Genomic DNA, 144,179 nt, shown 5'->3' with positions numbered 1-144,179 from the left:
AACATTCAAACTGGGGAAACGTCAATACAGGGTGTGAACATTAGAGTCCTTATAAATCTCTCGCAGAGCTTCCATATTCGGGGAGCCGGGTTCCTGGACTTCGGCGTCCTCGTCTATCCATCTCTTGTAGCATTTTTGCCACTGTATAAACCCTGGGTCTCCTCCGACACTTCCCTGTCAATTTCATAATCCAGAATATTTACTTGTGTGATTTACAAGGTGCATTTATGGTATTAATGCTGAGAGCACCTTATCTTTTTCTGGTTTTAATCGTGATAGCTTGTTGCTATGTTAAACTACTACCTTTGCCAGAGATTCATACTTATGTATCTTTCCTTGTGGGCAGCTTAAAGAAATTTTCCTCCAGAAAGATGCATAATGTAATTGTTTCAGGTGCATACAAATATTTCAAGTTAATAAGACCGTCAATATATTGTAAAGCATAGTAATTATTTTTATAGTACATACAGACTTCTGAATGACAACAAGAAAGGATCACATTTATGCCTCAAACAGTCAGAGCTATATAAAATTCTAATGGTAGAAATTAAATACTATTTATTAGCTCCAACAAAAATTGTTCTGAAAACTAGGAAACTCTGTGTAGCTCACTGGAGAGACTTTTGTTATTCTTGTAAGTTAAATCATTTGTTCTAATTTCATTGCAGCATTGTACCGTGATAGGATCAGACAGTCATCTTAGGAGGATAGGAGAAACACAATCTGATTTATGATTAACACCCCACATGTATATGTTGGGACTCCACAGGGGCATTATTTATGGAACAAGACCAAAATTTCCCATCTTAGGCATTGGTAACAACATAAAGATAATAAATCTTTTAAAAGGTGTTCTAACCCTGTCAAACATGGATGAAACATAATTTTTTATGCTCAAGAATGCCCCATCAACATACAGCTGGACTTAGAGGTCTTTTCCAACATAAATGACTCCATGATTCTATGATCATCAAACACAGGGAAAAGACAATTGCAGAAATGGAAAAGCAGAAAATAATAATTCAAATAAAGACAGCTAGTGAAGTGTCTATCTGGATTTATGCCTTTGGTAAATCATAGCCATTAACAGAATATTTCTTGAAAATATCTCTTTTAAAGCATAATAGAATACTGATTTTTGAATTGGTTGTAAATAGTAATTAAGGAAACATGTAATGTTGGTTTTCATTTCTATATTTTTAATTTCATAACTCTACTGTTGAGATGATGATAAAAAATAACCCTACATTTTGTATATCTGTTTCTTGTGAATATTTTAATTTCAGAAAGGTACATAGTTTTATAGGTATTTTGGCCCAGATTGGAAACAAACTTATAGTGACATAATAAGGTATTTTGAAAATCCTTCATTAAAAATAATTTTTAAAAAGGACAAACATTGTTATAGTGCTTTGCCTAATATTGAATGGTGACTACTCAAATTGCTTATAGCTTTACAGTTAGTCTCTTTTGTGAAAATGACCATACACAGGTCTTTCTTTCCTTTTGTGATTCAGTAGCAGAAACTTTCACACTTGAGCTACTTCAGAAGTTTCAAGTGGAGTGATTGTTTATGAAAAGGATACTGCGAAAATCAATTTTCCCCTCCAAATACTTCAAAGGAAACTTCTGTTTGTGTACATGTTTGTTGTAAGTCTTCACTGGAAACCAGATGAAGTTCAGTCATATCATAGTTGTCATCTGCAGATACAATTATACAGCTATATTTAATGCCTCAGTGAATAACCCCACATTACAGTTTAATTTTCCACATAAATCAAATTTGTTCTTGGACTGTGTATTTTCTATCACATTAGATAATCAGTTTCAGGAAAAAAGCATTTTTGACTCTATCAACAGGACCTTGAAGATGGTTAGTAAAATAACTTGCACAGCATTCAGTATGCAATCCTGCATGCAACTACTCTGTTCATTTATTCATTGCTGGAAACATATTCTGACATGAGAGTGAAGCTCTATCCCTGGAGTACTTTTTTTACTGTTTTGAGAAATAGTCTCCTGCTTTTTTTTGCCTTTTTTTTTTTAAATCATGGAATATGGCAGATGTTTTTACTGTTTAACCTGGAAATTTCTAGTTCTAACTCTAAGCCCCAATGCCAAAGTAGCATTCATAGTTCATACTGCCATGAAAGAGATATAAAATTTATTTTGCTATATTGCTGAAGAAATGAATATAAATTACAGTTAAAACTTAATTGTCTATTTCCTTCTGCTGGCAAAAGACTGTTTTCTACACTATGTCCCTGCGTACTTATTTTAGTTGGTTTTAAACTAATGGGAATCATTAAACTTGACCAAATCTTGACATGCACAGTCTGATGTATATAGTTATACCAAATATATCCCCATGGTATTCACTTTTCATTTTCTCTTAATAATCATTTGTTATTATTAGCTGTAGAGACTTTTAGTGCTAAATAGTATCTCTTTTCTCATTGCTTCTGAAAAGTAAATAGTCATATTGCATTGACACAAAATATTCAGAAACAGGCATGTGGTTCAGTTTGCTTCATGTATATTCTTTAATAATATTCAGTATCACAAACTTTAGAAGAAGGTGCAGTAGGGTGATTGCATTGTAGCACGAGGTAAAGTGATTAGACTGTTAGGAACAATATGTCTGAATCTGGCCAGTGTCAAGGTTTAGATGTGAGCTGCTCTATTTCCTCTCAAGCTCAGGTGACACAAAATTATGAATTAAATACTATCGTGGATCCTGAATAGTATAAATTTGAAACAGATTCCTTTTCTATTGCCTGAGAAACTGATTCAATAATAGGATTGGTACAGTTCCTTCTCAAACCTCTTCCAATCTGATGACCTTTCTTTGAAAAGAAAACAACTTCTATAGCTTCCAGAGCCAGCATACTCACCTCATCTTCACTTTGGTGCAGTTTTCAAGGTTACCTGATAGCACATTGGTACCTATGTTTGAGTACTGTGGGTTGGCCCTATACAGAATTAATGTGGCTGAGATTTCAGATTTTATTTCTTTTTGCTAGATTTTTATGAGATCAGCAAATTTTGCTGTACTTTTCAAGAGGAAAAACACAACTTGGCAGCAATAAAATATTTAGCTCTGTCATAGAGTCTTGTTTTCTTGTTTCCCCTCTAGGAAGTCCTCCTTTTATTATTCTCTCACAAGAAAGTTCAAATTCTAGGTATCCTTACTCATATACCTACCACAGGATGAATACAGCCTATAGCATAAACCAGAGAGAAGAGACTGAGGAAAACATCAATGGTGATTGTTATTCTCTTTAGCAGGAATGTGGAGAATGCTAGTTCCTTTGTTTTACTGTAGATATCAGGGGTGATCTACATGGTTGTCTCAGTACCTCATGATTCAAACATAGAAACTGGAAGGAAGATAAATATAGATAAATATAGAATAAAGAAGACAGAGAAATATTTTTGTGTTTGCCTCAGTGAATACATTAATGTGGTAATGGGATGAGATGGCTTCAGCTAGTGACTAAGCACCCATACAATTGCTCACTAATCCTCCCACATCAGTGGGATGGGCCAGAGAATTGAAGAGCAAAAGTGAGAAAACTTGAGGGTCAAGATAAGAACAGTTTAATAAGTGAGGAAAAGCAGTATGTGCAAGCAAAGCAAAATAAGGAAATTATTGACTATTTCCCAGTCACAGGTACACACTTAGTCACTTCCTGGAAAGCAAATCCTCAGCCCAGGCAGCAATTTGCAAATAAAAACACCATAAGCACCTGTGTTTCCCCCTTCCATCTCCTTTCTTTAAGTTTTTATTGCTAAGTATGATAGCATATGACCTTGATTTGATTCTGATCAGCTGTCCCAACTGTACCCCTTCCATTTTCTTGCTTACCTCCAGGATCATTTTTGGGGGCGTGGGGGCAGGGCTAGAGTGAGAAAAAGAGGTCTTGATACTGTGTAAGCACTGATCAACACAGGGAAAAACACAGGTGTGCTACCAATACTGTTAGCTACAAATCCAAAGCAGAGCACCCTACAGGCTGCTATGATGAGAATTAACTTCACCGCAGCCAGATCCAGTACAAGTAGCAACTCAAGTGCATCAGTTCTGGCAAAGCTGTCTTGTAGTGCGCAAAGGTTTAGAAAACTCTTATGTGTGTAGGTTAGACAATGCCTTTTCTGGTAAGGAAGAACGGATTATTGGTACTCCATGTAAAGAATATTTTCTACTCACTGACAGATGGCAGACAATGAGAGGTGATGAACTTTCTTGTGCCTGAAAATGTTTACAATGAGAGGTACCAAGAAGTGCAGGATGGGACAGTAAGTAAAGCCAGGCTTGTGCTGTTGCCATAACAACAGCAGTGAAAATCTGCCTTTTACAATAAGGTTGGAGGCAGTAAAGGAAACCAGAGTAAATTGTCTGAAGGAGAGGAAAGAGAGAAAGATATTAAGATTGGGATATGGTTAAGTCTGCATGCAAGCAAAATGATTCATAACCATTGTATGTATGTATGGCAAGGCTTCGCAAAGTAGAGATTTGGGAAGGGCTCTACCCATGTGGATGTGTCCTTTGAGCCTGCGCAGAGGATATTTTAGGTGAGGCACAGTGTGGGCAGAACTAGTCCCACCCTTTAACTCCTAAGGTTCATCTGCCATGGCTGAGCGAGCTTGGACAGTGACAGTGAAGTCCTCGGGACTAAAACCTACAGTCCCTGGTATTGCCAGGAGGTCTCCCATCCAAGTACTAACTGGGGCTGACCCTGCTTGGCTTCTGAGATCTGACGGGATCAGGCATCAGGGTGGTGTTTAACTGCCTATAACCATTGTACTTGGTGGAAATTTTACTGATATAAAGTCAAAATCTGTTTTAATTTGCTCAGACTGGGGATGGAGGCTGCATTCAAGGCTTTCGTGCAAAAAGGTTACAAGGAATGTCTGTATATTTTTGCTCAGATTTTAGTATGTGCATAGTGATTCAGATTATATTCTCATTTTTGGCATCTACTTGATATCACAGGCATCTCCTTTAGAAAAATGAAACACTTAAATGCATTTGTGAAGGTCATTGAGAGAGCTGAAGGCAGTTGCTTTACTCCTTCGATCACCAAGACAGAGCTGGATGAAGTTGTTCAGAGTGGAGGCAATTGTCATTGCTTTCTGGACATAGATGTTGACTTTGCAAGCTGAAATAAGTGCCCATTTTCACCAGGAGCTATCAAATCATAGAATCATAGAATCATAGAATCGATTGGGTTAGAAAAGACCTCTGAGATGATCGAGTCCAACCCTTGGTCCAACTCTAGTCCATTTACTCGATCATGGCATGCAGCGCCAAGTCCAATCTGCGTTTAAAAATCTCTAGGGATGGTGAATCCACCACCTCTCTGGGCAGCCCATTCCAATGCCTGATTACTCTCTCTGGAAAGAATTTTTTTTCTGATATCCAACTTAAATTTCCCCTGGCAGAGCTTAAGCCCGTGCCCCCTTGTCCTATTGCTGAGTGCCTGGGAGAAGAGACCAGCCCCCACCTGGCTAGAACTTCCCTTCAAGTAGTTATAGACAGTGATGAGGTCACCTCTGAGCCTCCTCTTCTCCAGGTTAAACAACCCCAGCTCCCTCAAACTCTCCCCATAGGGCTTGTGCTCCAGTCCCTTCACCAGCCTTGTTGCTCTTCTCTGGACTCGCTCCAGCACCTCAATATCCTTTCTGAACTGAGGGGCCCAGAACTGAACACAATACTCAAGGTGTGGCCTCACCAATGCAGAGTACAGGGGAAGGATCACTTCCCTGGTCCTGCTGGCCACGCTATTTTTGATACAGGACAGGATTCCATTGGCCTTCTTGGCCACCTGGGCACACAATGTTCAGGCATGAAGAATACTATCAATTGGATGATTCTGGTGTCCGAATATTCTGAACTGATGGATAACGTCCTGAAAGAGCTTCCGAGATCTGATGGGATTAGGCATCAGTGTGGCATTTAAATGTTGGAATAGTTTACAATACTGTTAACTACTGGTCTTATTTGAGGCAGGGTCATACCTGTCATTAATGATCTGCTAGAATCCACTGGCAACTTGATGGTCACAGTGAAGTTGGACATGCTGCTTTACCAGAATTCTGCAATGAATACAGGTTTCACAGGTGGTCATTTCTGATAGGTAGGCAAGATGATGGTGGTATGTTCTCACAAGAGTACAGCCCTGAGGGCAGACTGACGAGTAGCTGATGAACAGACAGAATGTTTCAGCAGGCAAAACAGGAAGTTTATTATGATCTGAAATGGTCAAAACAGGAACTCAGGAATGACATGCCCACAACTAATAATTTGTACCTTGCAGAGGTCTGTGAAGGCTATTCCATATCTAGAATAGAGTGGTCCATACTAACTGATATTAGAATGAGATGTGGTCCTGATAAAAGCACCTGTGACATACCCTTTATTATCTTGCCTTAGGCTGGTATCTTCTGTTGCTTAGATGTGTTCTTGAAAAACCTTATGTAGAGCTGTGAGTAGTGTAAATTAAGGATAAATTTTCCAGCACCTCACTGATGCTGGAGATAGCTTTCCTACTGCTTAAGAGCTCTCAGGACCTTGCAGCCTATGACAGCATATTGCAGCACATAGAAGCAGAAAAATTGTTGCTGAGGAGCAAAGATAGAAAATTGTTTTAAATATTGGTGAAAGCAGGGTACAAATTCTTCTATAGTTTTATTGGATTTTGCTGCATTTATAGTTCCTATGAGGTAGATGACACCTAGGAAGGACTTGAAAACACTGTAAAAGTCTTCTGGGATAGATGGCATGGGTTATATTGCATGGCTAAGAGAATCTTTGATATGCTTCAGAGGATGATAAGTGGTATGATAAGCCTATTAGGTATGAAAGAGCTTTACACATTGAATTTCCTTTAATGTGACCCATAGGGTTTTTATCATAAATATATATGTATACTGCAATTTTTGTGGACTACTTCTAGAAAAGCCACTGGTCTGTAAAGCAGAAGAATCATCTCAGCACAGCGTGTCTGATTATTCAGGTCTCTGCAGGAAATGTTTTGTCACTTAATTGCATGCAAACTTATGTCAAGTTTGTTAGGAGTTACCCTAATACTTTTGGATTGCATCTGTACATATGATGTGTGAATACTTTTCTCAAGCATATGTTAGACTAAAACATTTTATGTGCTGTAGAGGGTTTCTTTACTATTTCTCTACATTTCAATGGTTCTACCTAATCATATATTAAAATGGAAATTACTTCTGTTCCAAAGTCATGAAGAAATTAACTTAATAGAAGCAGAGATAGAAACAATCAGAAGTGCCTTTTGACTGCAACTAAACTATTGCTCCAAATTCAAAACATTGTTATCCTTTTATTTAATACTTTACCTTGCTCTTTTGAGGGATTGAGAGGGGAAGAATGCAGAGGCTAAGCAGTAATTTAAGATATGCCTTTCTCACTCAAATATTTCTGCAAATAATCACTTTGACCAAGATTGTAAAAGCTAATTTTGTAATGAAGTGTTAGACCGGACACAGGAGTTGAGGGTGAAACAGGAATTTGATTTTAGAATGCCTGTGTAGGTGTTCTATACTGACACAATATCTGTTGCATTTGCTATACTCACTGACTCTGTAATCGAATCTGAAAAGCATCCAGCTCTATTCTGTGTTCATGGCAAACTGGAGCATTTGCCTCTTCCTTTGTAAATCTTTTGACAGAAATTTGATTTCAGAGAAGTCACTCATAGTATTTAACATACCACATTCCCTTCATTATCACTCCAAAAATAAATTAGGATCAGTGCTTGAGCAAATAGGATCAATTACTCTGTGCTCGTGCCTGCGAGCAATGTTTAAATTTATACGTTGAGCTAAAACACTTATGTTGTCCATGGCAGGAAAATTTTAATCCATTGGACTTCTTGAAATGCAAGAATTTAGTTCTTTGAGATCCTTAGAGATCTCTGGTGGTGCATCTAAGTTTTCCTTGTTTTATTCTTCTTAGACAGAGGGATGTTAAAAAGATTTTCGAGAAATAAATTTGCATCTGACTTTTTTAATACCAAAAAGAAAATATTAATTACTGAATTTCATCAAATACTAGTATAGTTATGTGAATTATAAATTCCTCTATTATAATGGATGTTTTGTAGGAAGAAAAAATTTAAATTCTTATTATGAAGTGCTTTTTTGTCTCTTTTTGACATGAATCTTGCTATTAACACTCTTGTGCTAAAGAAATACTCTAGTAATATGAAAAGTACTTGGCACAGTATTAAGCATGATATCACACCATTAAAGTCTTATGGCCAGAGCCTTTGCAATTCCAATGTTTAAATCTTTAGGAATCTTGGATCACCTTTTTTCAGAAAATCAAAAAGAAGGCTTTGGATGCACCAGTGTTTAGTCTGCATTTGCTGACTCTAAACCAAGAAGAGGACAAGGGCCATAAACAACAGGAGTATTGGATATTTACAGAAAGAAGTAGTTCCTGTATCAGTATCTCTTGAAATTCTAGATTGAGACAGTGGTGACTGATAAAGTGCATCTCCTTGTCCATCTTGTCCAATATTGAAGGAGACAGATGTCTCAGCACTTTCAATACAGCACTAAGACCTTAGTTTAGTGATGAGATTTCAGCTTCTTAGAGGAATAGTGAGCTGTACCAGCATTTGTGGAAAGAGTTCTCTGACATGAGGGAAGATGGCATCATGAAAGAGAAACCAAAGGAGCAAAGAGGAACAAAATAGTTGCAACTGCATCAATGGTTCTTCACTTTTTGCAGGTAAAGCTCAGGGAAACAACCTGGGGATTGAGGACACTATCTGGACTCTTCAGTTACTGTAAAAATGCTTTGCACCTCACAAATAACAAGCAAACATGGACTCTGGCCATAAATATTTGAGTACCATAATTCCGTACAGTGTACAGTATGGACAGCACAGGGAAAGGAGTTGATTGGCTCTGCTTGTGGACCCAGAATCTCCCTAGACCCAGTCTTTACCTTTCCTTATAAAATACTTTATAATATGCAGCCTGTTGTAACATACTGAACTACCAGAAAACTAATTAATTAATTCTAACTTTTATTATATATATATATATTATTTTTTGATCCTCAAGAGGTTTTCTTTTGGCAATATAGCAGTTGGGGAAATATATGAGATAGTAAGAATTTATATCAGTAGGGGTAAGTCAAGGGGTAAAACATTTGGGAGAGTATAGGAAAACAATTGGTGGGGGAAAAATTTATGTGTCTTTGTGAAAAAATGCAAGGTAAATTGCCTTGGACCTTTACAGTTCTAATTCTGCATCATTATTAAATTTAAAGGCATAGTGAGTTTCAAAAGTGGACATGACAGGAAATGTGAGGTGAGCTAAGATACAAAATTTAATAAAATAAATCTCAACTGGATGTCTAAATCATGGCGGTCAGACTTATGCCTTTTTTAATAAAATAATTAAATAAAATAAAGCATCGGTTTTCTTACAAAATCTGTATTTTAAGGACTAATAGATTTCTAGAACAAATTAAAGAACCTTGGGTGAAAAGCATTATATGTTATGTAAAACTAGTGTGACAGCTATTGTAATTATTTTCTTTAGACTTTTACACACAAAGTTTTGTTTGCCTAACTGCACAGGAAATGTAGAAATTTTTTTCTGGGAACACATCCTTGGCTGACTAACTTGGAAGCCGGTGCTCAGTACACCTTTTCTGTTGTGCAAACATGCAAATCTATGTGACCAGCTTATGGTGGATGTAACTTTTCATCTGGCTTCCCACAGATAGTTTTAAGTGCTTTCACTCTGGTTTTGGCAAGGGTGTTCTCTGTTCTTATAGCAGTTGCACAGCTGAAATAATATAACAGAACATTGCAAAAGCAAATGCTTACAATGGATTTTCTCCTACTGTTTGGAAACAAAAGTGAAGGCCAGTGTGAGCAGTAGGAGGTCAACCTATCTTTATTTGATTTTATTCTGTCTGAATTGTCTCCTGTAAAACCTAATGAAAACTCAATATTGTCTGCATGGTGTAGCAAACTATTCAACAACTTAAACTTACAAAGTTCTAAATAATTGATTCTTTTTCTACCTGCTCTGCATAAAACTGTCTGCCAAATATATTCAAATTTATTAGAAACCAAAGAGGAAAGAATCCCCCATACAGTTCCCTATGTGTTTCCATATGACTTTTACCCCTATAAAGGATTAAAAAAAAGGAAAATGAAATTGCAGACAGTATGAAAAATGCATCTTGGCAACAACTTGTAAAATTACAACAGTATTGAGTGTATTCTTCTAATATTATTTTTATAACGAGTCATCCTATCTGTCTGTTTTGCCATTTCAAAGGTTTATCTTGAGCCACCTTTTCTGTCAAATCATAGACTGAATCATACTTCATATGAGAGATTTATGCTTTATCTGTTTGTTAAGGTTTCTTTCACAGTTCATGAAATGTCATCACCTCTGAAGACTGCTTACTTAACCTAAACAAGGGCAGCCACCTGCACTGAATCCCTAAGTAATTGGGCATGTCCTTCCTTTATATCTTCTTGAGCTGATAATTGTCTCTTCAGCACACACTAATTCATTGCATTACTCAACATATTTGTTGGCTTGAATAAACTCACAAAATATTATATTTATAGGAAACAAGAGTTATTATTTAACTTTTATTAATACCACCAGGGACTCATGTTTTCCTGCAACTGGTAGCGTGGAATTTGTAAGTTTTTCTGATGGGTTTTTGAAAAGATTAATTTTTCAAAATTCTAGATGCATCATTGGTCAGCTGGAAACAAAAATGCCATATTCTCTTTCCTGTAACTATCAGAAAAAAACTATGTAACTTTTTTCTTTAATGGTGTTAACTTTATGTCACTTTTTTTTTTTGTTTCACTAGAACACACTAGAGTAAAACTAAAACCAGGATTGCTTGATCATCTTTGAAAAGAGGGTCAAACAAACTGACAAGGAATTTTGTGAAGGAGAAAATAAATGGATATTATTGCTGAAACTACTTATGGCCATAGCAGATGGACAAAATACAGTGTTAGATGCATGTTTCTATCAGACAGTAAATGAAACATGGCATTTAATTAAATGATGATTTCAAATTTGATTCTAAAGGATATTCTTTTAGATTAAGAAATGGAACAAAATGGATCTTGATAAAGGTCATACTGTTTGATATTTTCTGACAATATAGGTCCAAATATAGACCTGGTAGTTGGTGGTAGTTCAGGTAATACAGCTATAGCACTGTTTCATGATCACTTTTGCAACCTTGACTGAATAAACAATTACTATCTTGGCCAGATTTTACAAAGTGACTTTAAGAAAAAAACCCCTCAGTTTCTTAAAGACATTGTAAGTTATTTTTGTTCTTAACTGCACTGTCAATGACCTTAACCCTCTTTTATCACACAACAGAGGCAGTGAAAAAAAACCTAATACCAGATGAAGAAGGTCACAGAGATCTTTTCATCCCCAGCCTTACTAGTGTAGGCTCCTTCAGGTGTAGTTTTCACATGTCAAAGAGCTTGTTCTTCAGCTGCTTAAGTCACTGCACCAGCCATGTCAGAGGCCTCCAGCCAGCCAGACCTGATGGCAGATGTATCTCTCTAGGTCTCAGGCTGCCACGTGTGTCTAATGACTTTATGCGAAGCTCAAACAGACAATCATTCTTTTTGCAAAGGGTGTGTAGCTGTCAATGGGATGTGTCACCAGGTGAAGGATCTATGGGAGGAAGTGAACAGCCTGTGCAGTATTTGAGAAAATGGGCAAGAGATTGACAGGTTATTCTCAGAGATGCTGCAGTCTCAGAAATCTCAAATCTCCACTGTCAAGGAGATGTGGATGAACTTGGAACCCTGTCAAGCAGTTAATCAAGGGTCTGTTGAACTTAAAGGCTGGAAGCTTGTCAGTGCTTGTACCCAGAGGAAGACTCTTCCTCCTTCTAAAAACTGGTGATGTAAAGTAGGACTGGCACCTTTTACAACAGATATAAGGCTCTGGAACTAGAAGGACAATCAACTGATGAGATGAATGAAGGTCCTTTAGGGATAGACAGACTACTTAGGGCTACCCAGTCTACACCTCGCACCATGACCTCCTCTGTTATGAGGAAAAGAAGGGGAGTTATCATCGGTGACTCTTCTAAAGGGAACAGAGGGCCCAATATGCAGACAGGAGTCTGCTGTCTCCCAGGCACTCAAGTAAGGACCATTACTGGAAAACTCTTCAGTTTGGTATGGCCCTCTGATTGTTATCCACTATTAGTTCTTCAAGTTGACAGTGATGAGAAAACAGAGAAGTCTGAGGGCAATCAAAAAAGATTTCAGGGCCTCGGTATGACTGGTTAAAGGAACAGGAGCACAGGTAGAGTTTTCCTTGATCTTTCCAGTAGCAAGGAACAGTATTGAAAGGAACAGGCAGACTCATCAACATATGGATTCAAGGCTGATGCCATTGGAAGAATCTTGGGGTTTCTTGACCATGTAATAATCTATGTAAGACCAGGTCTTCTGCAACCTGATGGGTTGCAGCTTTCATGGAGGGGAAAAATGGTTTTAGCATAGGAGCTGTCAGGGCTTGTTTATACTAGATTGGAAGGGGGAAAGGAACAAAATCAGGCTTGACAGTGATAAGCAATTAGATGGAGTGCAAAAAATTAGAGAAACTGAGCACTAGTGGGACCCCTCAATCTGCTCCATAAAGTGTCAGCTAAACTGAACCACACCTAAAATGCAGCATATGCAGCATGAGGAATGAATAAGAGTAGCATAAAGCTGTGGTCTAATCCAAGAGATATGACATTACTGACATAAGTGAAATCTGGTGGGATGAGTGCTGTAACAGGAGTGCACTGTTGGGTGGCAGGGCAGGCAAGGCAGGATGTGGCATTGTCCGTAATGGAAGGGCTGGACTGTGCGGGGCTTACAATTAGAAATATCACGGTTGAGAGCCTCTGGGTAAGGATTAAGGGACAAACAAATAATATGGATGTTATTTCAGGACTCTTCTATAGCCCACCTAGCTGGGATGATGACTCCAACAAATTATTCTTCAAAGAACTAAAGGACACTTCGAAATCAACTCTCCTCATCTTTATGGGAAACATCAATTTTCTGGATGTTAACTGTGAACACCACACAGCCAGTACAAACAAATCCAGAAATTCCTAAAACACCTAGAGGATAACTTCATGGTACAGGGACTAAGGGAGCCAAATAGGAAAGATGCCCTCCTTGCTTGCTAACAAAGAGGGTCTTGTAAGGGAAATAGTGATCAGTGGCTGTCTTGGCCACAGCAACTATAAACTAATTGAGTTTAAAATCTGTGTTGACATGAAGAAAAGTGTCAGCAAAACTTCAGCCCCAGACATGAGGAGAGCAGAATTCAGTTTGCTCAGGAAACTAGTGAATAAGGATACCTGGGAAAATACTTTTGAAGGTGGTGGGGTCTATCAGTGCTGGTCACTTTTTAAGCACCATCTCCTAAGGGCACAGGAGCAGGCAATTCCAAAATGTTGAAAGGCAAGCAGATGAGGCAGAAGACTGATTTGGCTGAGCAGAGATCTTCTTTTGGAGTTAAGGCAAACAATCAAGGGGTAAGCCCAGGGAAAGTCAGCTGAGGCAATGTGTAAGGAATACAGAGAGGCTGCTTATCATTGCAAGGAAAAAGGTTGTGTGGCCAAAGCTCAACTGCAGTTGAAGATGGCCAGAAATGTGGGGGACAATAAAAAGTTTTATAAAATACATTAATAACAAAAGGCAGCCTATTCGGCTGTTACAGGATGAGGATGGTCACCTCGCAAACAGGGACATAGATAAGGCAGAAATGTTTAATGCTTTCTTTGCCTCTGTCTTCTACACCACTGATGGGTTAAGGGGATCCCAGTGCCCTGAGCTTGGCTGTAATAATGATAAAGTCCCAGTCAGTCCTGAACTTGTCTAGGATCTGGTGCTCCAGCCGGATTGCTTTAAGTCTATGGGACCTGATGTGATTCATCTGAGAACACGCTGGCATGAACGCTTGCACAAAGAGCATAAGCAGTGCCCTGAGGCTTCTGTTATTCCGGTCTGGAGAAGTGGAACATGACTAATACGAGGTGCAATGCACATGCTCTTTACTCCCTTGTCTGTTTATTGAAAATATGCCACAATTTTCCCTTTCCAGAGACCTAAATTCATGCAAGCTGCAGGCAGGTTGATATCGGCCATTCCTACTTTTTGATAATTTCATATCCATAATATTTTCTTGTAAGCAGAATTCATAAATCAAATTTGGCAATGTGAGAGAGGAATTTATAACACACAAAACAATCCACAGGATTAGATTAAAGTAACTCAGCAGATTATGAAGAGCTTGTTACAAGGAAGACTTTCACTTTCCTAAAATATTGTCATTAGAAAATATGGGTTTTTTCAATTTTTTATCAAGACTTTTATTTAGTGACATAAAACATAATGTAATCAACAATGGAAGATAACTGTACAGTTAAAAATATAATAAAAAATTACTATCTCTCTTCTTAACTTAGGTGCTTTGCTTACTACGTTAGTAATTTTTCTGTGCAAGTTATCAAAAATCAGGCTTTTTTTGTTCTGAAAGGTAGCTAGTGGAGTCTGGCAGGTATTCACCTTTTATATTTAATTGATTAAATTGATTAGTTATTACGGTGTTTGACAGAGAGGAGAAAAATCTCTCCATGAAGGGAACTGACCCACATCTATTTTGTCCCTCAGCAGAGTGCCTGGTTGCAAGGTACGACGATGGTAGTATAGGAGAAAGCAAATTTTAAAGGGCAGAGAATGAATGGAGAAGCAAATGGGACCATGACTCTATGGCCCAGAAATAAGGTCACTTCTTGGCAAGGGAAGTTTTGGCTCTGCTATGCAGTCATAACATTACTTATTCGTTTTATCCAGTGGTTTTTCAGTGCAGAATGAAGAAGCAACCTCAGAGTTCCATACAGCAATGGCTACAGTCTTGTCTGTACTGAAGATACTCTATAGCTAACTTTTGTCTGTTTACATAAGCTGCAGTCATACAAATGATTTATATTTAAGCTGCCTGTCTCTCCTCAGGCAGTGTTTAGAGAACCTAGATGCATAACTGCAGGCTCTGAGAATGCCCTAAACAATAATGCTCAGGTACTGTAGTGTTCAGTGACCAGATTGGCAAAATTTCAGCTCCAGCTCTGTATCACTAACCATAACTGATCCAAACAGCTCAACAAAGTAGCTTTGAGCAAACCAGCATATCTCTCCCCTGCCCATTTTAACACTAGGCCAAAAATCAGAGCTATAGTTCCAGAAAAGCACTGCAAACCTCTCTAGGAAAAAAAAAAACTACAAACAAGTAACATACAAGATGTAGAAAGTGCCAAGATATTTTAAATGGAGATGGTGATATATTCACTTTTTACACTACAGCATAAATAGCATAATTTTTATTTTTCTGTATAAGGCACAAAACCTACTTCAGCATATTACCTTATTCTTAGTATCTCGCTGTTGTCACTTCTGAGGTCATATAATCAGCTGTATACACACACACTGTTGCTGGAGGCACTCCAGACTCTTGGGAAATAAGAGCTAGAATGAAGGATTTCCTCTTCCTAGGAAGATGGTAATCAATTTTAATTGAGAAAACATAAAACAACTGGAGCAAGAAGTTGTTGTATCCTAAAAGTTTTTTTTATGGGACTAGAATCTGGAAGAAATTTTAGAAAAGTCTAGTACAGAAGAAGACAAGAATCTTACCTTCATTTGAACTTTGGTATATTGTACGGTTAACATCTGCACAGAAACAGAGACCGAAAACATTAATATCAGATCTATTACTTACATAAATTGACAGACAGAAGATAATTTAGAAAAAAAATCAACATTATGAAACCAAATACTTAGAAGCTAAGAGAAAAAAAAAAAAGATCTGAAGGATCTGTTGGCCTACTGTAAATTAATTCTATCAGTTTATGCTTTATATATTACCTTATATGCCTCAATAGGATGATCATACACTACTGTTTTGATAGAGCTCTTACTTCACTCAATATTTGCAGTTAATATCTCCAGTATTTAGAAAATTATGTTTCTCAAAGTATATTTTTATCTTAATCAAAATACTTGTTTGGTATGAAATCTCCTTCCTATCTTTTTGCTTGTATATATGGTGTTGAGGTGTTGGAACGTTGTAGTTTCAAAGGCATAGGGGGTACCAGGTTCAGTGAAAGTAAATACAGCTTAACTCACATTACCCTGAAACTTCCTAAATTTTCATGTACATGCTGATTTTTTTTCAGAAGGTCTCATGAAGTGGTCAAGATGAAACAGAATCCCAGTGTTATATTACAAGCAAATAAACCAGCAGAGAGTGTTATAAAATTACTTCATATTACATACGCTGAGCAAATTTAAAAGTGTTACCCTAATATAAAACATTTTAAAAAATAAATTGGGCACATTCCAGTTAACAACTGTAATGTCAATTACATGTTCCATAGCAGGTTTTTCTAGTCATAGTTTCATTCATCCTAAAAATTGACAGAGATACAGTAAGTTACTCTGTCTTAAACTGAACTTTAAAAAATCCTATATTACTTGCATATCTCTTCCTTAATATGATTTCACAGTGCTACAAATCTTCTATGACAGACTTAAGAGTTCAGTTTGCAAGCTGAGCCAAAGGCCTAAATTCCAAATTTTATGTTGATGATGTGAGTACTTCTTGGGCTATGATAGCTTCTCATCAGCTTGGTTTAAAAGTACACAGCTTTCATGGCTTCCCTAGTAAATTAGCCTTTTCCTGCTGATGCAAGTGTTTTGTGTCTTGGTAACCTACTCCCATTCCTCTGGTACATTTTGTGTCTCACAGGTTTTAATCCCAGGCTTTGATGCATCTTCACTATAGCAGATCATTGCTTGCTACAAGTTGCCCTTTTGCAGAACTAATGTGACAGCTAAAGATAGGCCTTGAGGATATTTGTAGCATTTCATCAACTTGCCTTTCAGCCATTCACCATATTTCAACTTGCCATAATAATAGCTCTGGGTCATCTTTTATCAAAATACATAGCAGATGCCCAAAGCTGTATTAGCTGACTTATGTGTCATTATACACGTGGAATAGTGTTTTAAGGTCTCAGTGTCGAGGACCTGACCCTGAAAATTTGTGCCTGAAGTACATGAATAAAAAAAGCACTTGGAATGAACTGAGATGCTTAGTATAGCAACAAATAGTTTTGCTTTGGGTTGTATCCTCATTTGGATAAGTTGTTTTAATCTCCTCAAAATCTTCCTTGGTGTATACTCTGTGTAACTTTCCCATCCATCACAGAATCTTGTGGCAGAGGTGTCCATAGTAACAGGGATTTGCATAGATCAGTGATTTACTGATGATATTTGACACTGGTCTTGACAGGCTTTCTTTCAGATCAGGGCCAAAACTGGACATCTTTTTCTGTGTGTTGATGCTTAAATCAAGCTTCTTAGCAATATAATGAAAATAGCATTTTTTGTAATTTTTAGGGTTTTTTCAAGCAATACATTGGTTGGTGGAAAGTGGTTGCTGGAAATAGCAGATCACTTATAAGTTCCAGTGTCGTACAAGACTTTTAACTTTTGGTTAGGTATAAGGTCTCTGAAAATTGAATTTTCTCATTTGAAGATTTCTGTCTTTAAGTGCAGAAAAGAGCTCTCCTCTCAGCATATGGCTTTTGTAAAGTAGTACTAGTGAAGCACTTGTATCCACACCATAAGTGGCATTGCTATTCAAAATTCCAGTCATCAGCAATTGTGCATTATCATTCCCCAGTATGATAATTATTTCATTTCCTGAAACTAACTTGTTGAAGAAAGACAGAAGATGATCTAATCAGTATAGATCACTCCTAATCATACTGGTTATGGTAAAATGTGTAAGGAATGTTTACATCTTAGCCCATTATTTCTTGGATTTTACATTCAACTTGCATTTTAGTATCTTATCTATGGAAAAATTGATTCCAGATTTTTAATGCTCTTCTTCTAACCTGAGTATTAAATGGGAAATACAGCAATTTTTTTTAAAGTAAATTTTCATAAAGACAAGTAGATTTCTCTGTGCATACTTAAGTCAATTTTGTAGTGATCAAGCTATAGTACAGGAGTACCATATACATTTCAAATTTTTTGTCAGTATTACAAAGTGGAATTATCCCAGAAGAATCAATTTAGTTCAATCTAAAGAAATCTGTATTACTGTGTCTTCATGTAAGTGGCTATAGGCATGTTTCTAAGCATCTGGTTAATACAGTGAATGGAGCATATCAATTGACTGAGTTGCCACAAAAGTAGACTTCCAGAAGAGCATTCATTGAGTAAGCATAGTCACCTAATACACTCATCAGAACATACCTGGCTTGGCTGCCCAGTGTTGCTCAAGACAGGAGTGATTCTCCCTTTTGACCCATAGTATACCAGCCACTTAGATATCTCAGGTACTCTTTAGCCTTTAAAGCAGCACTAATTGTAATCAACTAATAGACATTGTCAGACTTCTGTAATTAGATTGAGTCTATTAACTAGATCAAGTCTATTAACTAGATCTTGTACAGAAACCTACAAGTAGACACTGTAGTTTAGATGTCTTAACCTCAAGTTGAATCCATTTTTGGAACTCAGTTTGGGGTGAGTGGGAAACTTCAACACTTCTCTAGTGACAGCTGAGGAATATATGGAAAATACACTGACATGCACACACACCTCGACCCCCAAACTCACTTCAAATTATCCTCCATGTAGATCTTCAAACACCCTAATACATCCTATAATATTCAAATATTAATTCCATTCTTTATTCCCGCTAAAGTTTCAGAACTGAGTGACTGGGAGAGCACAAAGACTTGGCTGGGTTCTTCATGTTCTCCTGTTCAATGGCAGATGAAAGTTAGGTAATCCATAGGATATACCTTAGAGTAGGCAAAGAAAAGTAAGACAGAGGAAATTAAATTAAAATTTAAGGTTTGTTCTTATACCTGCTCAAGGTATACTGGCACCTGTACCTGTATCTCACAGACTGCTAGTTCAAATCATTATGACTTTGTCAGTATCTTTGCTGGTTTTAGGTGAAAGAAGTTATACTCCAGCTGAAAGCATGCTAAGGGTTCACTTTCCAGGGACAGTTAATGTTGCAGGATATAAATTCCAGATATTTGCTGTAAAAAGGAGAGGGACACAAGGAATGAATGCCCATTGGATGCAGAGCAAAAAAACAATTTAATTATGCTGCTCATATCTGCTGAGAAAATGGAATAGACACATCAGCATAATTTAAACTACCTTCTATTTATCAGCACTTTCAGCCATCATTTTGCTGGCCTTGCCCCATTAATACAGATAACATTTTTATGTAGCTCAAAATTCGTCTCTTGTTGAGTCATGCTTTTTCTTTGAAGCAAAAATGAAATTAAGGGTTTCTCAATATGGAATGTAACTCCACTTCCAATACCTTGTGTTTTTTGAGACATTTCAACTTTGCTGCAAGGAGATCTGAGGAGCTAGAATACTTAATCCCAGCTGTACTTTCAGCCCTACCCCTAGTACTACAGTTTTAGTGCTATACTCCCTACTACTTTATTGCTGCTTTATCAGCATCTTCAAACTTTACAAAATGTCAAAAATATTTTATGAGTTTTTGGGCTAATCAAAACACCATAGGTGCCTCCCTAGCAGGAAAGTAAATAAATCACCTCATTTCTTGACAGTTGTTGATCCTTAGAGGTCTCTCTCTTTGTTGATTCACACATATTTTCCATACTTTTCCAGGTCTGCTTAAATTCGGTCTTGGGCCAGATACCAGAAATGTATCTGGACCTGAAGTGCAGAGAGGAGGGAATGAGGGGAAAATATATAAAAATGCACAGTGACGTTACTTCTCTGCAGAAGAACTAGGAAACACATCTACTGCAGATTATAACCTAACCAGTTTTAAGACATATAACTTTCTTCCTTTTGTAATAGATAGCTGACATCATTGAGAGTAGGAAATTTAGTGGCTTGTCTCCACTTAAGTATCTACAATTTCGAGAGCTCAATTTTCTGATGTATAAATGTTTTTAAAAGCTACAATCTCCTTTTAATGCCTATATTGTAGGCTTTCTTTTGCCTTTTTGTTGTTTTATTCATATTTTATGCATTATTCTAGAATTACAATAAATTATCTTGAAGGTCTTTTCCAACCTAAATGAGTCTTAACCTAGATGAGTAATTCTATGAATACTCTGTTTCATTTGTTTTATTCCTTGCTCCTGTCCATTATGTAACAAGAGAACTTTCTGTGTACTTTATCTTGGTGAAGAATCAGTTATCCTGTCTTTTTATACTGCAGTGAGCTGTATAAGAAGAAAAATATCCAACAACCCCAAACCCGTCTCTCCAAAATGGACTCCTGAGCAATCATGGCCACAGATCTCCATATTTGCTTCTTGTGGTTCAACCAACCTTCTCAGTTACAGAGATATCATCAAATCTCCTGCTGTCATATGTAAATTATTACATATAGGCATCGAATTAGTCCTTCTTTCAGATTATTTCAGTGGCTTGCTGTTATTCTTGGTTGATCCATTAAAGAGGCATTGTCCTTTAGCATGTCAATGCACAAGGTATTATATGTCAGTCTTGAAGTACTGGCTGGGAAAGCAAATTCCTTACCAAAGACAAGTAGATCTGTCTTGTATTTTGCCGAAGAAGCATAATGAATCGATTCAATTTCTGATCCTCTATTTCCAAGCTAGTCAACTTATTCACCTTCTTAGTCAACAGGGAGAAGTGAGCACTTCATATGATGTATTTCAGCTGCCTACTTTACAGCTAAATATGCTATGCCCTACAAGTGCCTATTAGATTCTGATGAACCAGAATGGTTTAGATTATAAATAAATAAATGTCTACATAAAATATATCTTTTATCTATAAATATAGATAAAATATACACATTCCAGGAAGCTCAAGACATAATCAAACCAAAAATTGAGGCTGTTTGTTTTAGGTGAAAAAAAGACAGGATATGCTTAAAAAAAATACTGAAAGCCATCAGGAAAGGGAATTACATTTTCTTTTTACCCCTGACAGTACAAAACCTAGTGATGTTCAGTGAAATTAAAAACAAATTATTTATAATTTCTAAAAAATTCTTCTATCAGGACAGTGAGGAATATTCACCATGGCTTGAAAGCAATATTTAAAGACTGTCTGTTATACATGAAGTACATGGAAGCTACAAAATGAAAGAAAATTATTAGAAGATTGGATAATGAAGGATATGGAAAAAGTATCCCCCAATGAGTGAAGGGATAAACATGAAGTGATTTAGCCACAAAAGTGATAAGAGCGCTTCTCACGTGCAGCAGATTTGTCTGTGATACATAAAATGTGTACAATAAATTAGAATCATAGCATTATAGAACAATTCAGGTTGGAAGGGACCTCAGAAGATCATCTGGTTCAACCTTTTCTGGAAAATGGAGCCTAGATGAGATTAACTAGCACCCTGTCCAATAACCTCTTGCAAATCTGTAGTGGTGAGGACTCTACCATGTCCCTGGGGAGGTTGTTCCAGTGATTGATGGCTTTCATTGTAAAAGATCTATTTATTTTATTGTGATGAAACATTCCCTTTGTGTACCTGTTGTCCCTTGACTTTACATGTCTTATTTTTGAATGGAGCCTCATCTTGGCAGCTGCCCTTTAAATACTAGAATATTGTGGGGAGGTCTACCTAGGCCTTCACCTCTCCAGGAGCAAAGACCTTACTCTTTCAGACTTTCCTCACAGGGCAGGTCCTCCAACACTTTGATCATCTTAATGGCCTTCCTTTGAATCTGTTCTACTCTGTCCTTTTGGAACTAAGGGGATCAGAAATGGACACAGTATTCCAGGTAATGACTGAGACATGCTGAGTACAATGGGATGATCGTGTCTCTATCTCTGCCAATAATCTGCAGATGCAGCCCAGAATCTTATTTGGCTTCATTGCTGCAGCAACACTACTGACTCCTGTTCACCTTGCTGCCCACCAGGACCCCCAGGTCCTTTTCAGCAAGGCTGTTCCCAGCCACACAGATCTCAATCTGTTCTGGGCTCTGTGGCTGTTCAGTTCCACGTGCAGGACCTTTCACTTCAGAGACTCACAGAATGGGTAAGGTTGGAAGGGATCACAGTGGGTCATGTGGTCCAAACTCCCTGCTCAAGAAGGATCATCCTAGATCACATTGCACAGGATTATGTCCAGGCAGTTCTTGAATATCTCCAGTGAGGGAGACTCCACAGCCTCTCTGGGCAATTTGTTCCAATGTGCAGCTGCATAGCAGAGAAATTCTTTCTCATATTCAGGTGGAACTTCCTGTGCATCAGTTTCTGCCCATTGTTTCTTGTCCTATCACTTTGCATTACTGAGAAGAGCCTGGCTCTCTCGTCTTGACATCTTCCCTTCAGATACTTATAGATATTGGTGAGGTTCCCTCTCAGTCCTCTCTTCTCAGGACTGAACAAGCCCAGCTCCATCCACCTCTTCTCATAAAACAGATGCTTCACTCCCTTACTCATTTTCTTAGCCCTCTGCTGGACCCACTCCAGGAGTTCCATGTCTCTCTTATACTGACAAGCCCAGAACTGAGCACAGTACTCATCTTTGTTGAACTTCCCACTTGTCTAAGCCACTCTTCCAGCCTATCTAGGTCTGTTTGTAGGGTGTCTCTCCCTTCTGATGTGTCCACCTCATTTCCAAGTTAGATGTCATCAGCAAACTTGGTGAAGGTGCTTTCAAACCCACCATCCAGATAATTCATGAAGATGTTGAAGCACATGGGGCCCAGTATTGATGTCTATAGGAAGCCCACTTAGAACAGTTTGCCAGCCTGAGTAAAAACCATTGATGACCACCCTGAGTGCAATGTGTTAGCAGATTTCCTACTCATTTCACAGGCCACCCATCCTGTCTGTATGACAGTTTATCCAAGGGAAGGCTCTGTGAAACAAAGTCGAGCACCTTGCTAAAGTCCAAGTAAACAACTTCCACTGCTCTTCCCATGTTGTCAGAAGATGTTATTTTGTCATAGGAGGTGATTTAAAACGTGGTAAAACTCTGTTGGCTTTACACAATAATCTGCTTCATTTGGTTTGCCATAGTTTCTAGGAGGGCTGGTATTTACTTGATTCTGTGATCTGGGGTCCAGCTGCAGCTGGACAAATGTTGTTCTGTAACAGCCCATTCTCAGGGAGGACTAGAGGTCTGGGGTTCACGTATGACCTAATGTGGCACTAAAAAGAAAATAAATTTACAGTGGTTATTAGATTTAAAACTGATATAATTGCTTTGAGGATTTTAAATATTTTCTATGTGATTTTTATATAAATCCCTTCTGCATGAGATTTTGCACTATGAGAAAGAGAATAAGCTTCCAATAGTATCCATAAAAGAGAAAAGATCTTGAACTCTTTATTTGATCTCAATATTTTAATGATCAAAAATAGATTCTCTTTCATGAAAGCACTTCACAACAGATCAAACAGATTCTAAATGAGAAGTTGGATTTTACTGTGATTTTTTTTATTAACAAAAGACAAAGCCATTAGGCAATTGACTGATTTAGTTTTATCCATATTTATGTACAAAAATGTTAATGTTTCTTGGAAAGCTACATGTCTTAGATCATCACTACTCCTTTTCCCATTTCTTAGATAACTGCTAAAATCCCATCTTCCAAGACAGAACGTTGTGGCTGTCATTCAGTGTGCCAAGATTAGCAGAGATTCTTTGTCATGCATTTTTTCTTTTGACAGCTCAGTGGTATAATTACTTACAATGTCATTGCTGTTGCTGCAGCTGTAATCAACTTCTACTCTCTTCTCTTTTATTCTGACATATTTCAGTGCCATCAAAAACCCATGCATCAGCCTTGCTAGCTTGGACCCCCCCCAACAAAAGAAACTTTTCCTTAAACATATTGAAGAGCCTGCAAATGCACTGTCTAAAGAGAGGAACTTCAAAAAATTGTCATTCTTTTGACCAGCAACAGGACTAACATTGCCACAGTATAATGATAGGTGCTCCAATAAAATCCAATGCCTTTATGACACCATCCTTATTTTTCAATCACTGGTGTCAATCAGAGAGGGATTCCTACTGTGAGAGGAACTATTGCCAGAATAAGAACATTCCTAGACAATTTTTATCATTTCAGGAAAGCAAATATACAGCAACTGATTAATCTTTATCTTTTTCAGAGGTTACCTTGGACGCCTAAATATTAAGCTGTATGCAACCAAAACACATTTACATTTCTTTTAGGGCCTAACTGAGTATACACTGTAGGCAATATTTGGTATTTGACCTCTCAGGTGACTGAAGGTCTGAATTATCTATATCTCGATTAGGGTAGGAAGTCATGTAAGCAATCTGGAGGGAAAAAACGAAATAAAAAGGTTAAAAAAAATAAAGATATCACTCCAAACTTTTGCCATTAAACTTTTAGTCTATTAAAGAAAAGGGAGGGGAAAAAAGAATGTATTGCTTTTCTTTTTTAAAGACACCAGTACGTCATGATTTTTTTCGCCTGCATGTGTTGAATTTGCATCAGCCACTGTCAGATTTTTAGCTGGTGATCATAGCTGTCTATCAGTTATGGTAATCTAATCAAGACTTGAATCAAGGCTAGGTGGTGAAGTTGCTCTTTGTGTAAGTGAGCAACTGGAATGTGTCAAGCTCTGCCTAGAGTCGAAAGCTTATGGGTAACAATTTAGGGGCAGGCTAACATGGGTGACACTGCTGTGGGTGAATACTACATGCCGCCTGACCAGGAAGAGGAAGTCAGTGATTCCTTCTATAGACAGCTGAAAGCAGCCTCATAATCACATGATCTGGGGAGCTGGTATCTGCTGGAAAGACAAGGCAGCTAGGGATACCCAGTCCAGGAGCTTACTGAAGAGCACTGATGATAACTTTTTGATCCAGGTGATGAAGGACCCAAGAAGGGGAGTTGTACTGCTGGACCTGTACTAACTAAGGACTGGTTGGGGTTCTGAAGGTTGGGTACAGCCTTGACTTGAAGTGACTATGAGATTATGGAGTTCAGGATCCTTTGTGAAGGAAGCAGAACAGTAAGTAGGGTTACAACCTGGGACTTCAGGACAGTTGACTTTGGCCTCTTTAAGGACCTACTTGGAGGAATCCTATGGATTAAGGCTCTGAAAGTTAGGGGCATCTAAGAAAATTGGTTAATATCCAAGAATCCCTTCCTCCAAGCTCAAGGCTTGTGCATACCTATGAGTAAGAAATCATGCAGAGGGAGCAGGAGACCTGCTCAGATGAGTGAGAACCTTCTGGCAAAACTCAGACTGAAGAAGGTTTATGGAAAAGGAGACAAGCCCCTTGGGAGGAATATAGGAGTGTTGTCATAGTATCCAAGGATGCAACAAGGAAGGCTGAGGGCCATTTGGAATTAAATCTGGCAAAGAATGTCAAGGACAACAAGAAGGGCTTCTTTAAGTATATCAGAAGCAAAAAGATTAGGGAAAATGTGGGCCCACTGCTGAATGAGGTGGGTGCCCTGGTGACAAAAGATACAGAGAAAGAGGACTTATTGAATGCTTTGTCTGCTTCAGTCTTTATGCTAAGGCCAGGCTTCATAAATCCTAGAGCCTGGAGACCATAGAGAAAGTCTGGAGAAAGGACGACTTTCCCTTGTTTGAGGAGGATTGGATTAGATACCATTCAGTCAAAGTTGACACACAGAAATCCATCATCTTTGAAAGTTCTTGGAAAATAAAAGAGATGCCTGAGGACTGGAGGAAAGCCAGTGTCATTCCAGCCTTCAAAAAGGGTGAGTTGGAGGACCCAACAAACTATAGACCAGTCAGCATTATCTCCATCCTTGGATGGCTGATAGAACAGCACATTCTGATTGTCATCTCTAATAGAGGAAAAAATTTTCTTTGAGGGTGACAGAGCACTAGAATAGGCTGGCCAAAGAGATTGTGAAGTCTCCTCCGGAGGTATTCAAAATGCACCTGGATGCAATACTGTGCAAGGTTCTAGGTGCACCTGTTTTAGTATGGGGATTGGACTAGATGATCTCCAGAGGTCCCTTCTTCAACCATTCTCTGATTCTGTGACCTCCCTTTTGACTACTTAAAATCTAAACACTTGAAAAACAATGAGGTTTTGAGTAATTTAAAGGACCGTAACTTTGCCCTGGTAACTTCTGTGAGTTAATTACATTTCAAATTCTTTTCTGAATAAATAGCAATTATTTCTTTCATTGTTAAATGAAATATCTGTATAAAGTAGAGGGAAAAAATAATGAAATTAGAACAGGTGAGCTCTGCACCTGGCATACTTACAAAAATGTGGGTGTAGATGTACTCTATTATGCAAAATATCAGGACAGAATAGAGTGGATTTTTCAGTTTTATGAAACTAGATTAAGTACATTTGTATAAAAGACTGGAATTCTCATGCTTATCTAAATGACTTTTTCTGGGCCTAAATACTTAAACTTGGACTTTTATACCTTTATTTTTATGTTTCAGAGATTTCAGAAATCCCCTCAAAGACATGTAGTCACTGTACAGGGATGTGTTACAAGACATGCACAGACTTATATGCAACACAGATGAAGTGGTATGAAGATGTGCTTACACCTTATTGTGTAAGGAAGTAGGTATTGCACATAAATTAGGGATTTCTTTTGTTAGCCAATATAAAAGATGTGAATAACATAGTGAATTGTCAATAAGTGCATGTCTTCCATCAAAGTTAGGGTGAGATTTCTGTCAGTAGTACTACCCTTTTGTACAAATCTTCCTATAAAATGCCCTGCTAGTATTGACCTAAATTTTCTTTCACTGAGAACATAGATATGTAATAGAAAATGAATACTTGCTTATTTCCACTTTAAAAATACCAACAGTTATGACAAAGAAAATAACTTTTATTTGGATAGGGACATACAGCAGTTACATGGTTATATTCTTCAGATAAGGAAAACTGTAACATGTTTAGCATTTTTTAAAAGGCCTGGATAATGGAATATCACTGGGTCTATTCACAAATTCTCGGTGTCTGAATTTTCAGTAAAAAATTGAGGTGATATCATTACATTTTTTATTACACTTCTCCTCTGCCTTTTTCCACCCACATGCCCTGTGTTCGTTTTTTTGTATTTTTCGCATAGAACAAAAAAAAGTTTAAAAGGGAAAGAAAGCAAAGTACAATGCACAAGATTAACACTGGCAGAAGAATAGACATGCATGACTGGTTGTTGGCAGTGTCTCTAAAATAAAGCCCACATTTCTTCAGTGTACTTATTTTAGTATGATAAATTGCATTCTCTTTTCCTTTATGATTCTTTTTTTCTTTCAATTGTGCTAACATGTAAGTATTCCAAAAAATTTTAATTACATTTTGGCAGATCATCGAACATAAAAACTACATCCTAGATGGACTTTTGGACTTTGCCCATATGACAAGACTGGCAGCCTAAAAAGATTCTTAATCCCCTGATGTTTACAGAATTTAATAATTGCATTTTGAAAATCTATTTTTTCAGGTCATTCGCACAGTCTACAATAAAATATGAAGACATTTAGCTCAGCATTTTTAAAGCCAGATATATATGACTGAGATTGTGTCTTGGGGAGAAAATTCCCCAAAAATCTTCCAGTTCATCTTCTAGTATACATTTTTCATTAAAATTTTGAGGATCAGAAGGTCTTACTGTTAAAGTGTACAGTTTCTGCCTTAGAGAAACCAAGAATTTTGTTTAGCTTTTCCTGCCTTTTCCTGAAAATCAAAGTGCACTGAGTGGAGAATTGTTTGGATTAATATCTCCAAAAGAATGGCTCTTGGGTTCAGATCTAAATTAAATGAAAGCTCCAAGTTTGTTCATGTGAACTTTTGTCTCTAAATGGCAGGAAACTTTTGAAGGACTTCACCTGACTGTATATCAAACCTGAAAAAAAAATACTGTAAGTTTTCAGATACAAACTATATCAGAATAATCTCAGAGACTGTATTTAGAGTCAAACTTCTCATTTGTAGTGGCTAGTGATCAAGATCAGGTTTTGCTTAAAGAAAAGATTTTTTTTCTTATCAATTTTTGAAAATCTTTACATTGATGGTAATTGAAGGAATAGAACAATTAAAGATTAGTAATTATGTCATTGATTTATCAGAGTCAAGCATCCAGTTATTATTGTTGTTTCAGAATTTGTTTGAAGGTATAAACCAAGGATTATATTGACTTCAGATACAACCAGAAATGTAACCCCACTTAGAAGCTGTAGTTTCACTTTTCTCCTCCCAACTGTCACATTTTTGCAATTATATATTCTTCCTGCATATATCATCCCTCAGAATAAGTATGCTTATTCAATGCTCTTTTGGTATAAAAATGTTATTTCAGGTTTCTAAAAAAGACATAGAGAAGCAAAATTCCCCAATGTCAGTCTATAGTTTCTATGAGTATTCTTAATTATTATTTTTGTCTGGACTATGCATGGGATAATTATCTTATCTCTCACTTACTACCTCCTATATAGTGTTATAGGCACTCCAAGTGTTGCTAATTCCAGGAAAAAAAGGCTGTCTCAGAACCTTCTGAGGGAGGTTACCTTTAATCAGGCCTCTGAGACACAGTCAAGAAGTCTGTTTATGACTATATTAGACTATAGGCAGAACTGCTTTGAAAATCATGACAGCTAAATTTCATCAGTTGTATTTAATGCACAGGCCATTCTCAAGTACTACATTAGTACTGCTTGAAAATTAACTGAATTGTGTTTTTTTTTCTCTTTTCCCCTTATACCTCAATGAAATGTTTAAACAGCTTTTGCATCCTATCTCACAGAAGTAAGAACCTCCTTGTCCTATACCAGGCAGAGTGGTTCCAGTCACTGTATCATCAGGGATTTCTTAAGAGCAAATATATTTGATGCCAATTACAGTGCTTATTCACCAATGGTTGTTTTTCACAAAAGATGTTCTTTCTAGCAGACAAAACCTCAAATTAATGCACACAAGGAGATTTTCTTAAGTATATCTTTTACTGCATAATAGTTTTAATGAAACTTAAAACATCAGTACTAGTTTTGGGAGGACATGTTTTATGTGCTTCATGCAATAGAGTTGGCTGCTAAAGCTATAATTTCCTCTTGCTCACTAGGCTGCTGTGACACTGACAATTGAATGCCTCAAGCAACAATACCAAGAAGAAAGAAAAACAACGTTCAAGAGCTAAGGTTGACAAATGCCTATGGTTTTGCTCCCAAGAGGCATTCAGAACAGTGGAAGATGAACCTGAGTGCTTCTTGCTCACTATAGATGAAAACAATCAGGGATCAATTAATAAATGGTGCTATTTTTCACAGCTTTGAGACTGTGATTACAAAAAGGATCGAAACATAGATTGACTCAGGAAGGACCACCTTGCAAACTTGGCAGGGTCACAAAACCACCAAGGAAGTCATTTATTATTTCTATTCATTAAAAAAAGGTTATAGTCATCTTTCTAATTACTTTTCTTAGTTTGGACTGCTAACTTTATCACAGACTGCTTGTCCCTTCTACTGACCTCTGTATAAAATCAATACATATTTGCATTTTTTTGTGCTCATTATGGTGAAACATGACACAGACTGAAAATAAAACATCTTTCTCTGTAAGAGCAGAAAAGCACTGAAAACACTGATTGACAAAGGTTTGGGTTTTCTCTTTTTTCGTTTCATTGATCCTTTCATATATTCTTGCAAAATTCATATATTATGACTATACTTAACCATGAATTTTCTACTGGATGCCTCAGACAAAATGAAGCCAATGTAACATGCAGGCCATTCCAAGAACTAAGACACTGTGTGCATTGGCTTTTATTCTTAAAATTTTGAATTAAAAAGGATCACCAAAGCATTATTTTAAAAGTAAACATCTTGTTCTCTTTTTCTTTACCTTTATGTTGAACCATCCAGCTGTACTAGTCTTTTTTTAAATGAAAAAAAGAACTGACAGCATGAAATTTGGAGCTAAGTATGGATTAAGGTCATACGTTTTGATGAAAAACTACTGCTAGCAGAGTACTTTTGTTCACAGAATTAAGAATGGAGTCCAGTTTCTTATTTGAATACTAACTTTTGTCCAAACTCAATCTCTTCTCATTAGGCACAAAATCACACATTAATTCCTTTTCCCAGTTCTATCCTAAAAGTCACATAAAGAACTATCAGCTTTGTCAGGAGCTGAGGTACTTAGGAATCTTATTCTAAAAAACAATACTGGCTGTGGTATCCTTTAATAAAAGGAGAATCATTTAACATTTTAGGTAAAACATTATCCTGAGTTGTGATCAATATACACCAGTGAGAAAGTGCATTAAATCCTAAACGGTTCAAGGTGATTATTGTCAAACATTTTCAAGGGATTATATTTAACCAGTGATTTGAAACAATAAAGTTGGAGTTGGAGAAAGTATCTTTATTGTATCTTTACCTTTCATGTTTCAAATACATATTTATAGTGATCATTTAAAATAGGGCAACCAAAAAATTTACATGATTAAGAAAACATAAAGGAAGAAAAAAAATTCTCAGGGAAACAAGGTAATATTTTTGAGATGAAGACTGACAAATAAAATCTGTTGTGTTTTTACAATGTGTTTCTGCATGACTGCATGGATTTGAAAACAGTAACCACTGCACACATATTTATGCAGTTTGTAAAGAGGTATTTGATTTCTTAGTAAAGAATGCTACATACATCCTGGACTGCATTAGCAGAGGCATGGTTGGTAAATTGAAGAAATTTGTTATCTTCGTCCATTCAGTGTTTATTAGTTTTATATATCTAGAGTTTGCATCCAGTTTTGATTTTCCAATACATGAAAGACATGGAAAAACTGGAGTAAGTACAATGTAGGGCCACTGCACTGAGAGCTTGGAGCAGTTTCCCAATGAGGAGATAATGAAGGAACTGGTCTTGTTCATCCTGGAGCAGCTCCCCTTCATAGGTAGGCAATAGAGAAGATGGGGCCAGGCCCTGAAGAGTGGCATAAGATGGGACAACAGAGACAAGGGACATAATTAAATGAGGAGAGGCTCTCACTGCTTATAAGAATGAACCTTTTCCCCACAAGGACTCGCAGTCTGCAGCACAGGATGCCCAGAGTGACTGTGCAGTCTCTCTCCATGCTTGGGATTAGATAAAACCCTGGTCAACCTTGTCTGTTCACATACTTTGTTGTGATCTTGCTTTCAGTAGGAGTTGGAACTTGGGATGTCTTAAGACTCTTCCAACTTGAATTATTACTTTTATCATCTGAAATAACAGCAGACATTTAAAATAGTCCTAAAAATTATGATAAACAGCCATTTTAAATTTCACTCCCCCCAAAAACGTCCGTTTGGTTGGTTTTTGTTGGTTTGGTTTTTTGAGATTTTTTTAATAAATCTCTTCCAGTAATGAAATATATTTTGCATAAAAATTGAAAGTCTATGTCATTGTTTTTTGGCAATAAATTAACTATATTCAGAAAATACATGTTTTAATTTATATTGTTGTCAACTATCATGAAGAATAGTTTGTATTTTATTTGCTGTTTTGAAGGACTTGCCATTTTGCTCTCTTACTGGCCAAAGTTTATAATTTTGACAAATCAATGAATACAGTTGCTCCAAAGGCATATGATTCTGCTCTCAGTTATACTAGTGATGAATATGCAGTAACTTGACTGAATGTAATATTTAAGGGATATGTTATCTGAGAGTTTGAAAACTTTAATAGGTTTACTGCAGATAGTAACCATCTGAGATAAGAGCAGAATGTAATCTTCAGACTGTAGCATTGACTATGGCTAAAGATATTTGTACATTATAAACAGAAAGTCAGGAAAACATTGTTTTCTCATTCACTATAAACCAGTATGAAAAGCTGATGAGTGAAGGGTGGATCTTTCTCTAGGGACTTCTTTTTTTTTCATGAGAACAGCAAACACAGCTGATAAAATATTTTTGGCAGGATGTTAAAATTGCCAGAGCTCTAATGATTTGTATTCATGCTATAGTCTTAAATTACTAGTAGCTATAATTCATCATATTTCTAATTTTACAGAGGCACAGATGGCTGTCCACTCTAGTGGTCCCAGCATTAGTGAGTTAAGCATAGAGTAGCATGATTGATTAAAAATTGTAATCAGACATTACTCCTTGTAATTGTGATTAATATGAGTTTACTATTTCTGACAACAGTTACTTCTATTCTTTCTTTTTAACAGAGGGAATAGAAAGTAAGTAGATTATAGGCTTAAAAAATCAAGAGTTTAGGGCCAAATGAACAATTAATTTTAATTTCAAGATGAGAAAACTACTGTTAGTACCTTACTTTTTGGATGGTTTAGGGATTCCTATTATCCTTTTGATAACCAGGTGGCTGTTCTTTCAAGGCTAGCAATTGTTCCCTGTGGAAAAGTGACAGCTAATAATTTACTCGTATATTTTTCTCTGTACCATTTTTTTTTTGCATGCTTACTCTTTGAATGGTAACATGATTTTTCTAGTAATTCTTGTGCATTCTTTTGAAGTTAAAAACAAATTTATATTACCTCAGGCAGTGAAAAATTAATGGACTGATTTCTGTTAATATTTTTTTTTGCATTCACCAGAAATACAGTTAATGGATTCATTTGGTATGGGATCAGGCCATTGTTTTTTTCTTACAGGATCCTCGTGGTCAGACACAAACCAGGCCTGTATTGTGGTAGAGTCCTTGACTTCAGCATGACTATCTTTCCTTTGGAAGGGCTTGTGAAATTTGCACTTAAATTGATACTGTGGTTCTATTTCTTTATTTGGTGAAGTACTGGGTTTACATGCAGGCTTCTGGTAGTAGGTGAGCTGCAGCGTGTCTTCTGTAACAAGACACTACAAGGTGTCCCCATGGCAGACAGAGTTTCATCCAGCTCCAAATCCAGTTAGGAAAAGTTGAGCTCAACAGTGACAGTGGTGGTGCCTTTAAGAAAGATTCAAAGTTTTATAAGGCAGATGAGGGACAAATGAGTGAAAAAGAGAGAAACAGCCCTGCAGACACCCAGGTCAGTGAAGAGTGAGGAAGGAGGGGGAGCAGGTCCCCCATTGTACAGAGCAGATTTCCCTGCAGTCCATGGTGAAGACCACGGTAAGGCAGGCTGTGCTCCTGCAGTCCATCTGCAGAGCAGACATCGCCCTGCAGCCCATGAAGGATATGCCCTGGAGCAGGTGGCTATGCCCTGAAGGAAGCTTCAGACAATGGAGAACACATGCAAGAGGCATACTTCTGGCAGGAACTGAAACCCACGGAGAGAAACCCTCACTAAAAGGTTTTCTGGCAGGAACTGTGACCCTGTGAGGGACTCACACTGGAGGGGTCTGTTCCTGAAGTAATGTATCATTGCAAAGAACTCATGTTGAAGCAGTTCTTGAAGAACTACAGCCTGTGGAAAGAACTCATGATGGAGAAGTTTGAAAAGGACTGTATTCTGTGACAGGCACCCAATCCGGGAGCAGGGAAAGAGCACCAGAAGAAAAGAGGGGCAGTTTTTCATGTTTCCTGGCATGTTATCATACGATAAAATTTGTTCAGTTTATATCCTCAGTGAAACGTTTTCATTCCCCATCTTTCCTTCTGACACAAGATCTAGTATTTCAATAAGCTGTGGGATGCAGGCAGAGGAAACAAAAGGAGGAAGCTAAACATAACATTTGGGCAAAAAGTTCACAGAGAAGGTTTGCTGACTCACAGCATCTCTTATGCTGCCTTTGGCAGATAGATCTTATGAAGCCCAAGGCAGAACTTGGAGCTACTTCCCTCGAGTAGAATACTTGCAGCTGGTCTTTTGGTCTTGTTATGACTGATTCTCCAGAGGTGAAACAGGAAAGTATGGTTCTTTTGCTTGGCTGCAGGGGAGGTTTAAATTTTCTCTTATTTTACTTTTAGTGATAAATTCTTCTTATTTCACTCTCTCCGTGTCCCACTCTTATTTTAATCGTTATGTCTCCAAGACTTATATTTATTATTTTCCTCCTATATCACTCCCCATGTGATGCTTTTTTTTTGTTTTATGTGGGTTCCTTTGGTTGCACAACTGATTTCATAATAAACAACAAATGTTTCTAAGGAAGAAGTTGTAGAATTTAGCATATAGACTTTGCTAAAATTGTCAGAATTTTATTTCCAGTTAGTTAAAAAAGTCCCACCACAAACCAACCAAAATTTTCTTCTTTATTTTCTTTTTAACAACACACACTGCATATTATCTCAAGTACAGTTTTAATTTCAAATGGCTGATCTTTTCTAAGATCAACAATTCTACTAAATTCATTGCAGCTGAAGGATTGATGGTGCAATGTCATGTGAAGAGAAAATCTGGGGGGTTGAGACTTCTCTGGCTATGCACAACTTTTCCCAAAAGATTATCAGTCCTGTATAATTACATCTTGTATGTGCCGTATCTCATGGTGTTGAAACCTGCTATCATGAGGGATGGCTAATTGGCTATTTGATTAATAGCTCTCTACTGGACTCCATCTGTAGTGAGATTTAGCCCACTGTTCTCAAAGTTGGCTGAGGCATACTTCAGAATAGCCTACCTGAACAGCTACATGGAGCTGAAAAATCCCTACACAGTAGAAAAAAAAAATTGAGCAAAAGGTTTCAAGTATATGCAGCCACTGTCAGAGAGTCATAGTTCTTTGCCACTGACCTCAAAGCCTTTTCACAAGCCTAGGTTCTCCTTTAAAGCATTTCCATTTTCTTACATTGTACAGAAAAAAGAAAGAAAATATTCATAACAAGCAAAAATTATCTCAAAAACCACAGTGTTAGAAAAGTTTATAAGAGGAATCATGATGTACTGTTAGCTTAGCCAAAATGAATGTGAGAAGGCCAGTAATATGCAGCCAGCTGTAACCCCAGAAGCAATGCAATAATGAAGTTGCCTGTGGCCCTAACCCCTTTTTTATGCTACCCAGAGACAAGTGTAGCTAAGCAGGCAGTTGTCTGTGCATTGCAGTATCCAGGTTTTGATAAGTGTTTTAACAAGCTGGCATAGGATGCTAGCTAAAGCTAAACTCAGGACCTAACAGTCTCTTATTAATGCCACTAAACTAATGAGGGAGAACTAGAACTTGTTTGCAATGCATATGTTAAATTTGGAAAAATGACAATGAAGTAAAAAGAATAGCCTATAAAACATTATTAGAAAAATAAGCTGCAAAGAATAAAGCATATAGAAAGTATAAAGATTATGGATTATTTTAGTAGGTTTTTTTTTTTTCTTTTTGTGCCAGACCAGTGTAACAGATCTGTGAATGGGGGTTGATATAGAAAATGGTAAGGTGCTTCTGTATTTGTATTACCTATTTTAAAAAGTAAAGAGAAGCATATTAAAAACTGTTGTAAATTGCTTCACTGAGAAGTATCAGCAGTGCCCAACAAAGTGCACCTACAAGGCAGGCTTTATATGCTCGAATCCTGGCAACTAACTTCATATACGTATTAGCTATCCTTCTGAATTCTATAGCTCTCTAACAACAACAAAACTCAAACTGGATTTCATACAGTTCCTTTACAGTTGGCCAATTTTCTGAATACTTTCAAAGAGACATGAATACTGAGAAAATACTTAGGGAGGCACAGTGGAATGGTTTTACGGAACAAGTCCTTATGGATAGACAGTCCATAGAGACAGTAGCAAAGGCTGATCCAAATGTACTCAGCTTTCAAGTTGGGTCTTTATGTTAAAAATGGCATCTTTTACTCCTACTTGTAAAGATCTACCCCATTCATTTACGTAACAGCAATACTGCTGTTTCTCACTTAATAGAGAATGGTACAGTTCTGTATACTTTAAATCTACTTAGGGAAGATATTTCTTCCTAAATACATAGGCTGTTTTGCTGATGTACACAGAAATTCCAGCAGAAATAACACAGGAAAAAAAGCAGCACATCCAAGGGGATATGAAATAATGCTCCACCTGATGGTCTGTGAATCAGGCTGCAGATAAAATTTTGTACATTTTGTATCTTTAGTGGTAATTAATGTTAGAGTAAAATGAAAACTTTATTCTTCTGATGAATCTCATTCTTATCTTTCACCTGCTTCTCCCAGTGATTAGTGTATTTTTGTGACTATTTGACAAGGTTCTTGAAACTTTAGAAAAATCTCTAATTTCTTAATCCTTATTATCACTGGAAGAATTTTTATTCTGGTAGTTTAAATTTATAGTTTAACTTAAACTGTACTTTATTTTTTTTAAGTGTTTATGTATATACAGAGACATATGCATGCATATATATGTGGAACTTTACTAACCAAGGCCAAAATAACTTGGTAAGTTTTGCTCTGTGAATTATTTGCAGTACTTGTGATTTATGCTATGTTAAAAACACTGATGCATCTTCCCTTCTTTTATCACTAATACAGCTTAACGCACTGTGAGCATAACTATTTTCAGCATTGTTTTCCTACCTATTGTATATGAAGGATGGAAGGACTTACAGGGAAAAAAATATACCATAGTTGTTTCATCTTTTTTCAATTAAGCACTCTAAGGTTTCAATATTTTTTACTCTGTCTTCTGTGAAAAATTAGGTGCTTTTTCAATACAAGAAAAGAAACAGCTCAAAATACTAAAAAAAACCCACAAAAAAACAAAACAAGACAAAACAAAACAAACCAGAACAAAGCAAAAATGAGTAAAAAATAAAACTGTTGTTTTCTTTGTGACTTTTAGGCTATATCTTAAGTTAAAAAAAAAACCAAGCCAAACCAAACAAACTCAGACAGAATAATTTGCTTTCCAGACCATACATTGAATTCAGGTAAAAATCTATAGTTTTTTGCCTTATGTATTTTCATATTGAAAATTTAAGTAAATAATGTACTAGCAAATAAATTTCAGTCTGTAAGTCTTTCTAATTTTAAAAGCAGAATTAGATTTTTGTTAGAGAAAGGAGATATGGATTACTTAATTGCAGAAGAAATACTTATGCACTTTTTCTTTTTTGTTGTTTGTTATGATTACACTATATTTAGTAAGAGCTGTTAAATTTTATATACCTAGAAAATAGCAGGGTTCTTTTTTAAGTGCACATAGCAGCAGTAGATGTGGAGACAATAGAATGAAAACCAGGCCAAAGCAGGATTTACTATGTATACTTTCACTAGCCTGAATTAATACTATAACCATCATTAGTAATGGAGATTTTACAATAATTCCTGCACTAGCCAGTTAAATTTGCCAAGGATATTGAAAAGTATTTCAACATTAAGGATTAAATAAAGGAACACTTTTGATAAAGACCCATATCTTCAAAGTAGAGGATTGAAGTTTTGGAAAATCTCAAGGAAAAGGAAATAAGGCATGAATTATAGCATCAGTAATAATGTAGCTAGATATTCTGTCACTTCTTTGGTGAAAGGTGGTGATAGATTTGTGAATGTATTATTATGATTAATTTAGTACAGCCTTGTATTCAATACAATCTTATGTGTCTCCTAGTGTTGTATACACGTGATGATGCACAAGGTAGGGGCATGCAAATCACATAAGTCACCAGAAAATAACCACAATATTACAGATTAAATGGAAGAGTGACTTATAGGCCTCCAAAGGAATCGAAATCATCAAGAATTTCCTTATACAACTCTCTTGTGACAGATGTGCCATTTATAGTCTTTTTTTTTCCCAAAAAATTTCTGCAGTATCATTCAAATAGACTCCACTACCTAAGTACTTTTCAGCCACTAGGAGTACATGTACTATGTCCGCTATGGTTTAGCTTATTCATCAGTGACTTGAATGAAGGGGCAGATGCTGCACAGACCTTCAGAATGACCTCAACAGGCTGGAGACATGGGAAGAGAACTGCCTGAAATTCAACAAAGGCAAGTGCAGGGTCTTCCACCTGGGACAGAATAACCCCAGGCACGAGGCTGGGGACTGACCTGCTGGAAAGCAGCTCTGTGGAGTAGAGCCTGGGGGTCCTGATGAATAAGCTGTCCATGAGCTAGCAGTGTGCCCTTGTGGCAAAGAAGGCCAATGATATGTGAGGTATATGAGGAAAAAAATTGCCAGTAAGTTGAAGAATGTGGCCCTGCCTCTCTACTCAGCCCTGATGAGGTTTCATCTGGAAGGCCATGTCCAGTTCTGAGCTACCCAGTACAAGAGAGACATGGAGCTCCTGGAACAAGTCCAGCGGGGGACTATGAAGATGATGATTAGGGGACTGGAGCATCTCTCAGATGGTTATATGCTAAGAGAGCTGGGCCTGTTCAACCTCTAGAAGAGATGTCTAAGGTGGGATCTTATCAATGTATAGAAATATCTGAAGGGAGGCTATCAAGAGGATGGAGCCATGTTCTTCTCAGTGGTGCAAGGCAATAGGACAAAAGGCAATGGGCAGGAACTGATGCACAGGAAGTTCTACCTGAATATGAAAAAGAACTTCTTTACCATATGGGTGAGCACACACTGGGGCAGATTGCCCAGAGATGTTATGGAATCTACCTCACTGAAGATATTCAAGAAACATCAGAACATAATTCTGTGCAATTGGATGACCCCTCTTTAGCAGGGAAGATGGACAGGATGACCCACTGTGGTGCCTTCCAGTCTCACTCATTCTGTAATTAACATGCCAGTGAATCAAAATGTCTAAATTACAGAGATTTATAGGGATTTTTAGCTTTCTCTATCTTCTTGCTTTATTTTCCTTTGTCATTTTTTTTATCAGAACATAGGAGGAATATGAAATAATGGTGACATGAGAATCAGTAAAAAGCAAAAGACTTTCAGAAAATACCTGGGGGGCTGAAGAGCTATATAATGGTGATAAAAGTGAAATCACTTTTCAATAAATAGCTCTGTCTACTGGAAGTGCTAACAGTCTTCAATTTCCTGGAGAACTGGAACAATGTGAGAATGTAATGGTTTGACCCATGGCTTCCTCAGTAACCATTGTATCTAAGGAAGTTACAAGTATTCCACACGTGTCTTCCACGTAGCAGAGGGGGAGTGGTTTTTTTTCTTCCCTTCCTTGGCTGAGGAGCTGGTGGGAGGTGGTTGGAGCCTGGACCCTCTGGTTGTTCATGGTTCTCCTGTCCTGGGTGAGATTGTTTCATATTTGTTCCCCTTCCTTGAGGGTTTTAGTTGTGTTTTGTCTGATTCATTTGTTTCTTTTGGTTTGGTTTTGTGTTCTTCTCAATTTTCCAGGGACTCAGTCTCCTATTCCCTTTTTCCCTTTCCCTTTCCCCTGGGGGTGGGATCCTACGTACTGTGTATACAGTGTGATTGTAAATGTTAGAAAATATAATTTATTCTTTTTATTCAGTTCAGTTTCTTTAGAGTGTGTTTCTTTACAGGTTTTTTTTTCCCTTCCTTTGCTGAGAAGGTTCTGGGAGGAGGAAGGGGGGCCAGTCCAGGGTTGGCAACAGCTAGGCCAAACCTGCGCCAGAGAAATATCCACTAAAAAAGAAAGTTGTTTTCTTAAAAGAAAAATTTATAGTTAATATTAATTTGGAGTGGTTTGCATCACATAACTCTGCTGAGACCAGAGGTGGCCTAACCTTTAAGCTATTTCTGAAACAAAATACAGACAAGAAATCAAAGAAATATAACTTACATCTTACCAGTGCTTTGCAGATCAGAAAGTTAATATGAATTTAAAGCAATGTACTAAGTGTAACAAGAATTTATTGTGTTTTTGGTCTAATATTAAAGATCAGTAACTTAAATAAGAAATGGATATGTCTATTTATCTATGGGCAAATTGACTTGAAGACTTTTCTCCACTTATCTATAACTCAATCTATCTATATTTAAGCCACAATTGTAACTGGACTTTATGACACTTTTACATCAATTAGATCATTAACTCATTCTTGTATTTCTCTCCCAGTAATCATTTTTCAAGGGTTCCTCAAGAATTACCTGGCACTATAACTTGAGATCCCAATTTTTCATTTATTTGATTCTGAGCTAGATATGGGTTTCCTGATTGTAATTTCACTTATAGAAAGGAGTTGCAAATTATACATATTTTTAGTGCTGAGAACTTTGCCAAAGTAGTACAATTACATTGATTCTCCTACTATGTTGTTTTCTTTGAGTATATGGAAGCAACTTTTCATGGGATTCACTTTTTTTCCTTCCTGAACTCTTTCTTAACTCAGTAAAGCAAACATTTTTTGAAAGATTGAGAAGAATTTGTTTTTATTATGTTACATCTTTCATATTTTCATTAAAAGATTCTCACAAAACTTCCTGAGAAACCAAAAATAATGTAGAAACAGAAGCACATGAAAATTAATATATTCAAATAGTTCTAACAAAACTGTGTAGCACCATGTGAAAATGCAGTGCAACATCCAAAAGAAAACAATTTTTTTCTCTTTGCTCCTACTTAACTGCCACTTACTATTACAGATAAGTTAATTGATTTTCACCATTACAAGCTGCACTTTGTCAGCTGGGATGGTGCTAGCTTTCTTCATCGCAACCCATCTGGTGCTGTATTTTGGATTTGTGGCTAAACCAGCATTGATAATGGTGTTTTGTGTGTTGCTGAATAATGCTTGTACAGCATCAAGGCAGTGGCCTCCCACAATTAGGCCACAGGTGGGCAAGAGTTTGAGAGGGGCACAGCTGGGAAAGCTGACCCAAATTGGCTAAAGGGAGATTCCATACCCTAACCTTAACCCGTGTTAAAGGAAGAAGTGGGGGAGTTTTGTTTCCTAAGAATGTCACTGCTCCATCATCAGTTCAGTTGTCAAAGATTGTGATTGCCTTTGTATCCTTTCTCCCCCAATCTCTAACCTACTCCACTGTCTTTGTCTCAGCCCACAAGGATTGGTTGCCTTTTTGTGTGTGTGTCTGTTTTCTTCTATTTTCCTTCCTACTGGGAGTCAGAACAACAAGAAAGCAGCCCTGTAGTTGAGTAGGGGTTGGTCAGCGTGTGATAGTTTTGATCCAGGCCTTCCTTAGTAACAAGTTGTAACTAAGGAAATGGCCATTTCCCAGGTATTCCACATTGTGTTTTTCCATGCAACAAGGGAGTATAACTAAGAGAGAGAGAGGAAGTTTCTCTCTCTTCTTCTGCCATGGCTTGGGAGCAGGGAGTCCAGGTGTCGGTCTTGTCTTATCAGAGCCTGGGGCCCTGTTGCAGTGACGGCCATGATCTGCTACTTTGAAAATCAGATGAGAGCTGGTTCTCTCTTGAGGGAGGTTTGGTGAGATTGTATTTTGCCAAGTTTTGGGGGTTCCGATCATACTTGTCTGTTCTGTTTTCTGTTTGTCCATCTGTTGTCCCTGTTTCCCCTTTTTCTTCTCCCTTTTTCCCCTGCGAGATTTTATATATATATATATATTTATATATTCTGATTTAATTCAATTTCTTTCAGGTTTTCGGTTTTCTTTCAATGTTTTTCCTTTGCTTGGAAGAGCGGAGGGAGGAGGGGGAGGCAGTTTGAGGTTGGCAGGGGGACTGGGTCAAACCTAGACATAGTGTTAACTTGACCATGCAACTTCAAGTCCTCAGGCTCTGTTCTGATTCGGGAGCACTGAGCTCAGGGCTGGCCTGAGCTCACCTTGGCCAAAGCTGGGCTGAGCTTGTTGCAGCTTCTTACTCAGGTCCAGATGCCTGTTGTCTTCCCTGCCTGAGTCTAAGCTCTGCCAGTGCCTCTATGGAAATGGCTCACTGCTAGCAAACAAGAGGCGCAGGAGAAGGCTGTGAGAGCACACACCTCATACTAGAGTAGACAGAAAGCAGCAGCCTAAAACAAGAAAAAAATAATCTCAAGCAAATTCCAGGACTAAGGAAAAAGGGAATACACCCATGAGTGGTAAATTCCTCTCAGTATAGATCCCAGGGCAGTAAGAGCTTGCTGTTACACCCCTCACTTCTCATGGAGGGAGATGGCCCCCTGACTTTTGGGGAGAGAGTGTGAGCACAGCAGAAGAGCCAATAGGATGGGTATTGTGGCATGATGGTGCTGATAAGCCTGGATGGGTTGAGGGAAATGCCTCAGCCCCCTGGAGGGGTGCTCCCAGCCGAGAACAACAGCTTTCAAACTGATAAGATTAACATAGGGTGGAGTGTTGTTAAATAATGACACCGCCCCACTTTGTGATATCTTCTATGACCACTCAAGGAGCCCATCCCCCTCAGGCATCTGTACCACCCCCCAAAAAAGATTGACTTTAGTCACACAACCACCTGAAGGAAAAAAAAAGGGATAAAAAGAGATGCAGTTTTAACTGCAGAGAGGGGGGAAAATGGCATGTCTCTGGTGGGGTAACTTCTAGCACCTTGTCCGGCCTCCTCCTGGAACAATGTAGGGGTAAAGAGACCATGTGCTTTCTATTTTTCTATACTTTCTTAACTTTACTTTCTTACAAAGCTTATTCCTTTATACATTCTATCTTACATCTTATGCTAACAGCTACTTTGATTCTTACTTTATTAGCATCTCCTTTTCTAACTGTGTTTTACTACCTTAATACTAATAACAGTAATTTGCTTTACACTTTGCTACTTTATATTAGTTATTGCTTTCTTTTGCAATGTGCAGTTTCTTTTTCAACATGGGTGTTGATAAGAAGCAGCTCTGTTCTTTCCTTTTGCTTTGTGTTACAGAGAGAAAGTGGTGTGCAAGCTATTCTATTGTCCTTGGTTATTGAAAGAGTGTCTAGAGTTTTAGGTGGCTGTGTTTTTAGTTAGTAGTTCTTTGTTGCTAGTTTTTTTTCTGTTGTGAAAATGGAATACATTGCTGTATTGTAACTCGAGTTTGGTGCGTTTTTCTCTGTAAAATGTGTTTTGTGCTGGTTTATTTTGGGGTCTTTTATTATCAATTAAATACAATTTTGCAGCTGTCACACACTTTTATTAATAAATGTTATTTCGGGAGCTGTTGTGGGAAAAGTTCTTTTCTAGCTATTAAGTGTGGCTTCAATAGCAGAAGTTAGAAATCCTTCCAACCTGCGCTCTGTCCAGCAGTTCGGCAGGCAGTGCTGGGTTCATAAGGCTCTATTTTTTCTGGAAGAGCTTATTTAGCTGATAAGTTCTCCCCGGCTTAAGTGTTGGCTTCATATCAGAGGTCAGAGACCCTTCCAACCTTTGTGCTGTCCGTGGTCGACAGGCAGTGTTGGGAACATAAGGATCTGATTGTCTGTGTTTATTGCTAATAATTTCTTATTAATACAGTTAAGACTAGAAATCTTTGCATTTCTGTCTCCCTCCTCTGTTTCACATGACAGGTATAAAACTACTCTAACTTTATTGCTGATGAATTTATTCCTGATTAAGACTATTAAAATGAAATATTAATAGGAATGACAAATTAACTTCACATATGTAACGTGATCTCCTTTGCTTATAAAAAAACTAATAAAACTTCTGCATCATAACATGGAATTCATATTCCAGGAATGGCAACAGAAACAAGTTTCTGCTTCAAACACAACAAAACTGGACATAAGTGATAACATTCCTGCAATGAAAATTTTTTCAAAGTAGTCTTTCTGGGATTCAAATCATCATGCAGCTTTCAACAGATATTTTTCAGGCTACTGTTTACAACAGATATTTTGCCTCATAGCTGATTTAGAACTAAACTCATACTTTTAGCCTTGATTTTTCTGATAGTAGAAGAGAAAAATGTATTTCCAGGTAATAATGTTGTACTGGTAGGTACTTACAGTAAAAAGCACAGCCCCCCCCCCCCCCCCAAAAAAAAAACAACCAAAAAACAAAAAAAAACCAACAAACCTAAAACCCAAAACCCTCCTGATAAGAGGGGGAAAAGTGCTTACCTTATATAAAATGTTTGTTAATTTCTACAAAAACACATTAAAATTAAAGAACAGTTTGATATTTTTCTTTTCTAAGTTGTTTCTTAGTCACCTACTGAGCAGTCACTCACTGATAATTTTGAGAATTAACTGTGTATCTAAGTAGGTAACTAAAATACTTATTGTTTACATTCTTAATTTAATATTTCAAAAATTACATCACTATGCCTTACCATATTTTGCATTGGACTGCAATAAAACAAGACCTTAAGGCAAGGGATATTATACATATCCATTATAGACGGATAATATATTGTTATATTGTAAAATGAAGGCCATGCCTTATCATGCAGTCATAGCAATGACTGTTAACACTACAGTTGCTGATTCACTAGATCCTCATGAGACCAGAGTAGCTGGGACCATAAAATGCTTGAGAAAAAACTCTTGATTTAATACAGTTGGCTGGCCTCTAATTTGTTAACACTTGTTAATAAAAATTCTTTTTTTTTTTTTGTACATAATAACAAATGGTATATTAGAGAGTTTTGGGTTGCACCCCTACAGCTAAGGGTTTCCTTTACTACTGGAAATGCAGCACCACTAGCTTTGTAGGTTTTATAACTGCGGTGTAGACATCTGTATTGAATTAGAGCTCTTATGACCTATTTTCTATTGGTGGAAAAAAATTTATTGATGCAGCCAGCACATGAAAACAAAAACAAACACCAAAACCAACAAAACACCAATTAATGAAAAATCAAATTTGTAGTCCTGTGCAGTAAACCCATCAAATTCTAAATCATATCAACATCAGAATAAAAAGAGCAAAATTGGTTTGCTGGCTTAGTATGTTCCATGTGCAGCAGCGGCATACAGTTCAAACTCAGTAACTTCATGGGTGAACTGGCTAGTCAGTAAGACATATCAAGAAGTGTAAACAAACTGCATCATTCCCTGGTGATTTCTGCAAGTCAAAGAGCTGACTTACAGTACTTCCTGTATAACCTCCAAAATAAAGTGATTATCAAGATGTGCTATATAACTATTTCTGTGCAATAATTGAACTCACATCTGTATCTGAAAGTTATTAATGTAATGTTTCCTCACCCTCAGAGAGGCCACTGTCATTTTGGACAGTTCACTTTTAAGTTAGATGCAGGAATTAAAATAGCAGTCTCCTTATTTCTAATTACATTGATTTAATGAAATATGATTTTCCTTTTGAACATTAAATTTGAGTAAAAAATTGGTGTTCTTCACACAAGAAATTAATAACTGGATAAATAACAGTGCTAAAAACTGCACCCCTTTTCTTTGTACTAAGGACACTAGCAAAATATCAAAAAATTCCCTCACACTGCTTCTTCTTACAACAAACCTTACACAGTTACATATATGTAACTATTATTTCAGTAGGGTTTTTTCTCCCAATTGATTTGTATTAGTTATAGATAATTCAAATCTCTAAGTATAGCTATTTAGTAAAACTGTGATTAAACTTCATTTTGCTTTCTACAGTCTGCCTTTACAAAGGCAGTTTAATACCTCTATCTTCACATTGTGAAATGGCAGAACCCTTTTATATGGCCTTGGGAAAGTAGTTTCTTTGTACATGTTCTATAATTTTACTTTTTTCTTAATTCAAAACCATCTTTTTTAAGAAAAGAAAAGGAAGTACTCATAACAATTTTGTCGGTGCCTACATTTCAGAATCGTGATTCAGGCCACTTGGTCAATGGGCTAGGTCTTAGAAACCCAGATGGAACAGAAATATGAAAAAATATATTTCAGTTCTGTTTTGTTTTTCAGCTTGCATTAGAGATCTTTAAGTTCTCAGTCACTGTGGGACCCAGAAAACAGCCTTTGTTTCCTACTGTTCTTGGTTCTCACAGCCAGGTTTCTTGTGCAAAGGAGGGAAAGATGTAACAAAAGAATAAATTTCCAAACTCTTTTACATTATTATTGAATGCGCCTAAGTTATTTCCTAGAACTTAGGTATTATGCATATGAAAGGTTAAGTTCCTACACTAAGTAGAAGTTAGACATCAGTTTCAGGAAAGTGTATTTCACTCTTCTCTAGTTTTGTAGCCATCAGTATCAAAAGTGGCAACAAGTCTTTGCCTTCCCCAACTGAAACAGACTGTTCTCTGTTATACAAATGAACAAAGAATAAAGGTGAACACAACTAATAGGGATTTTTTCATGTTCACGAGTCAGAGAACACACCTGAATGTAGGTGAAAAACTAAACTCCAGGTTTTTGAGGTAGAGCAGTTAAAAATTTGGGATTCCTACTTTCTTCCATACCAAGTTGCCTATAGGAATCCAGTTCTATCATTCACCTATTCTACAACATGATTGCTCTAAAATCTTGCAACAGAGCCAAAAAACACCAAACAAACAAAAAACAATAAAAAACCACAAAACAAAATAAAAAACACCCCCCCCCCCCCCCAGTTATTAAACCCCTTTGAGAGTTACCAAGATTTTCTTGTGCTATTATATGCTTCAAACTAGGAATTCAAGGATATTCTGGCTTTTCTAGTATATACAGAAGCAATCTGGGGTGCCCTGCCCAACAAAATAGCTGGTTTTCATGTTTCGCAATGCCTAGAGACATTTTTAGTACCTTCCTTTGGCATCACTCATATAACTCATACAGATTTAGGCATTTTAGTTTTCATTTTATTTTCAAGAATGTCTGTTGACAAATAGCTAAGAAGTGGTTCAAACTCTGCATGGTTTCTACTTTATCATCTCAACTTGGCTAAAGTGAAGACTGCACATGAAATATTTACATTACACACAAGAAGTGCTTCCTGCAGAGTAACAGCAGAAGTATGACCAGATTCAGACCTGGCATGGTTCTATAGCACTTCATAAACATAACTTTCACTCCTACTACTAGAGGCCAAAATCTCAGGCACTTAGTTTGCTAGAACATCTCTCTTACTCACAGCAGTTAATTCTGGTATTAAAAAAAAAAAGGTATATAAGAGAGAAAGACACATGAAGTTTGTGAGAGACCATTTAGAACCTGGACATCTATCCTCTCAGGGAACAGCAGGGACCAGCTTCTCTGTAAGGACTTAGAAGCCAATAGGGATACCAAGGCCAGCAGGGCCAGAAGTCAGAGCCTCATCCCCCAATATCCAACCAAGACAAAACCTGAGACAGTGACTCAACCCAATGCTCAGAACATAAGGCAGTATCACAGTGATGGGCATAGTCTGAGGTCAGCCCATAGGTCACAGTTAGGATCACATCCATCGGACCAGGCAGGTAAAATCAGGATCAAGGCAGTCCACAAGTCAAACTCCCCATAACCAGGGACTGCTGAAGAAGAAACACAGCATAGCTTAAGGAGGAAAAAAGTGCTTAGGGCAGAGCTTAAATAGAGGTCCTGGGCCCATGACTGCGGACAGAGGCTCCAGATGAGGCTGATTGGGGTCATTAAGGCTGACTCAGCACCCTGACACATCTGCTGTTCATCCTTCTAAAAGATTTTCTGTATATACTCCTGAGTGTAATATCTGGCTCTTTCAAATGGACAATATTTCAATTTTTTCACCAAGATTTCAGAACTGACTTTTTTTTTATGGAATGGAGATTATGTTCTGGATTTTTGATATATTATTAATTTCTTATTGCCCTATCTTTGTCCTGCTGATTTTTTTTTCATTGTACCTTTTTTTTTGTTTGTTTGTTTAAATTGAGAGTTAGTGTGGTTGTTGTGTAGAGTATATGTAGAATTTGCTTGAAAATCCATTAATCTTTTCCACATCTTTTCACTGTGAATTGAAAAACCCTGGCTCAATGAAGCCTGATACACCAGGCTGGTGCTATGACACTAGCTAAAGGAGTCAAGGATTAACATCAGTATTGGAGATATGCATACAGGCTGTACCTTGGCCACAAAAGCCTTGGGGAAAATGAGTCCTTTCCAATTGAGCTATGAATGTCATAGAACCAAAGAGCATCAAGGCTAGAGGGAATTGTATTTTCCTGAGCAGTCAAAACCCCACAGGATACACAGAATCAGAGAGACAACTGACACTAACTTTTAGATTTCTGGCAATTGCTGTGAGCCAAACAGCTGCTGCTGACAAACCAGGGAAAACACTATCTCCCTGCTGCCCTAGTATCCCATATCTCAGCTGTAAGGTACAGCTGCACAGTTCCCTCCAGGTGTAAATGAGTGTGTTCTGGATGTATTCTAAGACTGAAGGATGCAATAATTTCCAAAACAGGAGGCATGTTAACAAGTTAGCATGATCTTGAGCTATTAAACCATACTGAAACTGCACATAAAACACAAGTAGATGCCCTGAGGGTGAGAGTTGAGTTGTTCCTCCCTTCCTGGAAAGTATTGTATGGATTTACATCTAATTCTTCATATCTACCTTGTCTGCATCTATGTGTTGTTAGAACAGTTGTTTTCAGTGTTTTAAGGACATTCTTCAAGTGAATTAATGTCCAGGGTCACATACAAAGACTCTTGATTCATAATATATAACAAGAAGTTAAAATGTCTTAGTTTATTACTTGCTTCAGGAATATAATTCTATAGTCATGCTTACAGAAGGTTTACAAATCCCTAAATACATGGGTATTTTCTCTCCTACTACTAAGCCATTGAACAGCATAAGCTGTTTAAGTTTTTAAGAGGAAAGAAAAAAAATTAAATGCAGATATTGAAAACAAAACAAAACAAATACTCAGATAGTAGTAAAGAAAGATGAGAAACTCTAAAGGATAAAATTGCTGTGAAGCACTTGAACAAACAAAGCAAATATTTATACAATGTTTAACTGCTTGTGTAATTTAAGGTACATAATTTATTTCTATAAATGATCTTTATGAGTAGAAAAAATCATTCTGCATGTACAATCTTGCCTATGCCTATTGCTACACTTGTAACATTTGGTGGTTATCCTGAAGATGTGAATTATAACATTATTACATTTGATGAGACCCTCATCTTAAACATCAAAATAAAATAAAATAAAATTATTGGCCCTTTGTTTTAGAGAAAAGCATGCATATATGCTAAATATTCAAAACCCAGAAAACAAATATGAATTATGTCATAAATACAGCTTAAAAATTAACAAATCTGAAGGCATTTTAATCCAGTCACTTCTTTTTATAAAATCTTGTTTAAATTTCTGAGCAGCTGAAATAATTTATACACACTGTCTTGGTTTGAGATAAGCAACTGGCAACCCCCCCAAGCACAGAGAGAAAAGCCTCCCTCCTAACACCAGGGAAAGGGAGGAAAAGAGAGGGGAAAGAAAAAACCCACTTCGAATCGCATTTATACTAAATCTACATATATTTTTCACAGAAAGAAAGAGACAATTAGAAGAGAGTACAAATATACACTCACACAAGTCTGCAACAACAAGTTCCTCACCTCAACTTCATAACGAACACACAAATTCTACTATCTTAACTACACATTACTTAAGAAGAAGCTTATTCCCCAGAGAGACAAACTCAAGCAGAAAGGAGAGACCCTGAACAACACATTTTACTTTCCTGAGATACCCTGTGAGCCAGTGGTGGGCCTGGTCCTCTCCATCCCCCCTGGGACAACATCGTGCGTCCTCCCAAGAGGAGGGCTGAGAAGCGACTGACCTAACCACTCCCACACTGGTTCCTGCTCCCCTGGAGATGATGTCATAATGTGGTATGGAATACAAAATTACTGGCTAGAAGAGGTCAGCTGGTAGCTCAGTCCAGCTCAAGTCACCTGACAGCTTCGGCCTAGTCCAAACTCCAGAGCCCAAATCTAGGCCCACCTAGGTGAACCCATGACACACACTTTCACAACTCCTCTGTTTTGCTATAAGATATTTTTAACAGAGAGAGTTGAAACAAAAGCTTCATGTAATGACTACATCACTTGGTTCATATTTATGGTCTATCCTTAGAAGATTTTAACTCATATTCCAAAATGTTTTTGCAAGAAATCATCACTACAATGTCAGAAACATGTCAGTAGCTCAAACTTTAATAAGAAAATTTTCGAAAAAACTTTGTCAGAACAATCATGCCCCCTTGATCCTGTCTTTTTTCTGTATTCTAAGTGGAAATGTCTTCTAAATGGCTGTTGTTTCATTTTTGCAATCATAAACAGAAAAATAGTGTGGTCATATTTGTTTCAATGCATTCTTAATGACCAGAACATTAAATACTTTAGGAGAGATTAAATAGTTAAATTAGAAATGAAGAAAAACATAGGCACAGAAGTCTAACACTGTGTAACACTCTATGTATCTTTGCTAATATCATGACAGTTTCAGTGGCATCTAAAATTATACATTGTGCAGAATAAGACAACACCACTATAGGAGTATACTGGTTTTAATCTGTTTCATAATCTGCTTAAATCTTAACCCTGAAAGGACCCTAAACTATACTTCTGTCATTTAACTCCTAGCAGGGACGGTGCTGTGTCAGGAAAGTTGAGATGTCCTCTCCTTCAGACTTGGAAGGTTTGAGCTGATACCTCCCTCCTCTTAGACTTGGCCTTGGCTTTCATTCTCCCTTTGGAAGAAAGTGTAATGAGTAATGCAGGCAACATAAGGACAGCATTACTTTAGTTCCTATTCCTAAAATTGTTCTCCTTTTAATCAAGTGACCACTGAAGTACCTCAGCTCTTTGTGAGATGCAGTAGCACAAGACCTCATACTTGCTCCTCAGACTACAAGAATCAGGCAGCCAGAGAGTTTACAAATCCTAGTATTCTTGGCAGACTTTAGGAAAATTTATAATTTTGGACTGTACTACAGTATAGGCTTTGAGATTCCTGTTCATGCTAAAAAGTTTTATTTAGTACTTACTAGTATCCTAGAAAGCATAATTATTTCAGGAAACCTTTGAAACTTTTTTCTATTTCATAAGGTGTCTGAAAATACCAAACGGGAAGTTCTGAAATTCAATCATTTGCTCCAGGCTCCTAAATCTATTCCCTTTTTTTCTTTCCCCTGAAGGTAATCACCAAAAGACCTTTGTGAATTTGGGACTGAATGATAGGAGATAAGAAGAGTAAGTCATCCAATGCACATAGGTGACTTGAGGACATATATCTATATATTCCTGTGTCTGAAAAGTCTTAGAAATTATGGGATTTTGGTTCATTTGTACAAAAGCAAACAGCTGTGGTTGTTTTAGAGGAATTATCTCTGAACTGAGGCAGGAAACAAATCACTGTGGGGTATCACCACCTTCAGATAGTGAAGAAATTTTGCCAGATTTCATCTTCCAACCTGGCAGCTTTTGAATCAAAGAGATATTTTTGAAAATGTTACCTACACTCTGTTGTGACTAATGATAGCTGAGACTCTAGAGAGCAATTTGGAGGTCATCCTGTGCCTGCTGCCTCTAACTATGTCATCAGTACTATCATGAGGCATATTCCATGCTTTGGGAAATAGTAAAGAATTTGTTGTGTTTGTAATGCTTTGAAGATGAAAACCACTGTAGATTAACAAGTTTTAGGTTGCAATTACTCTGATTATACTTCACAAAATGTTATTTATTTATTTCAGAAGTACCATAGACTTCTTTATACTGTTTTAGACCCAGCTGATTGAAAGGAAGGCTAAGAATTTCTAGTTATTTTCCACTTAGCCATCAGTCTTTTCCCTCTGTTTTATATGTTGGTTGAAAAACTGGAATGGTAGGATGTGTTGCTCTCTTCAATATGAAATTCGTCTTGGCCATCATCTAACTTGTAGTTTATAACATCTTGTACTAGCAAAATGAGTTGTTTTGGCACAATTTGTAGCACTAAAGATTTTCTGCCTTTTTACATTAAAATCTCTTTAATCCTGAAGTCAAATATTCTTGTAGACACATTTTTCCATTGTAAAAATTTTAACAATCTATGGTCCCACCATGCACTTCATCTCCAGACCATCTTCCCAATTGATTTATTTTCAAATTCTGTTTTCTAGTCTCTACTGCCTCTCAACAATTTTGAATTTCTGCTAGGAAGGCTCCTTTCCTTTCACCTCTGGCTGAGAAGAAATATAGGTGAATGACTGCACAATTCGCTGCAACTGAATGAGGGGATTGTCCTGTGCTTCCCCCCCCCCCCCCCCATAGTCTGATCATAATCAATGCACAGTGCATAGAAGGAAACAGTTGGAATGGCAGGAACTGTTTCCTCTGGCTTTCAGGAGGTAGGAACATGTTCAGTGTATTTGGAATCTGAGGGAATTTTGTCTGCTAAAATCTGCTGACAGTACACAATAGTGATTTTAGGTGGCAGCTAAGGAGCCCTCTACATTAGGAGTTCTGAGGTGAGTCATCCTGTAGTCTAGTGCACACTTACTAAAAAGTTTCCAAACACATAAGTTAAAAACCATGTCTAGTCTTTAAGGCTCCAGATGACACTTCTATGTAAACACTGCATAACTAAATTGAAAATGCATGTATAAGTTCTAAGTCTATTCTACCAGTATAGATGACTTTCAATTAGAAATCATGTACAAACCAGTCACAAATAGTGATCATTATCACAGCTTAAGGCTTCTGCTTTGATTTTCAGCTAATAACTGAGTGACATCCTCTACTCAGAAGCACAAATGCAACAATTCTATACTGCTCTTGGACAGTCTTAATGTACAGATAATAATTAAGAATTTATATTTTTATAACATTCAGTAATTATACAGTCAGTAAAAACTAGCCAGGTAATAAGGCCAACTAATGCAATGACCTATGATTTAAGACTAAACATCAGGAATAACAATGAACTCTCAGGATAACCATACCTTATCTCCATTATCTGTATCTGGGAGGATGCGGCTTAGAGTCAGGTTCATGTCACGCTTTATGTACTGCACTGAATAGCAGACATCAACCTACCAAAATACACTTGGTGAGTAAAGGCACTGCACTGTGTCTGTAAAGTAAGGGATGAGCACCTTTGCATACCTTCAAGATGGAGACTGGATCTTTAAGTCCTTTTATGCCAGGTACATTGAGAGGTAGGATCTAGTCCCCTCCTTCACAGAATCATACAATTTTTTAAGGTTGGAAAAGACTTCCAAGATCATAGAGTCCATCTTTTGACTGAACCCTCCCTTGTAAATTAAACCATAGAACTAAGTGCCACATCCAGTTGCTTCTTGAATACCTCCAAAGTTGGCAGCTCCACCAACTCCTGGGGCAGTCCCTTCCAATGCCTGACAACCCTTTCAGTGAAGAAATTTTTCCTGATGTTCAAAGCCAACTGCCACCACACCACAACCTCTTTCACATAGTTGTAAAAAGACCCTAAGCCTAAACCTAAGCCTAAGCCTAAGCCTAAACCTAAGCCTAACACTAACCCTAAACCTAAGTCTAAGCCTAAACCTAAGCCTAATCCTAAGCCTAAGCCTAACCCTAACCCTAACCCTAACCCTAACCCTAACCCTAACCCTAACCCTAACCCTAACCCTGAGCCTCCTTTTCTTCAGCTCTCTCAACCCTAGCTCCCTCAGATGCTCCTCATGACTTACTCTCTTGACCCTTGACCAATTTCATTGTCCTTCCCTGGACATGCTCTATCACCTCAATGTCTTTCTTGAAGTGAAGGGTCTAGAACTGGAGTGGCCTCACCAGTGCTGAGTATGGAAGGACAATAGTTTCCCTAAGCGACTGAACAAAGATGTTCACTTCTTTATGATGTTGAGTCCTGTACCTGTTAATCGACTTAGACCCTGAGATTAGCTCAGTTGGTTAAAACTTGGTTGCATAATGCCAAGGTCATGGGTTCAATCCCCTGTGTGGGCCATTGACTTAAGAGTTGGACTCGATGATCCTTGTGAGTCTCTTCCAACTCTGAATAGTCTGTGATCTGTGATCTCTGTGACTATGGCTGCATAAAACGGTTCTTCTGGTGGATGTCAAAAATAAAGTGCTTTGCAATTTATTCTTATGGCTTTGCTTGAATGGCCTTGCAGGAGATTGCTCAAGTCTCAGAATATGTCATAATTTCATGTTTGTCTATGTATGCATGTTCTTGCAGCCACAAATGATCTTATACTATCACTACTTTGCCCAGCTCTACTATGGCTCAAGATACAAAAAAAAAAAATCCCATGTGTTAATGAATTCTTTTAAGAATTCAGAGAAAATAAAGAGGAGGCTGCCTCACAGACTGTCATAGAATAGTCTGAAGAGCATGAAAAGAGCTGTGACATATATTTGATCATGAAAATTTTTGGAGATGTGAATCAGGAGGAGGGAGCAAGATTAAGTGTTACCGCATCCTTATTTCCTGTTGCTGAGAAATGAAACAAGGAGAAATCAAACCAACTGCAGAGAAATACTGCAAGAGACCTTATTTCCATAGTCTTTCTGAGTTGTCTTACATTCACAAATGTGTATTTCAAGGTATTTGATGCCAATCTGTGTATATTTCAAATCTTTGCTGTTTGTTTTGGTCTCTGCATTGTATGTGATCATAATCTTTCAGAATAAGACAATTGGCAATCCATTAACATTTAGCATTTTCTTTGTATGCATTCTCCATCTGTGCAGTAAATCAGCAGGTATTCTTTGAATTGTTGGAAGACATCAAATCTTTTAACTTTTTAGATAGTGTGTAGTGAGGAATTTTCAAGATTTTGCTTCCAGGTTACCAATCTTTCCAAAAGTTTTATTGAGACATTCAATCTCTCTCTCATCTTGAAGGCAGACTGTTTTTCATATCCTGTATATAAAACCTTTTCTTCTGAGACTAAAAAAAAAAAAAAGATATTTTGAACAAGTGAGATTGCTTATTGCACATTGAAAATAATATTATTTTAACAACAGATGTGACACAAATTTGTTTTATAAATATTATTTAAGATAATCTATCAATGCAGTAGAATAGCAAATACATCATCGTGACCTTAAGTACCAATTAAAAAAAATTTAGTGATACCCAATGTTTAAGAATAGTTTGCTATTACAGTATATAAATTCATGCATTTTTAGCATAAGACTGGTTTGACATTAAGACCAACTTGAACATGCAATTCTGAGCAGAGTTCTTATAGTTGCAGTTTTGTCCTGACAGTTGCTGGTATTTGTCATGAAACAAGTGTACCCATCAAAAAATAAACATTGAACAAACCTGTCATGAGTATTTTATAAGGAAAGATTGTTTTATAGAATCATAGAATCATAGAATCGATTGGGTTGGAAAAGACCTCCAAGATCATCGAGTCCAACCCTTGGTCCAACTCTAGTCCATTGACTAGATCATGGCACTCAGTGCCACGTCTAATCTGCGTTTAAAAATCTCTAGGGATGGTGAATCCACCACCTCTCTGGGCAGCCCATTCCAATGCCTGATTACTCTCTCTGGAAAGAATTTTTTTCTGATATCCAACTTAAATTTCCCCTGGCAGAGCTTGAGTCCGTGCCCCCTTGTCCTATTGCTGTTGCATGCTGTTGTAGAAGTGAATGAAGATATTTAGGAGTGTTATGCCACCTTCTTATCAGGAAGTCACATCATTTTCTGATGAATGAGATGTGTTAATTTGAAGTTCTAAATTGCTCTCCTGCACTGTAGTAAGTATGCTTGTAATCTGAGCACGTACTCTATATCATCATTTCTCTGAGCATATGGTAGAGATAAGCACAGATGAGATAAGCAGTCAGCCATCACAATTTCAGTTTCTGGTCCATACTTCATTCCATACGTAAATGGAATTATTCTCACTGGTCATCAGACAATTTGCATTTTTGCTCATTTGAATCCTCTTATTGCTAACTGTCATCAAGGAGCTTTGATCTGATTGCAGTTGGAATCTGTATATCCAAAGATAGTTTCTTCAGTTTTCCAAAGCCCATAAACCATACAATGATTCTTTTTCACAAGTGGTGCTTCTTAAGTGTTCTTGATATATATATTCTTCTTGGTTTATTATCATGACTTTGAGGATATGTGAAGCCAATTCTGCTGTCTTGTCAACCACTCTCATAATGGCAGGTAACAAGCAATTGTAAGTGCTTGTCTGCTTCTAGTGAAGTCTTTAACCACACAGAAGCTTGTTCGCGTCCTGTCTACCCAAAGTCAAGATGATGTTTTCCTGAAATAATTATCTCAATAGCTAAGCATATTAAAACATAGATAGGAAATAACTCCACTATAATATCAAAGTGTAAGAGAATGTAATATTTATTATCTGGGATGGGCCATGGTAACAATTTTAGTTTCTCCTGAGAAATAATAATCCTAAGAAAGTCATCTGCATGCCCGAAACAAAATTTGCCAAAGTTCAATTTCAGTCTTTCAATTTTGTGGCACTGCAGAATGAAATATGCATCAGGAATCTTTTGAAATGCAGTAGTATACAGATGAAACTGGACTTGACAATGGTTATTGAGAATTATGGATGTCATTTGTCCAAAAAACACTTGATGACGAAGCAGCTTTATATAACACACCCTGAAAATAGAAAAATCAATCACGTTACAAATGCTGGGGCTGTCAGGATGGCCAAGTGGTCTAAGGTGCCAGACTCAAGGTTTGAATCCTCCCCTGGGAATTCTGGTCTCCTCATGGAGGCATGGGTTCAAATCCCACTCCTGATACACCATTTTAGTGGAAATTCCTCAAAAAAAAAAAAAAATTCTTGGGGCAGTCCTGTGGTGTAAAGGAGAGCACTCTGGACTCTGAATCCCAAGGACCTGATTTCGAGTGTCAGTGGGGCCGTCCCCTGGGCAGTTAAATGCCTCCCTGACATCCGATCTCATCAGAAGATCTTGGATGCTAAGCAGGGTCAGCCCTGGTTCATACTGAGTGCTGGAGACAGTCCCAAGACTTCACTGTCACTGTCCAAGCTCGCTTGGCTGTAGCAGATGGACCTTAGGACTTAAACGGTGGGGCCAGTTCTGCGCATGCTGTGCCTCACCTGAAAAACCCACTGCACAGGCTGGAAGGGTGAGTCCTTCCCAAATCTTCCTTCATGAAGTCTGGTCATACATACAAATGCTGGGACATTTCTGCTGCCTTAAACAGCATAACTTGTTGATGCACAGTCTTGAAAACTAAAGCTACAAAATGTCTTGGCATTGTGGACTTCTACAACTGCTTCAGTATAAGAGGTACAATCACCACTCCAGCTAACCTGGTTCTGATAGAATTAATAAATGTGTCAGATATCAGCATTTATTTAGTTATTTGATTATTTGTGAGAGAATGTAGACATATCTCTAGTACAAGCATCACTCCCCTATCTAATTTCTATGTTTTATACATGAAAACTGAAAAAAGGGAATGTGAGTGTTTTGAAACAACAGACTTAGTAATGTTCAACACAGTCCAAACAATCTATTTTGTTTTATTTGAGACGGAAGAGATGAGACATTTAAAGTGAAAAATCATGACCATAATCACCACATCTGGAATGGGAAATGTCTGAAATTTCTCACTGATACATGAAGCTAAATGCAAGCTCCACGATGGGAGGCCATGTTACTTTTAATAAAACATAGAATTCTTTTACCTAATATAATAAATTGCCAATTTTGTAAATTCTGCCTTTGATGCTTAATATTAGTACTAAAAAGGCAAGCAGCATTCACTTCTGAAACTCCCCTCAATAAGTCAAACATACCTGAAGAAATCTCCTACACTGAAAATCTGCAAATAGTGTGTGTTAACTTATGTTTTCATTGAAAGTATAACATTACTTATAAACTTACATGCAATCGTGTCTTATAAATCATCTGAGAGTTTGCCTTAAGCTAATAAACTTATACAAAAAATATTATTTTTATGTCAAATATCCAATAGTGGGACCAAAATCTACAAATGGAGGTTGAAAGTATCTCCAAGTCATTTCTCTTTCCCAGTTCTCAATGTATTTTAAATTTGCTATATGTAAGGAGCTGTCTTTTCATGTCTAACCAACAATTACTGAGTCTAAAGATATTCTTCACTGTCTTACAGATGCAGCATGGGTATTTTATTTTCTTGAATATGAGTAAGTGTTGTTGGGTCAATGGAATAATTACCACTGAAATAGAGTTTCCCCTATTGAAATGATCGTATTTTAACTGCAGGTCTGTAATGTGTTACTGTTGTACAGTGAATTGATTTTATAGAACAGTTTCATTTATGTGAAAAATGTCTAGTCTTTTAATGAATGTGAATTACAGTACATTTAGATTCAATTTTCAGATAATCTATTTTAACTATACAGCATTAGTGTGTCGCTATTCATTATAGAACATTTTAAGAAGCACTTTTAATTATTTGGAAAAAAAATGTTTTACATCCTAGTGAACACATCTTCTAATTAAGAGTAATATCCCTGTTTAAATAATGTTGTTATTGCATTGTGCATAATTCAAATTTTATTAAAGTAAGATACTTTTTTGACCCTTGATGTCCTAGAATAGCTCTAGTGTGGAAAGGTGTTTTTGCTACACCACTAAACTGATGTTATATACTTTCATGGTATAAATATTGCTTCTTTGAAATTTTCAATTCTCTTTAATACAACTTCCTATTTTCAACAACTAATGTTTCTTCCCTTGTTAGAAGTGGGATAGTGGATTATCATTGTGACCATATATTAAAGGATTTGAAGTCAAAATACATGCCTGGTTTCCCTATGGCTTTTAGCGTGACTTACTGTTTTTCACATAATAATTACATGGAATCAGTCCTTGGAATATCTTTATCTAAATGGGGGGAAATGATTATTTAGTTTGTATCCAAAAAATTGGAATCTGTCTGTTCCTAGGGTTTCTTGATCCTTAACTCTGCTTCTGCATCTGGAGCAAAATGACAGCTACCAAACAAGCAGAAACCAGGAATGTGATGGTTCTCTTTTGCAGCCAAGGAAAGGGGCAAAGTAAACTCTTGAGCTGTTCTGATGTCTGGCTGATTGCGAACTCTCCTCAATGGCTATGGAAAAGAGTAGCAATTGAACATTTTCCTCTACAAGGATGGGATAATCTTCTGTTATTCAGCATGTAAGAATGCATAAGGAAATTTGAGTTCCATCAGTTTAGAGTCAGTTCTCTGCTGAACTGAAAATGAGACATTTTCTTCAATCAGATAAGCTTTGAGAAGTTTTACTAGTCAATTTTCACCACTGGGACATTAGTTTTATCATTTTATCTTCTTTGATAGAACAAAGGCTTTCTGATAACATTTTAAAAAGTACAATATACACAAACAATAGACTTATCCATTAAACTTTTCATCAGATAACTATAAAACTATGTGCTGTGGTGTGGAAAATTTTACAATTACAAGATAGATTCCAATATGTACATTGAAAGAAGAGTAGCTGCCTAAGAAGGTTTTATCCTGCCTTTGAGATGCATTTTCCTGCAATGTTTTTGGTATTTCTTTGTGAGTTGTCTTTTCAAATCTAAAATTTTTTATATGCTTTTTTCACCCCTGAGATTAGTCCTCAGACTTCTTTTTTCATTTTATTTTTTTAGGTTTTTTGTAAGTGGTCTATTTGTCTTGGGTTTTGTTGCGAGTTTGTTTTGGTGTTTTGTTGGGCTTGGGTTTTGGTTTTGGTTTTTTTTTTAATTTTTTTTTTCCTTTTTTCTTTTAGAGTATCCTTTGGTTTTGATTTCTTTTCTTCTTGACTGGACATGGTAAGAAAGTAGGGAATTGTCTATAGCTAAACCCACACAAAAAAAAGGTTGTAACTAGATTTCACAAATGGGAAAGGATGTCTCCAGTATAACATTTAAAGTTCAAATATCCACTTATAATTGTGATGTCTAGAGTTATCCATCAGTGTAAAATCAGAGCTAGGCTAAAACACATGCATGTTTAATGATTCTATTTGCAACATTAGGAAAAAACCCACCACAATGACATAAATAATAATTTTTATTTTTCTTTTTTCTGAGAGTTTGAACTCTTTCTAGATTATTCCTATTTAGATTGAGTTAAAGTAGAAAGACCACTTTCAGTAATGGACCTCATGGAATCCAGTCAATGGAAGTGAATACATTCTCTTTTTTATATTACAGTGGAATGTTTCCCCACAATTAAAATACTAATGACAGCCATAATTGCACATTAAAAAAGTTTTATACCAGAAGTGTAATTGATACGAGCACCTGAAAGACTAAAGAATATTTTTTATCTGAGTTCCTTATTTTTACATCTATTTCTCAGTGCTAATTCAACAACAGCAATATTAAGAAAATATGCTGCTCTTGTAATAAAATAAAATATGAGAATCAGACAGTGAATAGCCTGTAAAAGCAGAACAAGCAAATAACTTTTATGAGTGTATGGAGTTTTGACAAGGAAGAAGTGTTTTGTTGTAGAAGCCTGTCCACTTTCTTTCATTTATCACAAAATTTTATTCCACTGATACTTAATATCATGACACGGGAGAAAATCCTACTTATAATTCATTAAATTTTTAACTAGGAAGTGTGTATTCACGAGGAGTGAATAAGAATTTTTGCTGTTACAAGTCAAGGCTTTTCTAGATTAGTCAAATATTTTGCACTAATAGACTGTTGAACTTTATTTGGACTAACACCAAATCCAAATTTCTTATGTATGTGGTCTTCCTTCTGCTTAGAAAAAGATTTTCTGTTTTACACATGGTAACACTTATTTTTAGGAATTAATGATTATGCAAGAACTTGTGGTTTTCACCAAGGTGGTGGCTGGTAGTTTATTTATGTGTCCCTTACTTCTACAATATCAGCTCTTGTGACTAGTAATACCTTCAGCAACTGTTATATTGCATTTCATGTTGCTGTGCATTATGGCTTACTGCTAAAGATTCTGAAAAGGAAACTGCAACGGTTTCAGGTGAAGTAGTCAAAGCCTTTTCTGCTCTTTGCTGTGCTATTAAAACATTAGTAATTCTTGCAGGGAAGCAGTGGCCAAGTGCTTGTGAACCTTTGGTATCTTTCAAGGGCTCTCTTCTTGTATGTATGCACTGTCCCTTGGCTTGTGTGGTGCCTTTGAAGCTGCTAATCTCCCTCTATGTTTACCTCATTGCCCTGCAATTCTCATTTTGGCAATCCTTTCATGCAAGGGATACCTACAGAAGCCACAGCTCCTTTCCCGTTTATCCCTTGCTTCTGGACAGGGCAGTATTTTGATGCCACTGGCCTCTGCTGGTGACAGATTGGTCTCATCCACACAGAGGCTCTTCTCTCAGGCCCTGCTTGCAGTTCACAGGTTCTAGGAAGCAGCTGTAAAATACTCTGCTTAGGAAGATCTTGGTTCTTATCAGTAGTAATGACAGAAGAAAATTATCCCTCAACCACATACACTGTGCACAGGGCAGAGTTGGGTTAGGTCTGAGTTTATGGTATCCAACCTTCTGATATGTCTGCAGTGACTGGAAGTACAATAATTGCCTTCTATTGAAGGTGAGAAAGTTACCCCTCAGGGAAGCCATATTTGTGCTCCCATGAGGAATTGTCTGTAAAGCTCATTGCCAGCTTTTCTTTGTGCTATGTGCCTCATATAGACAAGCTGTGCAGTACAACTGAACCCTCAGGCTGCACATAAGAGTGTATGTGAGCTCCTGATATGCAGATCCATTTCTTGAAAGAAATCAGTGGGTAAATCTTGTAAATCTTTGTGGGTGAAGAGCATTCTCTTCATTTTGTAGTGGGAATCTCACCTCAGCAGAAGTGAAATGGCAGTAGAATAGCATATCTTAGACCACCTCTATCTCTTGCATTTGCTACCCTCTTATTTTACTGTAGATGAAATTTCATCCTGTGCTTAAAAAGATCTTTGAAATCAAAAATGGAAGGGAAAGGCTTATCTGTTACATTTTTTTTAAATATGTGAATTGAGAAGGTGTTGATATAATTGTAGTATTTGTCCCTGATCCAGCTTACTGCTGAACAAATAACCAAGTGCACAAGATGTTTATATGCGTGAACAGTCATGCACTGTTAAAGCTCAAGAAAGCTTGTTAAAATAACTGTAAGCATCTTCTTAATGAAGCTCATTGCAGAAGTTTTGTAACTAAAGCATTGAGGCAAATGTTATGATTTATAATCTACTAACAGCTTAAATTCCCCAAATAACAACTTTGTAGCTAAAATGTGCTGAACAGTTATTTCACTGAAACCTTGTGTTTAGATAAAAGGCGACAGGTATTTATAATGGAAAATAGGTGTTTATTAAACTAATTTTTAGCATTTTCCATAATAAGTGTCATCCTTATCATTCTTAAATGAAAATACATCTTTAGTTCTATAACTCAGAGACAACAGAAATGTCAGTGTTTGTTACAGTTAAAATCATACATATCATGACTATTTTTTAATTAAGTTTACAGAGAAAGCATTAATTAGACATTTAATATTTCAAAACCTTCCCTTAGAAATGTGATGCAAATTACTTGAGAAACCTGAGCAATGCAGTTAAGTATTTGTTAATTTGTGGATAAACAATACTAAAAACAAGGAAGCAAACAAAAACCCCCCAAAGTTCAGGAAACTAACTTTTCAAAAACAAACAGCAAAAAAAGAAAAACAAAACAAAAAACTTTTTTTCAAAAAAAGAATAATTTTTCAAATACACACTATTATTAATATTTGCTAATTAAATCTTTATATGTGGGCTTAATTTCTAATCTGTCATTCAGGTTTAGCTGGAATGACAGGAAACTCCTCTGTTCTCTAAGAGTAAAACAACTTTGAAAAATTGGCCAGCTGCAGGATGCCTCCATCTGTGTACCAAAATGAAAAACACATTAAGGGTAGAAATTGTCTTGATTGATGTTGGTTTCTAAGCTTTGGACATTTATAGCTGATCTACACTCTCATAAGTCCTATTTTTAAGTGAATGGAGATGTAATCATAGAATATGATTTCTCTGGTAGTTTTTTATATCTACCTTTAGATGAACTAAATGATGTTTCGGGTCTTTTCATCTCTAGTGTATGTAAAAAGAACTTCTGTCAAACTCTTGTGATGTAGCTGTTTACTCTATGGATGTCCATATCCCTACAGATGAAATCAAAGGTTTACATTAGCTATCCTTCATGAAAGTATATGTTGTGGTTCAAGCCACGGCCTCGCTCACATGTGGTGCATTGAGAATGGTGCATAGACACAATATGGTACAAACGCGTGTTTTCAAAATGTAATCATTATCCCTTCTGAGAGCTATGGGAGAAGGAAAAACATGTTGAAAATTATTTCTAATAGCCAGTGAAACACTAAAAAGCTAGATAGCTCCTGGAAAGAAGTAAAATAATTAGATACTTCCCAACTATGATGACATTTGGAATGGCTAAATGTTGTTCCTTCAGTTTCCAAAGAACTAAACTCTGAAAGATAGGGGTTAACCAAATATAATTCAGACCAAAAGAAGGACCATTATTAAAATAGATGAAAAATCTTTAAGTGAGCTTAATCTATATGTGTATTGTCATTGCTAAACCCTTTCTGCTTTGCATTGCTGCTTTTACCAGAATTGCTCTTTCTATGCAGTATAATAACAGGGAGGGAATTCAGATATTCTTGTTCTACTGTAGTGTATAAAAACAAGGGTGCAAGTGTGAATAAGGGTTGACCAAAGCAGAAAAACACCTGAACCAAATCAAACCAAACCAAAAACAACAAAACAAAACAAAACAAAAACTAAAACCCAAAACAATAAAAAATTATAATTTTAAATAAGTTTAATACTTTCAAATATATTAAAACTTTTTGATGTTTACCACCTGTTTAGATATGTTCTTTGTTAATTTCTTCCTCTTTTTGCCATTAAAACAAAAATAAAAATAATTGTGTTATAACTTTTGGGGTGCTGAAATTCCATCTCAAGAATATCACCATAAAAATGGCCGAACTTCTAAATTTCTCATGTACAGTAAATAGTTCTTATTAAAGAGCATGTCTACATGTAAATTTGTACAGCAGTCTTGGGAGTCATTATAAAATGGAGTATACATTAGTGGATGTGGTCAAAAGATGTATACCACCCCGTTTGGTGTAGTTCCTATTCTGTGAAAATATATAATGAAGACCCTCATGACACTTTACTGCTTCAAGTCTAAAAATTTTGCTTCTGAGTTACAGTTTCAAGGTGCAAAATTCTGAGCATGAGTAATGCAAAACTTGAATTGATACAATTCAATACAAACATAGTCCCCCCCATATAACACTAACTTGTTTCAGCACTTTTGGCTTGAAGAGCGAAAGACTATCATGGCATATTAAAAATGGAAAATGTTCATATCTGTAAGAGTACGGGATATATTTAAGCAATGGAAGCATGTTCCTGTTCCAGGAGCTTCCCATTTTCTGAATTAGCAAATATTTGAAACTCATGTACACAGGGAGAAAAAAGATTGTAAATGGTTCCATTTTATTTATCAGAGCATTTCATGTCCCAACCTGGATATGGCGTTGGCCGCAATATAAAATTTCTTGAAATTATCAGAAAATGCAGTTCTATTGAATGAAAGTTCATAGGAAATGTTCTTGTTACATTAATTTATTCACTGTGGAGAGAAGAGGAAGAATTAACAGTTCTGAAGTAGTCAGAGAGTTCCATTTATGCATTTTTCAAAGTGGAAAATTTGCTCATGCAGTGGTTTTCTTTTTGAAAATTTGAGCTAAAAAGTACAAAATATAGAAATCAAAACATCATAAATAGCAGCACTGGGGATTTCTAATAACCAATTAATACCATCACATATTATTTTCAGAGTTTTGACTTTCTGCCCAAACTTAGTACAAATGAAAAAGAAAAAAAGAGAAATGTTTGCAGTTTGACATATTACTTTCTACCTATTGTTAAGAGTAGGATGCTCCAGTTATTTTGGAAGGCCTTTAGTATGTGACATAAATGTAACAGGTATTCTGCATGACACAGGATTCTTAAAGATCAAAGGCCTTATGTTCCTCCTCATTTTAGTTTCTGACACTCTGCTTTTGGGGCAATTATTGTAATTTATTTATTTATTTTTAATAATTTCATCCTGTCTCCTGAGATTACAAGTCTTTGGGAATAATATTTCAGACACATCTGGCATTCTTCCCCAATAAGTGTGCTTAGGTTAAAGCAGCGTGTTCTAGGTCAATTCATTTTACCTGTGTGACTGGAAAATAGCAGCAGATGTGAATGATGATAAAACAAGATGGTCTGGCACTTCATGAGATCAATGATTATACAGAATTAAAAGCTTGACATATTTGATCAAAGGGAAAACACAAATTTATCAGAACAGGAATGGCCAGTAATTGCTGCCACCACTAGCTTCAGAGGGCGAAGCTACAGCTGCTGGCAACAGAATTAATCTTCACTCTAGCGGCTCTCATGATGATTTAGATTCTGTAAGAATAGCATAAATAATTCTGTTTAAAATAAAGCCCATGGAAATCACACTGTGGCAATGCAATTTTGCCAAGATGGAAGCCTACAATGATAGAGACACAATGGTTTTTCAGAGAGGGAACAGCAGGACAGCTCATATGTGAGTGGTTGCACTGAGGCTGCCAAAAGAGATCTAATTCCATCTTTTTCCATCCAGCAAAATTATGTAGCACAAGAGGTTTTGTAAACTGCAGAAGCATTAATTCAGATAGCTTCCTACATACTGCAGGGGAGAATCTAGCTGTGTACTGGGAAAGGTGAGAAAAAATTAGATATGTAAACTAAACTCACTGATAATAACTTTAGCATGGTAGGGCTTTTTAAGCATCTGATATTTAACAGAAGCTAGGACTTCTAAGGTGGAACAGAATTTGACATCAAAGTCTTTAGTGATTTCTTATTGAAGTTTCTATGCCACTTTCCATATTCCAAAACTCCACACTGAACTAGTTATCGGTGCACTCTTTATTAATAAGGAAAGTTTGGTGAATGGATAGCTCCTCTCCAAAATCAGTTTATAATAGTAATTAAATTTAAAAAAAATAAAGAAAAAAAAAAGAAAAAAACCCCAACATTTCTTACTGCTAGATTATCAATGAATAGATTTTAATTTTAATTTTAATGCAAAATGAGAAAATGAGAAAAAAATGCAATATCATTTAAACTTGAAATATTTATGTGTTCCTAAGAAAGTGCTAATAAAATGAGTCAGGATATGTCTGTCCAAAATTCTAAGGGGCAGAAAAGGAGGACTAAAAACCTGAAGGTTCTTTTTATCCATGATCATGAATATGATTTGTCTAACTCATTTAGATCCCCTTAGAGAGAAAAGAAATAAGCATGTTTTCTTTTGGGATCTTAGTTTAAAATTCACCCATAGGGGATTTAAGTCCCAACAGCAGACCGAAACATGAAAAACAAATAGCATTTTTCATCTAAAGACAGAAATGTATCTCCATTTTCTTCTGAAGTTCTAATGTAACATAGGTCATTGGATTTTTCATAGCAATGCAAATAACAAGAAGGCAAAACAATTAATTTCTGCACTGAACAAGAATGAAGCACTGACATCTTACAGCCATTTTTCATTTACCAGAAAGGAAAAATTATAATGGCATTATGAATATTATTAATAAAGAGAGAATTATTTGCAACACTTTCAAATATATTTTGAAATATTTTCTGGAGTTTTCTATTTGCTATTCTTAATTTTTTAAACAACTGGAAATTATTCCTAGCAGATACTAAGTGTTATACAGGTTGGCATTTATAGTTTCTTAATCTGTGATAATTTTGTTAAAAATTATCATCTCAAGTTTCCAAGTAACGTGGAGGTGATATTATGTGGCAGTTTATGTCTTCATAATCTACTGAAATCTGTTACCTGTCTCTCAAATAAAAGACTTTGACTTCCTATTGTTAGAATATTCCCCAATCTAGACTTAATATCACATATCCTTCCTTCAGATTTATTTCTCTATGAAGTATCTCTGGAGTTAGAGAAATAAAATACATGATTCAAGTTGGCATTCAAGCACCAGGATGAGCTCTACAGAAAACTTAATACTTTTGCTTTCCTTTAAACTCTGGCTAACAAGGCGCACACTGTAAGTACCTGAGCCCTTGGTATTGTGAAGTTCATAACTTCAAACTCAGAACTCTTGCCATCAAGGCAAGTTCCATTCTGAATTAGACGCCTTGCTCTGCAAACTGTAAGTGCAGATGCCTTCATTTCTCTCACAGAATCTTGAACAGTCAACAAAACTGTTGTCTGAGACAACAGACAGTGCAGGCAAAGGATATTTGAATCTTTAAGACAGACTTTGAGTTTAAAAAAAATAGCTCTTAGTAAGCTTAATTGATAAAGCAAAAGTCAAAAATTCAGCCGTTGGAGGAAGGTCATAGATCCTAACTGGCTGTATCACACATGCTAGCAAAATGACAAAGCAAATAATCTTTTGAACAAGAATGAAAGAAATTTCTTTTTTTGGCTTTGTATTTTATTACTGAATATCTGGGAAAGGTACTGTGAAAGCATATCTCAGAATGGTTTCTGCAGGATTAAGGAATGCCTTTAACTGGTTGATCTGGGTGGAAAACCAATCCAGATATGGCAAATAAAGCCAGTCAGCCTTAGCAGAAGGCACTCCAAATCCTTTAGCAAGAGGTGAAAAAGCATCAAGGGACATTTAAGTCAGCTAAGAATTTAAATTCAGTGCTTAAGTCCTTAACTGTTTCAGGTACCTCTCAAATGCTGTCTTTTCATGGATCCAAATATTTAATTACTAGTTTCATGAGATATTAGTATTCTACATAACAAAAAGGCAACAGGAATGATAAAAGTGCTAGAAAAGAAATTCCTTTCTTAAGCAGTGCCTGATCTTTGAAAGTAATTTCTTACTGCATTATTTTGTACTCTAAGCAAAGTCTTTAGTGACCAAAGCAAATAATGATTTTATGGACATTCTAGAAGGGCCTTTATACCCATTCTAAAAAGAATTCCGCAGTCATATTCCCCCTACATGTACAAAACATGATGACTAATATCACTGTAAATTGTCTGCTCATCTGTTCAGGGACAAATCCCTCAGTTTGATACTCTTATTCTATAAATGGTTCATTTTTCCATAGTAGAGTTACATAAATGAAAAAGGAAACTGGACTTGACCCTGAGTCTTAGGATCTTTTCATACAGACTTGGCATATTTTCCTGACTAATGAGAAATCCTGTATCCAAGATGAACTTGATCTTGAGGATCTTTTTTCCAAGAGACTCTCATATGATTTGGCAAAGGAAATATATTTCTGTTTCATAACAGTAATGATTATTGTCCAAGTTTTTTTTAATGCCAGAATTCATTTATTATTTTAATGTACATAATGTCTTCTCTAAAGTCTAATTAAACTTTTAATAGCTATCATTGTAAGTGTTTTGAAGAGTAATGAAGACAATTGTACTGCCACTATATTGTGTCCTGGGAATTCCCTATATCAAGAACAGTCAGAGCATGGGAATATGGCAAAGGACTATTATAAACTTGTTTATAATTCCTTTGCATTGGTGCCCAATTGTAATGGCTCACATTGATTGCTGTTCTAGCAGTGTGTCTGAATGATGCTGTCACAATCACTCTAGAGGTAGCTTACATAATTTCTAGAGCCATGTTTTCCAAACCTAGGTCATATGTTTTAGCCTTTGCAATCAATGAGGTCTCCTTCTATCCTTCAATGTGAGAACATGAAAATAGAATGTGAAAGGAAAAAATGTCCTGAGACTATAAAAGCATATTGAGAACCTCAATTCTGATTTTATATAAGACCAACCCCAGGCTAGGGTCAGGAAACAACTAATGCAAAATGTGGACTTTGGACAACAGTTTCTGGGTCAGTGTGATCAACACTGTAAAAACATCTGTAAAAGCAAAACTCAGGTAAACAAAGAACAAAATCATAAAATAAACAAGGAAAAAAGCCCTGAAAACCCAGAACAAAACCACACCAAAGCAAATGAAGTCATAAAGACCTAATCATTCCCCTCTTGCAAAAAAACATAAATATATCCATGCTTGTCCTCTCTCTTGCTGAGCTCTTTAGAATAGGAAACATATCCCATTTCTCTCTCCAGAGACACAGTTCAGTTGATGGCCTAGTTATGTTAAGTATCTTGTATTTAACTGTGTTTACTTACAAATGGAAATTAACATACATTTTAGAGATTAAATACTCTTTCATAGTTGTTGTCATTGTTGGAGGTTTTTTTTATTTTGTAGTGAAAATTATTTGCCTTGAGGTTCTTGTCAAGAATTAAATGTACTAGAAAAAAAAGTGTTTGTTCAGTTTGTGATGATGATTAAATTAGTTACTACTCTTTTATGACTATTCTAAATTATATCTCTCATTTTAATAAATACAAAAATCATTGGCTTTGATTCCTGTGCATTCTGACATTACTTCCATTGAAAGGACACAAAAAGCCCATAAGAAAAGACATGAAATAAAAATGCTTTTTTCAAAATTCTATTTTAACCTTAAGGGAAAACAAGCAAAGTAAATCCAATTTTAGGCATCCTATCCAATTCTCCACTTCTTCTGTTGAGTTTCTAATTGAAAAGATTTCCCCAAAGTACATGATATTAGAGCAATGATACAGGTTAATTGCAGAATTTATTGGGTGGTGATATGGAAAAATTAACATGCATCACTGTGTAATTTAAATAATTTTCTATGAAAATCCTATGAAATAACCACCATTTTCATGTAGAATAATGTAAGCTTTCTTCATTATAAATTAAGGATGACATTTCACAACTCCCGCTGGGAGTCACACACCCAGATACCACTGAAAATCAGAATGAGTTGGCTTCTGGTGTTTCTACAGTATTTTCTACAAAAGACTGAATTCAGTGCTACAACCTACCTCATAAAAGAGACCTCCATTCAACAAATTGCTAGGTTCTTAAGTAGTCCCTGTCCTGTTTTTGAGATAAATAAGCATTACAGACACAGAACTATGAAATATGATTCATCATTACCCTACTTAATCTCTTGGCTTTTCCTCAAGTTTAGACACTTTGGAAGACCTACATAGGTGTGTGTCTTTTTACATAAGTGTCTGGGGAAACCCTGCACTATGTCCCATTTTTAGTTTCGTTGCTGTTTTCAGTGACACTATTATAGGATATAATAAACATGTTCCTTTCACCCTTTAGTATTTTCAACTTTAATGTTATGCACTAAATAAAATTATAACACTTAAACTTTCTTTTCTTAAAAACTCTAAAGTGCATTTTAAAAGTGTGCATAATTGACATATCTTAATTTTGGTTTTTGGTCAAACAAAAGAAGAAAATTATCCCTAACTGAACTGAGAAACTAAAATACAGATTAGATAAATCTGTAGAGAACTTTTTTCCTACACCTTTAGTTCTCTACTTTTATACATGCTCTAAAATTGAGGTTGCTTACACTGTACTAAATTTTGTGATCATGGGCCTCTGGCCATGAATTTTCTGAAATTCTTTTGGGAGCAGGGATCTTTTTGTTTTCAGTTATTACCATTTTAGATTTAATATTTAATAAAATATGTAATCTAGAGATTAGTTATGTTCATAAATAAGAATAGCAGGTCCTGAAATCAAATGCAGTGATTCATTACAAATTTTATAACTGACACCAATTTTATACTTTGTCTACCACATACTTACCTTGAAGCCCCATCTTGTGAATTCCCTTCCTTAGTCCTTAAAATTATATAGTAAAAGAATACAAATAGTTTGCAAATTGACTTTTCACTTTGCCTACTTTCTTTTTCATCAGAGAGTCCAAGAAACTTTGTTAGATGAAGTTGTCCCAGCTTTTTCCCCTAGATCTTGTCATATTTGGCATGTGATACAGAATAAGTGGCAGATGTGAAAGCTGATAAAACAAGAAAGATCTGAAATTGAGACAATTCCCAGTCCTGGTAGTTAGACACTGCACTGAACCACCTAGAAACACACTGAAATTATGAGTTTGACATGTTTGGTCAAGGTGAAAACGTTTGCAAATGCACCTGATCAGGAAGATAGGGGGTGCTGCCATAAGCTTATACCCAGGAGGGTTTGGTTGCAATTGCTAGGGGCAATATCACCAACCCATCTCAGAGCCCTAGCACTTATTTAGCATCAACAGCAGGAGAAAAAGTGAGCTTGGAGATGACTTAGTACTGACAAGACCTGTTGCGTTTGTATATAGCAAGAGGGGACGCTTGGTTTCTCTTGAAGCTAAATGCTGTCATTCAAAAAAAAAAAAAAAAGAGTTAGAAAAAAAGGAAATAGTAGCAGGGCCTGACTTGTCTGTTAAGCCAAATGAAAGAATCTAGCCAACAGGAGATAGATCACAGAATTTGTTCCACTGCTTCCAGCATAAGAACAGTAAACCTAAAATCAGCAATTATTCCCTGATTTATTTTGGAGATCTATACAAAAGATGGAAATTTCAGCATAGTGAGGATGCTGAATCAATTGTATTTCTTTATATGGCCTTCAGATGTACTGTAGAGTCTCAACTGATTTAATTAAGATAGATAACTCACTCAGAGCAATTACATGAATAAATTCAGATTAAAAATTTATAACAACGCACACAATTTTAACATATTTTTGTGTGTATTCACTGCTTGAATGCATGTTTAGTACTAATTTTCTTCTACAGTTTTCAAAAATTTGTGTATTGGGTTATTTATATATATGCATATAATATAAAGTTGGATAGAGAATCATGGAATCATAGAATAGTTTGAGTTGGTAGGTTTCCTTGAATGAGGTGCAGTACCTTGTACTTGGTTCTGTTTTGTCCACTTCTTGAGCTTGTCCAGGTCCCTCTCGATGGCATCCAGTCGTTCAGGTGAGAAAACCACTCCACTCAGCTTGGCATCATCTGTGAATCTGTTGAGAGTGCACAAAATCCCTTTATCTATGTCATGATGGCAGTATTAAGCAGTCTATTTAGGCATTTAGGAAAGAGAAAGAGCAATAAAAAGATAACGATTTTAGGAAAGATAGGAGTGTAGCTTCTTTGCTGTCAGGTATGGAAAAGGGATTTGTAGCCAGTGGCAGGCAGTCCTTCAAAAATTCCTTTTGGAGTCCTCAAGAGGACTGTACAGATCCATCCCTCCAGGAACATTATAGCTTTTAGTAGGGGCTTGTCCTGACACTCAGTGCCAGGATAGAAATGGGATACAATGAAGTTGTCTCTCATTGTTGTGTCTATGAAACAGTAAAGTTCCCCATGCTGCAAAATTCAGGGAAACAGGAACTCAGTGAATTAGTAAGACATTTTTCATCATTATTTTTGTCATTGTTTCAGTCTGATTGAAGGCATGCAGAAAGCTCCCTGTCTTACGTCTCTTTGCAGCTTCTAGGTAGAATGCAGTCCACAGCAATCAGTTTGAGATGGTTGTGGAGATACACTTGATGTTTTATTTTTCCATTTATTAGAAACGTCAGACTAGGCCAAGATGAGATAGGGTACCTTAATTATGTTTTACAGGATACTTTCAAAGAAGAATTGCTGAACAGACCAGTAATACCTTATAGATAATGGGACATAAATGCAAGCAGAGTGGTCCAAATGGCTGTTTTAGAGATACCATCAATCAGAAAATATCCTATTTTACCAGAGTGTATGGTTGCCCCAAAGGAAGTCCTTAAATAAACTAAACCCTTTCTCTATTTCTCTTTCTTTTTCTCTTTCTCATCATTTTCCTGTTTTCTCTGTCTTTTTTTTTTTTTTTTAATTCATCGAGAGAGTGTGGGGGCTTTTATTTGTTTGGTTTTGTTTGCTTGTGTTTTTTTTTTTAGTTGTGTTTTTTTTTTGTTTGGGTTTTCTGTTTGAGTTTTTTGGGGTGTTTTTTTCCCAGGGGAAAAAAAAAAGTTGATTCACCAAACTCACATTGCAGCATGTTTTTGGAACAGATCAATGATAAAAATTCCTGTGTAAACAGTACAAAATCCTTATATTTCATTGTGATTTTCACAGTCAAACAGTATGTTGATCATCTATTTGCCTTATTTCTTTTTCCCTTCCCTTCTTGGAGAATTACACCATAACTTATAGATGATGTTGGTAAGGATATGTGAAATGAAATTTTCTTGAAAATGAAAACCAATCCAGTAATAATATGTTAGAAGAGGACCAACAGTAAGGTGAGCAATGCAATCAATCAATAGGTGAGAGAGCAACTTCAAAGCATAACTCTAACTCTTGTAATTATGTTTTTATTTTATTCTAAATTAATGATTTACGTAAGAAGCAAAAGATTATTCTAGAGCAGCATAATCGATGTGTTATATGTGAATTGTGCAAAGTTGCATAAAGTTGTAGTCCCTAGTACAGAAGCTATATCCAGCACAGGTTGGGAATTTTAATTTCTGCTCCGAGATGCTGAAGTGGAAAAGAGCCATAAAACAGACTAAAAAAGTCCTGTCTTTGAATAATCTGAAGGTCAAAGTTGTGATCACCTTCCCACAGAACAGGAAATTGAATGTTGACACATAGACAGTGGTCAAATAAATAAAAAACTAATTGCAAAGTTGGCTATTTGAGGTGGGAATATCTAACTTTATTAGAAATTCCATTGAGGAAATATTTTATTTTAGGAGACAAAATTAATCCTTCATCCTATAACATTACCAAATTTTAATTGTGAAAATATTCTTTATCTTGGGTGTTAGAATCATAAGACATTATTATTTTTTTCCTGAATAATATAAATTTGTAGTTCTTAGTAGAACAAACCTTTTTTCTTATCTTGAGTTTCATAATTCAACTGTAATTCCACAGAAAAAGAAAGCTTTTCTAGAATAAGGTATATTCTACAAATTCTAAGGTAAATAAGGTAAATTCTAGAAAGGTATATTTCTAGAATAAGGTATATTCTAGAAGTATAGAGGAATGCAATTTAACATAATTAAGTCATCATCCGCAAGATATCTGGATCTGACTTTCACATGCTTTATTTCTGCTCCATGTCTTTTTTTCATCCATCTGTATGAAAGCCTTACTAGTTATGTTTTCTTTAGGTTCTGAACTGGGTTCAGAAACAACTCTGAAACAGGCACAAGTAATTCAAAAAAGTCTGGTCAGGCTGTTCTCATTAAGAGAGGAAAAAATAAGCATAACACTTAGTAGAGATTTTTCAATTAGAATTCTGAAATTTTAACAGATATCTTGACATCAGTAGATCTTATGTAATATAGCTCTGATCCATATATATTAAAAACCAAACCAAACAAAAAATCCAGACAGATATAGGGAACATTAAACATTCCTTAATCAGGTATCCACTACTGTTCATTTTGCTTACAGGTGAAATAAGTTGTGGTTCACCTGCAGGGAACATTTAAGTTAGACATATATTTTCCACTTGTCACTATTTAAAGAAGTGTTGGAATATATTTTTGCTGCACTTGGAACTGGGTGTTTGTTCTACTCATCATGAGTGTGGTTGTTGCTGTAGAAGGGCTTCAAAATTACTTTTTTAACCAAACAAACACAATTTAGAGCATTCCTGTCAGTGGCTGCTCTATAACAAGGGAAAAGTTCTTTTCATTCCGCCTAAGGAAAATGAATGCAGCTCTCTCTGAAGGCCTCTTGCTTTTTCAGAGTGGAATATAGGCAAAATAATTTTTTACGGTTTTGACTGTTTATTGTATGGCCTGAGAGGCCTCATACTTCCTCATATTAGGCTGTAATTTATCAGTGCTTTCAAAGTTTGAATTCACTGTAATGACAATGAAATGGAAAGAGAAACCAAGATTACCACAATAAGAAATAAAATATTTAAACAGCAAAAACCTTTGTCTCTTAGAAAAAGAGTAGGAAAAAGAAAGGAAAAAAATTTTAACAAGCTGGTTATACAATAAATTATTGTAATATAAAGCCTTCAAATTTTTAACCCATGTAAGTAGATTAAATATATCTGGGCACATTTCTGACCACTGAGGTCAACTGGCAAAGAGTGGCATATGATTATGGTAATAAAGTCTCCTAATCTCCAGATTGAGGAGACTACATGCAAACAGCTTGTCAAGGATAGTTTCTGGTATGTCCTGGTTCCTAAATACTGCCTGGAGATTGTTCAGAAATCTAGCTGGCACAAATAGGTAATATTTATTATCGATTAATGAGGCACAATACCAATGAAAAGTCATTGTCCTGGTTCATTTGCTAATGGTGTATCAGTTGACTACTATTAAAAACTGTTGAAACATAAGGATGAAAAAAACTAAGTTTGTCACCAGGCTTCTTTTCCTAATCAAGGGTCTTCATCTAGACTGGAAATAGTTTTGGGTCCACAAACTGAAGGGGTGTGAAAATTACAGGGATGGACCAGGTTCTCCTTGAGGAAGAGGGCAGCATTACAACTCACTCAATGGTAAAGGAGCATTCTTTGGCAAACACACCTGTGAACTATTCTGAAGTTGTTTGTAACTTGCTCATGGGCTGGAAATGTTGACTCTTTCAGTGGAAGTGTAATTTTGGCTAATAGAACTAAACTAGAAGTCTTTAATTAGTGACTTGAGTTTAAATTGACTTAGGAGTTAAGTATCCATTTAACAAGACAGAAGCACAGTTTTGTAGAAACAGATGGTTACAGGAGCTACCTATATAGCGTGGCATATTTTAAAATTCAGTAATGGTCAAAGGTCTTAAGATACTCTGGGATACAGGTTATTGTAGCTATGTCTTCTTGATGACAGCCTAAGCTGCCGAAATAATATTTCTTGTGATCTCTGTGTGAAAGAGTGATTTATATTCCCTTTGAAATAAAAGCTGAGAAAAGGACAAGAAAACTGCGCTCTTTATTGCCCTCTTTGCCCTGTCTCACATACCAAAGAAGGTATTTTGCCAAAGATCATATGCTTGTCATAGGTGAGAGTCATAAGGGTCATGTAAGGAAGCTAAAATGATCTTAATGCCTATGGAGAGAAAAGAAGGAAGAAAAGTGAAAGAGATTTACGGTGTAGGACTGCAGCACAGGCACAGGCACATAGTACTAGGACTAATAGGAAGTGGATTGATCCCACAAAAGAGCTCTGGGAGTAACTAGAAATTTCTCTTCTGGGTATATTCCATTTTAGCAAAATGAGTATAGAATATTAGAAGACAGGATTTTAAATGTAATTGCTGAGCTTTTTCGAAGCTGAGCAGCAGATTTAATCATACTTTCCCCTAGAGCTGATAGGAATCACACAGCAACATCCTCAACTCTGCTTCAAGATATCCCAGTACTCATTTAAATCTCTGAGTATTCTATAAATATGAGTGTTGTCAGCACCAGGAAAGTCAATATTTTGAATGAAGTCCTGAAAGAATAGGTTTCTTCCTTACTCTTTGAAAATAAAAAAAATAAATGAATGAATGAATAAATGTGATTCATGGATATTGCTTGAGAGCATCAGCAACTGGCAAACATAGAGGCTGTCACAAGGGGAACCTTTTGATGCAGGGTGGTTTCTAAAAGATGATATTCAGGTTCCATCTATCCCTTGGTTGGAGCCTTACCTCCACTATAGTTTGGAGGTAAGTCTTTCTCCACCTTCTCCTTAAATTAGGCTTTTGAAGGGGATTTTAGTCTAAAGATATATTTCAGGATCACAGAACAGTGTAATAGTGAAAAGGGTAGTAAAATAGGATAATTGTTATAACAAAATTATGACAGAAATAGTCAAAGAGCTATTGTGAATAAGGTACCATCAAACTGGCAGTCTTTCACTAATGGGGTTCCACAGGGCTTCACCTTAGGTCCTGTGCTCTTCAATGTCTTCATAAATGACTTGGACACAGGACTGGAATGGATACTAAGCTTGCAAACAATATAAAACTAAAAGGAGCTGTTGACTCTTTCAAAAGCAGGGAGGCCCTGTAGAGAGACCTCAACAAACTAGAGGAGTGGGTAATCACCAACCATATGAAGTTCATCAAGGGAAAGTGCTGGATTTTGCACTTGGGATGGAGCAATCCTGGATATTTGTACAGATTGGGGAATGAGATGCTGGAAAACAGTGCCAAGGAAAGGGACCTGGGGGTCCTGGTTGATGGCAAGTTGAATGTGAGTCAGCAGTGCCCTGGCAGCCAGGAGGGCCAACTCTGTCCTGTGGGGCATCAGGCAAAGCATCACCAGTCAGATGAGGGAGGGGATTATCCTGCTCTGGCCTGTGCTAGTGTAGCCTCACCTTGAATACTGTCTGCAGTTTTGGCCACCACAATGTAAGAAAGTATTAAGCTATTGGAGAGTGTCCAAAGAAGGGCAAAGACGATGGTGAAAGGCCTTGAGTGGAAGCTGTATGAGGAGCATCTGAGGTCACTGGGTGTGTACAGCCTGGAGAAGAGGAGACTGAGGGGAGACCTCGTTGCAGACTACATCTTCCTTGTGAAGGGAAGAGGAGGGGCAGACACTGATCACTTCTCTGTGGTGACGACCAGTGTCAGAAACAGAGGGAATGGCCTGAAGTTGTGTCAGGGGAAGTTTAGGTTGGATATTAGAAAAAAGTTCTTCACCCAGAGGGTGGGTGGGCACTAGAATAGGCTTCCCAGAGAAGTGGTCACAGCACCAAGCCTTACAGAGTTCTAGAATTTGGACAATACTCTCAGGCACATGGCGTGACTCTTGGGGATGGTCCTGTGCAGGGCTAAGAGTTGGACTCGATGATCCTGGTGTATCCCTTCCAACTCAGCCTATTCTGTGATTCTATTCTGTGGAAGATATATTTCTTCGTCATTAGAACAAAAAGAGTAAAGATAATTCAATTCTGCTGGGTAAAATGTAATGGACTAGAAGTTTGTAAGCAATAATCTGGCCACTGTGTTACTACTAATTCCCACTAGTTTTTATACCCAGACAAACAATTTCTAGTACCATTCTGAATTACAGCAATACAGATGTTTGTCTGCTTTAATGTTTGATTAATGTTAAAATATTTCCAGGATATCTGAAAAACTTTGGCTACTTGATTCCCAAGCAAGCAACAGTGTTTGAGAAGTAGTTATGTGCAGTGTTTGGGCTTGCAAAACACATGTGGCATGTTCCACACAGTCCCCAGCAGATCCCCAATAAAATGTGTTTTTTTTCTTTTACATTAAATTATTAAATAGACCTTACTGTCTATTTCCTAGTCCCAGAAGTCTCTTAAACATGTATCTGTGCTACAGCCTTTCCCACACTCTGTGTCTTGCTCTATTTCCTTGTGCCAAACCATTCTCCAGAAGTTTCTCTTGCTTCTTTTATTTGCCCTTTTCCTGGCTTTCTTAGTTACTTTCAATTGAAGCCTCTGCCTCCAGAGGCTCTCTGTGAGGACAAAGTAAACAGGCAGCCTTTATTTTCCTGCTGTACAGCCACAGACAGGCCTTTCAAGGGAGCATTATATATAGTACATGGTGGACAAACAAAACAGATATGTAATTCACCTTAGGGGTAATTCACCCCAAAGATTGGGTGCTATCCTCAACTTTAGCCTAGTTAGTGATCTCTTTTGTGTATGTATATCTCCTTTAGATTTAATTATGTGAAATAAAATGTTCAAAGTGTGAGAAATTATGTACAAGGACTGAAAGTCTGCTTCACAAGTTTACAGAGAGTTTTTTCACTAACCATTTGATTGGTTAATGGAGTGAATTGGTAAACCAATTGAATCACATAGTAGCTAATTTAGCAATTAGTTTAATTTATTTCCTGATTGGTCTTTACTGAACCACACCCATAAATAGGATAGAGCTGCACAATGGCATAAATTCTTTCAGAAATTAGATGATTGACAAAAAAATACCAATAACATATTGTGCCAATAAACACATTTAGGAGTGGTTTTGTGGCTTAAAGTACTCAGAAAATGGCTACATAAGGATAGTCGTCAATCCTGACATCATGGATTCATTTAGTCTAACTTTGGGAAATGCTCCTTAAGCCCCTTATTCATCATTATGGTGAGAGGATAGTGATAACTTTCTGTGAAACTCAGTAAGGTAACTATTTTTTTTTCTTTTTCTCCCTCCCACCCCTCAGAATGCCATTGAAGCCGGTACAAAAGGTAATGTGTTTCAGGATAACACTGGAAAAATATGAGGAAATATGACACATAGGTTTAGTGTTAAACATTTGGAAAAATGTTCAATGTGTCACCTTCATTTTTAATAATTTTACTATTTTTTACACTGAAGTAGATTTTTTAACTTATGAGTGTAAGTTTTAAAACTTATTGGTCAATATAGTATATTTCAGTTCATTGCAATCAAAAAGCAGTACCTACATAAGGCTAATATACAGGAAAGTGTAGAAGTCATTTTATGAATATGATTTATTTATGAATATCCACCATCATGATACAATGTCTGATTTGGCAATCAAGTGATTAGGAATTAATAGAAAGCAAAAATCCAGAAGTAAAAATATTATTTTTTGCTATTTTTAATATTACAGTCAATCTTATAACATGAAAACTACAGACTCCAGTATGAGTGGTGTAAAAGCACCAAACAAAAACAATGTCCCCTAGGAGAATAGTTTACAATCCAGTCACAAGGTGGATCCAGGAGAAATATTTATATATCTCTATATGAGATTATAATTATTAGCAGTTGTATCAATAAACAGTGGCAAGAGCAGATCGTCAGCCAACCAGTTATCAGATCTTCCATGTGAGTCATAGAAAATCACAAAGGTGGAACTGAAGAAGATAAAAATGAGGGTTTTTTGGGGAAAAAATACTCTTTTCAAAGAGAACAACCAAATAAATATCTGTACTGTTGAGAAGTGTAGTAGGTTGACCCTGGCTGGCTGCTGGGTACTCACTAAAGCCATCTTCTCACTCTGCAACTGGACAGAGGAGAGAAAATGCAGCAAAGGGTTAATGAGTTGAGATAAAGACCAGGAGAGATCACTAACCAATCACCATCATGGACAAAGCAGACTCAAAGTGAGGATATTAATTGAATTCATTACTAACAGGATCACAGCAGGAGAGTGAAAAGCAAAATAATCTTAAAAACTCCTACTCTCTACCCCTCTTTCCTTCTATGTTATACTTCTTCCGCCTCAGTTGTGCAGGGAAACACCTAAAAATTAATTTTTTTTCAAGAAGATCTATTAAAAATTCTTAGGTCAAAACTCTATTTCAGCATTTTTTTCATATTGACCTTAATTTTGAAGTGTTCCTGCCTACCAGGAAAGAATGTTATTGAAATAAATTATACTATTTCATTAATAGCTATCATATATTTTCCTAAAAAAAAACCAAAAAAAAACCCCAAATAAACAAACAAAAACAAAAAAGAGAGAAAGATAAATAGAATTAATAAGTTTTCCAACTGGAAAAAGCCTCAATTATAGAGAGGTTGAATTGAAATATATATTAAAACCCCCTCCTCTTTACCTATCAGTAATTCAGAGAGATATGTTTTTAATGGACACTACTATAATTACTGCACATTATGTAAAACAAACCTATTTACTTAAGATAATGACAGCATGATAAGATTCTCTGATGCTGAAATAATGGAAGTCAATTGATATAATATGTATTTTAATTAAATTGAGGTTAAAAACTTGGGAGGTGTCTTAGAGTAACTGGCAATATTAGAGACTTAAGAGGCTGAAACAACCTTCTTACTTTTACTGAGAAAGAAATTTCCACTATCATTTAGTCTAATAACTTGAAAAGATCAAAGGCCCCTCCTTCTGTTTTCCATGCACATTATTTATCTCACTAAATGTCATTAGAGTAATCAACAGCTTTTTAGACTACCAGTTCTTATACTCAGAAAAAAAAAAAAAGAAAACCAAAAGAAGAGATAATAAGGACAAGGAGAAAAGCAAATGAGTACTTTCAAAGAACAAAGTCAGTCACTGCTGCTTAAAATATCAGAACAAATTTAGCACTAATAAGCTATTTCCAGCATGATATCGTGACTGAAGAAAGTTCAGAGATTAAAAAGAAAATAAATCAAAAAGAGTTATAGAATTTCTCCTCTCTGCTCAATTTTTGTTACCTCAGACTGTTGTCAATAGGGGCTTTAGCAAGGATGGCAGCCTGTGCTATAGAAATGAAATTTTTCTTTCTATTTTGAGTGCTTTTGTGAAAAGTCATTTTCTAGAGAGAGAATATGATATAATAATAAAAAGTAATTTGCCAAACTACATTTATATTTGAAACTAATTATCATGTTAAGATGACTGCATCTAATGACAAATGTAGTCTTACCTCCAATGTAATTGACACATCCCGCTCCTACAAGTAGGGGGAAAATATGAGCTATTTATTCAGAAAAATAGGTCTATATTTAAAGTTGTCATATTTAACAAAAATGTTGACTTACATGCATTATGGAGGGCTTTTATCTTCCTCTGAAAGACCTTATCATGGCAGTGGCCGGAAACAGACATGCAGGAGAGTCAAAAATATTGTATCAAAATTTGGATGTCTGTTCTACTGCCATCACACAGAGAAAGGCACTGTCCTGGTAATACAATATTCAAACACCCTCAGATCTGCAGTTCTCATTTACAATCATAAGTTTACCATTTTAAGAGATACCTCTTTCCTCTGGGAGAGTTCTGTGAATGTTATTTTTGTGTATGATTCTGACGGGATTTAGGATGCCAACCTGCTCCTGCTCTTCTCTGTAGTTCCCTGAGTTTCCTGAAATTAGATTTTCAGTGAAGAAACAGTAACATACTCTAAACTCTAATCAGAGCAACTATTTTGAGGAGTCAAACTGTTTTCGAAAGACAGAAAATCCACCAAAGGCTCTTCCATTTTCACAAGAATTTGATATAGTAGAAGTGTAATGTGCTTTAAAATTTGTATCTGTAATACAACCTAATACATACAAAATCATCCTAGAGATTACATCCTTAGTAACTATTATTTTAAAAAACAATTCTTATAATATTTATTTTATTATTATTATTTAATCTAACTAAAATTTGCAAACAAAAGAAAATTTAAAAAAAGTTTTCAGCTTCTGTGAAATGTTACTTAATTAGAAACACTATAGATAAAGCAAACAAAATTAATTTCTTTGGAGATTTTATGACTAGTTACATATGTATTTCAATGGGTCCTGGAGAAATTAATGACCTGCATGCAATCCAAAACCCAGTTATAAACTCATGGAATTGGGACACCTGAATTCTTCTCTCTATGCTTAATAAGGAAATGTTTCTACATATTAAAAATATTTCTAAAAGTTTCCTCTTCTTTTGACTAAAAGGCACATAAATTGTTTTTTCCTTGATTGTGGTATTTAACAAAATCAAATCTACTTTATTCCCATCTTGCAGAAGTGATACATAGATAAAATCAACAAATTTTTAATCTTATAAATTTTATAAGACTGAAAAGCAAAAGAAACACTTTTTTCCTTCTCCACATTTATGTGTTTTTTGTTGTTGTTGTTGTTTGTTTTTTCAGTAGATGAACAAACTAGAAGTGTAAGAACATCCATACACTGCAGTTTTATGCATATTATCCTTCATTCCTTCTATGTGTTAGTTGTAATCCAGGCATTAATCAAAATGATAGAAAACAGTGCAAATGAGATGGCATAATAATGTAGGCTCAAATTAACACATTCACTTTAATATTCACTCACACAGAAAACCTTTCCAACTGTCAGATTATCCATTAGGTTGTTTAATGAGTTCTAGGGTACCTCTAAGCTGCATATATTCCTAGACTAAAGTACCATAAGCATATTAAAAGACAATATACTTGCTGATTCAAGTCTGTAGTTCCTTGGCCAACCACAATTGGCCAGCAGACCTCTACAGTGACCACATTTTCATTTGGGACCCTAGGTCACTCTCAGGTTAATCCCTATTACCATGGCATGGGGCTGGTATGGGGAGTAATTGACGGCTTTGGTGACTTCCAAGGGGACAGGTAGCAGTTCCCTTGTGACTGAGCAGATACTCCCTTACTTCATAGCAAAGCACTCATGATCATACTGTATGCCCACAAAACTGTAAAGTGGCCCTGTGAAAGCCAGGGCAGGAATTCAAGAATCCAGAAAGGAGATGCAAAAAGGCAGAGATGCCAACTTGGACAGGAGGGAGGGAAATCTTGGAGTGCACAGCTGATGAAGTCTGGCCAGCTCTCTCTCCAACAGGATGACTGAGCCAGGAATCTCAGCTGTTTGGAAGAGATAGTATAGCCTTCAGGCTCTGCAGACTATGGTACTGGGACACAGGCTGAAGGATTAGGAATACTGGATTGTTTGAAAAGACTGATTTTTTTAAAAATCAATGCATAAGAGATATTTTTTACTCAAGAACTCATGAACTATGATTTTTGATCCTCTTTACCCAAATTAGAGGAATTTGCATATCTTTTCTATAAATTTTTCATTAAAATATCTGTCTAGAAATCTATTTGAATCTTTCTAAGAATCAAATTCTAACATGCTTCTTTTTGCTCAGGGATGGATGTTAGTTTAGGCTATGATCCTTTTACAAAATTTGTTGAACATTTCCTTGTTTTGGGAGACAGAGATTATGTGGTGTTTAATTATCTAATTTAAGCATAAAACACACCAACTTTGAAAGAGGACAGTCATAAAACCACAATGCAGTACAAGAAAGAGTAAAATTTCAAAAGGTAAAAATTAAGATGTACACATGTACACAGCAAAATGAGTTATGTAACAATTTTTATATTGCACCAAGCAAGCACAAATCTATTATCCAAGGCAATAGAAAGCTGATTGATGATGATATGATGACAAATGAATTCTCATTTTGAATTCTGCCTGCTAAGTAATTAGTAATGTCATCAATATCATTACTAGCTCTTCATTCAACTTCATCAGCAAGCTGTTCCCATTGCTCATTTTTCAGCTGTTCTGTACTTCAGTCATAGGATGGATCTACATTGGGGACTCTTTCTAGCAACAACTCAAGGGAACAAAAAGATTGGTTGTCAGGCACAAGCAATGCATTAAAATTCTGAATTACATTTTAATAGCAACCACATCATGTTGCTTTGAAGTGGTCACTAACTTAAGAAATAACGGAATTAGTGTCTAGCACATCTTTTTTTTATTCCTGAAACCTATTTAGAAAATTACATGATATAAAATTAAACTAAATTAATGCAAATACTTAGTGATTATAACTAAGTAAGTGACTGTGGGACAAAAGGTTATTAAAAATGTCTTCTCACCTCATTTTCTGATGCTTCTGTGACAGAAAGCAGCACTGCCAAGGAAAGTGAAAGTATTGTTAATGTATATTTTCCCCAAGCTTCCAACACAGTTTTTCAGTTAAAATCCTACAAAACCTATCTTTACTAATGAATCCTGAATGAAATATTTAAAACACTCACAACTGCATTTTTGAGGCCAAACTATAATCTGAGCATCAGTACAGAACACTAGAAAAGGCCATTGAATTGCCAGTATTTCTGTTTCTCATTTCCTCTACAACTAGCTCTGTATTTTAACAGAATCTGACTAAGTTATAGATATTCTTCAGGTTTGCTGTTTTATTGTTTTAGGATTTTTAAAGTAACTTATCCCTTGCATTTTTTCATGGTATTAGGACTTTTCAGAGTTTACTTTATGCAAGAAGACTTGTTTATGTTTCCATTAATTTTCTGCTGTATTTTTGGAGTTCTGAAACAAAACTTGCCAGATATGCTTAATTTTTAAGAAGGTATTTTAGTACACATAGGAGTTTTTGCTCAGCTGCATTTAAGTATCTTAGTTTAAATAAGTACATTTCTACACAGGTCATTTAAAGATTTTGCTGTTCAGAAAAAAAAAATAGCAAATGACTGAGCAAGGATGAAGTAACTAGGTTTCCCCTTAATGCTGGAGTTCATTTGAAAAAAAAAGCCAGGTGACTTTAAACAATTGTAATTTTATTCCACAATATGCAAACCAGAAAAGATGTTTCAGTCCAGGTAGTCTTCAACATTGGAATCCTTTCTCTGATCTTTTACTTGTGCTCCAGCTTTTAATCCCATTCTATATTGCTGAACAGAAAATAATGAAGAAAAAATGTTCAATTTTGTCCACAGATAGTCTACCAATAATTCCCTATTAATATTAATCCCCTATGTCCAAGTTACTTTTAGACTCTCTAGTTCACCTGATCTTTCAACAAGACAGGAAAATATTCCTATTTTTATAATATATCACTGATCTACTTGAGACCAAGGCAAAATCCCCTAAAATGGTCTTCCTGACAAATCTGAGTAAAACAATGGCAAAATAAAGTAGGGGTTCATGATAGATGATCAGTAAACCATAAATCCATCTGAAGTTCTGTAGTAAAACCTGTCATGGTAACTTTATCACCAGAGAAGAACAGGAATATGGTGACATTGAGTCACTTACCTAAACAGACCCTTCTGTGCTGTGCCCTCATCCCTGCCACTCTGCCCTGGCCTCCAGCGGGCTCTGTGGAAGGTCTGAACGCCCACTCAGTGCTGGTTCCTCCCTCCTAGACCTCCTGGACGGTCCCAGGAACCCTCAGGAAAACAGATGCAGGTATTAGACTACTCAATTGAGCCCCTGATGTTTGTACACATAAGCAAATGTTGAGATTATCTGGAAAAAAAAGGGAAAAAAAAAGAGACAAATAGAAAAATAAATCCATCAGGTCTATGTCAATATGTTTATCTGCTATGACTTGGCCTAACTGCCCTTTTAATGCTCTCTTAGTCCACCAGTACCTTGAACTTTTTGCAGACTTTTAAAACCTGATATACTGAGGCAGTGAAAGAAAAAGAGGCTGAAGAAAAACCTTGCATGTTTTTTGTTTGGTTGGTTTTGTTTTTTTATTTGGGTTTTCCCTGTAACATATAGAATCATTGAAATCCACTGCATGTGTTTTTTGTCTGTTTGTTTGTGGTTTTTTTTCTCAAGCCACTTAATGGCTGTCTTCAATTGGAACAGGTTTATTCCTTCTGCAAAATATTTTTGGAACTGAAATATTTCATTAAGATTTATCATTTGGTTTCACTGATTTATTCATTGTCTGTTGGCAAGAATACAGGGTGTTCTGATATATAGGATTTTGGTTTGTTTTTAATAGGATCAATTTTCCCTTCTTTTGGACACTTTAATTTGATAATGTAATTTGAAAGGCAAATAAAACAACTGTCTTAATTTAAGTTCCAGTCAGAGGAAAGTGATGTGAGATGACTATGTTCATAGTTGATATATTGATTTTGTTTAATTATCATAAGCAAAAAAATGGTATATTGGCAGACAACTGTATATGATTTTGTGTTTAGTTTGTCACAAGGAACTTTGTCTATCACTGTATATGATTTTGTGTTTAGTTTGTCACAAGGAACTTTGTCTATCAATTTACAAGTTCAGTAACCTCAGAAATGAACTAAGTAACCGTAAGTTTTAATGCACAATAGTAGCATTTCTTAAAGCCTCATATAACTTATAACTCACCAGCTTGCTAAAGAAATGGTATCTACAGGAAACATTAATGAACCCTAAATTCAAATTAAATTTCAGTCTATTTTACTGTACTTAATGAATAACATGAGAAACTGACCTAAACCAATGTTTCAAGACTCATTAGAAATAATTTTCAGATTAATATTAGCCTTCAATGTTGCCTTTAAAACATTTTGAGTAGTACACTAAAATCCAGGTGTCATGGTAACATCTTCTTGCAAAATGATAGTAATTTTTTTCATTAATTCAGATAGTTGTATTCCTGTGACTATAGTTGTCACGTGAAAGGGAGGAGGGAGACAGAAATACAAAGATTTCTAGTCTTAACTGCATTAATTAAAAGTTATTAGCTGTAAGCACTCAAAGACAATCAGATCCTTATGTACCCCAACACTGTCTGCCAACTACCAGACAGCCCACAGGTTGGAAGGGGTTCTGATTTCTGACATGAAGCCACACTTCAGCCAGGGAGAAATAGCTATAAGCGTCCTCAGAGTAATCAAAACTTTATAAACCCAGCACTGCCTGCCGAACTGCTGGACAGAACACAGGCTGGAAAGATTTCTGACTCCCCTATGAGAACCACACTTAATAGCAACAAGAGAAAGAACCTTTCTCACAACAGCTCCTGAAAAAAACATTTATTAATACAAATATGTGACAATAACTAATATGAGTTTCTTAGTCGGTGATAACATTTAGCTGCAGGATTATCAGCGGATTAAAAATATCCCACTGATACGGTGGAGAGGTTTCCGCTTCCAGGAGCCAGGCTAGGAAAGCGGCAAGCAGGGCTCCCTAGGATCAGGCCCCTTAGAAGCGAGGGACGGCTCCTCCCGCCCCCGGCCCGGCGACCGTCCCAAACGGAACAAACTCGCACTTGCCAGGAGTCCACGAGAAAAAGCCAAGTTTATTGTCGCGCGCTGGCTTTTGAGGAGAGCATGGGAATTCCCCGGATGCAGGCGGGGAAGAGGGGCGGAGACGGGGCGGAGTAACACAGTTCATTGGGTACATGCAAACGAAGGGAAGGAGGGAGGGGAGGAGCGGTAAAAGGACCAATGGTAGAATGAGATGGGCGGGGAAAGTCTACGGTAGGGCTTCAGGCACTTCGAGGCAGTCACAGCCCCCACCCGGGCTCCAGCGGTGCCCCGTGGGCGGCCCCGCCGGCAACCGCCCCCATGGCCGGATCGGGCCAGGACAGGGGGCTGCGACCCGGAGGGTTTTGTGGGAAGAGGGAACCCGGACAAGGAACTACCAAGGGAAAAACAACCAGGGTAGACACATTGGGGTGTATAACATTCAAGCTGGGGAAACATCAATATAGGGTGTGAACATTAGAGTCCTTATAAATCTCTGGCAGAGCTTCCATATTCGGGGAGCCGGGTTCCTGGACTTCGGTGTCCTCGTCTATCCATCTCTTGTAGTATTTTTGCCAGTGTATAAACCCTGGGTCTCCTCCAACATCTCCTCCTTTTTTATCTTTTAATGCCGGGTAGGCACGAGGAGCTTGAAAAGCTTTAAAACTTTGAAAAGACTTAAACATACAAGAAAAAATACAGCAACGATTAAGCAATGTCCTTAACTGGAATAAACTGGGGCAGAAACTGGGTCTACAAATCATTGTAGGCTTGAAAAAGTAAACAGTTTTAAATAAAATTACATGAGGCATTAACTTATACATTAAAAAAATTAACGATATGTAAAGAAACACTGCAGATTCCGACTTAAATTCCCGATAAAAGGCAATACATGTAAATGAAACTCGAATGATAGCTGTCACCCTTCAGATATGTTCTTCTCTTCACAACCTTTTAACACTTCTTATCTTTAACATTTTCATCAAACCTGTATCCCTTCTTTTTCTTTTTTTCTCCTTTCTTTTTTCTACCTCTCAGATTCCTTCTCCTGCTCCTCTCTCCAACCTATACTTGCACTGGCCATCCTTATCTTACCCTACACAAATAACCGTTCTTCTACCCTTTCACAGACCGTCTTCTGACCTGCTAACACTTTATTTCATTAAATCTTTACTCCAACCAAAAGGCTGTCAATAAAAAGAAGTCAAATGCATGTAAAGTAAATGCCAGTACAATTAAAATGAGATATAAATACTTGATTTAGGCAACGGTAAATTATGTTCAAGAAGTGTTGATAATAAAGAAAATGTAGAATGACTAATTGAATTTAGATGGGTAAAGTTCAGTGAAATGCATGTGGCCATCAGAGAGCACCTCTAGGAAAACCATAACATTCACACAGGGATGATAAATATAATAAGTATAGGGATACATCTATACTTCACCCTAACTATCTCATTTACACTGGTGGCCACCACATTCAAGCAATCACACTCACAGACTTAAATGCATTCCTAGTACACCCATTTATGGCCCATGTAAATGATTATGTTGTTCAGAGATCTGCAAAACATAATTAGAACACAGTTACAATATGAACATATAAAGAAAAAAATTCTCAACAGAAGACTTGTGCATTCCAAACAGGATTTAAGCAAGATCATTGTCCTTCTCCTTTGTATGATGGCTTTTTTGGTGTTGTGATGGAGACAATCTACGTTGGTAACAACATCTCTGGTAATCCCAGTACTTCTGGTCCATGGGCGCAGCCATCTTGGGCCGGATGTTGACAAAGGGAGGGGGCGGGGCCACCGTGGGAAAGAGGAAGTTGGGTGTGGCGTAAGGGCTCACAGGGACCGCCTACCACAGAGATCGGCCCCTCCCCTTTTGACACCACGCCCAGGGGGTGGGCATCGGCTGCCTCCTCCCCTTTCCCCCAACCTCCATTTTGTGGTGGCCCTTCACCACGCTCTCCATCGCCATCTTGTGGGCACCCAACACGTGCACGTGGAGAGGCCCCAGCGGCGGCCGGCACTGTGCTAGCAATAATTCCAGGGTTCGCCGGTGGATCGGTGGAGGGGGGCCCCTGAAACTGCGACGCAGGTACCGCGCTTCAACCGCAACTCCCTGCGCTACTCTGTCCTGGGGCCCCTTGGATCCCTGCGGCCTGGTCTGCTTCTAGGATTGAGTTCATCAGTGTCCATGCTACTAATGCATGCGAGGCGTGTTTGCTGTTTCTGTTAGCCACCGCCCTTAATTTTCGTCCAAAACAGTTCCACTCTGTTGTAGTAAGATGAAAAGGCAGGGAGTAGTTCTCTTTAGCCATGTATTTCATTAACGATCTTATTGCGGCCTTGTCCACTTTACAGTTCGCCTGAGTTAGAAGGGACTTCAGGCGGCGGTAAGTCTCTTTTTCTCTCTTAGAGAGAAGTTTCCCCATTTTTAATAAATGAAATAAGGGTGATAGGGAGCAGGGTCTGCTCGGAGGGCTACCTACCCAGGGTAAAGGTAGGCTGAGGGTCAGTCCTTCGGTCCCACGTCGAAACAACAAGGGATTGGCAGCCGATAGCTGAAGAAATGCCGAGGTGCTCTGCCCGATCGCTTCCTCCGAGGTCCGCTGATGACCGAGGGACTCACCCGTCCCGCGGCTTATGCTGCTTCGGCGTAGTGGGTACCACCACCACGCTGGGCATCAATTATCAGCGGATTAAAAATAGCCCACCGATACGGTGGAGAGGTTTCCGCTTCCAGGAGCCAGGCTAGGAAAGCGACAAGCAGGGCTCCCTAGGATCTGGCCCCTTAGAAGCGAGGGACGGCTCCTCCCGCCCCCGGCCCGGCGACCGTCCCGAACGGAACAAGCCCGCACTTGCCAGGAGTCCACGAGGAAAAGCCAAGTTTATTGCCGCGCGCTGGCTTTTGAGGAGAGCATGGGAATTCCCCGGATGTAGGCGGGGAAGAGGGGCGGAGACGGGCGGGGTAACACAATTCATTGGGTGCATGCAAACGAAGGGAAGGAGGGAGGGGAGGAGCGGTAAAAGGACCAATGGTAGAATGAGATGGGCGGGGAAAGTCTACGGTAGGGCTTCAGGCACTTCGAGGCAGTCACAGCCCCCACCTGGGCTCCAGCGGTGCCCCGTGGGCGGCCCCGCCGGCAACCGCCCCCATGGCCGGATCGGGCCAGGACAGGGGGCTGCGACCCGGAGGGTTTTGTGGGAAGAGGGAACCCGGACAAGGAACTACCAAGGGAAAAACAACCAGGGTAGACACATTGGGGTGTATAACATTCAAGCTGGGGAAACATCAATATAGGGTGTGAACATTAGAGTCCTTATAAATCTGTCGCAGAGCTTCCATATTCGGGGAGCCGGGTTCCTGGACTTCGGTGTCCTCATCTATCCATCTCTTGTAGTATTTTTGCCAGTGTATAAACCCTGGGTCTCCTCTGACACAGGATTGTACAAAATACCCCCCCAAAGATATCAGCACGACACACATTTCAAGGACCCCCCAGCAGTATACCATTCCAATAGCAAACTTAACAACAGAGGATTACAAAACAGAAACACAACAGTTCAACACCACCAGTAAACACACTCAATAACCCAAAAGAAAAAGCAACAGGAAAAATATAGCCACTTCCCATTAACACCCATACACCCAGTGAGCTGTAGCAAATTACAACTAATAAGGTATAAGAAAAATAAAGTAAGAATTCCGTGGCTTACCCCTGCAATATTGATGGAATGGGGGAGACAGGGTAGCTCTCAGGTTGCCCTCCCAGAGGTGGAAAGTTTTTCTCCACAAATTGCAGTTAAACTGCACTTCTTTTATATTTCTTTTCCTTCAGGTTTGTGTGTGACCAATAGTCAATCATTTGGGGTGGGTGATGCAGATGTCCTGAAGTGAGGTGGCCCCTTGAAGATATTGCAAAAGAAGGCCATGCTATGTCTTAACACTCCATCTTTTGTTAATCTTATCAGTTTGAAAGCCCTTTGTCCTCTGCTTGGAGCATCCCTCCAGGGGGGCTGAGGCATCTCCCTCAACCCATCAGGCCTTATCAGCTCATCACCCCACAATAGTCTTTCCTTGATATCAAGTTTCTTTTCTTTATTGCAAGTTTTTCTATTCAGTGATTGATATTTGGAGTCTTGCTTTTTTTCCTTTTCTTTTGTGGTTTTTGTTTATTTTATTTTTTGTTTCATTTTTTTTGTTTGGTTTGGTCTTTTGATTTTTTTTGGGGGGGGGGGGGGGGGGGGATGTTGTGGTTTTTTCTTTGTTGTTGTGGTGTTTTTGCCTCTACTATCTTTTTCAAAGTTTTTGGAATATGAAGAATATACCTTATACAGGATGATTAAATCCACATTTTATTGCATAACAGTTCTCAATTGACTTATTTCTTCGGAGAACACTTTCAGCTTCTTCTTCAATCTATGCATACATACATTTGTAACAGAAATTATCATTTTATGTTCTAGTATAGAAAGTCTTCAGAACCAATCATATTTTAGCCTCAATTTTTCATTTTCTATTATTCAATCCATTTTTCAAGCTGCTGTTAGGTTTTAGAAATATGTAAGAGTATCGGGAAGAAATTTTTTCAGTTTTTTTTTTGATTTTGCATGAGGTTTTTTAGCCTAGAACTTATTTTTGAGTTCATTTTCTGCTGCACAAGTCCATATGTCATCAAGTTTCTTGTATCAAATATTTTCTGATAACTCTGAATTTTCCAGATCCAGAGGAATTAATGTGACCAGACAGGATGAAAGTAGTATTATGTTCTTCAGACCAGGGACAACATTAGGAAAAAACAATAAATCTTTTTCTTCTCTTAAATGCAGAGCATGAAAATATAAAAATATTTGAACATGATTTGCTTTTGTTAATTATTTTCCTCACATACAGAATTTGTTTTTACATTTAAAATATTCTTTTATTCTTCCACTTATATAGCTGGTATAATCACATGTGATTATGACATCAGGTATTATATCTTTGTAATACTACTTGTTATTAACTATTTATCGTGGAATCTAAAGATGTAACAAGATCAAAGATCACCTTATCCTAGCTTTTTAATGTCATATGATAGGAAACAGTTGTAATTTTAAAAAATTGCATTCTAAACAGATGAGATACTACATGGCTTAAGTAAGAGAAAAGCTGCAAAGTGAGTGGTACGGTGGGAATTAATCCTTGATCTGTGTACTTGACTGTATTTCAACTGTGATTGCCATCACCATGACAAAGCAATGGCAAATGTATAAAATATATTAGGACTAAAAAAGGTGTGTATCCAAAAATGCATCTGCAAACCTTAACATATTTGTGCAAATCTTTTTGAAATTTGAGATGAAAAATTGAGTATGTCACCTCTGTTACAGATTATAAATCTTATGAGAAGGAAACGACTTCTAAATATGAGATCTAGAAAACTATCCTCCAAATCACTCTATGAGCTCATGATAAAATAACATGGCTGTTAAGTTCTTACAGTAGTTATTTTTAAACCCAGAGTTTAAGTACAGAAACAGTAATTCTAATAATTTGAAAAGATTAAATCCTTCCTTTCTAGAAACTCATAGCAATTTTAGACAAGCCTCTAGCTTTCATGAAAGCAGCAGCTGGCTTGGCTGCTGCTATGTTAACTTGCATACCAGGAGTTAACTGAGACGTTTTTCACAGGTGACATCTGAAAGGTATGACAGGATAGAAACAGTCACATCAGAAAGTAAATTCTACATGTAAGTATGAAAACTAATGAGTAAAAGTAAGACACATTAAACTATTTTCAAACTTTCTTGTTATACATTAAAGAGAATAAGGGAGATTGACACTAAAGGCCCCATGGTTGTTACCAGTCCTGCTGCAAGTCCCCAGCTGACAAACTCAGTGGTTTGGAACGTGGGAAAGAGAGTCAGTCTGACAGACTCAGCTTGTTCACACATTTTCGTTTAGACTGGTTGACAAGCAACAAAGCAAATTTTATGGCAAATAAGCTTAAGTCAGATACAATCTCTTTCTTGCTTTAAGCATTATTGGAATCCTGTAATTCCAGTCTTGCTTAAAGTGTCTGCTTAAGCTGAGTTTAACTATTATTTCAAAGGTCAAGAGAGAAAACTTTATCATGTTTTTCCTCTTGTCAGGACTACAAATTCTAGCTTAATAAAAATTCACTTCCATAGTTTGAAAGGGATTATTTTTAAACACATCCAAAGGGAAATCATATCATTCTGGAAATGTCCAGTCTGAAACGGTCTCAATAAACTGAAAGACCAAATTTTTCCCTACTATCTTGAGTCAGGAAGTGCTTGCAAAATGTAAGGAAATTTGCAGAAGGACAAGTTGAAAATAAAAGGCACTAAAATTTCATAAATTTTCCTTGTAATAGAATGCTTTGTTTTATGAAGTCCTTAATTTACAAACAATATGAAAAAGAGAGATGTGGCCATTATTTTTATTAAGATCAACACCTGCTTTATTAAAAAGTTATCCTAGAATTTTACACAGGCAACAGCTTTTAAACTGTGAACTCTCTCTTTGATTGAACTCACTTTCTTTGTTGTGTGTAAGTCACCAGTCTCAAGAGATAAAAAGATAAGTATTTTTTTCTGCATAAGAATCTTTCTCATTTTTTTCTGGACTACAGTAAAAATCAGTCTTAGGTTTACGTTATCTTGATCTCATTCCTTTGCAAACTAATTGTGGTCAAACTCCAGTTATGTTTGAAGACAAACTGTTAGCCAGTTTCTGAGAGCTCTCCATCATTTAGCCTGAATCACTTAAGTTTCTCAAACAAGAGTGCCTCTGGGAGGAAATCTACAATATAGCTGTGCCGGTTTAAAGATAAACCAGCAGGAGAAATGGACCCACCACAAGAGAGATTATAAGTCAGAGTTACAGTTTAATGAAAGATATTACAATAAATACACTGACAAAAAGAGAAATTGTTTTCAGCTCACAAAATCTAGCAGTATAACCCAGTGTCCTGGGGCACAAACCCAAAGGGGTTTATTAGCCTTTGTGCTGAGACCCACGTAGTTCCCCCCAAGTTTAAAGCAAAAAGAAGTAAGAAACCTGTTGGTGCAGGTGATGACTGTAGTCTGGTTGAGACTAGCAGGCGTAGTCTAGCCAAGAGAGGTGGTCTTCTCCTGTTGCAGTCCTTCTGCTTCTTTGTATCCAACCAATGGTTCCGGAGGTCTTACCCACCACTTATGTACCCTCAGGGAGCACCCAGTCCCTCTCCCAGGGCAGGGACTCACACAATGGGTGATTAACTCTGGGAGCCAGGGGGTATTGTTGAACTGTTGATGGCCCATTAGCAGCCACACCCCCTCAGGCTGGGAGTGAAGGTGTTAATGACTCCCTGGGCAGCTGCTGCTAATGGTCCATTGTCCTTGGGGAATGAATAGAGGGGGTAGAATACACAACTTTGATCACCCCTACACAGTGATAGCTGGTCCCACCTGCTGAACTAGGACAATAGCATTCAGAAATATATTCCCAACACACTTTCTATGATGCTATGAGTCTTTCATTACAGCCATGGATAGCATATTTGATGAGTTTTTACAGGGGGAGGAAAATTAATGCAAATAGTACTTTTCCCCCACCTGTCTAGGAAGGACTGACAATAACCTGCCAACATATATGGTTATACTACATTCATTGTCTGAATAGAACATAACAAGTAGTCAAAACAAAAATGAATAAGTACAACGCAATGAAATATGGAGTTCCGGAATCTGAGGTGGTAAAACTAAGGTGCTAAAGGTCCTAGAGTGTAGTGTGAGGAAAAGAAGTAATGAAGCTTGGTGCTGGTAAGTGTCAAAACAAATACTGGGGATACAAGTTGATGTGAGACAAGGGATGCAGATGTGGCTCTGCAATGATGAAGATAGATAATGTGAGATATGGAAGTAGTTGGAAAAAGGAAATTCTGAAAAGTTCAGGGAATGTGTAAGTTTGGACTGTGTGACAAGCAGGAACATACAGGCAAAGCTGAGATAAGGTGTGAGAATGACAAGGAATTTACATATATTTATATAATAGAGAAAGATAAGGATCTTGCATGTTTGTTCATGAAAGGCACGGTTGATTATATGTACATTCTTAAAGTACATGGAATTAATTAGGGGTGGGACTTGATTTCATGTTAAAGACTTTGAGTAGTTAACAGCTGTTAACAGTTCAAAGCAGATCAAAAGCCATTTCCTTCAAGTCTTCTGGAAATATTATTAATCCTTATAGTTTGAAAAAAAATGAATTCTTAGTTTTGTGATGCTCATTATATAATTTTAATACTATAAGCAAATGTGTAGTGGAAATTAATTAGAAATTTAAATTTTTGGTTTGATTTTCTAGACACCTGAATCTTATCGATAGATGGCATGAGTTAGCTATTTCCTTCCCTGTTTTTGAAGGTTCCCTAAATTACAATATCTATATTTGACTGTGAGTCTCTCAGATCATTGAATCTAATCTTAGGTAGCACATCAATGCTTTAAACCAATGGCAATGGTATAGGAGTTAATTGTTTATAGCTAGTCATATTAATCATTTGATATCCTAAAATCAAAGTCAGGTTAGAAGAAACAAAGTAGTCACAACCTTAATTTTGACCTATCTCATACTTGTCTCCTAAATGGCTAATATATCACAAACAGAATGCATGCAGGTGCTTCAGTCTCAAATTTTGTTGATGCCAATAAAGTTATAATTACCTTTGAGTGATGCTATGAAGAAGATTTATCCTGTGTGTTTTCCTTTTCTGAAGGAGACAGAGAAGATGTCTTTGTGAAGGTCAGGAGTCTGTCACTTGATATACCTGGATATTCCATTATAGTTAAGACTTGTAAGTAAATTTCCTATTTCCTTACTTGCCAAGGATTATGTTGTGGGAAATGTCACACATTATCAGTTTTGTTTCAATTTGCAGAAAATATTAATTCATGGATAATAGTCAATAATGCCTCATACTGATAGGTACTGTACAAGCACATAATAAGTGGCAATATAGAATTTATAAATGAACCAGGTGCTTATTTATAGGACTCTTTTGATGGCTACTGTTCAGAAAATATTAGTACCTAAGGAAGAGGTCAATAATTGCATGTATGTAAGCAGAATTTTCACAAGTGCTACAAACAGGACTCCCAAAAGCACTACAGACTCTTAAATTCATTTGTGCAGACAAGGAAACAAAACCCCCAGTATTCTTTTCTTAGCTATTGTAGTGTCTTTCAAGTTTTAAACACCCATTGAAATGCCCATTATATTTGCTAACAATGTAGAGATACTAGAACTGTGTAGTTTTGTGATGCTCACTTTGCATTCCAATTCTTACTCTTTAAAATGTATATGCATCTACTGGGAAGGATCATAACAACTCTACATTATTTTGACAATAATGTTTGCATTATTTAGAGTATCAATAACATTTGTTCTTTTTAATCCCCTAAGTGCTTCTGAACAATTCACTGCTGAGTTACCAAACTCAGCAGTTTAAAACCTCATATGTATAGGGCTTTGAATTATTTAGAATTCACCTATTCACCTAACCATTTTCAATGGTCAGGAGAATGAAACTATTCATTCAGCAAAGAATTTGTGACTCACTGTACTGTCATATAACAAAACATATATGGCAGAAGTCCATCATTCATTGAGAAATTTGTTTCAGATTTTCATTAAACTTGGGGGGGGGGGGGGGATTGGGGTGTGGTGCATGTTAAATCTATTTCTGCATTCTCCTTTTCCCCCCACTTTTTTTAGTTTCTTTTTCCTGCATGTATACATTAAGGAACAGAAGAATAAAAGGGAAGCAACTGATACTTTCATATATGACAAACAGCACGATATTTTGATCATCAAGTAGGTTAAAATATTTCAGACTTATCAAAGGAAAACTTTGGAGTGATTTCCTTTTATCATAAAGGAAATGTGTATTTTGTGTATACAATTAGAGAGAGAAGGTGAATTCAGGAGATGTTTTCTGATGAATCATAGGACGAGGAATACAGTCAGACTTTTGAGTATTATGTATATAGCTTATTTTGATGAGCAGAAGGAAATTTCCTCTGTTTATTCTGCTTCTCTATGAATGCCATTGAGCAGAAATACCTGATCAGCATAATCCAAGGAATGGGACCAATGTATATGTAGCTATTGTAGCAACTACATACTAATCTACATTTTCAATATTCTGTGGAAAGCTGAATTCCTTGCTTATATCTCAGCCAATGCATTAGTGGCATTCTGTGGTGTTTCAACAACAAAAACTTGAAACTCCATTTGAAGCCCTGCAGTGTACCTCCATGAGTGGTTTTCTTTAAGAGATTGCATGAAAATACAATATATTTCAGTGGCCACTAAAATTTGCCATCAACACATTGAACTGGTGAACCAGTGTAACAACATTAAATTATAGATGTCTTTTGGTGGACTTCGTTGGAGATCTGCTGAATTAACCTCCTCCCATTTTTCCCTCTAGCTGAAACACTGCAGCAAGGTATCTCTCCTTTTGATCCCATGTTGCAGGCATAATGGTTTGACAGGTCACAGCTAAGGCATGCAGTTGTGATTGTCATGTGGGATCACAAAGTATGACAAATGATACGGTTCTGTGCTGTAAAAACATATGGTTCAGAAGTGTTACTGTACAAAGGTGCAAACCAAATGCCATGTGTCTGAGTCTCATGCTCATGTTGTGAGACGTGATGGCTCTGTTCATAACACACCAGAAGGTTTTTAATATCCTGGATTCTTTTCAGCCATACAGCAGTGAAATACAAGATTATTGGCAAAGAAAATAGAGTCAAAGTGAGAGCATAGTGTCAAGTATCATATACTACATACAGACATACACTTTATTAGCTATGAGAAAAACTTGATGGTGAAGCATAGTAAACATAGTTTAAAGCTATCATAGAACTATAATATCAGGACTAAAAAGTGATTCCAAAGTTTCAAACATATATAAATAAAAAGTTATTAAGAAAGTCTGAATCCTAAAGGTGTGGTATTCTTCTCTCAGATACCTTTTATGCTATCATTTATCTAACTTCTGAAATTATTGCAACTTGTAATACGACCTTTCATTCAACCATATAACATTAACAAAATGCCACAAATTAACTTTACCCAATATACTTATGAGATAAAATTAGTTTCTAGACTGAAATGTCTTATTTCATAAGCCAGCTTTTATTCTTTACAGAGTTTTCAAAATGCAATAAAATATCTAAAATTAAGGATATATTATGAAAACACTGACATTTTGTTTTCTTTCTATGATGCTTCACCTTGTTGTTACTTAATGTTATTTCCTTTCCTCTTAGTATATGTATGCTCTAAATTGGCTCTAATCAAGACACTTCTGCCTGTGTTAAAACTGTTTCTTTCAGAAAATATAAAAGAGCATAATTTTTAATGTTTTCTTTTAAAAATAATGGTGGTGGGAACAGCCATTCATATGGCATATGCTTTATAAAAGTCAGATGAGAATAGCAAAGAAAAGAATCAATGAATTAAGGATGCTGAAATCTCTTAAGATCATCTAAGAATAACTTTTAAACTAATTCCGAGATGACTAATGGTGTATTGAAATAATTCCCTTAGTTGGATAGAAGTGAAACTGTAGCAACAGCAACACCACCACCACCAACAAAGGACATAATGTCCTTTTTTATGTTCCTGTGGATATATTCCCAGAATCATGGCTGTAGAAGGAAAGACAAATAATCATTAGTGTACTTAATGGATCTATCTGTTGGCAAAACAGAGTTGAAGATATTCTGATGTTCAATTTCCAACTGTGAAAACTCTAATTTAGATTCTGCTCCTCTCACTTCTCCAGAATTCTTCACAGCATCTGAGTCAATGCAAGCGCAACTTCTGCAAGGAAAATCTTCTGTTAGATGTGGATCAATTAAACACCAAGGACTACAAAAAGTTACAACATAGTTTAAAATGAAGGACAGAGCAGAACAATGAGTACAGCTTTTTCAGCAATTAGTCTTTGCTGAGAGAAACCCCATGAGTCACAATGATAGAACAAAGGACAGGGCAGTGGATTGCAGTTAAGGGGGAAAAAATGATCACTAAACGCTCTGTGTTTTAAAATTTATCTTACTATGTTCATAGTGATGCCAGTAACAAAAAGGGATTTCTGCTGAAACTGATGAAGCAAACTAAAGAAGAAACCTTCAGCAACTCAGCACATTGCAAAGGTTTTTCATAGTAATTCCCAGAGGAAGATGTCATCAGACATAAATATTATTAAAATGTAATGGAGACACACTCAGGAGAGAGTAAAACATCATTCCTTATGGGCTATAACCTAGCCTTTGGTTGCTTCTAACATATGGATAAGTGAGATAGGAATATTTAGAGAAAGTTGCACTTAGATTTGTTTCCACAGGGATTGAAATGTTGGGTAAGGGTCCCTATAGCTTCTGGATAGGAGTTTGTGCTTGTCCAGGCAGAGTCCAGCCTAAAGAAATATGGCTATTTTTGGACTAAATATAATTTAAAAGTTGAAATGAATGGAACTTGAAAGGCACCCTTACGTGCCCAAGAATGGATTTAAGAGCCTAAAGGTATCCTTCTATTTCAGAAATGTTATAAATTTTTTTGTTAAAAAACATTAACAAACTGAAGCTGGCTTTTGCTGGTTATTTGTAAGAAAAGCTGTTACAGTGGACTATTCATTATTTAGGAACACCTACAGATAACAGCCTGCATTATCAGTGCAGAATCTATATTACACAATCTGCAGGGGCAGTAGAGAAAAGCACGCACCTGAAAATCATGAATAAAAGAGTTACTGAAAACATTATCCTTTTTCAAGAAATGCCAGGATTATCTTTAATTGCTTTATACTGCTAAGGGCTAGTCTAAACTAGAGAGGGATTGCTAACACATCTATCTCAGCAAAAGCTCTAAAAGTAGATGCAGCTTTTACTGATAAAAATATTTTTCTTTGGATGTAGCATTTGCCAGGTTCCCACAGAAAATAAGCTATTTGAGAAAGAGACTTTTATTTTATTTTTTTGTTGTTCATAATTGCTGTGTCTACTTTAGGCCCTTTGGTGGTCTAAGCAGTATAATTAAAAACATCCCAAATGTCTATAGATGACAATGTGCAAGGCAAAGTTTCTGGGGTAGATTCAAGGCATAGTTGTCATAGTGACAAAGCAACTTGGAGTTTTCCTGGTTATTTTACACATCTTGGCACAATGTGAGTTGTCTATCTCAATTCATAAAAATGAAGAAGGCAAATGCCTTTCCTGGGTGACACCTCATGCCTTGAGTACAAGAGCATTTTTCCCCATTAACACTTATTTTCTTCACAGAGTAAAAAAGACTTCCATGTGAAAGGAAACATCTGGAGTATCCTAAACATTTTGTTGTTCAAGAGGAGCAGTGAAAGAGATTGTGCGTTACCTCGAGGTTATATGTGTATCAATTCAGTTCTTGATTGGAAATCAGTGTAAATACTTGATGCAAACCAAATTAAAGGCATGCATACAGATTTTTCAGTAAATTAAAAAAAATAACACTATGATAATGGAAGTGAAACTTGATTGCTCTCTACTGCCCCTTGTGCATTTCTACAAAAATTAACTTTACCTTTTTTATGAATAAAACTTGTATTTGTAATGAAAATTATTCAGAAGAATCAGATAAATATAGGTTTAGCATTTGAAAACTATTATTATTTTCTCTGATGAAGACTCTTGCAGATGTGACATATTCCAGATTCATAATTGTGTCCTGAGTAACTTCATCTCAAGAAGAAAAACATTTTTACTACTGCCCTAGGACATGCATACAGGTTTCTCTGTTCTTCTATACATCTTGGAACTACTTCAAACTTCCAGTGTTTGGTCATTTTCTATAAAGCAGTACGAAGTCACTATCCCATGTCCTTGATTACCTTACACAAAGGAAGAAATATCTAAATGATGAATGAAACTACTTAAAGGAAATACTATACTACATACTAAGTAAAAATGAATTTGTGTAAAAGCTGACAAGGTAGTATAGAAAAAAGCTAATATGTAATGACACAGCTGGACATATTTCTGATAAATAAGAATAACACCAACTCAAAATAGCGCCATATTATCACACATTTCATTTCATTAATGATAAAGCAGAATGTTGTAATTGACAGTGTCAAAGACAGTATTCAGAGCAAGCAAAATAGAATGCTTTGCAACCCAAACTAGATTACATTAATTAATCATTATAAACTGTAACCATAGAAGACTGTGCTGTAACATAATTGAGAAGGAGATTGTTATTTCTTAGAGCTTGTTTCCTACTAAATGATGATCTAATTGGGAAACACTGACCTGCTTTAGGGTCTTGTCCAAAAGCAACAAATCTTAAACAGGTCGGTAACTCAAATCCTCATTTCTTTACAATATGGTAATCCATTCAATTTTTAAATAGGGTGGAACATTTCTAAACCTTAACAATGTTGACAGTTTCAATAAACACAAGAATAATGAACAAAAAATACCTGAAAAAATATGGACTGTATGGATATGAACGTAATTATGTATAGATAAGGGGATCAACCATGTAAACCAATGTACCAATGTAAACAGGTGAAATACAAAATTCAGCTGTAAAATAGACTGGTGAAATCCAAAGATGAAGAAAACCTTTTAGGTCTTAGGAATTTCATAACTGCATGTAAAGCCATGGTAAAAACCTATGTAGCCTTCTTGTTCACTCCATCAGGAAGCAAGATTTTTCTTATATTCACATGGAGCATGAACATTCTCCTAGCTATAGATGTAATAAATATTTTAGAATTCTGGATCATATTACAGTGAGGTTGAATTATGAACAGAGGTAAAGACATCCTTGGGTCTTCTTCAGAGGACACTAGAACTGCTGAGTAACAGATCAATAAACATACTAGATAAATATGGATTTTAAAATGCAAACAAATTTTTTATAACTCCCAATAGTTGTATTAGTACCTATCCAAGGTAGCAGGAAAATATCCAGAGAATGAAAAAAAAAATGCAGATATAGAATGCATTCAAGAAAAAATACCATGAAACAAACAAAAATATATTCTGTTAAATTTAGGAATATATAGTGCAACAAAGAAGTCAAAGCTGCAGAAAACATTCACCATGCAACGACAGCTTGTGAATCAAACCTAGCAACTCTGAAACTTAGGATCATGGAATCAAGGAATCTGGAATCTTGGTGAATATTTAAAAGCAAATTAAAGAAAAATATTACCCATTCAAATTCCAGTTTACAATATATAAGGTTTCAGCAATGTTAAATTCTCCTTATGAAATATCTTACAAAGTCTGCACTTTAAACTCATAACTAGGTTTATAATTCTGTTTTTCTTTTTTTCTTGTCCAGTCTATACACTTAGCAGCAACAACAATATTAAAAAAACCTATTTCTGACATTGTTCTGGAAAATGTCTTCAAGGTCATACAAAGTGTAAATGCAATCTACTCTCCATGTGATTATGCTGGAGAGACAATATCCTGTTCTTCACAGTGGCAATTGGAAGGCTTCTGAAGCATGAACTATCATATTATTATCAATTGAAGTCCATCTGATAAACATTCATTTTTCTAAAGTAAATAGTAGACTAAGAGTATCTCAACTTCAGTGACTGTTTCTTAAATCTTAAAAATACTGAAAAATAACTAGGAAAGGTCATAGCCCATGTATAACTTATTAGCATTTTGCTCTTTATTGAGTTTTTATGCATGATTTAAAACTGAATTACCACTGCATAGAGCTGAAGTGCATTTATGCCTTTCAGGAAATTCTGTACATAAAATTAAATTACATTATGAAATGCAGAAACAGTAGTACTTATGCTAAAAGGAAAGAAAACTTGATTGTGAGTTCTGATTATATGTACTTATGCTTTCCAATTATTCACTTTTGCAGTAGAAATTTTTATTCATGGAATAACAACTGTAACCGCAAACATATTGTTTCTTGGTTTGTTTGTTTTGTCCTTTGTTAAGATTTCAGGTGGATTTCTCAGCAATTGACATGCTTACATGGTATTTGTAAAGGTTAATGAGTACTGCATCCCCATCTATTGCAGGAATAAAGCCCCTGCTTTGCTAGCTGGTTGTCCCTAGATCATAGATTATAAAGCTAATATGGGTCACTACAGTCAAATCAAGTTGCATAACAAACACAGTGCTTGGAAGGCTACATTACAAGAAACAGGTGTATTATTTTCTTGTTTATTTATTTTTTTCTTATTATTATTATTTGTGAAAGAAATTCAGTAGGAAACAATGTCTCATTTCTTTCTATTTATATTACAAGGAGGATTTTAGGTTAGTTTAACCAGAAATGACTACTTCTGTCAGATGGGAAAGTAATCCAGGATCTACAGACAATTCAGAGAATTGATACTTCTGTGAGACCTGTGTTGGCCATTTTTCACTTCTTCGATTACCACAAAAAGTCCTAGTTCTGAAGCTGAGAATGCGAGTGTTTGTTATAAGCAGTCACTGTGGGCTATACTAAAAACATTATATAGAATTAGCATTTTTTTTAAATTTAATGTTAATGAGAAAATAAAAAAGGGAAAAATCTAATAGAACAGTTATCTGGGTCCCCTTTGCACATAGTACCTACTGAATGACTCATTTGTGGTAACAGGAGTTTTTCTGAGAAAAGTCAAGGTAGGAGCAGAATACAGAAAATTTTATTTATTACTTGATTGGATTTGGTAAAAAATTTATCTGAATAAATGAAGATGATGTTAACTTATTTACTGCCATGTCTGCAAAAAGTCATAGCTTCTGCTTGAATGACATATACATAAATTATGTGAACTCTCTGAATGACATTTGTGAACTCTCTGAATGTTGCAAAATATTGCATCTCTTAGAGAGCAGAGTTCAGACCCTGTAAACTGTTACAAATTTTAGTGAATTTCAGGCATAAAGATTGTCTAGTTCCACTCCCCCTGCCATGAGCAGGGATACCTTTCCTTAGACCAGGTTGCTCAAAGCCCCATCCACTGAACAGTTCCACAGATGGGGCATTCATAACTACTCTAGGCAACCTGTTCCAGTGCCTCACCACCCTCACAGTACAGAATTTCTTCTGAATATCTAATCTCCTCTCTTTCAGTTTGAGGTCACTCCCCCTTGTGCTATCACTACACGTACTCATAAATATAAGTCCTTCTCCAGCTTTCATGTAGTTCCCTTTAAGAGGATACTGGAAGGCTTTGGTCAGGTCTCCCGGAACCTTCCCTTCTCCAGGCTGAACAGCCTCTACTCTGTCAGCCTATCTTCATAGGAGAGCTGTGTCAGCCCTCTGATCCTCTTTGGGGCCATCCTGTGGACTCATTTCAGCAGATCAATGTCCTTCTTATGTTGCAGACTCCAGAGCTGTATGGGGCCCAAGGAATGGCTATTGGTGGCACTTTTTGAATTATCTGAACTTTGAAAATCTGCAAAAGGTTTTATTCTGATTTTTCAATTTGATTAAAAAAAGACAAAGCTATTTATATACAGCTTTTTCTCTTAACTTACTGAAATGGTCTTCTGACGTTACAGCCCAAAAATACTTCTTTTTAAGAAGATCAAATACAGCTTATGCATTATTAAAGAGAACATACTTTTGTCACTTCAGAATACTGTCTTTGGGGAATATCAGGATGTGTTGTCTGACCTAAATATCTTACTTTATGATGGCAAAGAGGTTAAATTAAACTCTGTATTCTGTTTTCTTTTTCATCACCTTTCACATCTCTGTCCTTCCATTTTGCTCAGACTATTTTATCTTTGATGCTTCATTCCTTCTAGAAAAAAAGGTCCTAATAACAAATACCACCCTGTTTACCGGCTGCAATACAATAAATTATTTGACCATGTCAACCCATATTGGTTTGGTAATCTATGATCTATGGACAATCAGGCATCAAACTGAGATGTTTATTCTTGCAACATTGTGTGTGCAATTCTTGTTAACCTGATTTCCCAGTCTTTCAAATAAAATTTCTTTCCATTAGATCTATTAATCCCAAACCCCATAGTTCATGAACAACTTCTGACCTAAAAATAATTCACCAGAAGAGGAAGAGTGGAGGTAGAATAAAGGTCAAATGAAATGTAGAACATATAATGAGAAATATCTTTGTATGCATATAAATAGTTTATAAGAAAATTATTAATAGATGATGTTCATAGTTTTATAGGCTTCATAGCCTTGATAATATTTTAATTTCCTGGGGTTTTGTTAATGTCATCTCTAAGCAGAATCACAATGTTGTGGATGCAAGTACAGCAACTTTGAAGAACATGACACTATAATTTAGCCTACATGAAAATTTTGGATGCACCAGTCAATAAAATAACCCATATCAAGTCTTCTGCAGCTGCTGCTGCTGTTGAGGTGGGAAAAATATTTAGAACATACTCTCTCTTCTGATCACACCCAGCCTTCAACCCCACAAACAATTTAGTATCTCATGTTTGTTTGGTGTGACTTTGCCCATTGGGTTGATGAAGTTTTGTGTAGATATGATTCCTGGCAGTTCCCTACAAAGAAGTATGATTCCATGTTTGATAGTAAGCCTATCATATCATTCCAGCTTGTGTATTTTTTGGGATCCAGACTTAAAATCCTCAATAAATGAGGATATAAGGAAAAAGGAATAAGACTTTTGTAGATGGTTTTCTTCTTGATGTCATTCTAAAAATGGATTGATTTCTGGTAAATATATTTGAACTTTCCAATTATCTTTTGCATTATAACCATAAGAAAGCATTTTAATAATTAAAATAAGGGTGAAAAAAGTGTCTACTACAGAGCACTTGTGGTGGAGAAAAAGGTTGGGTGTTTAATTGTCATTGTCCAACAATGAACTCAATAACCCTTTAAATGTATATTAATTTTATAATGAGGAGATACATTTAATTAACGTATTTCAAGTTTCTGAAAATATTTTCCGCTTCCTGCTGCTCCTGCCATAATTCTGTTCAAACCAGGAGCCCTCCACTGGCTGGTGCCATGTCTGTAACTGGTGTATGATGGTTTCACTTCAGTCTAGTAAATGGAATTATTTACTTCTCAAGAAGTCCTTCAAAAAGAGACATCTCAGTGTCCTGTAGGACACTGAAGATCAGCATTCTTAAAGAAAGGGTACAATGACTGGCTGACTACTAAGAGGTACCAGCCAAGTCCAGCCTCACATTATCTTGCACACAGGTAATTGAGAAATTGTGACAACAGCTTCTGACACATCCATCCCTATCAGCAGTGATAACCATCATTTATTATTCAGGGCATCCCTATCTGAACTATACAGCCTGCTTAGATTGCACTCTTCACAGGGTTTCACATTTATTTTGAAGAGGTCTAGATGGTACTGAACATTTTGTATTAAATTGGTTTGGCAATGTAAAATGTCTTCTGCTAGGAGATAATAAGTTAAAAGGAAAGAAAAAAGAATTCACAATGTTTTAGTATTGAAACATCCTTTGTTGTCACTTCAGAAAGACTCCTTTTTTTTTTTTCTTTCTAAATGACTTTGGAAATTAAATTCCTATTTACATAGTGGCAAAATATTTTCAAGCACTCTAGAAGTTTTGATTCTGCAACAATAAAACTATTTGAGTGAATTGTGTTTTAGGAATGTTATATTTCATGGGATTTTTTTAAAAATTGTTATCAAGACAAGAAAAAAAAGGCAATGGAATGAAATATCATGGAAACTCATATTATTGTGGCATTTGCATTCTTTAAACCTGAAAACTTGATTTCAGTGCTTAATGAATGGAAGAGTCAAAAAAGAATGTGCTGATATTAGTTGGCATTAATTTTGGTATAGTTATGTATCTGGGAAATGAGGATGAAATGTCTTCTTCAGCTATTTAACAGGAGAGAGAACAGTTACTCTGTAGACTGACACAGAGGAATTTTCAAGGCAGCAACAGTTCTATTTCTTTCATGTGATTTAATGTCAATGATAAAAATGTAGGTTTTTTTTTTTGAGTGTGACATTTATGAGGAAAAAATGTAATATAAAATCACTCAATTTGACATATTTGTAATCTATAAGAATAATAAAAAATAGGGACTGACATTTCAAAGATTTCCATATGCCCATTGCAGTATTTTCTAAATTGTTCTTTTACTATTTGTTTTAGAAATTAATTTGAATTTTTAACAGTAAGATAGAGAAAACCTTTCTTGAAGATTTCAAGATTTCAGAATGTTCACTATTCTTATTTTTCTGTCTGCAAACACATACTGCTAATGTTTATAGGCCTTGTGAATGGCAAACTAAATTATCAGAAACTGCCATAACTTGCAATGAATGGCTATGGTTTAATACAGAGATTTCCCCACTAAAGTAGGGTTAGAAATTGGTACTTTTATGGAATGTCAATATAACTGTAAGAAGTATGATTGAAATACCTTCAGAGACACAGCCTGACTCTCCTGTAATTGAACATGATGTGGTAGCTAAGTTCAGAAAAATGTCACTGGATTTCCTTTTCTTACATAGTATCTGTAGTTTGGTTGTTTTACAGTCAGAATCTGTCATTCTTTATGCAGACACAAAATGCTTGCAAATAAAAGGATAACAGAAAGAATTGTGTCATTTATATAAGGCTTTGAAAGATGTTAGTGTCCCATCATTAGTTTGCTTATTGGTTTGGGGGTTATTTGTTTCTTTATTTCTTTGTTCTGCAAAATCATTGAGGGGATTTAGGTTATTCTGAGTTAGGTATTATCGTGGGGATAATGTCCCCCAATATTTCCTATGATTAACAGGACATGCTGAGAACAAGGGAAATAAAAACAAGAGTAGAGGGGCCTATAATACATCATAGAATATATTCTGTGGCTTTCTGCTGCTGCTTCAGAAGGGTTGAGGCTTCCTGTCATATACCTGTCAGTTCTATGTGGATTGTTTGGACATCTTAGGGAAAACTGTGGGTGCTACATACCTGCTTCAACACAACCTAGTCCTACCCTCAACTTCTATGGACTAAAATAAGAGGATAAACAGCTACCAAACAACTAGCTGTCTCCTGGTAGATACTTAAAATTAGACTCCTTGATCAGTGAACTGGATCACACTCTTATATTCATACCCTGTGGTCTTAGTCTCTTCTGAGGCTTGTGGGAGTATAATAATAAAGTCTTAATAGGAAAAGGCTGTTAAGGAGATATAAAGGAGGAAATAATAGGCTTCAAGAGTGGGACAAGGTTTCTGAAAGGAAAGCTTTTTAAGAGACCAAACCCGATGACATTTATCCATCAAATACTGCTTAATACCCACCCACTTGCATTCCATATTCAGTTAGACCAGATTTGTGATATTGTGATATCTGAGTCTGGATTAGTGGCCAATGAGCACAAAGGTGAGATTAGGTTAGATTAGGATTTCTGCCTCCAAACTTGAATAAGAAAAAGTAGAGAAGAAGGAGATGTAGGAACCTGGACATTGGAATGGGGTAGTTTGAGGAAGAGAAAGTAGAATCAGTATTGAGAGGGATAGAACTGCAGCTTCTTGAGACAACACAGAAACCAACTATAATAATCAAGTAGATAGTTTGCTTGTAATAATAAATTTTCTCCCCATAGTGATTCAAACTACAACGTATAATATATCCATACAATAAATGGCTAGATAGATCTACATATAAAATAACCCCTACAGCACTTTTCTCACTACATCTGGATTGCATATTTTCACCTTTTCTTTACTTCAAGGGTAGCTGAATGTGAAGCCAGTTCATTCAATGTATACCATGCAAGATTCAGCCTCTAGAAGTTTAATTTGCTAGTGAAATGCTGTATGTTGTTGCTAATCTACGCTGAGTAGTAACACACTAAAGAGTCTTGTCACTGATTAAGAGCAATTCAATATTTTCTAAAAATATATGAAAAATGCTTGCTAGTACAGAATGGATTAGTTCTGAATACAGAGATCAATAGTAAATAGGAGATTCATCATCCAACATATTAACAGGACTCTGCCTGGATTTTTTAAGAGGTTTATGATTTTAAAATTACTGTGTTGCATTTATTGTGTATTCAGAATAGATTGAATTAGATCACAAGCCTGTAACACAAGAATTAGACAAAAACTATGACTTATTCCCATCCTTTTAGCAATTATCTGGAAAGAAATTGTTTTTCTCTGACTAAAGTATCTCCTAGTAAAACATATCTGCTTGTACAACAAATATGGTTAGTGTGACAGCAATTTGGTTCTTATAAGAATATGTGGAACATTTATTACAATTAAATAAAATTACTTTTAAAGCTAAGAGCAACAGCATCACTAGGATGTATGTATTCTATCTGTTAAGCTTAAAAGAGATCAAGACTAATGTTTAAGTTTTAAAAAGCGTGCACACTCCTTAGAATGACTTTAGCCTTTATTTCCTTATATACAATATAAATTTGTTTACATAAAATATAGGTGACCAAGACCCATTTTTAATTACAGCAGAAGACCAAAACTTCATACAAATCAAGAGAGATTTTGTGTGCCTCACTCTAACAAAAACCACTTAACTTGGGTAACAAGATATTATAGTGAGCATATCACTTTAAAGATATCACTTTGATTTCTTGGACCAGTTTCTGTTTGATCTTTTCATTTGAGTTCCTAAGGGGACAGGAGAATCAAGGTCCTGCATAATAGCTGACTTAGTTGGTAACAAATGATCAATGAAGGTGTAAGTGTTCTCCTAGGCTTCCAGATTTAGAGTCAAACAAAAGACTGGAATACCCAAATACAGTAAATGACCAATCTCAGTGCTTAAGGAGAGAAAAACTGAATATAAGCTGTCCCAGGAGACTTCACAGCTTAGAGACCTAGAGAGGATTTCCAATAACTTTTCCTGTAGGAATTATGAGACAGCTTTTCATGTGAATTTGACAAAGTAGATAGGTGTATACTATTAATTACAAGGCTTTTGAAGGAAATTTGAAAGGACGCTGTACATCACCTGCTCCAAAATCTTGTGGTCTCATGAGGTCAAATAAAGTGCCTCACTTGTGTCAGAATTCACTGTGTCTAAAGACTATTTTCAACTCTCCAAAACTCACCAGGATGGCGTCTGATATTGTCCTCTTGTCAGATGTTGAGATAGTTGAAGTCCCCTACAACTATGTGGTGCTTCCTCTGGTTGTCTGAAGAAGCTTTTTGTACCCAAGATTTCCTCTTTTACACAGTCACATTGTTATGTATAACTTCTAGCTACATGCCCTTTAACTCTTTAATTACAAGAGCGATCACACAGACCTTTAGGTCTTTGTTATAAAGCCATTTCTTTATTCATCTTAGTCCAAATATCTGTATCTTTTTTTTCTGTGTTCATAAGCTAAGAAATCATGAAATTTAGAGTTTGACATGTTACATTAGGTACACATGACAAATGCTTGATGATTTGCAGGTAAATCCTCCAAACCAACACTAAATAGAAGAGGAAAGAAATCAAATGAGGACATGTTATGTTATTTAAGTCATGCAAGATTTCCAGAAAGTTGGATTGAGGTGACCATCCCATTGATTGCTTTAACTTGAAATGAATACAGGCTTTTGATCTTTTTCTTTAAAATGGTATTTTGTGGACAACCAATACTTCTTGTTAATTAGATATTTGTGGCCAAATTCACCCTCTGTAGGAAAACTACTGTTTTTAAATCAATTACTCCAATGGAAATCTAAACAGCTTAGTACTGAGAAGTGTCAGGAGAGAAAAAAAAAAAAAGCAAAAAACCCAATAAAAATCAAACCTTCCTCACTCAAGGCATTGGTCTGGAAAAGTGGTGTTAAATATTAGTAACCTTTGTGCCAACTATATTCTGGTATGCATCGGTCCATTAGATATAAAACTATTTGTCATCAATTAGCTACTGTAATTCCTTTTGTGTGAAACACACAAATTTATTATGATGCAAAAATAAAATTGAGTACATCATTGCATTGTCTTGTTTATGACTTTTCTTTTTTGACTGGTACTGTACATCTCTCCTGGAATAAATATAGTTACATACACTGTGGGAGAACTAGATATAACACCTCTTAGCAACAAAGCTATTTTAGTATTCTGTGTGTTACAGTGAAATTTGACCATGTTTTCCTATCCTTTCTACTACTCCTTTACTAGCTGAAACAAAATCAGTAATATGAACTGATGAAAATTAAAAGTCCTTTTACAGGAAAGCTTAACTGAGGATTGGAGAACAAGGGTAAAGATAATCATAGAGACATTTTACAAAACGTCACATAAGACCTCTGAAGATAGGAAACTCAGACTTCCCATGTGAGTTAGAGCAAATGTAATTAAAATGATTTCTGTCCTATAGTTTAATTATTTATCATGAACAGTGGTAATAATTATCCCCAGAGACTATTCAGTTACTTCATAAATCTGGAAACAACAGCAAAAAATCTGCCTATAACATTAGAACAAAACCCCCAGAATAAAACTGAAGAAATAACTTGCCCCTGTGAGGGATTGTACTTTGCAATATGCTCGACCTCAAATTATATCAAATCAATATTGTCACAAGCTTCTGCTAACACACTACATGACTCAAAGAAAGAATCAGTGTGAGAAGGTCACAGGACAGCAAGCTAGTGCTAAGCTACTAAGATAACATGTTAAAATTAGCAAGGACTCAACTCTGCCAGTTGGTGAAGTAATGAATAATGATGTGTTTCAAGGTGCCCAAGAAGCTGGTGAGATTTCATAGAATCATTTACATTTTTGAGCATTTCAGAAATGGTCTTGAACATGTCAAGAAATAAAGACCAATAACTACTCTGTTCTCCTATATTTATATGCTATGATCAAATAGTTTTCCAGAGATATGTAGATAGATAGATGATAGATAGATGATAGATAGATGACAGCTAGATGACAGATAGATAGATAATGGGTGGATAGATAGATAGATAGATAGATAGATGATAGATAGATAGATAGATAGATAGATAGATAGATAGATAGATAGATAGATAGAAAAATAAATCCTATCTCAATAAATGAGATATCTTCAAATATCAGAAGAAAAATATTAAAAAAAACATGAACAAGTCTTTGGGCATAACTTAATTCAGGCTTCCAGAGACAATCTGTCTGCAAAGAAAAAAAATAGGGAACACCAGTATCTAGATATCTCATTTTGTTCTAACTCATTATTTCCTGGAGGATTGTGTATGTCTTCTTATGACCTGTATAACACTCAGATAAATGAGTTAGCACAATAAACAGCTACTGCTTTATTACCACAGGTAGAGGTGTCACCTACTACCTGTTAGTATTGAACCTGGATGAGAGATCTTGGGAGTCTCTGTATCAGTTTTATTTCTACAAAAGCTCTTTGTATTCCTTCTTGGACTTCATCTCAATATTAGTACTTTTTTACATGTCAATATGTTAATGGTTAAGCTGGTATTTCTAAGAACTGCAAAAAAAATTCTTTTTTTCTTTCTTTCCTTTTTTTTTCTTCATTAATAATATTCCAATAACACCCACTGGTTAATATTAGCACAAAGTGTCTAGATTATTTTCCTATTGCATAGACTTTCAAAACTATTATCAAAGGTATTATCAGTAGCATTTTCTTAGAGTTGAATTTTCTTTAATTTTATGCTGTTGTTAATGTTAATGATAATGTTATTTATAATAAATTATTTGGTTAATTAATTAAAATATTTTATTAGTATGAAAATATTTTTATGAAAGAGGCTACTGTAGGCATAATCATGATACACTAATGATGAAAGAAATTGTGGATGTTGTTCCTGTGCCTTAAATGTGTATAACCATTATAAGTATAGCAAAATAGCAAAATATGTCAATGGAATATATATCTCACGTTCTCCTGTGGTAAATGGATTTCAAAATGCTTCTGGATAATATATCCCAGAACTAAAAAGTAACAATTCCAGCCTTTTCTAAGAATCTCAAAATGTCCAGTTAGACATGTTTATGTAAGTGGCATTTTTCACTTAATTACTTTGTCTGCTTTTAAATTTTGTCTTGATCTTCCATTTTTGACTGCTATGTGTTAATTTTGAAACCAAAACTTACTGCTAAGAAATCTTTCATTTTGCAACAGCTGCTTACAACAGCTCTGTTTTTATCACCTCTTTACCTTACTGACCCCAGTGGGCTCTTTCTTGCCCTGAAGTTTATTTTTCTCCCAAGAAAGTGACTAGGAGTTTATAACATTTCTTGCGTTATTCTGCTCTCTTGATGGGTAGTTTGGATTGTGATGATGAGCCAGAGGGGTAAGTTAGAGTATTGATTGCTGGAACTCAATACAGGCTGTTTGATAGAGGGCTTGATACTGCATCAAGTTACTGGTAGATAGTTTCTAGGCATTTCATTACATATACATTCATTTACACTTACACTTTATTCACATATCAGGTCTTCTTGCTTCTGCTGAGGAAACTGCTAATTATCACCAGCTATGGTGTTGTTTTGATGGATTTTTCTTTTTACTTAAAGGCTATATTGTGTTTATGTACCAAGGCTTTAGTACAGTAGGGCTGCAGTGTTGGCTTCTGTAAGAAGTCACCAGAAACTCCTCCCAGAGTCAGTTTCAGACATCTCCAAAACTGACCTACCACTAGCCACAGCTGACCCCATCAGTGATGCTGCTGACACCTTTGTGATAATGCATTTAAGAAAGTTTAAAAACACTGTGCAACACCAGCTGACAAGATTGAGAATATATGAGAGAAACAATTCTACACACAGCAAGGTGAGTGAAGGAGGGGAAAGAAATGCTTCAGGGGCCAGAACAGAGATTCCCCAGCAGCCTATAGAAGACCATGGTGATGTAGATTGGCCACCTACAGCCTATAAAGGACCGCTCTGGAGCGCATTAGTCCACATTGCAGTCTGGAGGTACAGTCCTGATGAATCCACTGGCACAACAGAGGAAAATGTGCTGAAACCAGCTGTAGCCCATGGAGAGCTTGTGTTGGACCAGCTCTGTGGAGAGGAACCCACAAAGGAGTAGAATTTCTGCCAGAACTGTTACTCTGTGGAGAACCAACATGGGATCAATACACTCCAGCATGTATTTCCTTTCTCCTGAAAAGAACCTGCACTTGTGCAGTTCATGAAGAAAGGCAAGCTGTGGAAAGGACTCACCTTGGAGAAGATCATGGAAGGCAGTATCCTGTGGGAGGAACCTCATGCTGAAGCAGAGGAAGAGTGTGAGGAGGAAGGAGCAGCAGACATAAAGCATCATGATCTGAATTTAACTCTTTTTCTCTCCCCATCCTCCTGCACCACTTGGGGACAGGAAGTAGAGAAATTGGGACTAAAGCTGAGCTTTGTGAGGAAGGGAGGAGTAAAGAGAAGATTTTAGATTTGTCCTTCTTTCTTATTATACTATTCTGTTTAATTATAAATAAATTCTATTAATTTTCCCAATTTGTTTCTGTTTTGCCAGTGACCAGTTAATACAAACATGAAGGATAAATGTTAAATACTGAGGAAAATTTTTATGCTAGCTTGCTTAGCAATTAAGAGCCTATTACCAGTGGGATGAGATATGTTGTCTGATAGAACATATATATCAAACATAAACATAAAGCTTTGCATCTTTTCAGTCATGTCAGATTAATTTTATTAGGAAATGGAAAGCAGGATTTCCAAACATGTATCATGTTGACACAATGCTTTGTCTCTGATTTTGAACAGCCACAGATAATATTTAGATGGATGTAGGCTTAACCGGAGTGCAATATATTCTTGAAACTTGCTTTTGAAAACTGAGGCTCTCTTACCAGATTTTGTTTTCCTATGGCTTGAATGGAACAAATTATATTCTCAGCTACTGATTTTAATTTTATGTATAATTTTCAGATGAGTAAGAGGTTAATGATAGAGTTCAAAAGGGTAATACTCATATCACAGTTAAGCCAGGAAATTACAAACTGCTGCTTTTTGAGTGCTAATTCTTTACTTATTAGAAAACACTCTGAACAAAAAAGGTCAGGTAGTGGCAGCCATTCATAAATAGATTCTGACATGTTCTAGCCTTACTGCTACCACCTCAAAAATATTAAATGGGAGAGAATGGCAACGTGTAACTCCTGCTATCTGCTGGTCCCACAAAGTGCTTGGCAGGAGACCTGAGAGACATTTAAGTAAAAGAAGCTTTAAACTGACATGCTGTCCTTTGGATTTTGCAACTACTCTTATGTTTGTCGAGGATATAGAAGTTGTTCTAAGTCTTTCAAAGAGGTCAGTGCAACAGTGGAGAACTACCAGGGTAGTGAAAAGGTTTTCCATTTTTTCTAATTATATATATTGCCTGCACAGGCAGTTAAATGCCTTCCTGACATCCGATCCCGTCAGATCTCGGAAGCTAAGCAGGGTCAGCCCCGGATTAGTACTTGGATGGGAGACCTCCTGGGAAATGCCGGGTCCTGTAGACAGTCCTGAGGACTTCACTGTCACTGTCCAAGCTTGCTCGGCCGTGGCAGATGAACCTCAGGACTGAAACGGTGGGGCCAGTTCCGCGCACGCTGAGCCTCACCTAAAATCCACTGTGCGGGCTGGAAGGGCACACCCAGGTGGGGATAGCCCTTCCCAAATCTTCGTTCGCGAAGCCGAGCCACACACACATATTGCCTGCACCAGAGGAGACTTCAGAGGAGGATTAGTCCAAAGCTGGAAAAACCTTTGAGATGGTGAGAAGGCTTTTAAGATAGAATTTGTGTCCCTAGAATGTGCTCTGATCCATAGGACTCAAGTGGGTGTGACCCTGAACAAATCAGAGTCATACTGACAGAAACATAAATATCTTAAATGTACTAGTCCAGAGATGAAGCTTGTGGTTCAGTGAAGAAGCACTTTTATTCACACTCTTTGTGACCTGGCTTTTGGAGATATAATGGTATGGAACCGTATGATAACACACTGCATTGATTCAGATATATGGCTTACATTTAGCTGCTACCCTTAATGGCATAGGGATGTAAAACAACTAATGAAAAGGAAGATGTAAGAATCTGATGAATGTTTAAGTGCATTCACAATAGAAACAAAAAAATCTGTTATGTGGTTATAAATACACAATTTCTGCTTCCTCCAGACCAGTTTGCTGCAATTTTCTATTTGCTTTATTTGCAGATTCAGTCTGATGCTTCATTGTACTACAACCAGATTATTCCTATATGATTTCAAGTCTTATTCAGGTCCAGGTAGACTGGACAATGTTGATAACTCTATTCACTGTTCACTGTGGTTAAAGCGTCAGAACAAAGCAAGTAGGTGAGTGGCACTTCACAGTAATATTTCCTCCAGCACATGACATATGATCTACAATTGTGGTCAGTCAGAAGACAATATTCAGGCACCTCTTAGCAAATAAACAGAATTTTAACAGATGTGAGACTTTGTCATCATGCCTTATAGTTTGATCTTAAGCTATCTCTAAAACCAACCTTATGTTCCCAAATTGCTACTGGAGAAATTCCAATTATATAAATAGCTCACAACTTGCAAAATCATTTTTATTCCAACACGCATTATAAGCTCTCTATTAGTCATCTAATTAACAGCAAGATGAAAAAAATATTGCTTCAGACACCAGAAAAGGACAGATTGGGAAACTGAAAGGAAAACAATTATTAAGTTCTTCAACAGAATCTGATGACTTTAGTGTTAGGAAAACTTGTTAACATTTTTTCTCCTCATAGTTTATCATCAATCAAAAATGTTAATTAAAAAAAGAAAACACATTTTTAAAAAAATATATTTATCATGTGGAAAATCCCTTGCAAACACTCTTACATATGTATACATTTTAATATAAATAAATTTAAAAAAAGTAACTCCCTCAAAGGAGAACATAAGCACACTACTTTTCTTGGACTATGGGTAAACATTTCTGTGCTACACATATGGGGTCTTTAGAGTAAAAACTGACTAACGGGATTTGATTCAGGAAAGTCACGAGATTAGTTTTAGTTCTGATTTTCAGTATGAGACAAAGTGAAAAATTAATGTGATCCTCTGAATTGTATACTTTCAGAGTCGTTTTCAAAAGCAAAGGACTGAAGAGACTACTTTCACAGTGGGTTTTTTCGTCTTGGGAGGTTTCAGTGAAGCTTAAGACAAGGATTGAAAACTACAGTACGCAAAGCAGAGTTTCAAGAAAGGAACTGTATAGCTATGGTACTTTAAACAAATTTGAGAGACTTTGTGTGCAATAATTCTGTGAAGCATTCTTACAGTTATTTTCCAGTTGCTCAGACTAAGGGAACAGACTGAATATTTCAAGGTACTTTCATAAGCCACTCTAGTTTTTTTCTGTAGCATATCAAGGTCAATGTGGTCTCTTCAATAGTCAAGCTATTCAGGGAATCTGGAAGATGTTCTTTATTTTAAAGTTTGTTTCAAAATTTATTTGATAATAAACAAATTAATCAGTCTTAGCAATGCATGGAGTTTCTTTAAAAATTATCCTATATGATTCTGATATTATCTGTCATTAGTATTACATTATACCTGGAAAAAAAAAAAAGTAGGAAACTGCTCCCCCTCTAACTAGAAAGAAAAAAAAAGGACAATAATTAATTAATTTTCCATTTGTATATCTGGTTTTAGTTTATACCTTAAATCTCTCAATAGAAAGATAAGTGTTAAATGTGTGCATTATTTTTTTCAAAGCACTGCAAACTAGGATGCTTTTGAAATACAAATGCAAGTTTGAATAGTGATAAAGAGTATAGCAACCTCCCAGAGCTAGGAAAAGGAACATCAGGATTGATGGAGATCATTGGGGAACCATAACACACACTAGGAATACATTTTGCTACATTGACCATTGGGACAAATGTCTTGGGAACAGAAGCTAAAGGCAGAAAAAGACAGATTAGACCTCAGCCCACAGTTCTCTAACAGCTACTCTATTTCTGCTTCAGTTAATACTCAAAATATGAGGCTATTCACTTCATAATTCTGCCTTCCTCTTTGCCCCTAAAAAGGAATAAAGTTCAAAATAATGTCTCAGGACATATCCTATTCTTGTGATTATCATAGAAATAGCTTGGAAATTTCTATTTAAAATTAGGCCTATGGCTTGTCTTCTGTATCTATTTTTCACTTTTTATATCATAAGGTGGGACTAAGACATTCCATGTAACAGCAGTAGGGATGTTAAGGGAGATAAGCAGAGAATGGAGAGAAAAGCTTGGACTATTGTGAGAAGGAATAGTAGAAATGAGGCAGAGAGAAGTTAGTGTGACGTGATTGCAAGGAAAGAAAAGGGGAAACTTGCAGGAAAATATCCGTAAGGAGAGGCAAGATGACAGGTAAGGAAGAGAGCTATAAAAGAAAACAACAGGAATTGTTATAATGTGAAATTCATAGGAAATGTAAAGATAGAGAGAAAGAGACACAGAAAGACCTGTGGAGTACATCTGATCAGGGAATAGCAGAATCCTTATCTGAAATGCTGGCACTACCTTACCATAAAGCTTTAACTTTTAAAACTAAGCAAGATGAAGATTAAGCTTTGAGTCTATAAAACCTCCTGGTGCTCATTGCTTCCTCAGTGATTTTGGGAATAAACCTAACTCTTGCTTTATGGGCTTGTCATGCCTTCAAGATGCTCGCAGTGATTGTACAGGAAGCTTTCTTCACTTTTCAAGAGGACTTTCCTAACCAAACAGTACACAAAGGTTCAATGGGATGACAGGCATTAAAAGAGACTTACACAGAAGTAGAGAAAAACATCTTTGAAAAAATCTTAACAGCTATTTTTTAAAATTTATTTTGTTAGAAGGTAAGAAATGCCCATAGAAGCAAATTTTGTAGTCACGCTGTTTTATGCAGCTCTTTAGGACTTTTTTAAACCTTTTTGTTATTGTTTTGTTTTGTTACACTTTCCAATCCTTTTTCTGCTTACTCTTAGGTATGGACAAATAATTTTTGATCTCATAGGCAAGTGATTCTCTTCTCTGCTCAGGGTAATTTTTCTATATTTTTAGGGTTTTTTTGCTTTAATTCCTTTACTTCTAATTACACTCTCTTGTGTCAGGCTAAATTATTCCTGTCCTTTCTTGGTGTTTACTTCCTCCAGATATTTGTAGTTGTTTGTTATACTCTCCTCTCTTCCCTAACCTAATTACTTCACTAAACTATTTGTATTTATGCTTTTAATCTTTTCTAATAAATAAGTCTATTCATCCCTTTGATCATTTCCATGGCCCTTCTTTGAAAAGCCTTTTTTTCAGAGCTTTTCATGACATACAAAGTGCTTTATTTATTTTTCTTGTTACAAATTCATTTAAAATTTATATTTGACATCTTAACCATGTATGTACCTGTCCTCTTATAATTCTTTTAATTTATTTTAATGACTCACTTTTTCTCATAAATTTTCTTCTTATTTTCATACCTCCTTTTACATACTTTTATCTGCTTGGCCTAAGTAGGGATATTTTCCTTTTCCTCCAATATTATTTTTCAGTTTCTTACCACCTAAAAACTGCTAGATATAGACAGTGAGACAGAAAAAGAACACCAAATCCAACTATAAGTAAATCAAAATTCAGTGACAGAAATAATTTCTAGCATGTACATCCTCTATGGGCACCTATTTACTTTGAGCTCTGTGCCCTCTCCCACTCACATCACCTGCTTTTGTCTGGTACTGGCTTCAATACTGACATTATTTGTGCAGTCTTGCTTTTTACACATACATACTTCATCTCCCATACAGCACAGAGAGTGTATTTCCTTTTTTGCATTTCAACAATGTGTCAACTAGTTTTACAGCACCTGCTGACTGATAATATTCCAGTGTGGAACAGTTTGAACAAAATTAAGGTTGAGTTGCAGAGATATTTTTGAAAAAGGCTTGACACAATTGCTGAAATGTAAATTAACTTGTACTCTGATTTTACTGATTGACAAAGCTATAACTGGTTAGTAAGAAAAGTTATTGTAAAATTTAAATAAGCCTTTTGAAAATTATAACACTCTGACTGAATGTCATTGTCAATAGCAATTAAAAATGCATCTGCCAGAGTGTCAAGATACATGAGCAGGAATTTAGGGAGCAGAATACCTCAGCTAACTGTTGTTGCTAAACAGACTTCCATTTCTGCCTGCCTGTAAGTGGGTGCAGTTGAAAAAATTTGTCTGGAATAGAAGGGTCTGACAACATTGCATTATGCAAAAATGAAGGTAGTGGGAGACATGGGTTTGAGCTCAGAAGTACATCGTTGCAAACAAAGAGCTTCTGTCTCCCCAAAATAGGAATTGTGCTGCTTTCTTCAGTCAGACCACAGATCTTTCCTCTGAGTCTGCTTTGACATAGGTGCTTTCACCAAACACCAAGCTAATTTTTGACTGAGTAAACACCACTGTGTGCCACTCACCAGCAATTTCTCTGCAGTTCTTTCACCCTCCCTATTTCATGCATGTTTATGTGTAGGGGGGAGGGATGCAAATTCAAAAATTTACTGGAGATGAGAGGTGACAGTTTCTGCATTATTGCCAAAATATATGTAGTCTCAACCACACTGAAATCTTTAATATACGAATAGTATATTTTAAAATTATGAAATACCAAAGCATACATATAGATAACATTTTAAAAATAATAAAATAATCTGCTTTAAATTAAAAGAGTTCTATAGTTTTATAATAGAAAATGTTTTGAAGACCTTAAAATACTTGTTTAATTTATTAGTCTGTTATTCAAATGGTATTAACATTTTTCACCAAATTGACAGTTGTCAACCAAGAGAACTAGCAAGTTATTATAATCAGTTCTACTTTCCCTTCATTTCTGTGCTTCCCTCCCTCCCTCCCTCCCTCCCTCCCTCCCTCCCTCCCTCCCTCCCTTCCTTCCTTCCTTCCTTCCTTCCTTCCTTCCTTCCTTCCTTCCTTCCTTCCTTCCTTCCTTCCTTCCTTCCTTCCTTCCTTCCTTCCTTCCTTCCTTCCTTCCTTCCTTCCTTCCTTCCTTCCTTCCTTCCTTCCTTCCTTCCTTCCTTCCTTCCTTCCTTCCTTCCTTCCTTCCTTCCTTCCTTCCTTCCTTCCTTCCTTCCTTCCTTCCTTCCTTCCCTCCTTCCCTCCTTCCCTCCTTCCCTCCTTCCCTCCTTCCCTCCTTCCCTCCTTCCCTCCTTCCCTCCTTCCCTCCTTCCCTCCTTCCCTCCTTCCTTCCCTCCTTCCCTCCTTCCCTCCTTCCCTCCTTCCCTCCTTCCCTCCTTCCCTCCTTCCCTCCTTCCTTCCTTCCTTCCTTCCTTCCTTCCTTCCTTCCTTCCTTCCTTCCTTCCTTCCTTCCTTCCTTCCTTCCTTCCTTCCTTCCTTCCTTCCTTCCTTCCTTCCTTCCTTCCTTCCTTCCTTCCTTCCTTCCTTCCTTCCTTCCTTCCTTCCTTCCTTCCTTCCTTCCTTCCTTCCTTCCTTCCTTCCTTCCTTCCTTCCTTCCTTCCTTCCTTCCTTCCTTCCTTCCTTCCTTCCTTCCTTCCTCCCTCCCTCCCTCCCTCCCTCCCTCCCTCCCTCCCTTCCTCCCTCCCTTCCTTCCCTCCCTCCCTTCCTTCCCTTTCTTCCCAGCTGTTTTTTCTTTTTCTCATCTGGAATCTGTGATAGATGAATGCAGGGATTTCACAGTGTAAGGTCCAATTCAAAATCTCTTTATTAATGAGAGGTACTTATACCCCTGGGGTGGGAGTGGTTACATTAACATAGAACAAATGGCATTTCCCACCAATCAGTCTTGAGCCCATCTAGTTGGCTTGTGCATTCAGTGACTTCTACTGAGATGGTTTTGATTCCTGCCGTGTGGTGTGGTCTCTGTATTCTGCCTCTGATCTCTGTATTCTGCCTCTGACTGGGATGTAGGCATCCGGTAATGTCTTTGCTGATTTAGCCTCACCACCACATGAATCTATCTTTTTTTGTACATATGCCAACTTGTTTCACTGTTCTTATGGCAGTTATGTACACTTAAGGAAAATGGCTCTTTCGGCAGCTGGCAAACCTTCTCTCTATTGGAAATGAAAATAGAAGTTCAGTTTCTGCATTCCAACATGAAATACTTAATGCAGTTAGAGATAGAACTGAAATTAAGTATTGCTCCATCAACATGCAGCATAATATGAAGCCTTAAAATAGTGGTTTCTGGCCAAATATGTCTTCATACAATGATCTCTAAGATCAGGCACCTTGTATTTTTAGTAAAATGATATCTCATTGTACTTAAAGCCACAGGAAAAGTACCATTCTAGTGCTAATTTTCCTTTCCTATATCTACCTAATTGTCTTTAAATTGCCTGAGCACAAACTTTCATAAATATTTCTAAAGTGTACTTAAAGATAACAAATTATTAGGAAAGAAATTTAATATGTTACTTTAGGCTATTTGTAAGATAATAGATTGAATTAATATTCAAATATTGTAGCTCCAAGCATTTTCACTCACTCCAGGTGTGTGCCTTGATATGAGGGAAGATTGGGAATGGCAGCCCTTAGGATGTTTAGGCAACTGTCAAACTGTGTCTATCTCTTAGAATGACTTTTATGTAAATAAAACATAATTGGAAAAAATTATTCCCAGGACTACCTATATTTTATGCTTATGATATTAGATGGATTACTGGCATTCTCTTCTGAGCTACTTGCCTGGTATTTCTGGAGAAACAGAGATCAAACATTGAACTCATATTCTATAAAACTACATACTTTTAATGACATAACAGTTTTTAGATTTTTGAGGTCACATCAAGTTTTGCAGGCACTAAATGGTTTGTGGATCCTTTTTCTTAAGCCCATAGAGAAATGTATGCAGGTAATTCACTTTAGTATTTATTACTGGTTTTAATTGCTCATAGAATATACAGAAATGCTGAACTATACATGACATGAACCATGGCAGAAATAGTCACTAAGAATGGCATTGTGAATACTCTAGACATCTGTGATGTTAAAGTATATTTCATGATTAATTTTTTTTTATTTTGGTTTAATTTGGTTTTAGTCTTATATGATTTTCATATCTACTTTCTCAAACTGTTTCTTTAAAAGAATGAAAACATTTTGAAATATCAGCTTTCAGGGCAGAAAATGCACAGTTCTGTTTCTTGAAGAAAAAAAGAAGTTTTGATTGAAAGGCATCTGAAGTACTGAAGTATGTTTTAAACACACCACTTGGTAGGCATTTCTAACACATGAAACTGGTATCTATGGTTATATGAGTTAAAAAATGCCCCTTGGTTCTCTGTTTCAAAGGTTTGTACAATCTGTTGGCATAAGTCTAGGAAAATCAGTCAAAGTTTTTCAGGTAAGAGGTAATGATGTACAGAATTTCTGAAATCTCTTCTCCAATTACTTCTACTTTTTTGAATGGACTAGTTGAAAAAACCTCTGTTGTTGGGTAAGGAAAGCAGTTCTCACATGGCTGGCAGAAAAAACCCAAATCAATAAAGAGTCACAAAGTTTAAAAACTTTTATATTCTACAGGGGTCATTGTTTTAGTAATTGAAATTTCTTTTACCAGGTAAACATGGTGCTGGAAGACACCATTTTGTAGAGGTTACAGTAACTACAAGTATGTGAGTTATATATTGAGAAGATATGTAGGAGAGGAGAAAAGCCTTCAATTTTGCAGTCCTGCCTGTAACTACTGTTTTGTTCTTCTCTAATGGTAGAACATCCATCTCTGCTTTATGTCCAGTGAGAGTGCATGCTGTATTTGCCAAAGGACAACCATTATTGCACTCATTTTGTGCAGTATGAATTGCTCAGAGGAGGTTGTTCCTTTTGATGTAAAAAGAATTTAGATCACATTTTCTCCTTCTCTCACTCTATTTAATTAGTAGCAGCCAAAGAAATCAGGTGATCCTACCTATGTCTGATTGTTCATGTGGCCAGTGAGCACAAGAAATTCCATTACCTTGATGAATTTCAGCACTATGAGTTCTGTTACACAATCAAAACTGTAACTTCTGGTAACAAGAATGGCAATTATTTGTTGAAGTTTCAGCATAAACACCAGAGATCATTAAGCTTCATCTAGGTGCAGGATGTAACATGTGAAACCTCATCACAACTGCTAAACAAGAACAGAAATTTCACAAAAGCACAGCTGGGTATGTGTTGGGTTTGTGTAGCAAGTTTTTGGTAGTGGGGTGGGATGCACAGTTGGCTTCTGTGAGAAGGGCTTTCCCATGTCAGATAGAGTTAGTTCCTGCCAGCTCCAGAATAGACACACCACTAGCCACAGCTGAGCACATCAGAGATGATGAAGGCACATCTGTGATAACATATTTAAGAAAGGATAAAAATCACTGCAGTGATGTTGTAAAGGAGTAGAGTGAGGAAGATGGGAAACAGTCTAGATCAAGGAAGCAGTGGGAGGAGGTGCTCCAGGCATCAGAGCAGACTACAGAGAAGACCATGATGTTGCAGGCTGTCCGTCTGCATCCCACAGAGGGTCCCACCAACAGTGAAAGCAGAGCAAGGACTGAAGGATTATCACCTTCTTATGAAGTACAATTATAGAGGCTAAAGAGACACATTTATGTTTCACAGGACAACATGAAGGCAATTTTTAATTTCTCTCATTCAAAACATAAGCAAGATCTCTAGATATTGTTTGAACTTCTGGTTTGTCTCCCTGCCTCATATTCACAGAAAACACAAGTGTGTTCTAGAGAAAAAGAAGCTGACACTGCTAGTCACATCCTGATGACTGCAGAGATGATCCCTTTGGTTGCAAAGCTGTTTGCAGGCCAGAAAAACTGACATGATGACCTGTCTGCTGATGTAAGTATTTGTGCCTCCATCTGAAAAGCTGATACCGGAATCCTTCCCTGACTGGTTTCTTCAGGTCAGAAGTTATTGCCAGTGGTCCAGTAGAGAGAGGCACAGTTCAAACTTAAGAGATGGCCAGAAGAGAAAGTGTTTGCCAGTGTAATTTCTTTTCATTCTTCAGCCATGAGCAGACTCTGACAAAAGATTCTTCTTGTAAAGAAATAATATTATTCTTCCTGACTGAGCAGTCTATACCCACTAGTAATCTTTCTGAAGCATATCAGAGCTTTGTTCCTGTGAAAGCAATTCCACTTGTAGTACTGTAGTGCAGGAATATGACTTTTTGTTATTACTAGTAAAGGGGCACAGACTCTGCCTGGAGCTCAGAATTCCAGTCTCAGAGCTGTCCAGGTTTTAGCTCCCGCCTTGGGGGGGCCTATTGCCTCCTCTGCCTAAGCCTGAACTGTGCCAGTGCCTCCATGGGAAGGGTCCAACAAACCCAGGGTGTCACTGCCCAAATAACAAGAGCCCCTAGGGGGAGATTTGAGACTGGGAAGGCTATGGAGCAGACCATGGTCACACTCAGCTGGGAGCCGAAAGAAGGTAGGAACCTAGAGTAAGAAAGATTTAAAAATAAACATAATTGGGAAGAAAGGACTAAATAAAATAAATTTGCATACAAGTCTCAAGTATCAGTTTACAGAATTTTCCTACTTTATATTATGTCTGCCTGGGATTTTCTTGTGATGATAATAATTTATTGACTCTGTGAAAGATTTAGAGATGTCACCTAGACACATGAAACACAATTAAACTTTAACACTAACCACTTTGATCAAGTAAGGTCAGAGACAATACTTGCACCTATTAATATTTTATGAAGTGAACTTTTTGCCATGTTTTCTGAATAAGAGGAGAAATGCAAAGGACATGATATGACAACAGTGTCAGACAGAATTATTAAAAATAATTCACAAGTGAATCACTTGATGACATGAGTCATGCAAAAGCCATGCAGGTTCAAGTTGTTGTGACAACTGTGCTAGCAATATTTTTTCCTATAAATACTATCAATATTTTATCTAAAAAATAATATGAGTTAGGTTTTTGTTTTTCAGTCTGTTTTGCACTTAAATGTATTTATTTATTTTTGCAACAATTTAATAAATACTTATATTTAAGAAAATATATAGAATATCATTTAATAATAAAATAATATATAAATAATTACCTGCAAATTAAATAAGTTAAACTGTTAAAGCATTCTGTTGAAGCATTGAATAGACATAGAAGAATTAAAACCTCTCTTTTCAGGGTGTAGAATTCTTCTGAAATTAAGTTAAAAACTAATAACAAGTACTCCACTGGTAATTAGAAATAGCCCATATATGATGTTAAAATTATAGAATTAAATAGCTTAAATTTTTATTTTCTATAACTTCAACAGCCATTTTACTTCAACAGGGTCAAAAAATATGTTCAAAAAATGATGTCACATCAGTACATTGCTATCCAGCATTAGAGAATTCACTCTCAAACCTCTGTCTCCATCACTTGAGGCTTCCTCAAAAAAGTAGACTGGTGGGGGTGACTGTGAGTTTGTGGATTCACCTTTATTTTTGCATTGTTTTCTTGCCCTGACATAATACATTTTTTACAGTATTCCATACTGAATACCATTTAACCTCAGTGAGAATTCAACAGCACTTGTGAGGCCCCACTTAGTGTACAGTAAATCACAATCCATCATAGTAATCTCAAGCACCTACAGTGCAAAATCTCTAGAGGATACATCCTGTGAAGTCAGCACTGTTCGTGTTATTAAAGCAAAACCAAAACATAGCCCAAGTAAAATGCTTGGTACAGCTTTTCCCAAACACAGTGGTAGATAACAAAGACTTGCTTCCAATTATGATGAAATTCTTGGAGGTAGGTTTTTCAGTTTATATATTTTGCAGCTTTTCATAATCCATCTGTACTTCCATCATATACTCATGCAGCATAGTTTATATTTATATCTATTTGTTTGTTTATTTATTTTGAGGCAATTAGTCTAAGCAACCCCTTGTATCTCTTACATTGTTTCTCTGTTTTTAAGTATTGATATCCTCTGTTCTTGAGAGTATTTGAAAGAAAAGAAAGTTGGGGATTTGATGGACTTCAAAACACTAATTTTACTCTTTATAAGACAGATGTTTTCTGCACAATTAAACTGTTCACCAGCAAAGAGAATAAGGCCCAAAAGACCCCTGAGTTTTGTGAAATCTCTTGCTCTGCCTCTCTTTCCAAGTGCCTAACCCATGCTACTAAGGAAACATAGCAGGAACTGCTAGTTCATTTTGTTATGCTCACAGGACCTGAAGCTTAATTGTTGGAGATTGTTGTGCCACGTAGTAGAAATCATAAATTAAGACAACCTAGACACATGAATAGGAGAAAATGGTAGGAAGTCAAGATTTTTGAGCAGAATTCTGGCAAGGTCACTTATTAATAGAGAGGCAGAAAGGTCAAGCTGAGGAAGACCATGGGTTGAAGACTGAAAAAGCACCCCAAAAATCTGTGCCAAAAAGAAGAGTTTAGAAGGTTCCACCTTAAGGCACGCCTATGTTGTGCCTAGGCATGGATATGTTAATCAGATATTGTAATAAATTAATATGCATGTTAAGATGTTATAATCATGAATTATAACTATATAAATTCATCTGTTTTGGCACTTGTGCTTGGAAGTGAGTTTGAGTGGCACGAGCTCTCACTTCCCTGTGGTGAAGTAAATACCTTGCTGCTAAAGGATTCAAACTTATCTTAGCAGTTCTCTTTATTTTCTGACTTTTCTGGCTTCACCTGCTTTTCAAATAGTGATAACATAATATTTAAAGTCATGTGTGTCATCTTTACCACTTTGAATGGAAAAACAGTATAATGAATCATTAGCAAATATCAATCAACACAATAAAAGAATATGGGGATAGATGCTGACATTAGATAGTGCCATGAAAGAAAATGTTCTGGACCACTTACTCTTTGGTCACAGACATGAAGATGATAGATATTAAAAAATATGCAAGAAAACCAGTCAGTCCATGAAGTCAACTCTCCAACTTTTGATTGTCAAGGCAACTTTTGAGAGATATTTTTGAATTTATAATTGTTCCTTAATTATATTAGAAAAACAGACAAACAGGTATGCATTAACAAATGCAGATTAAATACCATATTCCACCATTGTACTTGTGAAATCTTTAATTATCTGTTACCATACTCGCTATAAATAGGTGTATGTAAAGCCAGAAAATAACCTAACTAGCAGTTTACTTTCTTTCCTAACTGTAAAGTTACCATCATGTTGCAGACTCAACCTCCAGGACAAATCTTAATGACTGTACCTGAAGCACACCTCCAGTGTGTAAAGGAAATTGTTCATTTTAAGGCACTGTGCACATTTTATACATAAGGAATTATGTGAAGTCTCTTTCAAGGAAATCAAAAGAACTAAGTGAAGCATAGTAGGCTTTTTTTTTTAATAAATAGTAAATTTCAAAATCTTGCTAATGGCAATCACTGAAGTATTTCTGAGGATCACTTTCTTTGATACTGTTATCCAAGGAAGGATCCATTATATTACTTTTCTTAATATAGGAGAAGCTTAAAGCATGAAGTGCAAATCTGTGGTCTTTTGTTTGCTATAGAAGAAAAAAATAAATTCTGATAACAGAATGATGACCACAACTGCATTTTAGATTCAAGGTAGCACTACTGAATTATATATATTCGTGAGATACTTTCAAAACATACAGTAGACTGAAAATCATTAATAATAGATGCCCCATCTTCAGTATAGTCTCATTATGCACCTCCTTATCTCTGTTAATAGAATCGCATTTAGTCTGCTTAAAGTTCACATTTATAGAAATGCAATGAGCTAAATCCAGAACAGGATTTCAGTACTACTGAAGACACTATCTCTCCTTAGGAATAGAAGGCATTCAGTAAATCAAGAGTTTATTGTTAGGTGTTGCACAATTGAAAACTTTATCAAAGAGCATTCATTATGAACAGCTTATTCAAGACTGTCCATATGGAAGGCCAAGTATTTGGCTCTGTCACAGAGACAGTTGGATACACACGTTTTCTTAAAAGTCTTGGAGAACATTTTGTGAGCATTTGTCCTGAACTTGAATGTTCAGGTCAGGCTATCTTTCTTATAATGGAGAAATGAAAGAGATTTTGTTTTATCCAGATGACTAAGCATTCATTTGTTGCAGTAAACATTACACTATATCCTTTATTGGTGTTGACATTGTCAAAGAAATGTTAAATTCACTGCAGAAAATATCCCAGTGTTAATGCATCTCCTTAGAAGTGAAGAAGATTCTTGCTTTTTCAAGACACAGGGAATATTTTTACAGACACAGGATGTATTAACTTATAAGCGTTCAGACCAGGCAATTCCAAATATTGTGAAAACTGGGGTCAGGGGAGAAAACTCAGACTGGTTCTCATTCTGCTCCCTGTGTATTTGTTCCAGTGTTACTGATTAATTAGAAGGAAGAAGCAAGCCCTACTGTCAGACTTGGAGACAGCTGTGTATTGGGAAAAACTTGACTGCTGACTGTTACTTACACTGTAACTGGGCTAGTTTATAAATTCTACTTAGGCTTAGATATAAGTTGACCTACCTCCAGTTCACCTGTCAGATGAACAGGGATACACCTTTTGGTGCATAAGAAACTTGTGAAATTACTGAAAGCTGACTGAATGCTCAGAGACATAGCTCTAAATTCCAGATATGTGTATAACAGGGATAAAGTATCATCATGGCTAGGTTTTGCAAACGAAGATATGGGAAGGGCTCTACCCACGTGGGCGTGTCCTTCGAGCCTGCGCAGTGGATTTTTTAGGTGAGGCACAGTGTGCACAGAACTGGCCCCACCGTTTAAGTCCTAAGGTTCATCTGCCATGGCCGAGCAGAGCTTGGAGGGTGACAGTGAAGTCCTCAGGACTAGAACCTACAGGCCCTGGTATTGCCAAGCGGTCTCCCATCCAAGTAATAACTGGGGCTGACCCTGCTTAGCTTCTGAGATCTGATGGGATTGGGTGTCAGGGTGGCATTTAACTGCCACAGGGATAAAGTAGACATGCATAAAACAACAAGGTTCTACCTCAGTCCTAAGGCTTATTCAATCATTTGTATGACACCTTACATCTGACAACATATTTTTAACAATAAGCACTTCTGGAGGACATTTTTATCTTCCAAATGCATTTCAAATTTTGAGTCTGATGATAGTCCTTATTTTATGGACTTTGACATTTAACAATGCACTGAAAAAACAGAAAATTATTGCTATCTATTAACTCAATTAACAATTATCATTTTGTGGGAAGAATGAGAAATAACTACAGAAATATCTACATAAAAGCTCTCTGGAAGAGAAACAAGAAAATAGACTCACTTTAAAGGTTGCCCAGTTTGGTGACAGTCTGTCCTGAGGATGGAGATTTTGCACAGTGTCCTTCAAGTGGAAAAGAGCTTAGCATGTCCATAAGTTAAAATTCATCTAGCATGTAAGAATATGCCAATTCTGCACTTCAAAACAACAAAGAAAACAATTAATTAAGCAAAACTTCATAAAGTTTTTATGTTGAGGGCTAAACTGAAATACCCATATTTTACTATGTTTCAATATCAGTTGGTGATGTTTTTCCTTCAAAGCACATTAAAGTTTCCATGAAAACATCTCACCTTGGGATAGCCCAAATATCAGTCAGAAATGTCCACAAACTGATATAGGTATTTACCTGTTGATTCTACAGGTCATCAAGAAAAAATGTCTTAGTCTTAAGTTAAGAAATGTCTCTCCTCCTACTTATTTTTGAAGGATGTTGCTGTACTGTGTGAGAATCATAATGGAGAGTGTATGAAATACTTTGGAAAATATATACTCATTTAAGAAACAAACAAACAAAACCAAAAAAATCCACAAAACTCAAACAAACCTTAAAAAATTATTTTTCTCAGAATGGGAATATTTTCCCCCAGTACTGCTAATATGCCATAGTTTACCTAACTCCAATGACCATTAAATCAACAAAATACTATTTATGATCTAAATTCCTTGCTTACCCGTCTACAGCAGGGACTACATGGAGTTGCCCCAATAACCTAAATCGTCATCTAAACCCACACATAATTTTTAAGGCTGCTGTCTTCAGATCCAAGACTTAGCAAGATTCTCGAGAGACACAATTTCTGATACTCATAGAAAATACTTACTTTATTTCTTTATATCCTTGTATTTTTACTTGTCAGCTCAAGGTTGTTTAGGGTTTATTTTCTCCTTTCAGCAAAATTTCAAGAAAAATGATCCAAAGAGATAATCCAAATGTACATTGCACAGAAAAGCAGGAGAAAAAAAACAAACTCAAAACCCCAAAACTACTCAGAACCAAAACCCTTCGCAAACATTACCAAGATTGGTTCAAATAGTTTTGTTCCTCTGAGAAAGAGAAAAATAGATTTAATTCAGAGCCTACAGTCATTAATATTCATTATGCTTCCTTTCCTATCTGGAAATGCATCAATTAGTTAATTAACTATTCATAGAAGTACTGCTTTTCCCCCTCACTTTCCACTCAAATTCTTCCCATATTTGAATTCTTTCTTACGCTACATTTAAAATAATTTTCGCCTCTACATTAAATGGGAATATGCACTTACATGAATAAAGAAATGATTAGTAAACAAATATGATCATGGTTATGGTCTGTGTAAGAAGGAAAAAGAAGAGGAGGAGAAAGAGAACTGTGAATTAAAGTTATATTGCCATGACTAAAATATGCTTAACTGTCATATCTGAATGTTAGGAGGGCCTACAGGAGTTATGTAAACACTCTGCCTTCTTGAACAGTATTCAATAGATGGTTAAACAGATAAAGCTACTGCATTGAAGAAAGACAAAAACATACTTTTCAATAATATATTTCCCCTGTATAGCTTCATCTGGAAGTGATCTATAAAAGGTCTTAAAATTTTGGGTCATTACAAGATCCACAGGTTTATAGGTAGATTCTATTAAAAATAAATTTCTTTTTTTTTCCTGTGATTTTAACAAAAATGAAGTTCTAGTTGATATGGTAAAGCAAACGGGACATGTTTCTGTGATGTTTTACACCTTACTTATCAATGTGAAGGAAACAGATGGAAAAGGTTACAAAAATTTTAGAACATTCTCTACATGCATGAAAGAGAATTGAGAATTATAGTGAGAGACTGGGACTTCCAGAGTGATCCAAGTGGAAGTATTTTCGGATGTAAAAGTTGCAATCTTTTTTATATCTTCCAATCAGAAATATTAGTGTGCCAACTCTGCCAATAATCATGAAACCAACATAACCAACCAAACAAAAAGAACTCAACTTTGTTTTTAATTCCTGAGGACTGGAATATGCAATACGTGAAATACGAAATATGCGCGACTGAGAAAAGCAACAACAATGAGGTGCTTCACTTTTAGCAAAAGTCATCTTGCAATTTTGCTGCAGTGACTGCAATGAAAATTTCAGAAATTATGTCATCTGTATTCTGCAAAGTTTGCCTTAAGGGATAAGGCTTGTCTCAGAGGATGGGCAAACATTTGCTGATAGTACTTTTTGCTGTAGAATTATTTGATATTTAAAGAGCGTGTAAAAAGCACAGCATATGAGCAATAAAATTTAGGGTCATATTAATAACTGCTAATCAATCAAGACAATTGATTAAGAACTCTGTATAAAAGGTCACAAAGCATTAATTTTGTTCAATATATTTTTATTTTAAATGAAGTGTCAAACATTCATGTAGGACAGAAGGAAATTTCAATATAAATTCCTTGATATGTATAGATAACTGATTTTCCATTCAGTAAAGAAAGTTTGATTTGGTATTTTTAATTCAATTCATTCCATAACAACACATTGCTCATGCTGTTCTGTTAAGGTTTTCTCTTTTCCTTTCATCCATATGAAGAAAGAATTCATGTTGGCACTGGTGTTTAATGGAAATAGATCTACTCAAGAAGACTCTTAATTAGCATTTTTATCTAACCTAAAAGAGTATGCTCTTAATAATATAGAGTTGAACGGTTGTTCTGCATACATATTGTAGTATTAAAAATATGAACCCCTGCTTATTAATACATAGACTGATGCTGGGGGAGATGGGAGGAGAGAAGACTAGTTCAAATTTATTCTATCTTAGAATTTATGGTCAGTGCCAGTGGTATGTACACATACTAACTTGCAGGACTCATGCTGATGAATACTTGAAGAGGTAAGTCTTTTTAGTAATCCAATACTGCGTAGCCTATAACAGAGTTCCTAAAAGTTACAAGCTCATTTGGTTGAGTTTCTACACTGCTGAAGGTTTGGGTTTGTTTTTTTTTTAACTCCTTGATTTAAAATTTGTTATCTAATTAGCATTTTTCATTGACCTCTGTTTTCTCTTTTAATTCTAACCACCCATGGAAATCAATGATGCCATTTAATGAAATGAAATGAAGGACTCCTACCTGGATATTTTCTGTGCATTTGCTGAAGATTACATGTTTCTCAGTGCATTTCAGTGGGAGACTTATGAGGCATAAAGTTTTCTTTATTTTTCCCCATGATTCCCCATCACATCTCAGTAGATAGCACTGTGTGCACAATAGGTGAAGTGTTAAGCCCCAAAGTATGTGGTTTATTTGCAGTTGGTGAAAAAGTAAATGATATCTTTTTTTTCTGCAATAATGTTTATTTACGTTAGCCTTGGTGGTCTGTTTCTTTTTTTCTTTCACGTCTCACTTTTTCCAATTATTGGTATGCACTTTGGGTTTTTCAACTACTTCCATATTACCTATTTTGGGGAACATAGTTTTAAATGTGTATTTTAACACCACAATTTGGCTTGACAGAATGATTTGTAGTGCTGCAGCAAGCCATTCACCAGAGATCTGAAATCTTGTGCACAAACTCCCTAATCTAGCAAGCTTTAATTTGTAAGCTTACTGCTGTTCCTCCATTAAGGTAGTGATAAAATGCAAATCAGAAATTGTTCTGCAGAGCTTCTAAGCTGCTAAAATGCAGAACTACTGAAATTCTACAGTACGGTGACATTTACAACATCCTTGTATCAGAGTCATCATTTGCTTTTAATTGGGAGCAGGTAGAGGAGAGTAAGGGGAGTATTTATGTGCATGTTAGATTGATGGGAAAAGAATGAGGAAGTGAGTACTGTTCTCAGCAGCCTCCACTTGATTGCTACATCACTTATTCACTCCTTGCTTTTTCAGATCTTGTATCCATTTCACAGTGGCACATTTTCAGTGAGAGGTAGGGAAACAAATGCCATCCTATCCTCACCAAGGCTTTGTAGGTTAAAGCACACGGCAAGAATTGAGCGCTCTGGGTTCAACACGTTGCTCTGGTTGCCAGCACTTACAACACAGCTTTGTCAGCTATTTGCATCCCCAAAAAGTTGTACCTAAAACATCACATATCTTTCCTTTACTGTCACTGGAAAAAACTAATCGTGTCAGCTTTACTTCAGTGAAAGAATTAGGTTTATGATGTTTTATATTTGTTACAGGGAAGGGACCAAATAATGGCAACAAAGTTAAAGTTCAGTTAACACTTTTCATGTTGGTCATGATCAGCACATTGCTTACGTTTTGTGTTTCATATTCTGAAATTAAATTGTGAGTATGAGGAGAAATAAGCTTTTTGTGAAAATATAAAAAAAATCCAATTCCTTTGGGACACAAAGATATGGAGCCTTTAGCCAGAATTTTATCAGAGATTCTGCAGATGCAGGGTCTACTCTTGATATTTATTCCATTTGGGAATGGATGGCAGCATCCGTTGTATTACTGATACTGAATTATATAAATTACTATTGCGTGTCTATGTAAGTGGAAATTTTCAATAAAAAAATTATACTGCCTTTTCAAAATTAGTCTAATAGGTACTTACAACTTATTCTATACGGCAGATTCATAATTCCCTGAGTAGAGAGGTTAGACATAATATGAGGTACATTGGAGTTTGTCAAATTTCCCTTCAGACATATTTACTCTGCTCTCTTTTGTCCCATTTTGCTCCTTGCAACAGCTTTCACTGGCTCCAGTAAGCCACAACAATGTTTTTTCTGTCATGAGAAATATCTCATGGGCACCTTCAGATTCCCTGTCTGTTCCTCTTCTTTGTCAAGAAAAAATATTGGTTTTACTAAGAAAATATTTTGTTTCTTTAAACATTTAAAGAAGCATATACTTCAATCAAGATGTAGTAAATTAAAATGCATGTCTTTTGTTTCATTGTAGTTTGACTAGTAAAATGATTACCACACCAATATACTAGGCACCTTTGATAGTTTAATCAGTTTGGCAAATACTTAAGAATTTCTTAACAAACAAGACGATTATAGGGAATTTCTAATACAATAGTAAGAAAATGAAACAGTACCATTTGTGATGTCTAAATTTAAATATCTCAGAATAATTTTATTTCAGCATTTTAACAGGGATTCTTGAATTTCCTTGAAATAGGTTTCTAACTCTGATCAAGTACAAAAATGTAGCTCAAAATTTTTACTTTGCTTTCATAAATGTCTTCTGTTCTTTATATAAGTAAATCATAAGAAGCCTAAACTTTACATTAATAAGGTTTTCTTCTTTATTTTGGCATTGCTATGCATAAATACAGTTATGTAGAGGGTGAACATAATTTGTAGGGTATTTAAATAAATGCATATGTCAATAAATAAATCAATAAACACAAGAGTGTCTTAGTTTACAAGAAACTAAGACATTTATATGAACCAGGAAAAGAGGTGCTTCCCCCAAAGAATCACCAATGTTTTAGAATTTAGGAGTTTTAATCAGGAAAATTTATAAAAGCAGAGGAAAACAATGCTTAAATACAAATATATATATATATATAACTAAAACTAGGACAGGACAAACAACTACACTGTACCCCCCAAAGAAAATAACAACCCCTTTAAATGAAACAATTTTTGTCTTTGACCCTTTGGTGCAATTATAACCACAAACAGCAGGTGTCGCTGCCGCGTCTTGGCTGGCAGTGAAGTCTTCCAGTAAGACAAGGACGAAAAAGGGTGCGAGTGGGATATTGGCCCCTCCAAAGGACTCACGTGGTAATAGCAGTCACACGGGTCATGATGCAACTGTTCTCAGTGGCAGAATAGGCTGTCTCTCTCTCCCCGTCCCTTTGTCTGAAGAAAGAGGTGCTGGGAGCTGAGGACGAGTGGTGTGGAGGTTCTCAGCAATCCCTTAGAAGTGAAAATCTGTCCTCAGGAAGTCCACAGCAAATCAAAGAGGTTCCCTCTCTCTCCAGAACCCAGGGATGCATGGAGAAGTTCGAGAGGGAAAGCAGGAAAAACCAAGCTGGGAAAAGGAGCGCTCACCAGATCAGCAAAACTATCTTGCAGTTCCTGCAGCCACCAGAAAGAACAGTGTAAACCCCCTGTCCGTCCTCCACTCCAAAATCAAGCTGAAATATAGAGTTATTAAGCTGTCCTTTGTTCTCAGTCTTGGCACTTCAACCCTCCAAAACTTTGTGTTGGGAGGGAGAGAAATATTTCTTCCCAGCCCGCACCCCAATTTTGTTTAAAACTTTAAAAAAAAGAGTTAAAATTACAATACTTAAAATACTTTTGAAAAGCAGAAAATAATATTTTTAGTGATTAACTAGCAAGTCTACAAAGAGTAGACAATTCCTTTTATTAAAAATTGAAACCTTTGTCAAGTAGCTTAGTTCAGAACAGACACTTAGATGGGGAACATATCTTTCAAATTTCTTTGCTGTTTTCCTGGTAGGAAATCATAACTCCAGTAACTGGAATTGCTTGTTCATCAGTTTTAAAGATTCTTTTTACTAAATCAAGCTTAGTATAAAATAACCCATCTCATGTCAAACCCATAATTCAGGGATTATCTGTTCTATTTGAAGATTTAGATATTTGAAAACAGTCATTTATTGGCTCCATCTTTGTTGTGACCTCAATTAAAAACATTCTGTCTATAATTACTTTAATTAGTTGTACTAATATGCTTTTTAGGTGAATATTTGCTTGATTAGTCACTTTAATCAAAGTAATAAAATACACAGAAATGGTTTATTTTATCAAGTGGCAAGCTGGGTCATGAAATCTGAGAGTTTAGCTAACTCCATGAATTTTGCAAGGAATTTGAATATTTTTCCAGAATAAAACAATGGCACATCTGCCCCTTTTCCCCCCTTCCTATGCATATAGATCCTGATAACTAGATAGAATACAGTATTCTGTGTCAAAAATTGTGGTCTTGAAAACTCATTCATCTAAGGTTAGTGATATCTTATATTCTTAATAATTTTTATAATTTTATTACCTTAATTTTAAGCACCCCTTAAGTACCTGAAGCTTTTTCTCCTGAATACAGACATAGGTCTCTCAAACTTGAGTTTCCTGAGATATGTGCTGTTATATGAATGCTTGAGTAAAACTCAGAAACTAGCATGCCTGAGTGCAAGCTACCTCAGGGGTTTGACCTCATAACATTTTTCAAAGAATCCCTAACACATAGTAGTAAGTTTAGGCACTTCACTCAGCACTCTAGTAGGTGCTGCTATTTTTTCAATTGCCGATATTATTTTCAAATGCTGCAACTTATTTTCATACTAACGTAGTGTTTAGTGCACTTCTCCACGAGGTGGAAGACTTGATTTTATTATCACTTCAGTCTGCCAGGATTTGAACCCACGCCTGATGGTGTGACACACCGAGTGTTCTGCAACCAAGTTGTAGACAAGAATAGAGATTAGGAAAACAGGAAAGGATTAAAAGATACCTATTTTTAAAAAAGCTCTAGCGCTCTGTTGAAAGAAAGCAAATTCTTTGAACAAAGACAAAAGATGAGAATCAGCATCTTTTTCTGTATGGCTAATCAGGAGTAAACTTTCATGAGAGGTAACATTCTTTTAAAGTGTCAGACTCATAACACAGTCCCTTATTTATTTAAGTTACCTTAGATAGACAGTGCATAAAACCCAGAAGTAGCACTAAAGAAAGTGCCATACTCTGTAATTCCAACTATGGACTCCAGCCTTAATTTCTCTAAAGACCCCCATCAGCAGGCATCTTTATTTCATTGTTTTTCCTGTGCAGTGACCTATAAAATATACTCTAACTGAGGAATCACTTCATTTGCTTGTTTGTTCGCATTAAAACAAAACAAAACAAAACAAAACAAAACAAAAACAAAAAAGCACTCAAAAATATTTTCAGTTTATTTTTGGTAAGGTTAGCTCAGTATCTTACACCTGTTTCAAGAATAGCTCCAGGTGATTAAGTAGTGGCAACCACATTTTTGAACTAACATTTGAAGGTCAAATTACTCTCTTACTAAACTGCATTGCTGATTTAGAAATCTTAATGCATGCATAATATTATTCCCCAGATTTACACCTCGATTACACTGACAATTGAAAAATCTGAAAGGGCTTTTCATATATTCTTCTGTTTTGTAAATTGCTAGTAGGTGATTTGAAATTTCTCAGTAGTATCCATTCCCATTCTAGGGTTTCCCAAATAGTTTTTCTGTGGTATTCCTTCCTCTTAATTGTTCTTTTGTTAACAAATCTGAGTGAAACTTGAAGTTTTATACAGTTTTTGGTTAATATTACTCACATAGCGAGATTCATAATTGGTGACTGCAATGTTAGCTGGAGGTGTTTTCATCTTTTCATAGACAATATAGGGGTGGAACATTCAGGTGGTAGAATACAATAAAATAAATTATTATTAGGTGAAACTATGAAGCTGCTTGAAAAATATTAATTCTGTGTACTAAAATGGTGTCCTAGTTCAGCAGGTAGGACCAGTTTATCACTCTGTGTGTGTGACTAAAGCTATGTTTTCCACACCCTCTATTCATTTCCCATGAACTGTTAACAATGGACCATTTGCAGTCACTGCCCAGGGCACACCTGACCCCTCAGGTTGTGAGCTGGATGTGAAAGACACCTGTGAGATAAGAGCTGTGATAACTCCCATCCAGGGAGTTGTTAGCACGTCCACACCCAGCCTGAGGTGTCATGTCTACTAATGGGCCATCAATGATTCCAAAAACCCTACGACTCACAGAGTGAGATCACCCATTGTGTAATTCCCCACCCTGGTGAAGGTACTGGGCGATCCCACCTGGACCTGAGAGGATATAATCTTGAGGGTTTGGGGACTTGAAAACCCCACTCATTGGACCCAGAGAAGGATCAGAACCTTGACAGGAGGAGACCACCACTCTCAACCAGACTGCAACCATCATCTGCACCAACAGGTTTTCTCTCTTTGTTTTAGTTTGGACTTGGGTGAACCATGTGGGGTTTAGCACAGGGACTACAAACCCCTTTGTGTTTGTGCCCCAGGGTGCTGGGCTACATTTCTGGGTTTTGTGGGTTAAAAGCAATTTCTTTTTGTGCTATTGCATTTATTGTAATATTGTTATTACATTGTAACTCTGACTTACAATCTCTTTTGTGTTGGTCTCATTTCTCCTGCTGGTTAACCTTTAAACCAGCACAAATCCTAGCAGTTCATGACATTTTATTTTTCCCCTGAAATGACTGAGTTATTTGAAAGGAAACAGTACTATTTTTCTGTCATAACACATTTCAAAAGTTTCAAATACTAAATATTTTCAGTTTAACAAATAAAAGCCTATTTTAAAATATTTTTGTACAATTTTATGTTTGGGATTGTTTGTTTCATTTTTTCATTTTTAAATGAGGTCTCTGACATGGGTCAAATAGAATTTTTTCTCCTCATCCACTTCTCTGAGTGATATAATGATTCATAGAACATTTTATATTTGAAAGTATGTCTAAAGTTATTGCATCCAACCCTTTATCCAGCACTGCCAAATCCACCACTAAACCATGTCTTTTAAGTACCACATCTACACGTTTGGCAATTTCTTCAGGGATGATGACTCAACCACTTCCCTGGTCAGACTCTTCCAGTGCATGATCACCCTTTCAGTGTAGAATTTCTTCCTAATAACCAATATAAACCTCCCCTAGTGTAACTTGAGGCCTTTTCCTCTTGTCCTGTCACCTGTTACTTGGGAGAACTGACCATCCTCCACCTGTCTACAACTTCCTTTCAGGTAGTTGTACAGAGGGATGAGGTCTTCCTTGACCCTCCTTTTCTCCAGGGTAAAAAACCCCATCTCCCTTATCTGCTCCTCACAGGACTTGTGATCCTCACAGGAGCTTTTTTGTCCTTCTCTGAACACGCTCCAGTGCCTGCGTCATTCTTGCACTGAGAAACCCAAAACTGTACACAGAAATAGAGGTCTGGCCTCACCATTGCCCAGTAGTGGGAAACAATCACTGCCCTCATCCTGCTAGTGACATTGTTTCTTATACAAGCCAGGATGCCGTTGGCCTTCTTGGCCACCTGGACACAGAGCTGGCTCATGTTCAGCAGGCTGTCAACCAGCATTCCCACGTCCTTTTCCCCCAGGCAGCTTTTCAGCCTCTCTGCCCCAAGCCTATAGTGTTGCTTGTGATTGTTGTGACACAAGTGCTGAACCCAGCACTCTGCCTTATTGACCATTATACATTGGCCTTGGCCCATTGATCCAGCCTGTCCAGCTACCTCTGAAGAGCCTTCCTACCCTGGAGCAGATCAACAATCCTACGCAGCTTGATGTTGTCTGCAAACTCAATGAGGGTAAAAAGTGGGAGCTGTTTCCTGCTGCAAGCATATCAGTGGTGTCATGGTCAACTTGATATCTGATACTCATTAAAAGCGGCATCAAATTTGAGGCAAAATAATATGCAACAGCAAATACAAACATAGATTCTGCCGTGTGTCTAGTAGTTCAGATTAATTCAGTGTATTAGAGTATGTTAAAGGGACTGTGAGAGGCTACTGCCAGAGTGCTTGGGTTATGATTAATTCACTTAATTCACCGGACCTTCAAATAAGACAAAAAACGTTGCAAAGTTAGCATATTGCAGAACAAGAAAACACTATGAAAGCATCTCAACAATTTTAACACAAGCAGGTAAAAAATCTTAGTATTATTCGCAGATCTTTTCTGTAAATATAGAATAACAAATAGATGAAAATGTAACTAGTTATTCTCAGAATTAACCCTGTGATCCAAATGTCAGATATGAAAATACATCATGAGCAAAGTAAAATCATTACTATAGGATGAATAATCTGTACATATTAATATGCTGTTTTATGAACATATGGAATAATAACTTAATCCTTCAGAAAACATTTTATCGTACCTTTTAAGGAAATTGTTACACAATAACTCCTCAGAACACTAAGAGTTAAGTCAGCTGCCATCGGGTATCTATATTTCTATTCTATTTTATTCCAAATATTATGGAGAATTAGACAACAGACTTACAGGTTTTTTAATCTTGTCATTATGCATGAGAAAAGATTATTGTAGCAGATCTGATCAATCATTTTCAGCAGGATAAATAAAATCAGTTCTATTGGAGGCCTCTAATGCTACTAACTGAAAGATGGTGTTAATGTATTCATGTATCTGTACGGTAAACTAAAGCAGTAACACAGTCAAATTAAAATTTTAGCAGTAAAATGTCTCAGCAGACTACATTTACAGAATTACTTTTTGAAGAAATTCTGTTTTCCCGCTTGATTAAATATATGACCATATAAATACTTGTGATAGCAGAAGGCAGGCTGAAGCACAGGCTATGACATTGGCCAAAGAAGGAATCTATGGAAGAAGTAATATAGTAGTACTAGGTAAGCCTATAATATCATAAAGTAATAAGATTATGCTAACAACATAAGATGTTGTCTAATACCTGGTTATAACCATCACATATTATACAATTCTTATAATAATATTATACCATAAAATCATGCTATATGTTACTAGAAATATCTGCCATGGTCTCTGTTTGGTACTTTAAAAACAAAAAAACAAACAAAGAAATAAATACAAGGAAAAAACACTTTTTATTTCTTCAGCTTGGTAAGGTAAAACACCATCACAACTTAAAGGTTCTCCTTAAATCAATGCATGGATCTCTACAAGGAATTTTACTTTTTTTTTTTTATACTTTAAAGAAGAATTTGTGCTCTAAATGTAGTGTTACTTCAGATGAACCTTCATTAGTGCATGGCTTGATTGATACACTACACTGCTAAAACACATTGACTGCATGAATTCTTTAAAAATAAAGTCTTAATGTCAGTATTATCTGTCAATAAAGGTTTTCTGCTCTGCAAATGTGAATCTCTGCTAATACTAACCATTGCAAAATACTGAGTATCCTCAAGTACAGCCAGAGTCTCTGAGTAATATCACTGCATCAATCAGATCTAAGACACTGGAGGTCAGAAATGGAGGACCTGACTCACCTAACTTTACTTGCCATGAACAAATAATGAATATACAGTTTCACATAAGTGTGGGAAGAAGAATAGGACATCACAATTACACTTCCATTATGATTTCCATTTCAGAAACTTCATTAAGGCCCACAATGTAGGAGGAGCAAAAGTGGGGTTTCTCCATAAGGAAAGAGAAACTAGAAGCTAACGATCACCACAGCACAGGCAGGAATCTGTAAACTTCATTCCCAGAGAAATTGATGAGTTTTACATTTCTAACCATTTATATGAAAGTTAAACTGCCTTATCAGGAAAATAAGTAGCTAAATCCCTGAAAATAATGCACCTCAGTACCCAAGGCTGTAGTCCTGAAACCCTGCTCACCTGCCCACTGTCTTTAGTTTCCTCCTGGGACAATCAGAACACAAACACTCCTTTTATTTTTCTCTCCCTCATCATCATCAGCACCCCATAATGGCAGCTACCACTTCATTGTAGGTTTTTCATGGAAGTGGAGTTCCCTACTTCCTCTACATTCATGGTTTTCTGGCTGTCATAGCACTTACTTTTATTCTGGATGGAACCTATATTCTTTTCTTTTTCTCTGTATCAGTGGGGATGGATAAGTTGATGCTACTCTGGAAAGAACTAATGAATGTGTCTGGACTTCAGAGCCTGGGTATGCATTTTTTTATATGAAAAACATAAACTGCATACCCAGGTTTTGAACTGGGACCTACAAATTTCCATATATTGAGTGCTCTGCTCTGCAGGCAATTATATTCATTTTCACTGCACAATGGAAGAGTTTCAAATGGAGATATTATTTTCTTCTTCTTCCCTATCTTGCTACACAAAAACAGTTCAAAGCTTTTTGCATAAAGCATTTTCCCATGATGTGGTCCTTAATTCCTCCCAGGTGGATGAGGAAACAGCACTTATCTCAGAAATCAGTGATGGAGCACTTTAAACTCTCACCATACTCAATACACAGGAGTAACTGTCTCCTCCCTGTGTGTTCTTTTGGTTTGGTTTACGGTTTTGGAAGATCTTTGGTTGCTTTGTTTGTTAGTTAGTTTGTTTGTTTGGCTGGTTTTTGTGGGTGTTTTTGCTATTCCAAATAGCAATTTCCAGTTATTTAAATAAATCTGAGTTGGGAAGGATTTCCAGTAAGGCACAATGTGGACTGCAGAATTTTTCCTGCTTCAGATGATATACTTCTCACAAGAGACTTTTTTTTTTTAAGAGTAATGGAAAAACAAACCAACAGCTAAAACTACCTGAAGCATCTGTTGCTCACCCCAAAGTAACAAAATTAAAATCCCTCACAGTGTTGCTTAACTCTGTAAATAATGATAATAAAAAAAATCAATTTTATACCAAATATTGATATATTCAGTCCTCACTTCTGAAGTGTGACGATATGATATGCAACAAAATGGTAGGATTAAAGAAATATTGAATAGTCATAATATCAGAGCACCAGAAACTGTCTTCCTAATTCCACACTCAAACAATTTTCAGAAATGCAATTGTAAGCTATATGTTAATAAACTATGTCATTCATGTCACCCTAAGCTGTCAGAAACCTCAGGACTGTCATTAACTCCAACAGCAAAGTACTTTCAATTCTCTTGAGTTCTCTCACAAAGGCCTATTCCCCATTCAGCACAGTTAACACACACGACTCTGGAATCTCTTTAAAGAGCCATAGTTTCAAGAATGTATTTGATAAATTTGTACTATGTACATCAGGGCCTAAACTTTGCCCACGACCATTCCTTCAAAGTTCATGCAACTGCAGGCAGAATTTGGCCTTTTATTAAGGTTAAGCCTCTTATTCTTTTCTTCACGTTTTGAATTATTCTGTTTATTTAGAATTACCCCATCCATAACAATTAAGAATTAACAATTTGGACTATTTCTTTGAAAATTTTAAAGTTTTCTATAACTC

The 144,179-nt window shown here is 36.4% G+C and overlaps 1 long non-coding RNA gene and 1 other non-coding gene across 4 annotated transcripts; both read left to right on the top strand.

Moving 5' to 3' along the window:
• The first annotated feature begins 39,096 nt into the window (after positions 1-39,096).
• Positions 39,097-100,329, top strand: LOC139670598 (uncharacterized). Of its 3 annotated transcripts, none has more exons than XR_011697514.1 (4): positions 39,097-39,171; positions 92,699-92,757; positions 95,790-95,867; positions 98,871-100,329. It is a non-coding gene; the product is annotated as an uncharacterized lncRNA (long non-coding RNA). The 3 variants fall into 3 exon arrangements; XR_011697516.1 differs by lacking the exon at positions 92,699-92,757 and adding an exon at positions 59,428-59,470 and having other exon boundaries at positions 39,123-39,171; XR_011697515.1 differs by lacking the exons at positions 39,097-39,171; positions 92,699-92,757 and adding an exon at positions 59,315-59,470.
• Positions 56,336-56,440, top strand: TRNAL-CAA (transfer RNA leucine (anticodon CAA)). The gene is made up of 2 exons: positions 56,336-56,373; positions 56,395-56,440. It is a non-coding gene; the product is annotated as a tRNA-Leu (tRNA).
• Positions 100,330-144,179: the final 43,850 nt, after the last annotated feature.

Source organism: Pithys albifrons, chromosome 3, assembly GCF_047495875.1.
Source record: "Pithys albifrons albifrons isolate INPA30051 chromosome 3, PitAlb_v1, whole genome shotgun sequence".
Lineage (NCBI taxonomy): Eukaryota > Metazoa > Chordata > Aves > Passeriformes > Thamnophilidae > Pithys > Pithys albifrons.
This window is presented reverse-complemented; position numbering and strand designations above follow the sequence as displayed.